The sequence below is a fragment of the Teleopsis dalmanni genome, chromosome X, assembly GCF_002237135.1.
Source record: "Teleopsis dalmanni isolate 2A chromosome X, ASM223713v2, whole genome shotgun sequence".
Classification (NCBI taxonomy): Eukaryota; Metazoa; Arthropoda; class Insecta; order Diptera; family Diopsidae; genus Teleopsis; species Teleopsis dalmanni.
This window is the reverse complement of record NC_051848.1, coordinates 52,262,494-52,406,672: the sequence shown is the minus strand read 5'-3', so window position 1 is coordinate 52,406,672 and position 144,179 is coordinate 52,262,494. Positions and strand designations below refer to the sequence as shown.

The following is a 144,179-nucleotide window of genomic DNA, read 5'->3' as shown; positions in this document are numbered from 1 at the left end:
AGCTTTTAATCTGTTCTGGTGATAGAATTTCCATATGATGTATTATATATATTATAATTTATATAGTTCATATTTATTTGTATAGTTCCATAATTTGGCAATATTTGAGGGTCTCTGATTATTTTTCTAATATTGAAGTTTAGTTTGTTTTAATGCAAAACTATGTGTTCCAATTTTCCCTCTACTCTACCAGTCTGTACCTTAATTTTAATTATATTAAAGTTGTGTAAATTGCAACATTACCAAAAAACAATTTGTTTTTAAACGTATGTATGTATTTTTTTCCTCTTAACTGGTACATATCTCTTCTGGAAATGTGTTGAAAGTTTTATTGCCAGGAGTAAGAGTGCTGCCAACTGCAGACGAAACCGCAAAGTAAAGCACAATTCTACGTCAACAAATGTAGACAATTCTTTTGCGGCGTCAAGTTTTTCACTAAAAAAAAACAACATTTCTTGCACAGTTTACCGCAGATATATATCATGTAAATGCATTTATATTTAATTACACAAATGTATATAGGTACATTATATAAATATGTACTATATATGCATCGTTTGTTTATACATAAATTTGCACATTTCTCTATATATATGTACTATAGAATAGACAAACTGACATGAAATAAATAAAGGCAATATTAAGGTAAAGGTGTATATATATTAAAATTTTTACCATTCTTCAAACCATTCTTCTGATCATTTTCCAACTTCTTTAAAATTGCCGCAGAACTGCTCCACTAATGCGAAAAGAAGATAGTTGACGAAAAGAAGACAAATGGCACTAGAACTGAAGAGTACGGCAGGTGCGAAAGGATATTTCATCTAAGCGATTTCAATGTGAATTTCACTTTGAACGTTTTGCTGTACGAGACTGTTCATTGTCGTTTAAGAATCAAACTTCTTATGCTATGCTTTCTGGCTAATTCCGGTTGGCTTTCCATCAATGCATGATTTAAATTAATCATTTATTGGCGAAAGTGTTGTATATTTATGATTTTGTCGGATTTGAATAGTTGTGGACCCAACAGATGCAAGGTATGATCTTCGTACTGAAGCGATTCATCAAGAACACTGATTCCGGTTGAATGATCAGCTTCTACAGGTAAAAGACACGATTTTATTTGTTTCAGGCTTTCAAAATAAATGCACTTTTTGACACCTGTCACAATTCGATACAAAAATAATTATCTTTAGTAGCGTTGAAGGAGCATTTCAAGTGACTTTGCGATTTTTCATTAGAGGTTTAATCGAGTCGTACTGGACCCATTTATTTAGTTTATAAATCCTCCCCATTGCTCGGTAAATGTGTGATGATTGTTTTTGATAATTAACACATTTAATGCATTTGCCAATTGAGTTTAATTTGGATCATCATCCAATAATTCCAGCAATTGCACTTTGGTTTACCAAAGCGCTAATTGTTTTTCGCATAAAAATCACCATTTTTAAATTGTCGAAACCATGTCTCAGATGATATTATCGATGAAGCGTGTTCACCATATGTTTCTACCAGCAACGAACGATGACTGAACTGAACTTGTGTGTGCTTGTAATCTAATGTCAAACAAATAAAATGTCGTATGTTTCAAATTTAAACACTACGTTCTTTTTACTGGTACCATATCTTGGTTAAACCGGAAGAAATTCATGTATCATCCTGTAGCTGGAATAGTCAAATAATTTAAAAGATTGTTTGCGGATTTTAATCTTGTTAACTACCAAAATGTTAAGGAAATAAGGAAATAAGCCAACTACCACTACGAGACACTGTACAGGACTTTATATTTTTTTAGAAGTTAGCATTGATAAAACTTTGGGACATTGAATTCTCTTTGTTAAGATAGTTTAGAATTACTGACCTCAAATCTACATCCCATTCTTCTTCTTGACATCCAGCAATAGCGAATTAAAATTTAAAAATTGAGGTTTTACGGAGTTAATACAAAATTGTTATTTCAATATAATATATAATAATTCTTATTGAAATGTAAATAACAATTCTTATAAATAAATATTTTTCCAACCCAATTATAAATAATAAAAAATTTAATATATATGGCAAATAATATTTTCATGATATATAAATTCATTTATTATATCGAAATCGAGGTAAAGTTACTCGAATTTAAATAAATAAAAAAGAAATAATTACTAATTGAAAAAAAAATATTAAATTAAATAAATTACACCCTAAAAAATTACTCAAAATAATATACTTATAAATAAAGTTCTTGAATATTTAGCTAAAAAAATTAATGCAAATCCTCCTCTTCTATATTCCACATTAAATCCAGATACTAATTCCGATTCTCCTTCTGCAAAATCAAATGGAGTACGATTAGTATCGGCTAAACAAATTCTAAATCAAATAAAACCTATAGGAAACAAAAAAACAAAAAATCAAATATAATATTGAAATTTTATAAAATCAATTATATTATATACTTTAATTAAAAAAATAAAAGATAACAAAATTAAAGCTAATCTCACTTCATAAGAAATAGTTTAAACAACAGCCCCTAAACCCCCTAATAAAGAATACTTTGAATTACTTGATCATCCTGGAATTATTACAGTATAGATTCCTATTCTTGTAATTCTTAGAAAAAATAAAAAACTTAAATTAAATCTATAAAGTCTTTCTAATATAGATACACATATTCACACTAACAAAGATAAAAATAATGAAAAAATAGGATATTAAAAATAAGAAATATAATTTGATATTAATGGATAAGTTTGTTCCTTAGTAAATAATTTAATTGCATCACTAACAGGTTGAACTACTCCAATAAATTCAACTTTATTTGAACCCTTACGAATCAGAATATACCCTAAAACTTTACGTTCTAACAAAGTTAAAAAAACTACACCCACTAAAACACAAATAATTTATAATAAACTTCTTAACAAGGATATAATAAATTCATTTAAAAACAAGTACTATTTATAATTTTTAAATTATATAAATAAATTCTAAATTTATTGCACTAATCTGCCTAAATAGTAATTAAATTAATCCATAAAATAATTTTTTAAAAATAAATATTAATTCCTTTCCTACTAAAATATTTTATTTAATCAAAGATAGAAACCAACCTGGCTTACACCGGTTTGAACTCAGATCATGTAAGAATAATAAGTCGAACAGACTTTATATTTAAACTTATACATTTAATTATGAATCTTAATCCAACATCGAGGTCGCAAACTTTCTTTATCGTTAAGAGCACTCCAAAAAAATTACTCTATTATTCCTAAAGTAACTTAATTTTTTAATCACTATTAATGAATCACTTAATCATAAATAAATGATAAAAATTATTAAAAATTGATTAAATTTTAAACTTTAAATAAAAAAAAATTTAAATAAAATACAAAAAGAGATGTTTTTGTTAAATAGACGAATATAAATTTTGCCGAATTCTTTATTTAAACTTTTCAAATTTTATTGTTTAAACACATTAATATACTGATTTTATCATTATTGTTTAATAAATTAAATTAAAATAAAAGTTTTAATAAATAATAAAAATATAATAAATATTTAATATTAAAAAATAAATTACAACAAATTTTTTAATTATTGCTAATTCTAAGCATATAAGTAATTTAAATATATAAAACTTATAACAATTTAATTTATAGCTTATCCCATAAAATATTAAACTAATTATCTATTTAAATTTATATAAATAAATTAAATAATAATTAATTCCAAATTAAATTTATTTCTTAAAAAAATAGATACCAAATAAAATGAAAAATATTTCATTTCAAAAAATTTATAAAAAATAATATTATTACATTAATTTTTATAAATTTTTAACTCTTTATAAATCGAAAAAAATATTTAAATGAATATTATTTATTTAATAAAACTTGATACACCAGATACAATAATTAAAATTTTCTTTTAATAAAAAATTTTTCAATATATTTCAATTTACAATATTTTACAATATTAATTCACTATAATTAAAAATATTTTTTCAATAAACTCTAATAAACTAAAAATTATAAATTTATAATAATTTTTAATATTTAATTTTTAAAAATAAAATAATTAATAAATAAATTTTTAATCAATTTGTGATAATTTGCACAAAAATCTTTTCAATGCAAATGAAACACTTTACTAATTATTATAAGCTTTAAATTGTCATTTTAGATATACTTTCCAGTACATTTACTATGTTACGACTTATCTTATTTTAAAATAAGAGCGACGGGCGATACGTACATATTTTAGAGCTAAAATCAATTTATTTATCTTTATAAATTTACTTCCAAATCCACTTTCAATTAATGTAACTACTATTAATGTAACTCTACTTAAATATAAGCTACACCTTGATCTGAAATAAAATTATTCATAAATTCAAAAAAATTATTATTCTTTTAAAATATTCTGTTAACGACGGTGTATAAACTGATTACAAATTTAAGTAAGTTCCAACGTGGATTATCAATCATAGGACGAGTTCCTCTGAATAGATTAAAATACCGCCAAATTTTTTAAGTTTCAAGAATATAACTATTACTACCTTAAAAACTAAATTCAACATTTTTAATAATAGGGCATCTACATTAAAAATTTTTAGCTTCAATAAAGTTTAAATAAATTTTTAATTAACTTATAAATTCACCTAATAAATTAATTTTAAATTAAACATAAATAATTTAACTAATTTTAAACTAAGACATTTATATTATTTGTTTAACCGCAACTACAGGCACAAATTTTGTTAATATTATAATTATAACTAATTCTTAATTTCTTAAATTATTAATATCAATTACTGCGATTAAATATATTAAATAAATTTTTTGAATTAATAAAAAATCACACAAAAACTTACTTTTAAAATTAATTTTAAACAATCTTATAAGCTAAAATAAAACTTTATAATAATTTACAAAAATTTTATATATATATATTATTGATTTATTAATTAATTTATATAAAATAATAAAATTTAATATAAATATATAAATTAAATAATTTATTTTTAATCCATAAAATTTATTTTTTCTTCCTACATTTTTAATTTAATTTTTTTATTAATAAATACATTTTTATTTAATTATTTTTTTTTTAATTTTAATAACTATACAAGGTTTTTTCTTTTTGAAAAGTATAAAATTTTTAAATTATATTAAATTTAAATTTAAAAAATTCTAATATTTATATTGATAATAAATAAATTTATTTTTAAATAAAAATTTAATTTTTTATTAATAAATGCATTTCTATTTAATTATATTTCTTTAATTTCAATAACTATACTAGGTTAGATCAATAATTAATTAGATCAATAATTAATTGATTTCAAAAATTTTAAAATTAAGAAATCGGTTAGGATTTATAAATTTTATCAATTATATCTTATCTAATATTCCATTCAAAAATATTGCCAAATATATAAATATTTTATTAATTAGTATTTATATATCAAACAATTATTATATTAAACATATTTAATTAAATAATTTATATACAAATTCCACCCTTATATAAAGGTATATAAATAGAATATTTTAATATTATGGAATATTAAATATTTTAAATTATAAAATTTATAATAATATATAAATACTCTATTTATATAAATATAATGATTTAATATATAATTATATATATAGAAAAAATTTATTATCTATAATTAATTTTGTAAAATATAAATATATTTTAAAAATTTAATATTTTTTTTAATAATAATTTTTATTAATTAAAAAAAATATTTTTTATTGAAACAATATAAAATTTTTAAGCTATATTTAATTTACATTTTAAAAATTATTATACCTTTTTTAATAACAAATAAATTTATTCTTAAATAATTTTTTTTTAACAAAATAAATTTAATTTTCTAATAAATTTTAACACTATATTTCATTTTCATTTAAAAATAATATTATTTTTAATAAACTTATCATAAATACAAAATTAAACCTTTTAAATATATTAAAAATCTAATTATATTGTTAAAAAATAAAACAATAATATGTATATACTATATATATATTACCATATTTAAAAAAATTTTTTATAAAATGCACAATTTTCTTAAATTATATAAACTCATTGCAAAAATTTAAATGTTTTTCTCAAATGAATTGCCTGATTAAAGGATTACTTTGATAGAGTAAATCAGGTGGTTTACCATTTTCATTAATTTAATTATATTTAATAGAATTAAACTTTACCTAAAAGAATTAAGAATTTTTTGTGCTTCTTACTCAAAAATTTATTTCAAACAAAATAAATAAAAAATAAGCTAATTAAACTAATGGGTTCATACCCCATTTATAAAGGTTCTTATCCTTTTCTTTTTAATTTTTATAAATTCATCTAAAATTTTATTTTTTTTTATTATAATTTTAGGAACAATAATTACTATGTCTTCAAATTTATGATTAATAACATGATTAGGATTAGAAATTAATTTAATAGCATTTATTCCTTTAATTAATAATAAAAATAATTTATTATCATCTGAAACTTCTTTAAAATATTTTTAATTCAAGCATTTAGATCAATCGTTCTATTATTTTCATATATTTTAATGCTTAAAAATAATATTATTAATGAATCTTTAAAAAAAAATTATTTAATAATTCTTTCTTCTTTATTAACAAAAATAGGAGACGCCCCTTTACATTGTTGATATCCTAGAGTATCAGAAGGATTATCATGAATAAATTAATTTCACATAATTTTTTTTTAATTACAATTATTTTTTTAATTTTTTTTGTTTAATATTCTAACTTATGAATATGAAGAGTAACTTCAATTATTTTTAATATTATTTTATTAATAGGTGTATATCATGAACTAAGTCAAGGAATACTAAATTGATCTAATTAAATTAAAAATAATAAATTAATTCAGGATTGTAGTTAAACTTAACATTTGATTTGCAATTAAAAAATATTACTTATGTAGTCTATCTTAATAAAAAACATAAAGTGATAAATCACATTTAGTTTATATTTAATTGAAACCAAAATAAAGGTTTATTACTGTTAATAATAAAATTAAATAAAATTCCAAATTAAGAAATATGATGAACAAAAAAAGCTGCTAACTTTATATTTTAATGATTAAACTCCATTTATATTTCTATATAATATTTATTAGTTTAATAAAAACATTACATTTTCATTGTAAAAATAAATATGCTTTATAAAGATAAATTTGTCTCTCTTACAACAAATAATAATAAAAAATAATAATACAAAAAAAAAACATATTAACATTATAATTAATCTATTATTTTGTGAAATTTTATTAAATTTTGAATAATTTAATGAATTTTTATATAAACAAAATCCACCAAAAAATTCAGATCAACCTTGATCAAATCTTTTCAAACATTTTTTATCTAAAAATAAAAAATTATAAATTATAAACTATAAATTATAAACTATTATATAAACTATAAATCCCCCTAAAATACATACAATTAATGTTAATATTTTTAATAAAAAGGTAAACAAATTATTGAAGGAGTACCAAATAGTAATCAATTTAAAAATCCTCCTTCAACAATTCTTATAAATAATAATCCAAGTATTCCTTTTAATATAATTCAACTGTTATCTCTTAACAAATTTAAACTAAAAAAATTAAAATTACCAATTCATGAATAATAAATTAAACGAATTGAATATCTAGCTATTAACTCTGTAGATAAGAAAAAAAGAAAAAAATAATTAAATTAATATAATTTAAAGATTAAAATCAAGCTAAAAAAGGTGTACCACATAAAGCTAAATTTGCAACATTAAAACATTTATATGTAAAAGGTATATAACTTCTTAAACCTGAATGATCGCTCCGGCATATATATCTAATAACGCTTTAAATAAAGCATGAGTTAGCAAATGAAGAAAAGCTAATTAATAAAATCCTATCGATAAAATTCTTATTGTTAATCGTAATTGATTTAATATTGATAATGCAATAACTTTTTTTAAATCAAATTCAAAATTAGCCCCTAAGCCAGATATAAATATTGTTAATACTAAAATTAATAATAAACAATGGCCTAAAATTGTATCACCAATTAATAAATTAAATGGAATTAATAAATAAACTTCAGCTGTTACAAAAGTAGATGAGGGAACTGAAGCTGAAACAGGGGTAGGAGCTGCTATTGCTGCAGGTAATTTCCATGTTGTCTATAAGAATATAAATATAAAGTATATGCAGCTCTAAAAAAAGACAAAAAAGATAAACTAATTAGTAAATATCAATTTACAATTCTATTTATTAAAAAATTTCCCCTAATAAATTTAATGTAGGAGAAGCAACTATATTTCCAGACCACAATAAAAATCATCATAAAGTTAAAGATGGTATAAAATTTAATAACCCTTAATTACTAATAATTTCCGTTTACCTAATCGTTCATATCTAATATTAGCAAAACAAAATACACCCGAAGAATATGAACCATAACCAATTATTAATCTATACCCCCATAAATTCCTCAATTACTCAAATTTATAATCCCAACTAAAACAATTGCTATATAAGCAACAGAAGAATAAGCTATTAACGATTTTAAATCAACTTGTCGTAAACAATTCAATCTAACCAAAATTCCTCCAATTAATGATATACTAATAAAAAAATTATTAAATTTTAAACAAATAAATGAAATAAAAGAAAATACTCGTAAAAGATCATATCCTCCTAATTTTAATATAATTCCATCTAAAATTAATGAACCAGAAATTGGAGCTTCAACATGACCCTTAGGTAATCATAAATGAACTAAAAATATAGGTGTTTTTACCAAAAAAGCTAAAATTATAGAAAAATATAATAATTCATTATTAAATATATAATTACTTAAAAAGTAAAAATTTAAATTTCCTAATTTTTCATACAAATAAAAAATTCCTAATAATATAGGTAAAGATACAAACAAAGTGTAAAATAATAAATAAATTCCAGCTTGTAAAGGCTCAGATCCCATCCCCATCCATTAATAATAAAGTTGGAATTAAACTGCTTTCTAAAAATAAATAAAAAACAAAAATATTTATACTAGAAAAAGTCAAAATTAAAAATATTAACATAAAAATAACATTAATTATAAATAAATTATTATAATTTTTAAATTATATTAAATTATATTATTTTTTTTCTTTTGCTATTAATATTAATACACAAATTCAAAATCTTAATAAAATAATCCATAAGAAATTAAATTACAACCTAAAAAATAAGAAATGCTTATAAAATAATTACTATAAATATTAAATAAAATTAATAAAAATCTAATTTAAAATAATATATTCTGAACCATCCAAAATATATTATTAAAAAAACAAATAGGAATTAAAAATTGAACAAAAAAAATAAATTTTAACAATATAAAAATCTAAATGATCGAAAATAATCATTTCCATGGGTTCGAATTATAGAAACCAAAATAGAAATATCTAAAGCCCCTTCACAAACTCTAAATGTTAAGTATATATATTTATATAAGATAATTTCTATAGCTATATAAAAAAAATAAATTATTAAAACACTAAATTCTTAACTTAATAATATAGATAATAAATATTTTCGATTTATTAATTGTTTTATTTTTAGTAATAGTAACTGCGCTCATAGCATATGTATTATCATGAGGACAAATATCTTCTTGAGGTGTTACAGTAATTACTACTCTTCAATCTGCTATTCCTTACTTAGGTATTGATTTAGTTTAATGGATATGAGGAAGATTCGCCGTTGATAATGCCACATTAACTCGAAGGTAAAAACCTTTCATTTCATTTTACCTTTTATTGTTTTAGCAATAACAATAATTCATCTTCTTTATCCTTCATCTTTATCAAACAGGATCAAATAATCCAATAGGATTATATTTAAATATTGATAAAATTCCATTTCATCCTTACTTCACTTTTAAAGATATTACTGGGTTTATTGTTTTAATTGTATGTCTTATTTTATTAACTTTAATAAATCCTAACCTATTAGGAGACCCAGATAATTTTATTCCAGCTAACCCTTTAGTAACTCCCATTCATATTCAACCAGAATGATATTTTTTATTTGCTTATTCAATTTTACGTTCAATTCCTAACAAATTAGGAGGAGTAATTGTTTTAGTTTTATCTATTGCTATTTTAATGATTATACCCTTCTATAAGTAAATTTCATGGATTACAATTTTACCCAATTAATCAAATTTTATTTTGAATTATACTATCCACTGTTATTTTATTAACTTGAATTGGAGCTCGACCAGTTGAAGATCCTTATGTTATAATTGGACAAATTTTAACAATTATTTATTTTTTATACTTCTTAATTATCCCTTTAATTAATAAATCATGAGCTAATTTATTACATTAAAATTTAAGTTAATGAGCTTGAAATAAGCATATATTTTGAAAAGATAAGATGGAATTAAAATTTTAATAATAATAATTCATATTCATAATTACTCATAATTATTATTCATAATTAATATTTCAAATCTGCATTGAATTTGCATACAAATAAATTCTGCACCTTCTTCAGTACAAAATTTACTGAAAACATGAAATTCGTATCTTTTTAAATATAATTTTTATATCAACTTTAACTGAGTTGTCAGAAACTCTGTTATCTAGGAAAGACGTATAAACCTATATTTATAGTTAATGTCAAACTTTCAAATCTACAATAATTGCTTCTTTTCAGATAATCTAATAAAAGCTTTTTCCATTTCTCTCAACATATAATAACACTTAATAAGCTTAAAATAATTAGCATATCCAAAAATAAACATCGTTTCATTATTATATTTATATTAAAATTATTTCAATTTTACATTAGTCACAAACCGTGTCATTATACAGAAAAATGCAAAACATATAGATATAGGGAAGAACTAAAGTGCTATATTAAAGCACTATGCGTAATCACAACTTGCTGTACCCGTAGTCTAATCGCATGAAAGTATGTGGTTTTCCACTTTATTATTATTATTATTATTATAAAAGTTATCTTCAGACGAACTAACAAATAACTTATAAATCATGAAATATGATTAAATAGTAAACTTTCAAACATTTCAAGAAACCTTAGAAAATACTCTCGCAGGAGAAAATAGATGTAGGTATGATATTAAAATTTTTTGTTTAGTTGCTGAAAGTCCGATATCTGTTTAAACATCTGGATAACATTTATGTATACTATGTCGACCGATATGTGTGTGATTTTGAGATTTTGAGATTTTAAGCTGAAATCTTTATCAGGACTAAATTATTGCATATATATCCAAATCATGAAACTATTTATTTATTATGCAACTTTTTAGCAACATTGCACTAGCTAGGATTTAATAGAAATAAATCAGCTTACATTTATACGAGTTCATTATAATTATAAAAGGTACTCATATTTTTAAATAAATAAATATACTATTTATACATAAAGTTAAACAAATATTTACTATTGATAACAGACACGGTTATGTCAGACAATGGTGTGTCTCTTTCTCGATTTAAGTTCCCATTCGTATTTTCTTAGAGACATCTTGTTCTCTTCTATAAATTGATAAGAATCCTTTGGTCGGAAAATACGTAATAACTCAAAAACGTTCATTTAACTTTCCTTACTCCAATACTAATTTTTAGACTATAAGACATCTTTTATATCAATATAGGTATTAGAATAAGACTCTATAGAGATATTTAAATGTTTGAACTAAAAGCTTTTTTTGTTAACTTTTATTAGAATCTTAAATCTCGATGAATATTGAAAATAAGATCTCTGTTTTGAGAATCAGTCACCATATTGACTGTATTTTTTTGAAAGATACTCTATGTTCATTAGAAGAGTTAACAAAATAATTAGAAACAATTACGCTATAAAAAAAATTAAAAATAAATTATAATAAATATAATTATAAAACTTATGTTAAAGATTTCACACAACGTATTAAATTCCATCATTTGAATTTCAAAGTATTATGAAAGAAATATTTTTTCATTTAACAATTCATTCTATTTATTTATTGTTGTGTACCAAATAATTACAAATCATTTATTTTAAAATTAATCAAATTTAAAATAATTATGAAATTTATGTTTCTCATCGGCCACTTTCAATAAGTTTTTGATTGGCCTGAAGTGATTAATTGTGCTGTCGAAAAACGATAAAACAATAAAATCTGTGTTCATAAGAAATACTGAAAATTTAAAATTAGTGAGTTTTCCATCAACGGAAATTTGCATTAATTTGTCATCAATGTTTTTTTATTACAAATCCACTGCCATACTAATTCCTTGTCCATGGATCGCCCTAGTAGTATGAAAAATGATTTGTTTCTATTTTCAAATATTATTGCTCTTTATTATTGCAGATTTCCAATCTCCTTCTCAGAGTGTCACAGTTTTTCATTCCATACGAATATATTTATATATATAACATAATGTAATGTATAAATTTTTTTACGACCTGTTATTGGATTTAAGGGCTTGCACCAATTTGCCAGCATAATTAATGAGAAAACTTTTTAACCTTTCGCACGAATTCTTGTTAACAATTTTTTCAGTTGCTAGAAAATTCGGACGGAGGATACTTAAATAACCCAGCGAACATATTAAATCACTGCCGAACACAAAGTACAAGTACTTGGGTACTATTAGTCTTTTAAAGCGGAGCACTCCAACCAACAGATATTTTGCACTTTAATCACTTCAATTCTCATTTTACTTTACAAATATGCGTCACAACGTCTTAGATAATTTTGGTGATGGATTTCTTCCTGGTTAAAAACTAAACTGCAGTTGAAAACTACACTAGATATCGAGATATCGTGTGTAGTTCTTGTTAGTGTAATCTATATAAAATGTCAAGTAACCTATTAGCAACCTCGACTATGTGCTATTTAATTTATATGTTTGGATTATATTTATAAAGTAACATGGTTGTTAGATTTCATGCCTTGCACAATATTTCTGTTCTGAAGTATTGATCTACATACTATATATTCCATGAAATATTTTCGATATACAAAATTTCTGACAATTTTTGGAATGTTCATCTTGCAATGGTAACCATTTCCTTGTTAAAAGCTTCACTTTTACAAAATTTTGAAGTATAAAGGCCCAATTTGATCAAGGTTTTTAATAGTCTTGAATGATTGTCTGAGTGCCAACACTTCAATTCTCTAAATACTGGTTTGTCAAAATAGAACTTTTTCACTTTTTGTTTACTGTATATTTTTGAAATATACTAAAAATTAATCATTTATCAATCTTTATAACTCCAATTTTGTAGTTCTGGCCATTAAGTATATTATTTTCTCTAACAAAAGTGATCATTTTTTCAACTATATAAGATAATATTCTTTCCGATACGTGAGATATATATTGCGTCTCGTTTTCAATAACCGTACTTCCTTCATTTATTTGGTAAGAATCAAACATCGTGTTGGTTTGGAATTGAATGAATATAATTTTAAAAGTGCTGTAATGCAGCTCTTTGAAGCAATATTAAAACAACTTTATTGCGTTTTAATAGTTCGTAAACTATATAAGCATATAGGTGTTATATATAATCTGTACTTATTTTTTAATATAAATTTTTCGTTTAAAGAGGGCATGGAATACAAGTGATTTTAATACCCTGTCTGGATATTCTTTTATTATGATATACTTGTTTGCTGATTTACTTTTCTGAGAAGTAAATCGATAATTTTAAATTAAATCTTATCTAATAATAGGTTAAAAAATTTTAATAATTTTTAATGTATAAGACAAACTATCATGCTAGACAGCTATCAAAGCAATGCAGCATTCCTTCGATTTGAAAGCAAAATACATTATATATACATAATACTTCTATAAACCTCCGTATTTGTATTAAAGCCACGTTACACAGCAGTCACATGTTGAATGGTCATGACAATTCTACGATCTTTTTGGTCACAACCAAAAGGCATGTTATATAGAGAGTTATTTCACAATTATCATTTTCCTAACTTTACTTCTATTTTAGTTTGTTTTTCTATTTTTTACTCATAAATCTTAATTTGCAAAAATTTTGACTTTACTACTGAGCAACCATGTCTTGACCAACGTAACGAGACTCCGATAGCCTCGTCACCATGACCAAACTTAAATCGAAATTTCATCTTTCTTTCATTTTCATTTTTTTTATTTACATTATAAATAAGAACAAGTTCTTCTCAATTTTTTCTAAATTCATACTGATGATTACTAATCAATCTCGTTTTAGAGCAGTCTTTTAAGATTGGTAATAAACTTATCGGACAATGTAATTCAACTTTCTCCAGAACATTGAATTTTTTATATTGGTGATTATTGATATTTTTCACATTTTCCGTGAAGTTTATATGTGAACTAGAAGCCAGAATGATGTTTATCAAGTAGGTTAGTACCCATATTACACCACACACACTTAATATCTCTTACAGAAAGAGTGTACGGTGCTTATTTATAATCCATTTTGTATTCACAGAACGATTGCAATCAAAAATTTTGAGTGAACATGAGAGAAAAGAGGGGCAACTAAGGCAATTTGTACGATTAGACGAGAACTTCTACAATAATTTTGGCATAATTCAAGTGACTATTAAAACGTCAGAGTCCCTTACACGGTCTTTTTGTTAGAGGATTCTCAGAGAGTTTAAAAGCAACAAATACATATATAACTGGAAAACTGGAGAAGGTTGAGAAATTATTTAATGTTTTACTCTCTTATGAAATTCTTATTAAATAACAAAATAAATAATTAACTGTCTTTGCTGTGATCATAAAAGATCATAAAAGATCATGAATTGATAATTGTTCTATTAATATTGATGATCTATTGACAAAATTTAGAATTTTAAGAAAGAAAATCGTAGTTTGACTCTTAGAGAGTTGGATTAATTCATTTATAATATAATGACTGATATTTTGACCATAAAAAGCATCATACGTCATTGATATGGAATATGTTTAATTCTAATACATCTATAAAGAGCATCGATATCATGTTACTGAAGACATGATTTCTTCTACTGAAGAAAAACACATGATCAGCTTCTACAGATCTCATGCCCATGAAACATTTTCCATCTACCCATGAAACATAGGTTAATGCTCATTGAAAATAAAAATTAAAGTCAATCTGGTAATTTTTTTATGTTGTCCGAGCTGTGTTGCATTTCACATTCCTTCCGGCGTAACATAACAAACGATAAAACGATAAATAAGAAATATTGCTTTTATTTTGTGATGCTATGGCTATCTATCGTGATTTTCTATTACGATAATGCCACATCTCACAAACTCATCGCTGTACAATAATATACGTCCAAAACCTTAATTACATTCATTGAATTTTCGACTACAGTTCTCACATGAAATTGAGATATTTAGGATCGATTATTGCCATAAAGAAAATTTGTTGAAGAGTTGACGGATTTTTCTTAATTAACCTACAATAAATATAAAAAAGATTAGTTCAAATGGTGACATAGCTATATCACCTAGAGCAACAAAACAAATTTTCTAATATATTTTTTATGTTTTCTTTAACAATTTCGGATAGTTTATTCACAGAATATGGATGGGCCACTCTTTAGCTTATATGATTATAAGACTTTAATGAATGAGTCCTATAAAAATCTTTGTATATGAAATTGATGGAGATATGAAACATGTTGATCCAGTGCAGATATTTTCTGGATTTTAAGTATCTTAAAGTTACCATTAAGGGCTAGCTTAACTCATGATTTAGAGTATGTTTAAGCTGATACTACCAATTTCCAAGTACACATTTGGAACCGAAATACAGGGCAGTAGGTCAAAATATTCACTGAAAATAATGTTGTGTCAGTACAATATGATGCATTTCCAAGTACACATTTGGAACCGAAATACGGGGCAGTAGGTCAAAATATTCACTGAAAATAATGTTGTGTCAGTACAATATGATGCATTTCCAAGTACACATTTGGAACCGAAAATACGGGGCAGTAGGTCAAAACATTCACTGAAAATAATGTTGTGCCAGTACAATATGCTGCATCCAATCCAAAGAGCATATTTGCTTTCACATCATATGAGCATCGATTTTTCTAGAGATCAAATAGTTTTGAATAACTGCCAACTCCATATGGGTCATCAATTGTTGCAATAAAAAAAATATAAATAAAAATAAAAAACTTGCTTTTGATATTATATTCTTTATAAAACTGATATAACACGTAAGCTCTTCATCTTATGAGACTGAAATTAAACAATACAAACATTTATCTTATGGAGGAGTGAACCACTCTGAATGGCTACAAATTAAATATTCAGCATTCATGCACTCGGAGAAATATGCTCTAACCCCATACAATTCAAATTATCCTGATCAATTTTGTTAGAAAATTTTAACCCATATGGTGATGAAGAACCGACATGATGCGCACAGTAAGATTATTTTGATTTGAGATTTAGTTCAAATCTAGATAATCCTTTTAATGACAAAAAAAAAACATTATTGTTAAAAACGTATAAGTAAAGTAACCATCCATATGTTCAAATATTATGAGAGTTGATGAAACTTACATGTCTAAGAGAAATGTAATAGAAAAAGTTGAAAACTACTTCAAGCCTTGGTTATGTTATATATGAACTCTGATATTAGGATGGAACGAAAATCATTCTAAAAAACTTGCATAAGATCACCTTAATCAATATAACTATTAATATAAATAAATGTTTAATTCCTCGAGAGTCATGGAGAGAGACATGCACCAAATTGATACTACCAATTTTAAACACTTTTTCATCATAGGAAGGTGATTGCTAATCTGACTGTCCCAATGACCATTTGATGAAGTCGTAAGACAATATGTTTTTCACTAATAACTTTGAGTAAATAGTTTCTTATTCTTACATTAAACAGAGCGAACTGAGAAAATAGTGAAACCAAGGAATCCGACTTTTGCTTAAATATTGTAACTCATTCGCAGTGGTGTCTCGAAGAGGGCAGAATATAGCTTTCAGAAGATTATTGTTAGAAACTGGAAAATGCTAATTACAATTGACAATTTCTAGGAGAAGGAAATGCTAAGAAACTGAAATAAAATTAAAATGACTGAAAATTGAAAAATACATGTGTATTTCTAAAAACGTAATTGGAAATATGAAATTTTTGGAATTATTAATTAGTTCCATTAGTACCAGCTCTATGAATACGACAAATTAGATATTAGCAAATTAGGAATATTTTAAAACCTTAGTATTGTATAGTGCAGATAGTCTCTACGACGAATAGTCACCAGTTTTACGCTCTTTCTGATCACAACCACCAAGACATGTTATGCAGAGAGTCAAGACCCCTTTGTCAATTTCGTTATGTTTCTACCATTTTCATACTTTTTTGTAGGTTAGATTACCACTTAGTTGAAATGTGCAATGCCACTATTTAATCTAAGGTGATTTAAATTACAAGTCACATGAAAATTGAATCTGCATCTTAAATTCTCAGTAACGAGTATTTTAGGGTTACTTACCAATCAGTGGGCATGGTAAAAGTACAAGAGAATTTATATATCTAACAATAAAAGTGATTATGAATTTGAAGAAATAAGATATATTGTATTACTCTAGATAATGATTTTGTATTTACTTATTATTGCAATTATTAGTTAAACTTCATCACGTAAAAATTCGGTTTTATTTAATAAATTCGAAAACAAAAATGTTGTTTTCAATTTGTTTCAATTTAATTTGCTTATTAGTTATTAATATAATATTTTAATTATTAACTTCAATAAATGTTGTTCTATTAATCAGAAAATAAAGTGGGGAATCACATTGAAAAACAAATTTCGAAAAAGACAAAATACTAATCGCTAAGCTTAGAAAGTAAAAGTTTCAACACCTAACCTTTTCTCGGCTTAAGTTATTAAATGACTCAAGTTTAGTTAAAGTCTAAATATACCTTTAATTGAAGTACTTTTTTGAAACGAATTATTGTTTAATCGTTTTATTTGTGCGTCTGGGAATTATTATAGTAAGCGAGTCATACTTCGTTGATTTGATAAAATGATAGACGTATTGGGCCATGTAAAGAATAATGCTTGGAAGATTTCAGATTTAATAAACATCTCAATGAATAATTTTATTATGCTATATACACATACCTTGTGAACTTATTCGTTCATTTTCACATACCTTGTGAAAATACCATACCTTGTGAACAGTTCTAAAGTTCAATAGGCTTGCTGTGCCAATTATTATGATTGCTTTTTTTTTCTTTTTATTTTTGTACATTGGTTTGTTTATTTAATCTTTCTAAATAGAAAATGACAACAATTTTGCAAATCTTAGAAAACTAACATATATACTATTGAGCTAGGGTATTCATATTTATCAATGATTTTCTTTTAACGTGATTTAGTGCAGTTGCAGAAGATACGTGTCGAACATGAGGACTTGGATGTGATTTAAGTCTCTCTTGGAATTTCGGTGTATATTGCTAAATAACTTCTTCAACAATTGATATATAATAATAAATTTAGAATTTATTTTAGGTCTGTGTGTGCGTGTTTGTTTTTTACATACCACCGGGTGCACGTAGCTTGTCGGAGAAATTTATTTTGTGTTCTCTGGATTTTTTCTATATTTGTGTTACATGTTAAACACCACCATAGCTGTAATATTGATTTGCAAATTAAATATTTTTTGTCGAAACTGAGTTTAGAGTTGCGATTTAGAAGCCAGTACAATTCCTTATATTTAAGATTTAATTGGTATCTTTTGGCTTCAATATGACTTGTCCACGTGAGCCTTCTATCTAGATAAATTCCCAGATATTTCACAGAATGTGATCAAGCTATATCCACATTATTAATTTTAATTTCAGGTCATGTTTCTCTAATTAGAATAAAAGTTACTTGAACGCATTTAGTTTCATTCACCTTGATTCTCACCTCGATTCAGTCACGGTCGGTACTAATTATAACAGTGTAGCAGTGTTGTCAGCAAACTGATTGGGTATTATGGAATGTCAGCTGTATAGATTAAGAAGCGGCCCAAGGACATTACCCTGAGGAACTCTAGAGTTTAAATCGTACTCTTGACTGTATAAACTTTATATTCTAATTTTTCGAATAGAAGTCCTCTTGTATTTAATATATTTGCGCTGTCAACTTTATAACCACCCCATACTTGTTTATCTACTTTTAATTATTTCACTAAAGCATCGCTTATATATTCAACGGGGATATATACAAGATTGACTTCTTAACTTAAGTTCAAATTTTTACAAAATCATTGGAATTTCAGTCGTACGTACACTGAGTGACGCTGCTCTGACAGTTCGACAGGCCGACATTCAGTTGTACTGTCTTTGACACATAAGATCAACAATACACGCTTTCGTGCAGACATGTACACAATATTCAAATAAAAAAAATCAAAACAAAAAACTAAAAACAAAAACAACCAACAAAAAAAAGAGAACGAAATCTTTGTGACTGCGGCCTACTGTGGAGAGTCTAAAGACGGTAACACATCCATAATTTTCGATTGGTATCAAATAAACATTTTTAAATTGATTAAAATACGATAAATCATAATCGTCGCCAGTCGTTGCTGATGTTGGTGTTGTTGCTGTTGTTGTTATTGCTGTTGTTATTGTTTTCATGTTCATATTTTCCCTGTTTTTGCTGTGTTTCTTACTTTTTCCTTTTGACCGTTTATTTGTGTCTTATTGCTGCATCTCGTGCTGATCGTATGTACGATTTGTGCATTTTGGTGTCGGCGTTGTTGGTGTTGAATATACAAATATGTGTCGTATTTACTTGAAATTGTTGTTGTGGTTTTTGTTGTTGTGGTTTTTGTTAATGTTTTTGTTGATGTTGATGTTGACTTTGTAGCGTTTGAGGGAGGGAGTACACATTCATTTCTCTCCGCTTCTCTTACACATTTACACATTTCCTTGATATGAAATTTATGAGCAGTCAACATAATAAAGTGCTAACGGAACGAGTTATTAAGGTAAGTGAGCACCATAACTTAGTCGTTATGCAGCAGGGAACTGAAGGCTCATGCGTATATATTTAATGCGTTGAGGCTTACACTAAAGACTTGTCGCTTATAATTTGTATTTATTAAACTTTTACAAATTTATACGATTTTATGAGAGTTCAACGTTTACGAGTTCGTGTTGATATATTGATAATTGGGCACATTAAGGTTATTTAAAATCTGTTAAATTTATTGGAAAATATGGCATTACTTGGGTTAACATTTAAAAAAGATTCTAATAATGCTGGTAGCGAAAAAGTTTTAAATATAAAATATTTAATAATAACAATGTGCATTAACATGTGAGTTCTATATTTATTGAAATATAGCTTCAAAAAAAAATAAATAAATTAGAGCACGTTAGACCAGTTAAGTCAAAAATCATGCAACAAATAATGTCTCTACAAAAAGAATAGTATTGAAATTTAACAATTAAAAATAAAAAAATATAATTAAATAATTCAATTGAGCTGGTTTATGATTTCGTTCTAATATAAACGCAGCAAATGAATTTGTAAATAATAAAACTATCACAGCCAATTAACAAAAACTTCAGAAAAATGAGCGAACATAAAAAGTCAAGTACGGTTTTGCTTCAGTTGGTTAAGGAGCGTTGACTTTGAGCTTCAAATTTGGCAGGGCATGAGTTCGATTCCTGATAATTGCAGTTTTAAAAAATTATTTGCGAATAATTAAATATAAGAATTATTACCAAGACCACTGATGATGGGTATACTGGCAATACTCAAAACAGCCAAAAATTCAATTAATTAAAATAATATAAAAATGAAGAATTTTTGTTGTTATAGTTTACTACTGTTTGAAAAACCTCTTTGTTAGTTAGTAAATAAATTTTGAATTTATTTTTCGACTTCTTTTTTTTTAATAATGAATTTTATATATTTTTTAACTGGCTATAGGTCACTTTTTGTTAAAATTAAAAATCAACGTTTGTTTAGGCCGTGTACGAGTTCGAGTAAAGTAAATTGGTTTTTTCGAGCAGTAGTGAACTACAACAACAAAAATTTAATTTTTTATATTATTTTAATTAATTAAATTTTTGGCTGACCATACAGCTGTTTCAAGTATTGCCAAATACCCATCATCAGTGGTCTTGGAAATAATTCTTGTATTTAATTATTCGTAAACACCATAATTAATTTTTTTTTTTGAGACTTTTTTTGAGTTTTTAAATTTATTTATTAAATATCTTATAAAATTTTCACCATAGTAACACCTATAGAAATTATTAAATTTTTATTTAATTTACCCTACTCGAAACTCTGGTAAATACCAACGTTCGTTGCAATACCGACATAATTTATTATTTCCCTCAATTTACCATCAATTTATTCGAACTCGCACACGGTCTTAATAATCATTTTATAAAATTTTAATATAATATAAGTAATATTATATATGTATATATATATGTATGTGTAAATATGTACACATATTTAGGTATTTATACGCCATTATTATTTTTTTTTTTTGCAAAAGCCACAATTACAAAAACAAAGAAAATAAAAAAAAGTCTAACAAATCATATGCAAATAGAAATACTGTAACGACAAAAACAACAACAGCAACAACAACAACAGTGCAACAACAATCACATTTACAAAAACAAAAACAAAAGCAATAACGATAACGATAACAATTTGTTGTTGTATGTTTGCTTAAAGATAATGGCACGATATCTTAACAGAAATTTGTTAATATGTTCATGGGCTCCAGTTTGAGTTAACCGACCACACGTACGTCTCCCATACAGCACAGCAGGACACCCCGTGTATGTTAGTTCACTCGTTCGCGTTGGCTTGTTCGTCGCTTGTATGTTCGTACATTGGTTCATTCCTTTTGGACAATCAATAAATTTTAACACGTGATCAAGGCAATAAACGACAAAAACTAACAACAAAAACAATAACAACAACAACAACAACAACGACAATAACAACACTAACGAAAGAGCGAAAAGCGGCTAAGAGAAACTTTATTAAATTAATAAACAAGATATATTTTAATAGATAAATGAAAGTGGATGTGAAAAATTTTATTAGCTTTTTTGGTTTCTTATTATAATTATTTTTGTTTTTTTTTTTGTTTTTTCTATTTTTATTTTGCTTTAACTTATTTATGCGTTTTTTTTTTTGTATTTTCTTGATGGTTATTATGTCCAATATTATTTAAGTTAAATATTGTCCACAAATCTGAATAATTTTTTAAATGTTTGTACTCAATTAGCTTTAGAATATTACAGGCTTAGGCGATTGAAGTGTTACCTATTCAAGCGACCATATCTTTTTTGTGTGAAATTATTTTTTATTGATTTAAGAATCCATTCACTCTAGCTCGGCCACCTTTTGCCTTCACCTCGTTATGGCCTTCAAACGGTTAAAAAATGAATTGCATACTTCACGAATGTGATCACCCCGTATTTTGGCGCATTACTGAACACTAGTTTTCTTCCGCTCATCCATACTGACATATTTTTTAATCCTTATCTTGCTCCCAAAAATTGTTTCGGTCCAGTTGAAATAGTTATATGCATCTGGGTTTGCATCTGGCGAATTCGAAAGCCATGCGTCCATTGTGTGGACAAAATGAAGTACCGAACATGATTTGCTTAACCATTCTAGGTATTCACAAGCTTTATGCGAGCGAGACCAGTACCGAGTCTTGTTGGAACGTTAATGGTCTACGTTTGAAATGTTTCCGTACCCACGGCTCTAAAGCAATTTCCAAAACTTTTTCATTTTCCCGATAATAAGTTGCATTAACTTTGACACTAGGCATTTTAAAAACGATTGGAGAGCGTCTTTCGGTGGTATGATTGGAGACCTGCCCATACCATTACTTGAGATGGAAAAGGAAAATTACTTCGGATTGCCATTCGTAGTCTCAAATGGTAGTGAACGGCCGTGCATTCAGTTAAGTAAACCCGATAATTTTGAGAGTTTATTAACTGCTCAATGGGGAAATTTTTCTCATCAGAGAACACATTGTTTGAAAATTCAATACGTTTGTTAAAGCGTAACAATTGCTTTGCTCTTTCAAGTCTAACTTTTAGTTGCATTGGTGTAAGATCTTATGCCTTTTGAAACTTATAAGACTTTACATTCAGCTCATTTTGGAATATGCGTTGAATGCTTTCCTTAGATATATTCAGTTCTTTAGCTATTTGATTAACACTAATACGTAGATTTCGTTCAAGTCGAGCTTTAACTTGCCGAAGCATTTCAAGTGATGTTGCTATTTTTGTTTGTCCATTACCATAGCATATGGCAACGCTGCCTGAGCTATTATAATGATTTATGGTACAATACACAAACATTTTATTGACTTTGAGCTCACAAACAATAGCTTGTGATTATGATTTTCCAGCCAAATCAAACGCAATCACACTTTTACGTTCAAATTCCATTTTGAAAAACGTTTGTTCTTAGTCGTAAATGGTTATGGTATCGTGTCAACAATGTAAACAGATGTAATTCCTTTACGAATTTCACATAGTTGGCAATATCAGTTTGACAGACATAACTATGTGTAGTTGATAAACTTTCAATGGCCTAACCCTGTAGATTACTGAAATATCTTCCATGCTGAAGCTAAAGCCATCCACAAAGTAGACAAGAGGATAAGATGTAATATGACATCGCTTAGCTGTGTCCAAATTTTCACAAGTTGCTTAGATGCCATGAAATCACAGACGAAAGTAAAGAGTAGGACATAAAAAGTATTATTATGCCCCTCATCTCTTAATGATATAACCGAACAATGTTAATTATAATTGGGTTCTGGAAATTACAATGCCGCAGAGCTGGGTAAGCATACAGAGATATATCTGTGTACCTCTTTAAGTATCATAACGAAAACAAAATAATCGCAAATGCAGAAAATGACTTTAAAAAAAATCTGCTATATACCAAGACAATTCTAATAGATAAAATGACTTCATACGCTAACGCCTATCAAATGAATGGGTTGCATATATACTCAAATGTGAACGCAAAATTTTGTTTTGAAGAAAACACAGTGAATTTTAGAAGATTCATTTGCATTTCTAACAGCTATTATTTTACTCTTACTAATCAAAAACCCTAAAACAAGACAGAACTGTTAACCTAGTAACTATATATAAAAAATATGCTTTATCATAATAGCTAATTTGGTATAATATTGTGATAAAATGGAAATAAGAAATAGCTAAACTAAATAACAAAGATTCAGTGCAAATTCCACCATCATCACAGTTAAAGAATTAGTTTACTATTCTTTGTGGGTCAATGCTTAGATCCACCCAGGTTCCAAGGTGCTTAAGTTTCCCCACCTTGAACCTGGTTGACTTCAATATAAGTCACATCTATCTCTAATTTTTTCTTACTTCTAAACAATTCTCTCCCCCTGCATCTAACCACATTCTAACCCATGTATTCGTCCCTGTATACCGTTTGAAGTTATCTGTTTAATAGATCTAGCTTTAACAACAACAACTGTCTGAAAATAGCTTTAGAAATTTTAGACAACACATTTTTTTGTGGACGAATCTGGTGGAGACCGCTAGAAGTCTTCGAATATTAATGTCAATGTCCGAAATTGTTAAAAATAAAATATTGATCAAAACAATGATTGCTGATGAACTGAGCTCAAATGTCTCAACTATATCACGAATATTATGCACTTTTTTTGTAAGCACAAAGAAATCAATGTTATGGGTGCCCCGATTTTTAACTGAAGTTCAAAAAGAGACCAATGTTTGGTTTAATATTTTCTTCAAAAGTTTTAGTGTCTTCAATATAAATTGTAATACGTGAAGAGGTTTGGCTTTACAAACAGTTTAAATGGTTGGTAAACTTCTTAGTATGACTTCGATATTCACAATTTATCCAATTATTTTTAAATCGTGAATGTCTTTGAGTATCTAAGCTTTCAATTAAGTGGGATTTTTTTTTATAATACTAAAGACCGTGGGTCCAATTAATAGGAGTTGGATGCTTTATTTGGCTAGACAGGTAGTCGTTTGATAGCCATCGCATCTTTGAGTTTGAGAATTCCTCATTATTATTATGTAGTATTCCTGATTGTATATTTAACGAGTGTAAGACGAGTAATACCATTTGGCTGACTGATATTATATTGGTAATACAATTAACATTGACGTATACAAGATTCGATGGTAAATAATTCAGCTTAAAATGAAGTTGGAGATTTACTCATTTACTTAGAAGGAAGTTCCTAGCCTGACCTTAATGACTTGCTAACTCTCCTTTCTTCGGTTTAGCTTCTATGAATGGGGTTGCTGATGATGACGCACTGTTATAGTTGGTCAGTATAAAAACTCTTATTCATTTATAGAATGTACTGTTAGTTCTGACTCTGGGTTATCTAGAAAGATGTTCAATTGCATTTAAAATTTACAAACTTATGTTTTCGTCTGAGTATTACTTGCTTTTTAGGCTAGATTTTTGTCGACTTTTAAAGATGTTTTTAAAGTTTCCAATATGGCGAAACATAACAAATTACCAACAGTTTATAAAATTTCTGGATTTAGTAAAATGAGTTCGAAAAAACACATCATTATTTTGAATTAAAACATTTTTAAAATAAATATAAGTGTTAACAATGTTGTTATTTTATTGCTGTTAATTGCTTGTATTAAAGTAAAACACGATTCCAGATGAAAATGTTTATGAAGGTATATTATAAATTAAAATAATTTTTTTTTTATCTCAGAAAAGAATAGCTAGAGGGAAGAAGAGAAATTTCGAACAGCTGAGAGAATGGAGTGGAAATCGTAGAATAGAAATCTGAAAGTGAACTTAGCGCGGTAGTTCACTATCGTACGCTCAGAATATGAATAGTTGAATACTCTTTATTCATACCACATTCAAGGTATAGGTAAGTATAGAATATACGAGGAATAAAGACATATTAAGAACAAAACATGTCTGTGTATTAGAAACTAGAAAATATGATAACAAAATAACACCTGCAATACTCGTACTTACTCACTGAGTTGGTTATTAAAGACGTGAGTCGTCCTTAGCCGCGTCGTGTAGTCTCCGCCAGTCAGCCTGATCCGTGACTTGCTGTCTCTAGTTGGTAGTTTCTAGCGCCCTAGTAAGTTGAATGTACTTAAACAAGTGATCTTTTAATAAAAAACACTGGCAATTAAACTCGGAGCAATCATATTAACTGCACATTTTTATGATATTACTAAAGAATCTGGGGCTTATGATGGGTGTTCATTTACGGTAGGCTGAATATACTTAAACAAGTAATCCTGTAATAAGAAATATTGGCAATTAAACTCGAATTAAGGGTGCAATCATCTTAACTGCACCTTTTACTGGTATTGCTAAAGAATCTGGGGTTTATGAGGGGGGTGCAATTATGGTAAGCTGAATGTACTTGCTGTCTGCTTATTGAAGTAGTTCGTTTTCATATTTATCAATGTTAGATTGCTTTTAACCAGATTATAAACAAATCAAATAATCAATAGTGATGTTTCGACATGAGACACATATGTTTTTGCCATTTTGATTAGTTTGAAAAAAAATGTGATGATGATATATCATATTAAACAGAAATGCAGTGTTACGTATAAAACAGCTGCTGATAACAGATTTGTACATATGTATTGCAAGAAGAGACATATGGTTTTCTTCAAATATTCACAATTTACTGCTTTAAGTAGTGAAGCAATTAAAATAGTTTTATGGGAGCGCTGCACTTTCTTATCGGGAAAATGTTAATTTGATATTGTTTTAACTAATATTTAATTGAAGTATCTGTATCTTTTTTTTTTGATAGGTGTTATAATAGAAAAACTTAATAAATACTTATTCTTTTTATATTAATTTCAAAAAGTAATATCCATACATAATTATCAAAAAATAAATATAATTTCAATTTAATTTAAACTGATGAATTTATTTAATTGTTTAATATAATGCCATGATCGCATCGAATTAAAACTTAATAAATTACATATATATGGATCTTATAATAGCCCGTAATATGTAGGGAAGATGGTCTAATTATTTCCAACTAATTTATTATAAAAATTCAACCAATAAAAATTAAGTAAGGATCAATTATGTGGAAAAGTACGCAATCTATTGGAATGACGCACTGATCATTAATGCTCCTCCTACAAATAGATTATTGATTTGCGATTGGTCATCGATCAATACATCTACAAGATATCGTTTATTGTGTGGGTGAAAAGATTGAGCGAACAAAAACAAAATACGCATGAAAATTGCTCATTACAAAAACAAACACTGAACGAGAAAGGAGAATAAAAAGAAACCTGCTACATATGACACTACACACGAAGTGTTAACATTTTATTTGAAATTGTTGCAACGCCGAATGTTTGCACAGTGGAGCAAAATATGATTTTTTATATATGATTTCATTATATAAAATCCTTTTTAGGCCGTGTGCGAGTTCGAGTAAATTAATGGTAAATTCAGGGAAATAATAATTTAAGTCGGTATGGCAGCGAATGTTGGTATTTACCAGAATGTCGAGTACAGTAAATTAAATAAAAATTAGGTAAATTATGTGTTACCATTGTGAAAATTTCATAAGATGTTTAATAAATAAATAATTAAATTTGCAAACTTTTAACTAAAAATAATAAAAAAAGTGCAATAAATAAATAAATATTTACATAAGTGTACATAAGTACATAAGTACAGTGCAAAAAATCTCTAGGAAATTTCAATTTACTTTATCTCAATTTACTCGAACTCGCACACGGTCCTAATCGCACAATTTTTAATTACTAAATATAAAATAATATTAATAACACTTACAAATTAGTAATACATACATGTATTAAAAAAAAAACACAACGAATCTTATTTTTTTAAATAATGTATCTACTTTTTCTTGTCAGAAATATTTTTATACAAGCATTCTAAACTATCTCTAGTACTTTAGAACCAAGCACCTCTGATTTGTATCTAATAGTTTAATCTACCTCTCGCATTTAGATTGGAAAGAAAATAAAATCAAAAATATAGTATTAAAAATTATTCTTCTTCTACAGTCTAGTGTGAACCTTTGCCTCGTTTTTAGAAGGTTACATAGCGAGTGTTTTTTTTCGATGCGAGGCTGCTGACCTTGCGAACAACCCTCAAACCTGGAGAACCAGATCCCCTGCAAATCTTGGAATAAAATTGGTGTTTGATAGCTAGAGAGTTTCGTCTCTGCTAGATGTTTTCAAGTTATACCGTTTGTGTTCGGTCACTAGAGCCACGTATATTAGAACAAGATGCACCACGTGTAGGTGAGGTTGGCTGTTGAGAAGGCTAGGCTGTGTATTCGCTTCACTCCTATTTTGTGGCATTCACTTCTGCCCTTTACATTCCAGTATTAAAAATTAGTATTATAAAATAAAGAGTAGAATTTGTTTCAATATTTAATATTCCGAAAAATTTATTTGTAAACAGAATATCGGTTCTTATAGATTTCTTGTAAATTGCTGCGAAAACAATATATATTTATTACTTTTCGGTACAATATGTTAGGAGCTGCACACTGTAAATGGGCTTTTAATATATGGTATACAAAATTCTTATACTATATTATGTACTATGTACTAACTAACTGAAGTGATATTTATTTAATTTAAGAATTAAAATCTAAGGATATCTCAAGTAATCAGTTATTAATAAAGTAAACGTATACTTTATTTATTAATATTTAATTATTTATTATATATTACAAATATTAAAAAATATATTTATGGTATAATGCAGATTACTTAACTGTTTTTTTTAACACTAGGGAATAGAGAAGTCCTATAAAGCTATTGTCGTCGATATCATTAGTTGGTTTGTCGCTGACGTTGTCAAGTTTATTAATAGCCTTGATGTGAACATCAACAACTTTAGATTTTTCTTGATTTAGTAATGTGTTACCCTGTAGTGTTCTTTCTATTGTTCATATCAATCCACTATGTTTTTTAACAGCTACTTAAAAATATTTCCTACAAGTGGGTAAAATATTCGCCTCACCTATACATAGATATTTGCTAGCCTTAAAAATATTAGTTAGTGTTAGCAATTTGGTACCAGGTTATGTCGAGTTGTAATGTTTTATTTTAAAAGTTGAATGACATGCATTTAATGTGAGATTGAAATATTTTTTTTAAAATACTTCTAAAATAATAATGTTCAGAAAATTTTTGTTCCTAACTAAATTTTGTTTCTCCTCATTAGAGTAATTCATAAAAAAAGTTTTGCCAAAATGTAATGTTTGTATAAATTTGTCCCGTTTTTCAAAGAAGTGGTCTATGTGTTTTATTCTGTCTTAACAAATTTGTTATTAACCTTTTAGAGACTAATCTAGTTACTGATAATATTATTATTTTAATATTAATATTAATTAATTAATTATGAAGTATATAGGTATTTTCTAACAGAATTATAAAAATTTTAAATTATTCTAAAAATGTTCGATTGGTCAATAAAATTTGATTGATTTAGAATAAATTTAGATTAAATCCAGATGCAGAATGAACCAATCGAATAAGTCATGTCATTAGAAACTTTGGTTCAATATATGGTCTTTATGTTAATACTCAGTGGTAATATAATTTAAAAACCTCTAATGTTTTTATATGTTAATCAAAAATTATTATTATTAAAATTTTTGATGTGAAGTCCTATTGTGTCAATTTCACTATTGATTACACACAGCCCTTAAAAGCTTGGTAAAAAAAGTTCAGAACTAAATCTAAGAAAGCGCTCTTTATCTGTTCTGGTGACAAAAATTCCAAATGAAATAAGTTACTTCTGTGAGTTTGTAAAGCTGAACAGTCTCAAAGAATATATATAGTTGTTTCCTCATCTTCGAGACATAATCTGCATTCAGTATTAGCAGATAATCGTAAGGTGATATTTCAGACCATAATGTCCCGTAATGAAACTTGATATCAATTTGAAATTACCTTTTGAGAATTTAAGTATGTTTTTATAGGAGTTCGATGTAGGAGTGGCAGCTATAGTTGGATGATATACAAATTGATTACAGTTTTTTGCAAGAATATTGTAACTTCTGCATTTTCAAGTCCTTGAAGAAAATTAAATTTTAAATATGAAACTTCTCTAAATCATTCAATTAATCAACTTTTATAGTTATTTTGGTCGGTTGTTTTACTCGCTTACAGCTAAGAAATTATATAAATATATATAATTGGTCTGTTATTTCTGTGAGTGAATTATTATAAAAAAATTTTTTTGTTTTAAACTTTGTTTTACATTTCAATTACGAAATATTATTATTTGTTTTTTTTAGACATAAATTTAACGCTATCTCTTGTATATAGTCTGCTCTACCCTTACGAAAACGTCTCCTATTTATACAATTTGTTTGCTTTGAACAGATAATTTCAACTCTTAAATAATTCGTTATATCTAAATATCATAGCTTTGTTTGAATGTTTGTTTTCACATAAAATTATTTCAAAATCGATTTTGCGCACAAATTTCATAGTTTCGTACCACTGTTCATATCTGTTCAACGGTACGTAGAGATTTTTCGATATCATTGAATCGGCTTAAGCAACATATCGATCGTTCGATCTGTGTGCGTTCAGTTTTGTGTGGGATGTCTTAATGGTTGGGAATGATTTTCAGTTCTTCAGTGATTTCAATGAAAAGAACATCGTAACGTGTTAGAACGTAAATTGAGCAGTGCGTCGGTGAAAACAAATGTGCCTTCAGATGCTTTTCGATATCCTTTACGAATTACTTGTTCAATATACCCGCAGACGGGTACGCATAAATAAAGAGTTCAATAATGTCCAAGTGTTTTGAGATACAATTATAAAAGATTCAAAAAAAAAATAAATAATTTTGTTGAAAAAAAAAAAAATAAATTGCATGAAAATGGGAATTTTAGCCAAACTTAAAGCGCCGATTGCAACAAATAAATACAATATGGAGGAATTGGCTAAGAGTATATCTATGCAAAATTCCGAAGAGAATTCAAGTAAAAGTGAAACGTTCACAACAAATACAAGTAATGATCAGGGTGTTGATATTGAAAAAAATTCGAATAAAAATGTGCAAGAAACCGTTAATGATAATGAGCCCATGGAGCAATCGGAGAAGTCTCAACAAAGTGTAATAGAAAGTAATCATAAATCAGTGGTTTCGAGTAGTGAAACAAAAGTTGCTTTAAGTTTTAGTGTTGATCGTTTACTAAATAATGATAAAGTATTAGATAAAGATAAAATTAAGAAAGAAAAAGAAAGTGATGAGTGCTGTGATAATAGCGATCAATTTACTTGTTGTGCAAATCCCAATTGTCTATTGAATAGTCGCAACGCAATACGCTTCCCATCAAAACAATTTGAGCTATCACCTCCACGGCTGCGTATTAGCGAAAACCTATTGCAAAATGATAAACAGCAAGAGGAACAGCAACCGGAAGAACAAAAGGAACCGGAAGAAGAACAGCAACCACAGGATGAACAACGTCAGCAACAATTGCTCCAACAACATTACCAACAGACCGCAAGTCAACATTTTATACAACAAATACGTGAACAGCAGAGTCAGAAGTGCCAACAATTGATTGCACAATTGAAATCATTCAACTCTCCTCTGGCGGATATAGATTTAGGCAAGGTGTTTCAGAACTCCTTGCTTCCGTCGACTTTCATGGATTTTCATCAAATTGTACGTCCAACACCAATACACGCTATGGGTAGAGGCTGTGATGTTGGTAAAGTACTAAATACATTTATATATAATCCATAAATGCAAGAGTGTACTAAATCAAAATTTTAAAAAGTTTTAGGAATATTCATTTAAATTTACCTCACTGGGATAATCTATATCTCAATAGTGATAAATGTGAACTTTTAAAAGTTAAAATTATATTAGCAAAAATAATGACAGTATAAGTTTCATTTGCAAAGATTTATTTGACAATAGTGAAATCTCTGTTTTGGTTATATAGTTAATACAAAAATAAGTATTAAAAATGTTTTAATAATTTTATTTACATTTTTAAAAAATACATACTCCTTGTATAAGCTCATTACATTCTACACGTTCTACACCATTATACAGGAGAACCTTATTTTCCAATAGGTTAGAACGTGTGTACCTTACCTAGTAATTTTAATAGCGCATGTTTGAAAATTGTATATTGGAGTTCTGTTCTCTGAATCAATGACAAATGAAGAGGTGGAATATAATTTTTCTCAATCAATAATCGAGCCATTTATTCCGATAGTATAAGTACAGCTATTAACTTGTTTTATTTAAAGCATGGAATAAACAAAATGCTATTAGGTCAAGATTTGACATGAAGTTCATAATAAATAATATTTTGAATTATAATTATGCATGTACTAAAATTTCATATTGAAGGTCCGTTTTTTAAGTAACTAAAAAATGGAGGAAGCATATTATTTTAAAAAAATTATCGATTATATAAATATCGAAATTTAATGTATATATCGAAATTATTATTATTCTATTTTCGAGTCACGAACTAGCTTAAGATATTTATTTCGATATTGAAGCAACATGTTTATATGTTTTAAAATATAGAATATATCATGATTCAAAGATTTCACGGGAGTTGCAGATTTTTTCATAAATATTATCATGTCTCCTAAAATAAGACCGATTTTCAGTGATATATTATCACTATATATATTATGATATATATATATATATATATATATATATATATAATATATCATCAATATATTATACATTTTTTTCTAAGAATCAATAACACTGAGGGGTACTAAATTCTTTTTGTTTTTTGATTTCTTAACGGTTTGAGGTTAATTCGAGACTATGGCACCCAGCTTTCTTCTAGATAATTCGATTTTTGACAAAAAAAAATCAAAGTTTCAAAATACTACTGAAAAGTTGTCTGTTTTTGGAGATTTTTTGTCTTTGGACTTAAATATCGGTTTTATTTTAAACACTGGTTTTCACCTACCCTATAGAAAAAAACCGTTTTTAACAAATATTTTAGAAATGTCTTTTAAGAGTGAACAAAAGGACTTTTATTATAAATGTTCAAAGGAATAATGTTTAACTATTTATTCAAATAAATTTTACTGAAGATACGAAATTCGTGTCTACTTATTAACGCTTAAAAACTGCAATATTCGGACTTTAATCCATTTTTTACAAAGATCAAGCTGTCTAGAAAGTAAATGGGTTGTGGATTTAATCCGAGCAGTCTCAAACTAACCTAGAACTGTTAAAAGTCAAAAAAGAAAAACTGTTTTTCACCTCTATATTTTTTTCTTATATATTGCATCTGGCAATATATATTTACAGTTCTTCAAGCCCTTCTAAAAATATAATATTATTATTTATACCTTGAAGCCTTCAATCCTTCAGTCATGTAAAGCAAAAAAAAAACGAAGTCCTTGTCACATCTCAGTTGTATTTAAAGAAGTAATGCTTGAAACATCCATATACACTCAACGATTTGAGTTATTGATAGTTAATCCTTCTATATTTTGTGTTAAAAAATATAACTATCCGAAAGCCTTTTGCTTAACTATTGACTTATTGTTAGCACTCAGTTCTTATATTCTGTTAATCTGTTATCCAGAGAGCAGCTATACGTTTGTTGGAACTAGGATATCAGTAAATGCTTTACATGAATTAAAAAATATGGCATCGAACGACACTATGTGAAATGCTAATGGTATATCTTATAGTACTTAATTAATGAACTGTTATTATTATCTCCAGTTATATCAGTTTTTCAGTTGCCCAGATTGGTGCTGCTTACAAAATAACTTAGTTCTTGTGGGACTTTGCGATCAAATATAATTATATTATGAATATTTAATTAGATTTCACTTACTATAATTAGATGACCCTTGAATGTATATTAAAACATCATTTTAGTGACTTCCACTACTGTAATGTCGTTCTCAAATTTGACTATTCTTAAATTTTCAGAAAGGTCAATATTGTGTACATTACCATACTTTGCATTGTGTTATCGTATCAATATCTGAGGAATGTCTCTTATCACTTTGTTGTGATGGAACTTAATTTTTATAAACATATTTTCGAGGTTTGATTTATTTTCGAAAAAATTTATGCATTGTTCTGTACAACTCCTCTGACTCAGAGTGCTTATATTATATTTGCCCCGCGGGTCAAAATTAATGAATTCTTAATGTCTAGTTTTAGGATCTATTTTCTTTGATCTGTTTTCTCATCAGGCTTTCTTTGTTACTTCTTGGCCAATGGTGATCACTTTTTCTAAAGCACGATACAGTGCAATATTTCATATGTTAATTTTTTTTATATTCTGTTCTTATAATTTATTCTTTGCACGAGTCCATTTTTTTCGAGCGTAAGATCTATTATAAACAGAGTTCTTCCAGTTTCGAATGTCGTATTTTTGTTTGCATGAATCTATTTTTTGCAAATATAAGATTTATTATTAACAGGGCTCCCTTCCCTGTTTTAAACGTAGTATTTTTTTCAAGTAATTACTGTATCTATTTAGTGACCGATCGATGTTATAAGACATAGTACCCTTGTTAGAACTGAGTTCGTAACACAAGAGATATTGTATATAATTCTTTCTGAATCATCCTGACAAACTAAAGTATTATTTCTACAACTTCTGCTATATTATCAAGTAATTAACTATCATTAACTATTCGTTCAGTTTATTCATTAAATATTAGTGCACCTCATAGTAACATTGTTTAGCGAAACTTCCCATCAAACTCAATAATTGAAACTATATAATACATTCATTTTTATTATCAATTACTTGAACTAATAAAGTCTAAAAATATTTTCATTATTGCAGTTTTAATTATCTGTGAGATACTTATACGTAAATAAAGTTTACAATAAAAATCCAATAAAGTGGATAATGTGAATATAACACTTCAACAAAACTGTAATAATATTTTTATTAGATATGCAATATTCAATTTTACTTTACTCGACATCGTAAAAAACTGAGACGATAAAGTTTCCATCCCAACAACGAATATTAAATAAAACTAAATAAATATTTATTTTAAAAGTCATAAAGGTCTGTTATTACTTTGTTATATAACATATATACTATATATATATGTATCAGGTGCTAATGTCGTCTTCAAGTAGAAACGAAAACCAATAATCGTAAACAATATGAAAATTTTATAGAACAAAATTAAAAAATATTTTAAAATAAATACCGTTTAGTTAAAGTTTAATCTATAATGAATTCATAATTATATTTCCATTTCAGCTAATCTTTTATGACTCTTCAGAACTCTTTAATAATATTACTTAATTTAAAGTTTTTTTATTACACAATTCTGTTATCTATTCAAGTCTATCCAGAAATTCATAAACATGAAGACATTTGTGTGTGACCCCATTCTTTTGATCTAAAGACTTTTAAAAATAAATTCGTCTCCTTAGTATAACAAACATTACACATTCATTCAATAACTACTAAATTTTAGATTTTATACTTCACTTTATAAAGTAAATAAAAAGTATATTTATTTCAGTTACTATACTCAGAGAAAAAACGATCGAAAAGGTCACTTCAATCCTCAAACCAATTTTCTGAAGAATCTTTAATGGATTCGTTTGTTTTATTTAATCCGAATAAAATTCGAATAATTCGAATATTTTCGAATAATAACGAATATTGAGTTATAAAAAATTTTCGTTATTAGATAACATCAAACCTCTTCCATTTATTGTAAAATTTACATATTGTCTGAAGATTTCAAGAAGGTCAGTGACTTTAATGCGGTTGTATCAGATAAGTTGTTGAAGATAGTTCCGCACTATGAAAATCTTCCACCAAAAACGAAAGCATCGTAAATGGTATTTGATGATCAGCAAATAAAAATCGACAGTAAGCATTTCGCTTGACAATATTTGGAACGTACTACTTTGAGAGACGTAATAAAATATGGATATACTAATGGCGTTTTCGATGGGTGAATCGGGGGTTATTACTTTAATTGAGATGGTCTTTTAATGCACTTTTAGTGCAGTTTTTTTTCGATTGGTAACACTGTGGCTAAATGCATAACACACGAGAATGTATAGAACTGTGATAAATGTATAGAACTGTTGTAAGCAATTTATGTTTTATTATAAAACAGATGTATTGTGTTGAATTTAATTTAACAAATGGATATTAGTAATCTAGTATTCATTAGAAAACTTTTTTTATTTGAATTAAAACAGTTGAATATCGATCTGGAATACATTGCCATAGGTGTAGCTCACCAAAACTAATATTCTATTCGGAATGATTTATATTATCTTTAGAGTGCCCCCATTATTTATATTATATATTTGAATCCAGAAAAACCGTTAAGTTTTTTTTTCTGTATTAATTGAATTAAAAAAATTGATTAGAACTAAAACTGAAAGATGTATCACGTTTCTTTACTTTTACAATAATAAAAAAAAACATTTAAATCAGCAAAGTAAAATACTTAAATTGATTCACCACAAATATTTATCAGATTTAGTATTTTTTATATGAAATTTGTGTTCACACTTGTTTATAATTAAGATAATATATATGTTTTCACAAATGCAGTGAATTACAGACACATCTTTCAATTATCTTGTTTATTGGTTTTAATATCTAGTTTAAAATATTTTCAACGGAAATATCACATTTCATATTATTGAAGTGAACACTAATAATGAAACTTAGATCCAAACCATAATTACTCATGAATAGCTTCTTATCATGAGCAGTAATAAAGGTTTATTAAATCGATTAATTTATAGTCAGTGAAACCTACTACATCTAGATTGATCTAGATGTAGTAGTCCACAATATGTTGACGAAACCCACTAAATAAAATGCACAGCATTTTTATTTCATTAAATTTACTGTGTGAATTCAAAATCAAACTGTACATATTATCTATAGTGGAGGTTCATTTTTGGAAGACGTCTTGGAGTACTGTAGCGATGCGAGTAGGCTAAGTGTTTAATACTTTTCTACTAATTTATGAAGTTTTTCTGTAAGTACGCTGATCATTAGTTTAGCCATACATTTCTTTAAGAGATATTTGCTGGGATCCCCTGTCTGGCCGTTTTAACGTATACAAAAAACAACATTTGTTTTAAAGCCTTCATCAATTATTCCCGAGTTTTAGAACGCGTTAAAAATTCTACCTACCTTAACTGAGTAGATATCTATACCATTTCCAGAATTCAATGTCGTCAAGGAGCTTTGTTCTTTTCAATATAAAGCAAATCTGTATTTTACTTCCCACAACGATATTCCCAAGCATAAATCTTCGTGCCTTTTTTGATTAAAACTAAGAATTTGAAGGTCTTTTTTATCACTGGTAGACTAAGAAGGGCTTAGAAACGCATTTTGAAATTAGTTGCCGTTCTATTTGATTATTTTTCTTTAAGTTCATATTTACTGGGGCTAGTAGTTGCCCCATTCGGATAACATAACATCAGAAGCGTAGAACTAAAATTCGAACTAAAAGCTGACGCATGTTACTTTCTAAACTTTATATTAAGTTAGACTCTTCTATTGACTCAATAATGAGTTATATATATAAGAGATTATGTCTTCCGAATATATTAACACAAATACAAGTAATTACAGCTCTGATGATAAATATCGTTTTAGGTAATTAGAACTTAAGTAATGTTATGTTGCCGTACACTACTAAAAGTACTTGTATATATTATTCTTCACTGCATAGGTCGGAAAAAGAAAAGGATTTATACCAACCTCAGTAGCATCCACAGTTCCAAAAAGTTAGATCAATTAAATTTTTACAATAATTAAATGAAGCACTAGTTCTAATGCGTTATCTCGAGTTGTAACAAACTTATTACCCAAGCAGAATCATGACGACCGGACGTTCAAAGTGTACATTTAAATACGAAGAAAAACCTCAGTGATAGTAACAAAAACTGAACTGATTAAAATATCGTAACAAGAAATCTTAATCGAACTATGATAGAGCCATAAAGAATTCCATTTTATGGAGTACGAGTATCAAACCTTTCCAAACGACTCAACAACTTGCAAAAATTGCAGAATATAGTTTACATAAATCGATTCATTTAATATATTTATATTAAATGAATATATTAATATTAATATTAATAGATTATATTAATATATTTGTCGTAATAATAGTTTTTTATATATGTAACTGATACTTTATTTTCCATTATTCTTTTATACCACAGCTGTATAAACCGAATAAGTCAATTCATGTATTAATTATTATTAAATAACAATTATATCTAAACAACAATTTAAGATAATATATGTTTGAAATATAATATTCACTAAATTAATGTTATGAATAAGCACTTTATTGTACATAACAGCACTAATTTCTTGATATGTAGTACGGTGCAAATGATACTGCAAGTTTTTAAGTCCATTGAGTGTCAATAGTGTTAGTGTCTCAATGCTGCAAATCAAATATATATTTGCAGTTGCAAGTTGTATTTCTAATTTCGGTACCCTTTGATGATTATCGATATTTTAATTCTTCTTTTTCGTCAAATATAATTTTCGACTCTATACACTTTAAAGTCACAAAGTACTTTTCAAATTACAGACTCAGCGCTGAGCACCTTTAAAAAAAAAATTATAGCAGTTTTTTACTTCTCACTAATCACCTCTTCAAGACACAAGCCATCTCTGTTTTTGTACATACCATACTTTGATTGTGCCTAACAGTAATATATAATTAATATCTAAGTATATACCATATACATATGCTTTGTCATTAAACGAGTGCCTGTTTTTATATAGGATTCAACTTCTCAATGAAGTGCTAGTATTTATATGGCAGGGCATATATATCACTTGATTCTGATCAGTTATCAAATTACTTACTTGCTTTAATCTTGGCTGAATAATATTCAAAACTTAAAAAATTAAAACATTTCACCAAGGCTTTATGCTCTTAGAAGATTAAAATGTATTGAAAATGCAGATTTTGACTAGTTTTTTGTTATATGTAATGTAAAAATACTATGGAAGATAATTAATTATGATTAAAAAAATTATTTATTAAAAAAAATATTTAACATTATATTTAAATTGCTTTTACATGATTGTAACATTTACTAATTATTGATTTATTATAATTATTCAATATACATTATAGTGGACTGATGTTACTTACTGTTCTTGGATCTTTATAGAGTATCGATTTGAAAAATTTTATTTATTTATTGTTATCTCACATGATTTTGAATAGTTATTTGATATACTTAGTGAACATTTTTTTTTTTTTTTTAAACTTCATTTTATTAAATACAATCTATTCTATTCATGAATAATAAGTACTACTTATGGCAAAAATATATGATTGGCATGTACGGGACTACCCAGTGGTAATCTGTGGTAAACTTAGTGAACATGTACTAAAAATGATGAGGGAGTATACATTTACTTACTTTCTTGGGAGCTTTAAAGATTATCGCTATGAAATTTTTGTTATAAAAATTGTTTCACGTGTAAGTCATCCCTGTTTCCTAGCTCAATGGAGAGTTGGCAAAATGAAGATGATACTAAAACCAAGAAAACTAGTTAAAAACATTGAATCTTATCAACCAGTAAGTCTCCTTTCCATTCTCTCAAAAGTGTTTGAGATAATATTCTTAAAAAATATTATGCCGAAATTTGAGTCGAAACGAATAATTCCGAATCGCTAGTTTGGATTCAAAAGAAACATTTAATTATTAAGCAAATTCATAGAATTGTTGAAAAAACACAAACCACTTTCGAGCGAATAGAATACTACACGTCAGCGTTTTGGACATATCTCAAGCATTTGATCGTGTATGGGGCACCAAGGACTTCGGTTCAAATCTGAAAAGCTTGTGCAACTAAACTATTATACTATTATACGTATCTATTGAAAAGACTATTTTTTGTCAATAACGAGAATGAAACGTCTTTTTTATATGATATTAAAGCTGGAGTACCACAAGGTAGTGTACTCGGTCCAATCCTGTATCTGCTTTTCACATACGACTTACGGAAGACGACAGAAATTCTAATTGGTTCATATGCAGATAACACAGTTATCCTGACAAGTGCAAGTGATCTCTCTATACCATCTTTTAAACTAGAAGCTTGGTCTTGATGATATTTCAAAATAGTTGAAGCATTGATATATGAACGCAAATGAAAAAAAATCTACTCATATCACATTCACAATGACAAAAGATATCTGTCATCAAATTATACTTAATAATATAATAATTTTGGAATCAAACAGCGCAAAATATTTGGGCCTGCATTTGGATAAATGTTTGATATGGAAAACACATATTTTTATATAGAACAAAAGAAAATATCTTGAAATTCAATACCAAAAATAAATAAATAAAAAAGGGATACTGAATAAAAAATCTTCAGTATCCCTAAAAAATAAACTAACTTTTTATAAAAGTGTGCTAAAACCAATATGGACCTGTGGTATGCAACTGTGGGGAACAGCCTGAAGAACGAAATTCTTCAAAGATTTCAGTCTAAAACTCTAAGAGAAATGGTAAACTCTTCTTGATATGTAACTAAAATCCAAATCCAAAACAAATTATATATATATATATATAAGCCATACTCCACAGGTACTAAACAACTTGGAACCATTTTCATTGGAAAGAAGTTCCTTTCCAATAAATGGCATGTTATTATCATAAAGCCGTATTCCATCAGGAACATAGACTATAGACATACAGAGAATTGTCAGGTATTTCTGTTTAATGCTAAATATAATTTGAGCATTCAATTGCAGTAGGTGATTGACCTAAAGTAGCCTAGGTTGGTGACAGGGCTGCTGTGTTTAGCATTGAGATTGAAATTTATGAGTCGCGAACCTGTTCAGTTGTTTTAACCATTTCAAATTAAAGCAAGGTGATAAAAACGGTTATTCCGCCGTATACTCGGACGCCAGAGCCTCGTCTGTAAAAATAGGGGGCACAACGAGAAATTGAGGTTGACATTTGAGCCGAAGAAGCTTTGTATTTCGCTGATTCTACCCCTTACCCTCCAATTAAATGAAATACGTTCATATTATTTTCACTTTAGTAGAATTTACTTCTTAGTATAATCTTAATTAACTTAATTTATTTTAATTTTAATTTACTTAAGCACATCTCGATACTTGCTTAATCAGTTACTGAATATGTACATTATTTATGTAAGTTGTAAGAGTTTTCACTTTATCAGTCAAATTCTTTATGTAGTCCAAAGGATGCCATAGTCAAATTTATTCTAAATAATACAAATGTTCATGAGCATCAAATAAAAATAAATAAGAGGAAGCAAATCGCATTTAAGTGTCGCAAGATTGTTTATTTACAGATCTCCGAGTGTGTTTGCCTACGTGTGTTTCTTATTCCAATAAACTGAGCCAAGTTGTGTGATATCTTCTAATCGTACTCACCCAAGACTTGCTACATCTCGTATCCGATTCAGAGGTTTTCATATAAATAATAATAATAAAGAACAAAAAAAAAAAAGAGCCAAACAGCACGAAAAGTTGAAATATCGAAAAAACTATCTTTTATGTTTTTAATTATTTTTCCGTTCGATTATTTAAATTTTGAAAAATTTCATATAAACAAATCTGTGGCAAATGGGCAAAGAGCAAATATGACGTAGCCCAGTGCGGCATTTGGTGTATCCAGTGCAGTAGTCACAATTGTAAATTCAGCGATTCAGCAATTCGAGCGGAAGGCAATATGAAACGATCATGCTTCCATAATATTTTCTTCATAATTGTACCCGTATATAATCTATTTGGTTTTATTTTTATTATATTTGGGAAAAGTAATTGTTTTCGTCAAAAACATTTGCCAACTGTTGACGCCGGCACACAATATGGATCCAGGTTAACCAATAATTCGGATTCGGTTGTGTGTTTGCATTAATAATTTTTATTTGTTTAAATTATGATGATTTTTCCAAATTCCCAGTAGAGCAGAAAGATGAAAGCGCTACGAAAATATTAGTTGTGTTCTCCTTGCTTGTCTCTGCTACTGTTACCCATTGAGGAAGTGAAGCATCTTAGCGGTTCGTTTGATTTGCTTCACTCGTCCAATCAACCAATAAAATGAAACATAGTATCTAATGATCAAAGCGTGTTCATTAATTGACACTGACATTTTGCAAATTGTTTCCAACAAATTTTTAATTTATATTGTAATTCGCTTATGCTAACCTGGTAACGGAATTTAATAGTACGAGTAATTTACATTTAATATATTAACAATTCTTAAAGTTTATTTTATGAATATATCTTATAAATAACAAATATATATAAATGTATCTCAATATACCAGTAACAGATTATCAAACAAATATAGTTGACTTTATAGTAATCTACCCGTTAAAGAGGGTTCCTGAGATTCCAGAATAGTATTTAATGTTATATATATATCTAATTATTTTCACATATATTTATTATATCTTCTCTTATAATGAAACTAAAAATAAGTTTTAAAATCTTCACACTAATTACATAAATATTATAATTTTTTTTTAATTATACATTATATAATATAAGGTAAAATAAGTAGACCTTATATCACGGACCTCACTAAAAACAATGGCTTAAATTTCTTTGGACTGAATGTTCGGTGGTTTGTTAAGAAAACAATTGAATTTTATCGGAGAATGAGGTTTTTACTTGTGCATATTGAATTTTAATTAATGGCTGGGCTGTCACTACTTTTTAGACGAGAAGTAGTAGATAGAAATACGAGATTCCTAGCTAAGGAGTTAACATATTCTGTTAGCCTTTTATGGTATTTATTTTTTATATTGTGTCAGTGGAATTTTTTATTCCTAATATACCATAGGGCACCAGTGATTTTTCTTAGTATTGTTGACTGAGCTTTTTGGATAAATTCAACACTTCAAGAACTAGCATTACCAAATAGCTGGATACCATAACTCCTGTAAGCACAGGAACCATCATTTATTAATGAGTTCAGATCTGTGATTTATATAATTAAATGCTACAAATTTATCTGTAATCTGTTAGTAGTGTCCAAAGTGCATTAATTCGTTTAAACGATATAAGGTTTTAATAAATAAATAAAACTGCTTAAAAGAAAGGAGTACTTTAGATGATTTCGATAGAAAATTCAATCATGAGGTTCACGAAAAAATCATGTATCTAATTATGTGGCCTTTCTAATGGTTAATCTGGCATAGTTTGAATATCCTTATACACAGTATTGAGTCATTAATACAAATATTTAATAATATTAATTAAAAATATTTAATAATAATAGGTAATGCTTAAATTTGTTTAATTTAATATATTCTTTTAGAATGTCGTATATTCAGGTTAGTACGATTTTAACTAGGATAATTTATTAGTACCATGACGTCTGTTTAACTCTATAAAGTAAGACATATGATCGACTTCAAATAAAAATATAATTAAAGTCTGCCCTGCTTTGTTTATAGATAAGATTCAACCTTTTGATCGAGTAGGACAAAAGGAACTTTTATTAAGGAAAAGCAAAATGTTGATATTTGTAAACTATTCAAGGTAATTCGAGTATACAAAGAAGAATATAAAGTTATTAATACTATTAGAGCTGGAGTGCTGTAGAGAACTGTCAGTTAATCTTTGCAAACTATCCAAAGAAATACATAAAGACGAATATTTGATTATCTACATTTGAAGAGCTGGATTTCTACAGAGAAGTGTCTTTGGACCAATCATCTATAGTAATGGCACCGGTAATGGTAATTACAGATGAAATGCAAACAGCATAATAGCAGTGGTTGGACCTCAAATTGGGCTCTTAAACACAATCAATTCAAATTTAATTATGCTTTATACCGACAACTAGCCAAAGGAGAGTTTGAGTAGCCAAAGCGCTCTTTAAACTGATCCATGAGCTATATGCAATGTCATTTTAAAATTGATAATATATAGTTATTATCAAGCAATCCTTTATCTTTTTGGCTCATCTTCCAATTGCAACTACTAGCTTTAATTGATTATCTTATAGCAATGAAAACTCTAAAATGAAATATAACTTACCATGATAGCTTCAGTATGATTGCTTTAATTTTATTTTTTTGATTCAATGGGAAATTATAATTAAAAAAATTTTAAAAATTTTGTGATATTTAATTTGTAAATCTGCTTCGAAGGTAATATCTGGGTATGAACCTGCCTATGTATTAGTCATATCTAATTTTGTAATTAACTGAATATTTTTCATTCTTTTATTCCTGAAAATCTATAAACATCAGAAAGACTTGCAGAATGATTATTTACTGGCTTGAACCAATTAAATAATAGTTCAGAAAATTTCATTAATATAACAGTTGAACCAGGGAATAGGCTAACGTTAATATCTTAAATTGACCAATTGATTTGCTCCAATTATTATAAATATGTTTCATTTCTCATAAATTCTTATTATATTATAAAATGTATTTAAAAAGTTTGTCATTTAAGAAGGTTTAAAAGAAGTTCAAGTAGTTATCCACCCAAAATAGAAAGGAACGTTTTCAATTTTTTTGTTTTTTAGGTTTTGGAACCTACAGAACAAATTTATTACAAATTCCAAAAAATATTTATGGTTCCACTTATATGACGAGAGTCTCCGAAACAAATCTATAATTTTTGTAAGAAAATATAGTAATTGATGACCAGATCTGATGAATAAAGGGCATGCTCACTTATTGTAAAAAGCAATTTCAAAAGTGTGTATCAGTACACAGTCTTGATAAAAACCATTTCTAAGGGTAGTCAAGCAGCAACACATACCTACCAATTGAAAAACAATAACCCAACTTGTAAGCTAACTCTCTTAGTGGTATTTTTTTGTTTCAAAATATAATAACTTTTGATAGAAAGCTACTCAATAAACGCACTATATCTATCTCAGATTGTCTCTTACTTAAACAAACCAAATACCATTAAAGAGATTTCCATAAAAAATAGTCTCACTTCCCTGGGAGCATTGAATTCAAACATGACAGTAATACGTACTGTGAAAACAATATATAAATTTTACAATAAATGGAAGAGATTTGATGGAGTCTAACAACGAAAATTATTTAAAACTCAATATTCGTTATTATTCGAAAATATTCGAATTATTCGAATTTTATTCGGATTAAATAAAACAAATGAATCTATTAAAGATTCTTCAGAAAATTGGTTTGAGGATTGAAGTGACCTTTTCGATCGTTTTTTCTCTGAGTATAGTATCTGAAATAAATATACTTTTTATTTACTTTATAAAGTAAAGTATAAAATCTAAAATTTAGTAGTTATTGAATGAATGTGTAATGTTTGTATACTAAGGGGACGAATTTATTTTTAAAAGTCTTTAGACCAAAAGAATGGGGTCACATACAAATGTCTTCATGATTATGAATTTCTGGATAGACTCGAATAGATAACAGAATTGTGTAATAAAAAAACTTTAAATTAAGTAATATTATTAAAGAGTTCTGAAGAGTCATAAAAGATCAGCTGAAATTGAAATATAATTATGAATACATTATAGATTAAACTTTAACTAAACGGTATTTATTTTAAAATATTTTTTAATTTTGTTCTATAAAATTTTCACATTGTTTACGATTATTGGTTTTCGTTTCTACTTGAAGACGACGTTAGCACCTGATACATATATATATAGTATATATGTTATATAACAAAGTAATAACAGACCTTTATGACTTTTAAAATAAATGTTTATTTAGTTTTATTTAATATTCGTCGTTGGGATGGAAACTTTATCGTCTCAGTTTTTTACGATGTCGAGTAAAGTAAAATTGAATATTGCATATCTAATAAAAATATTATTACAGTTTTGATGAAGTGTTATATTTATATTGTCCACTTTATTAGATTTTTAATTGTTAACTTTATATTCATATAGATAATTAAAAGTACAATAATTGAAATATTTTTAAACTTTATTAGCTGAGTTATTGGTAATAAAAAATATATATTATATTTGATTTTCAATTATTGAGTTTGATGGGAAGTTTTCCTAAACAAAGTTACTATGACGCGAACTAATATGAAATTAATGGCTTGAACGAATGAATAATAGTTAGTTACTTGATTATATAGTAGAAATAATTGAAATAATTCTTCAATTTGCTAGGATAACAGTTCCAAACAACGATTATTATTCAAATTAAGAATGTTTGAAATCTATTATTTTTACTGGGTAATATGTAGTTCAAGTATAGTTATAACAGTATAAGATTTGTATTAAAGGAACTTTATTTCGTATTTTATTAACTTAGTTTCAAGAGGATTACTGTATCACTGTAATTTTTTTGACAACTGCTATTTATGTAGAAGTCTCTACCACTATTATATACTACCACAATTTATCAATATAGCCTCTTGTATCATTCCCACTTATCTGCTTTTCTCTCTTCAGCATGAAGTATGAAACTATGCATATTATATTTTAGTGTTAGTTAATAAAATTTAAAATGTCTTTCAATTAACTTAGTTTAGTTCGGTATTAGTTTTGAATTTTCTAGAATTGTAGGCTTATTTCCGTGTTTTCACAGATCTTAATTTTAATTCATATTTCCTAAGTGTATCAAGTGCCGCATATGAAAATATCTAGAAATATATAATTACACGACTACTTATATCTCTACTAGTCATTACTATTTCTTCAAACTGGTTTTTGTAATTCTTATACCTACCTATATGTTTTACTCCATTAAACAAATGGCTTGTCTCTGTTCGAACAGTCTTACTTCAAGTCGATTGTGGTCAACACTGCTGTTGATTTGATTAGACAGCACCTACTACTCTTCTAGATGGTAACTGCTATAATTGCAAGATATAGATCACCTAGATATCATACTCGTGAGATGATCTTACGTTACGGTATACGTCATAGTTTTAGAGAAATGTCTTTACGGGAAGCATCCCACAGTGTGATCAAAATTCTGTATTTCCTGAACCAGTAGAGAGATATTAAAATGAAATTTTCCTTAAATATAGTTTTTGATATGACCTATCTTTTGAATCTAATTTGTGCTCAATCAGCTTACCGGAACCTCTCCAAATTTGAGCCCAAACAAAGTCCATTTTTTCATTTTTTTGGTTATCTCAAAAATTATTACAACTACTACCCGACCGGCAATATGAGCAAAGCGTTTAGTATTGTGTGTATACCAACAAGTGATAAATGTACAAAATATGCTATAAGGCAGAACGAGCTTGGTTCCATGCTGTTCTATAGTCCAGTGCCTTGTTAGAACAGATATTAAGTTAGAAACTTCCGTATTGTTTATGTGTAGTGCCTGACCTGGTTGCTGAGAAAGTATGATTCAACTGTCTATTTGTCTCTCACTAAAAATAGTCATAAATCAACTTTCGGTTGTGGCTAGTAGAAGCAGGGATTGAAACAAGAGTTTCCATAAAAAAGGTGATGAAAAGATGAGAGCTAACTTATTTGCCTGTTCATTCCCTGTTATATTGGAATGCTTGGAAATTCAAGTTCGAATAAAATTAGATCTGCCATTTAGTACGTCAATACAGCGTTTACAGTCTGGCACTTTAATACGTTGTTTAGTTCTGAATTAATTCGTTGGAACAAAGGTTTTTTTTCCAAATCCTAGTAATGATTATATATGCTTCGCAGACAAACTATTTCACAGAAGTTGAACTATTTAGTTGAATCATGAATTCAGTTTTATGTAGTTTAGCACTGAACATTGAAGATAAAAATTCAATACTTTCGATTATTATTATAATTATGCGAAGATAGAATATTGCAACCAACGACCATAGTAGTATTTTTTATATGTTCCAGAGTTTTAAGTTATAGTCGTATCAAATATATTTATCGAGAAGTGTAGTTTATTTGATCATAAAGTGTTCTTAAATACATTTGAATATGTTATTAAATAGGTTGTCTATAAAATTATATGGAGTGAACTGTACTACAAGATGATTGCTTTAACTGAAAATCACTGGTATATGAAATTAAAAAAAATTTTTTTTGTATATAAAATTATAATACTTTTTAAAAACAACGAAAATGATTGATATAAAAAAAAAGTTCATAGGGGTACATATATTTCTTTCCCCTTGAAACAGATCTTATACTTTGCACTTCACTCCTAGAGATATTTCGAAAGCGTAATATAGCGCCCATAAAAATCCAATAAAAATATAAAAGAACTGATTTTTATTGCAAAACATCTGTAGAATGGAGTTATAAAACTTAGTCATCTAACTTTCCAATTAAGAGCTTGTTTTCATTATGAGTTCTGATTATTGTAGTTTTACTGACATTTTTTGTGAGTTATATTTAATCCAGACTTTTTAATAAAAATCGAGTAACCATTTGGAAATGAATCATTTAAAATGAAATACACATTATATATTTTCTGAATTTTTTTTTATGTAATACCAAGAAAATGAATTGCACAGCAGTTTTAAAAGCAGTCTTCGACTAGTCCATCTAGTCGAGATTGGGAATTAATAGTTTTAATAGTTGTAATTTTGAAAACAAAGTGTGTAAGTACTTTTACTAGAAAAGTATATATTGTTTCAAATAATATTAATATTTTTTATTATTATTATTATTTATTGTTTTATATTTGCTACAATAATTCTTTAATTTTTTTCGTAATTATATATATGCACATCCGTGTTCCAAAAAGAAAGTGAAACAATTTATAAAAGGTGATATAGCGGATTATTTTTAATAGATTTCCATAAGGTGAGATATTAATAAGTGCAGCAAAATTGTCGAGTACTTAAATGACTCAAACAAGGATTATTATGAGATGAAGAGAAGTGATAAAAACGTTGTTCAACATCTATCGCCGATGCGAGAGTGTCACTCACTGTTCCATAGTGTAGTATTCCATACTATATCGTATCGATTTGCAAATGTGATTTATATATTACGAAGAATGCCTGTTATTATGAAGGCGTTCGATATACAAGTGTGTCTCCACAAAATATAATCGAAAATCTTTTCAAAGTCGATAAAATTTAATTTCTTTGTACAATTCGGATTAAATGTTATACATCAGCTTATTGAGCCTTAATACTAGTTGACTTGGACCGTTTCTGTACAAAATTATCATAAATGCTGAATTTTATCGTGTGCACATTAATCGTTTAGTCAAGACGTACTATCTACCTGAAAATTACTGTACAATCCTGTACAATCTGAAAACATGAACAAGTATATTAACGAATTACAATCATGTATTTCAGTTCTGTGTCTCAAGAATACGCCGATAGTACTGAGCAGTTTTCGGATATAGTACTTCAAACACTCTTGATTTGTTATAAGCATTCACATCTTACTTAATAACCACTACAAACTTACGTAGATATTTGCTGTCATCTCTTATCGATAAGGTCCAATAGGTCTGAGTGTGGGTTGCAATAAGAAAGTTCAACGTTACTTAAATTAAGTTTTAAATGGTAAATTCAAAATATGGTTTAAATTTAAATCATAAACCTTTTGTAATCAATTTGAGATTATCTTTAGATATCTAAATTAGTGAATGAAATATTGAGTTCACTGTATAATTAGTCATGCATTGTAGATATGACATACTGTTATTTCTGCTTAATTTCGATAGTAGAATTGCAGGCAAAGGTCTATATTTGCTACCTTCAAGTACAGAATAGTTTTATTATAGCATTACACACTCTTGTTACATTCTCTAAATTTAGCTTGCCCTAAAAAATAAATAATCTTTACTGTTTTAATTTTTTAAATGCTAATATTTAGATTGAATTTGATCTTACCAAGTCCATCTGCAATCGAGACATAAACCCAGTTCTAAACCCATTGGAACCCAGATGTATTCCACTGTGATCGAATGGAAAATTCGATCTCACATTCTACTTACATTTATTATGTGTGTAGATGTTGTGTAAATTTCAATGTTCCATTTTTTTTAGCCAGTTAATAATATTAGATATCACATTCTTGATTTGAACAAAAGAATTCATTTTCCATCATAATATACCAGTTTTATTTGCATTTAAGTAAGACAGTCTCAAATGCTGAAAAACGATTATGAAATATGTATATAACTCGTCCTGAGATACTTTTCTGTTGTACACAAGCATTTATTGTGAAAATGTTGAGACGTTTTTATTATTTAACTTTACAGAAAATCTTTCCTTTCTAAAAAGGAAGATGAAATAGATATCAGTTTAAAAAATTTTTATTTTGTAAGGATGCCTCTAGTTCCATTCTTGGTGAAGCGGTTCAATAATACTGTACAACCTTTTGTTGTCTTTCTCCTTTACTGAATCTTTCATTAAGATTATACAATTTTTTTGATATTTTCATTGCGTCCTATGATCAGTTCGAAGTCTGAACAAATGTTCAGATATGATTTTTCGAGTTATATATATTGGTAGTGGTATATTTTTTTCAAAATAAAATTCTTGGGAATACTGCCATCGTCTCATGACACGCTTGTAAAGTTGATACTTATCCAGATCCAAACATCTTAACAATTGCAGAAGATATTAGAAGATAAGCGAAAGCTCTTTTTGTGCTTGTAAATGAAGAAGTTAGTAGGCTTCTCAATACCATAGGTCAGCTCCGACAACTGCATCTTAAATAAACGACAATGCTACATGTTCAAATTGTCATTTAATTGAAAGAGCGGATATTAGGTATCTCACTATTAAAAAATTTTGGAGGCAGCAATGACAAGTTTTTAATTACTTCTCTTCTAGCTAATTATAATGTTACATTTGTTTAAATACTTAAATATATTTAAATTGTCTTGATATTGCCCAATAGCCGGTACTGGTTCTATTGTACCAAATTCACTTTTAATTACACAAAACTCTTTAAAGCTTTGTGAACAAAGTACAGAACTAAATCTGGAGAAGAGTTCTTAATCTGTTTTGGTGATAGAAATTTCATATGAAATGAGCTGTTAAAGTTGAATAGTCATAAAGAATATATATAGTTGTTTCTTCATCTCCGGGGCATAATCTGCATTTTTGGCTTACAGAGTTGGTTATACTAAAATCTTATTAAGCCTTCAATTAGGGAAAAAATATTTTACTTTCCGAAGAAACTAAAATATGAAAATTAGTTTGAGAATATGGTTTTATTGTAAATATTATATTTTTAACAATTATACAATAGATTATCTTATGTTTGTTGTTAGTAAATAAAAGTCAACTTATAATTTGTTGGAACCCATAGTGTTTTGTTTACTACTTAATTCGAATCCAAATTATTCTGAGAAGTTCAAATATTAATAGATAGAATTATTTTATTCTATTTATTAGAAAGTCAATATGTATATATCATAAAACTGAAAAATCTCAGATACTGGACATGTAAAGTATGAACAAAAAAACCAATATTCATTTACATAATATATATAATATATATCCATATAGCAAAAAGCATACAATTTATACTTTATAAACGTATAAACAAAAATGCTTAATAAACTTGAGTCTATAATATACAATATATGCGTGTACAATATACAATATAATAAAACAATAAAAATATTATATCTGGAAATAAATGCTCGATTGCATTAAGAATTCTACACTGCATGGCGCAGGAATTTAAATTTAAATATTTTCGATTGAGTCTGTTATTTTAATGTAATATATACACGAATAATTTTTGTGGATTCGCTATTGGCATTAAACATGCCAGATCATTTCTACCTTTCCTTCCTTAATGAGCCTCATTAAACAATGATTTCCCGCTTATGTGCGAGTATACCTAAATACAATAGAACAGAATATCATCTCTTGCCACTTTATTTCATTCACTTAAGCATCCCACCAAGCAGGCCACAATCCAAACACTCATCCACCCACTGATTCAGTGCTCTCACCAGCTCATATAGATTCACAGATTCACAAATTCGACTGCGCCGCGCGATCTATAAGAAAATCTGTTTTTTATTGTGGATAATTCTTCCAAATATAATTCCAATATCGAAGTAACAAAAAAAAAACACCAAAAAAAAAAAAACAAATAAGGCAAAAAATCCTTATTGAAATGTAAACATAAATATTTATTTAAAATTTTTCGATAAATTTTTCAACATTAATGGAGATTACCGTACAAAAAGAGAATATCTGAGGCAACAATAATACATGTTGATAGGTGAAAATGAGTCAATACACAGTGAGCCTCGCACACCAAAATTCAGTTTATAATGAAAATATTCAACGAATTTTTAATTGGTGTTTTTAATTATTTATTATTAATTGCATTAGTTATTTTAAAAATAATTCATAATATATTCCCAGCTGGAGAAATATATGAGCTATACATAATTTATTTTACTTTTAATTTGATTTCGCAGCTATATAGCGAATTCATATATATAAAGATTATAGATAATCAACGTTTGAAACTTATTATGTAGAGTAAAGAATAATTAAGTTTCTTCGAATGAATAGATTCACTTAATATCATCCATTCTATTCTAATGTTTTGCTAATTTTCACATAAGAAACGCGGTAGTACATAAAAACAGTGGTGTTATTAAACGTCGGGAATCACTGATGGTCTCCAACTGTAGGAGCCATCAGTCAACCAACATACTTATTAGGTAGAGTCAAGACTGATTAAATTTCTTCGAATGAATTGAGACTCCTTAATATCTTCCATTCTATTCTAATATTCTGCTTACTTTCACATAAAACACGGTAATACTTAAAAACAGTGGTGTTATTAAACGTCGGAAATCACTGATGGTCTCCAACTGTAGGAGCCATCATACTTATTATTAATCAACATACTTATTAAGTAGAGTGAAGGCTGATTAAATTTCTTCGAATGAATAGAGACTCCTTAATATCTTCCATTCTACTCTAATATTCTGCTTACTTTCACATAAAACACGGTTATACTTATACTTATACTTAACTATCATATCGACCATCGTATTATATTTACTTAATCTTTACTTAATCCTTTCCTCTAATATTATATAAAAATATATGGTTATTTATAGAATTATTTATCTGAACTTACTTAATTCTTACTTAATCGTTTCCTTTAATATTATATGAATGTATATGATTGTAGAATTATTATTTATCTGGACGTACATATGGAAATCTTAATACAATATTATAGAGAAAGGACTGAATAATTTACCAAAATATTAAATTTGTTTTCGTATTTAGTATTACAAAAAATGACATAATCCCAATTTTCTGAGTAGACCCAATGAAAAACCATTTGAAGTAAAGATTACTACTTTGAAGTACTTTTGCCACTACTTTATATGTCAATATTTTCATACTTAGTAAAGTAAATATCACTACTTTGAATAAATTTTTCCACTATATATGTCAATATAGATGAGTTATTAAAATATTCGACTTTAAAATTGAAAATTGTTGGCTCGTCTATTTCTTGTTACTGGTCACCTGTCCTATTAGGTTTTCATTTCAGAATGAGTGTTCAACCCCTTTATACTCTCTTATTGAAGTGATTATCTGAATTTATCGTAGCAAAAATTTTGGCAGTTTTTATAACTCGTTAAGTGAGTATTTATAATAGCGAAGAGCTTAAGCTCTATCTATTTCTAATATAATTTGTAATGCTATTTACTCTATTTCTATTCAATTTATGCCAATTTGTAATTGATGAAAAAGTGACGCATTCTAAAACTTAATGATTTCATAGGTTTATGAATTAGATTAATATTGACTTATGATTAACCATACATATATTATTAGATTTTGCTTTTAACGATTGTTTTATATTCGCAAATCAGTTTTATGAATTTTGATAACACCAGTTAAAACTGTTGTGATTTCCTGATCAGATAGACAATGTTCTTAAAATCAATTGTAAAAAAATTTTTTTATCATTATTAGGAAACACCCTTATTTCCGCCCTCTGAATAACATTATAAGCTTTGCCAAAGGTTCTAAGTGGTTCTAACCCTTACGTTTTTAATTATATAACACAATGATAACACAATGGGGCTGAAGGCCTAAGTAGATCCTTAGGGATCCCCGGTATAACCTAACCTATTTCGATGCTATCTCGATCAACCAAAAGGCTTCCATCAACATACTAAATGCATTTTTAAGCAATGAATATAAAAGACTTTTCGTCAATTCCTATTTTAAGGATTTTAGTATTGAAAAATTGTATTATATTACATTTTTTCTTAATATCGTTTTTTATATATTTTACAGTATATAAAACTTTTTCGTTGAAATTAAAACTAAACGTTTGTTTAATATTTTTTAATATATACTATATTTTGACTCTCTTTGAGAGTCATCATCAGGATCATTAAAGTTTATTCATATTATTATTTGAAAAGGAAGTAGTGCACTGCGAACTAAAAGATCGATTGTGCCCCTTAGTCGGATTAGAGTGTTTCTCTTAGTCCGATTTCTTTAATGAAAGATAGTGTAGAGCCTATCTTTTCCAGTCTTGGTGTTTCTTCCGCTTGTGCATCAGTGCCAGGCAATCCCCAAGCACATGGTATGCAGTTTCTCTCTCTTCTCTATAGTTGTTGCAGTCTGAATTGGATTGAAATCCTAACTTCGTTAGGTGATTATTCAATTCATAGTGACTGGTCAATAATTCCATGATGATTCTTATGTTATTTTTTGATTGTTCCACACAATCTTGGAAGAATTTTAGATTGTGAAGGCTAGTCTTGGTAGCCTTCCCTAATAGAGTTCTCTTTCTCTTTTTTCAGCGCCGTTCATAAGAATGGATATAGGTCCTTTGCCAACACCACAGAATGGTTCTGGTCTATCGTTATTGAAGTTACGTATCTTCTTACAAGTTTATCTACCATTTCATTGCCTTGGATACCAATCAACAAAATTAATTGTTACAATTTTTATCAAAAAATCAAAAAACTAATAATTGATGATATTGTAAAATTTTTTGTTATTTTTGTGGATCCTGATCCTGATGATGACTTTCAAGGAGAGTCGAAATACACAATATATGAAAAAATATTAAACAAATGTTTAATTTTAATTTTAACAGAAAGAAAATTTTTATTACGATAAATCGAAATAATTTTTTTTATTTGAAAATTTTTGTCTTTGGTTTAAAAGGAGGGTCTTCGACCCTCGTACCCAACATTTTTTCTTAACTAATTTTAAATGAAGAACACAAATTTATTCTAAATATATAAAAGAATTTGCAATTTCCTAAAAGCAAGTGATTATTGCTTAATTTATTTTAAATTAATTGAATTAATTTTAACCTTCAGAGAGAAATTCTCCTAGGGGAGTGTGGATACTTTTGGGTAGATTTTGACTGCAATCCAAACAACTCATTTCACGCTTCGAACACATTCGCGGGCAGGAGCTGCAACAATGCCAGCAAATACAATAACAAATTTCATAACATTTACTATGCCTTGGATTTTGTCGTTGTTTTCTTTACAATTGTACTCACTGTTGTTGTGGCTGTTGTTCTTACAGCAATGCGTTTATAGACTTCATATGAAATTAAAACAAGAATAAAAACAAAACGAACACATCAGAAACAAATGCTTTGATGAGCGAATGCAGGCAAGACAGCGGCAGGCGCATTTGGTTTCTGTTATCTGCCAGCAGTTCGTGTTTTAATGAGTTACACAGATTTTTTCTCACATCAAGATAATTCACCTCTGTTATAAACAATTGCTAACAGTAGCAGTAGCAGTAGCAGTAGTAGAAGCAGAAGCAGTAGCAACAACAATTGAAACATCATTTACAGCAACCGCAGCCGCAAACAACAACAGCATTAACAGCAACAACACTTACCGCATTACAGCTTCACTACACAATTTAATTACCAAATATAAATTCTTTTGTAAACAACACAATGACACATTTTGTTAGGTGAAGTGTAAGGAGTAAAGTGGAAAGAAAATGCATAAAGGCATTTCTGTTAAAACGCTAAATGTATTAAGACGAATTTGTTGTTGTTTTACCAGCAGTGCGACTACATAAATACTGTTTATGTTAAAGCAATTGTTGTTGTTGTTTTTTTTAATTTTTTTTTGTTATTACCAACCATAATAGTTTTATTTTTTAATTTAATTTCCTTTTTGTATTTTGCATAGTTCACTTCCTATTCCTGTTAACACTTTCAAGTGATTTTGTTCTTATTTTAGAAGTGCGCTTGTTGTTGTTGCTATTGTTGTTATTGTCTTACTTGTTGTCTCCCAAAAGTAGCTATGTTTATTGCCTATTGTGTGTTGAATTTGTTTAGTAAAGCAACAGTTTATGTAGCGTCTATTGTGGTGAGTACATATATATTCCAGTATCTGCTTTAATTTGTTTTTATTAGCTTGCAATAAAAATAAAAATTTAATTAGTTTTTGTTACTTAAATCTTCTTTGCGTGAGTCTCGTTCGATCTTCATCTACAAATCGGTAGACTAATAAAACTCATAAAATAATACTTAATGTATAATATTGATTATAAAGTACATTGAGATATAAAAATGATTAAATACGTGTACATATCTCACATATGGTATGAAAATTGTATATCAAATTTATGAAGATATTCTTACGCAGAAGAGGAGACATTGAACAAACTATAAAGTATTGATTTTCTTGATCACATCGATCTAACCTTGTCTTCCACCAATATTATTTTGAAAAAGATATGGAAACATCTGAACACATACTAACTGAAAGCCCTAAACTGTATAGCACCAGACTTATCCTTCATGGGGACACACTTGCTGCGCACTTGAGTTACAACATATAGAAACATATAAATCGTCTGAGTTGTTAACGTTCGTAAAATGGTTGCTTAAAATAGTTAGGTTTAAAAGAATAGATCAGCTGAGCCACGTTGTATTATATTCCTCGCTTAACAACAATAATAATTTGTCGCTCTAACTATTCTCAATTAAAGAGTCTCTCAAAGATTAAGAACCCATTCCGTCTATAATACGGTAGATCAGTTACGTGCTATAAAAAAACAAAAATGCTCATACAACATGTTATACGGAGTCATCGACGACATTAGGTATTTGCAAACGATTTATTGCGAAATCATTTTGAACACAACTTTATTTCCAGAGGTGGTCGTGTTAACTGGACCCCACGTTTGTGTGATTTACCGTTTTTCGATTACTTTTTATCGGGCTATGTTAAGTGTGACAAATTGGTTTATGCAGACAAATCGGCAACTCTTGAAGCATTGGAATCCAATGTTCATTCCACCATTAATCGCAAAAAATAGTCAAAAATTAGACTGAACGAATGGACTATGTAACTCATAGCAGCGGCAGTCATATGCCAGAAAACACATTCAAAAAATAAATGTAATGAAATTGTCTACCAGATTATAATAAAACAATTTCAATCCAATAATATTTTGTCTTGTATTATCATTTTAAGTTATCATGCAGCTAAAAAAACGCTCTACATATAGGACGGCAAGTGCCAGTTATTAAACCCTGTCATGTATGAAAGGTAGACTGAATTGATGGAATAAAAAAGGTTTTTCAAAAAACATTACCATAAGATAAGCACTTATTCCAAATAAAAATATTAAATTGAAATAAACGTATCTGGTCTTCTCCCTGATATTCACTTATCAGATATTGGCGTTCCACTTGCAACAGCTAAACTGGCAAATAAACAAAAGTTGTCAAATTTCTAGGTCGATCTGATCTAATTTGGAGAAAAAACGTGCGAGTCAGCTACTCCAACTAAAACGGTATCTGTTCAGCACTACAGTATCGGTGCTGACGGGTCACTGCTTAATAGGGAGGCATGCTATGAGACTACGTATTCCTTATAATGAACTTTGTCGCAGTTGTGGCTCTGAAGATGAAGAGGAAGCTGTTTTCCATCTCATGTGTCAGTGCCCATCTTTTGCTAGGAAAATATTAAAAATTTTGATCGATCTGGGTATCTAGTATTATTTTATTTAATTGATTTTTTTTTTGATTTTGAAATATCGGAATTCTTTTCCTTTTTACAGTACATAATAGAACAATTAAAAATCCACGAAAACCCTTCATTCATAGTGGGAGTTTGTGATACATTTTATTGTAATATTGTGAAAAAATCTATGAAAGAAATGATCCATTTATGATATCCATATTTTAATATTAACATTAATCAATAAAAAAGTTTTAATTTTGAAAAGTTACGACTTAAAACTAATTAAATACTTTTCTATTATTGAAAATTGAAAGCGGGATGAAAAATAAGAAAAAAAATAAAACAAAAATTTAATGTGTTTTGTTTAAAAATCATCTTATAAAAGAGCTTTGGTTAAAGGAATGTAATAATAAAACTATAAATTTACTAACTGTACTATAATCAATAATATTAAACCATAATATTGAAACAACCCTATTTTTTTTAAACAAAAAGCACTTTAGTTTCTTTCGCCGTGCCACCGTCATATACCATGTTCAAACATAATCTGTAACCATCCTCTGTTATAATAGTTCATAAAAAATAAACTAATGCAATTAATGGATAGTTTCCTTAGACTACAAAAGATTTTAAGTGCAACTCATAGAAAAACCAACCGTGTTCAAAAAAACATCAAAAGATATATCGAAGTGATCTTTGTTATCGAAAGTTGAAGACAAAAAAAATTATATTGAAAGCTGAACTTATGATGAACAAATTTTAGACAAAATCAGTCTGTAAACAGAAATGAACTAACTGACCAGCCAAACCGAACAATCGATTAAATGGTTACCCTTGATACCAGCGCAGATTGCTTTGTCGGGTGAGCTTAAAATCGATAAGTATCATCAGAAAACATTCTTTCATAAAGCTATATAGTAAATGTAGCTTAAAGTGATTCAACAAATATGAATAAAACTTTGAAAGAAAGTCATCTTTTAATCCGAACAATGAGATAAGTACTATATAAAAAAGTTTGTACAATATAGTGATGGAAAGGTCAGAGTTTGCATATGCACGCCCTGAAAAAGTGACACAGAATTACAATTAGATTAACATTACAAATTAACGCCCATAATTATGTCTTATACCTAAAAATTTCTTTGATTCTGTTGGTTAAGGAAAAAATACCACCAATTTTTCAGCAAATCGATTAACAGTGGTAAAATATTGATATCTTATCATGAAGTCCCGAGCTTTTGAACTCACCACCACTGAGGATATTTAAAAATATCTGATATAAAAATATTAAATTCTTTAAAAAATATTTGAATTGAGCCTATTTGGAATTTTTAATAAACGGAAAATGATTTCTATAACACATTTAAAATATATTAAATCAAAATAAATAAAATTGAGAGTAATATCTCATGACATTTAAAAGTCCTTTAAATTATTTTCTAATTAAATTAATTTGTTATATTAAAGTTGGTTCAATAATTATCTGTATTCTTAGTTCATATATATATGATATGTTTTCTTTTAATGCTATTGTGAAGCACTCAAATAAATTAATTCAACCCGAAAACAATGTACGTACTCCAACCACTAATAGTGAATGAGCAAGTGGCACTTACGATTATATTCGGAGTTTCAAGTTTCACAAGGAAACTCCACTAGATTCCTGATGAAAGTATTCGGGATATGAGCCAAGAAAAACTTTGTGAGAGTAAGTCGTTTCTTATTTTTAGCTGTGAATATGTATACCGTGCCTTTCACGAAATATATATATGATTAGAAATTTCATATAATATGTTATGCAAATAAAGTATAACACTCGATGACTATTGCAATCGAACGTTTTGTGACGTTAGTGTTCATCAAATGCAGAAAAAAGTAATAATGGAATCAAATCCTTTTATAAAGGCATAACCAATTCACCTAAGATTGACATATCAACCTAAAGTTAACATATTTTAAAGTAAAGATAATGTCATTGTGTCAGAGAAATCTAATAATATGAATATTTGGAAATATTACTTAGAGAATCTCTTCTAAACTGCACATTACATGAGAAGTATGTAGATAACAATGAAGTGTATTTGGGGTAAATTTTAGTTATGAAAAATCGGTCATTATCGTCAATTAGTGATACGCGGTCAATGCCACTTAAAACTTAGAAAAAAAAATAAAGAGCTGGGTGTTAACGACGTGAATAAAAAACTATTCAAATATATAATAATAGTTAATAGTTAATATATAATATAATATGCAAATTGAGTATTGAAACATAAATGCCAATTTAATAAAGGAAGATGGAGATATTTTCCCCAGTAAACAAGAGAGGAAATAAAATGAACTGTGAAAAGTACAAAAAAAAAAAATACACTTTTTCCCAATACATATAAGGTGTTTATATTAATTATTAACAATTGAATAAAACACACAGTGTAAAAAGTATTAACAGAATAATAAAGTAGATTTCAAAAAGGATAAAATACGATCGACCAGATATTCATGCAATCACAGGTGGCGAAAATATATATCGAACATATTGTTCCTTTATCGATTTTAGACAAAGATTCGAAAATTTATATTGAATATGAAAAAGAACTTATGATTGGTGTATGAATAGATTCTACAAGATATAACCAGGTTTATCTTGATCAATACGTAAAGCGGGCGTAAATATAAATTGTAACAAAATAGAATATATTATCATATCGTCAAATAAAATATCAATTGAAATAATATAAAATGGAAAAAGAAATGAAAAATACAAAGGTTTCAATAACTACCCATAGTTAGTAGTAGTTTTCAAGGAGAACAACACAACGGTGGTGAATATTCAAGACAGAATACGTGGTGAAAATAAGACCGGCTACAGCCAGAAAAAGCTTGTGTCATCTAAAATATATTAAGATGAATTAAGATAATGCATAAAACAATAATACGGATAATAGTAACTTATGAGATTGAAGTCTGAAGATTATTAAAAACAGAAGTGAACCTGTTAACAGTATTTGAAAGAAAGATAACAGGAAAAATGGAGTATAACCACTTAGTATTATCAACTAAGTAAATGTGAAACAATTATATGGCATATAAAAAGGTAACGCTTGAAATGGACAGAAAACGTTATACATATGCCTAAATAAATGGCACGAATATTGGAAGGCGTGTTTAGAACTTCCAATGGGAAAGACCAACAAAAATGTGGAGTGACAGTGTGCGGCAAGATCCAAGAGAGCTAAATATTAACTACTCTAAACCAAATGCAACAAAATATTCTATTCTAACAGAATAGAATGGAGAGATGTTGTAAAACAATTTTTGGTTCTAATAGAACTGACTGTCTATGATGATCATGTAATGCAGAAGTTTTTAGTAGAATTTGATTTTAATGAATTATTAGGGTTGAGTACTGCTAACATTAAAGTCGGGTTATTATGAATAACACTCTGTTAGACTAGTTCCGCGGAAGATGAATTAGAGTCAGTGGCGTTATAACAACACTTTGTTTACTTTTCATATATTCTAATGAATAATATTTAAGTTATCATTTTAATTTTTTGGTATATATTTTGTTCAAACGTGAACTATGAGCTTAATATTCTGTATCAGTAGTCAGTAGCAAAATGTTATTTATATAAATCTTTACTTTGCTGCAAAAAATATCGACTCGCTGATATATAAATCAATTCTCAAGTTGAAATTATATAAAGGTTTGCACCTGTCCATGTACCTCAATTAGAGATTTTTCGCCGTTTTGCTGCCACATTTCTCACAAGAACGCCTAGTATAGAAGAGTAACGACTAAGTTTATTCCGTCAAATTCAGATAATTTTATAGGTCTCTCGTCTTCACCGACTAACACCCTGATAGACTGTCAAAGAAGAATCTTCCTTAAAACTTATTGCTTCTGGACGCCAGGACCGGGCATTCGCAGAAAAAAATGTATTATGGTTTCTTTTTCCTGCGGGTTTCCACAACTTTTACAGTGAGGATTATCTATCACTAGTACTTATATTACTTGTGCGAAAAATCAACAATTCACATATATAATCTCAAGAAGAAATTGATTTGATTAGTAGATAACATTTTTATTTCGGTTTTCTTATGTTTTGTTTTTAATTAGTATACCTGACGTTTAGCTATATTTTGACAATATACACTTGTAGATGTCTAAACAATAACCAGTTAACTTCGTTGATTATGAAATAATTTCTTCCTTTTTAAAATTCTTGGTACTTTTCGCCACAGTTTATGGGCCTTCAAATTGTAATGCAATACAATTTGGTAATTATAAATAATTGTGGCAGCCGAGTATGCAACATGATTTGGTGTGGCGCTGATGGAATGGAGCATTCACATTTGCCGGTCAAGTCAAACCAAATACACTTCTCAGCTGTGCATATAAGGCGCCTCATCTATCAACGCTACAATTCTTCTCTTCTTTCCATTTATTATTTTTGTTTTCTTATTTTGTTAATTTACTATGCGTATTATGTTTTATTTCTTAATTTTCTTTATTTATTTTTTTTCCTAGGTCTTCCTTCAAAGTTACCTTGCACACTCGGTGGTATTTTTTGCTGTTGTTATTATTTGTTATTCTTTCAATCGGAACAATTAATTACTCAACTTGATCCATTTGTATGTTAAGGTATTTCACTCAATATGATCGTGCCACACACATGAGCACTCCACATAACCAAGTGAACAAATTTAAACGGCCGTGCAACGTACATTCGCACAACGCCACATTCATCGATCGCATCATCTATTCATCCGTCTATCGATCTATCTACTGATCTATCGATCGTACTCCAATTCAACAAACAATTTAAATAACTGATCGCTTTAGCCAAAAATAAACATCATTTTCGATTTGGTAATTGATTTCGGACTATGTAAGCTTTCCTAACTAAATTGCTGCTCTTTAGTGGTAATAATTTTTGTTAATTGATATTGAAACGATTAAAAATAGTTTTAAAAAATCCTAAAGAAATTATTTTATTATTTGTTATTTTAATTGTTGTTACGCCTTTCATGTTCACTACATTTTATTATAATTATTTTCTCTATTCGTTATTTATTATCACATATAAATTATTTGGTAAATTATTGAAATTTATCTAATATATTAGGGCGATTAAACTAAATTATTATATAAAAACAAAATAATAATTAAAATGCCGAGCACATCATTAAATGTTAAATGATTAGAGATAATTATCGAAAATATATTCAAAAATAGATTCCAGGATTAGACACATTATACCAGTTTACCCATTTCATAATTCCAAAGTAACTTCACTCTAGTAGTTGAAATTTTGATCAAATGTTTATTTAAATTAATTGCTGAAATCTTGACATTAGATGTGAAATACAACATTATTAAATTATCTTCTACGGCACATCGTACAGTATTGGATCAATTTAATGTAATACTCAATAATTTGTCGGTGCATACCTGTCAAAAGCCTCGCCATAACCTCACATTTGCTTACCCAGCTGTGTGAGAGCAACAGGATTTCAAGGATTGTCCGCATAAAAAAGAACTCACAAAAAAAGTGCCATCCGCGATTAATCGCATAATTTTTGCAAATCTAAACCCAGTACAAATCATAATATGATGTTAGTTGAGCCCAAACACTGTGGTCACCATGTTATCGATAAATTTGGATTTTCTTTCTTACTCTTACTAACAGTCGTAATATTTTCAACCAAGTGTTCTGTACGATTTTATATGTTACAATTCTTTAAATTTCTTAAGTTTTATGCACAAAATTTATAGACGATCTCCTAACATGTAAGAAATGTCATCATTACAGAATCATTATTTTTGTATTAACTTTTCGTAATTTTAACAGGTTCAGCGGTTGTTAAATGATGCATATTTAAAAATGGCAAATCTTGAACTAAACACATATATGATGTGTTGAATGTCATCTCTGTTCCGCATGTCACTGAAACATTGCTAGCAAGACAAGATATTAAAATGGATAACCGTACATTATAAACTAAAACGTTTAATCAGGCAACATTATAATCTGAAATTTTGTGATCAAAATCTAAAAAGGAGGAAGTAATTATTGTGACTTGTAGTAACAGTCAGCGTAACTATAAATTGTTTGCACATGGTATCAGTAATACTTCGAAGTGTATTCAGTTAGTTATAAAGTCGTTTTAAATACATATTTCTGGCACAATTGTGGAGATGGATACGACAGGGTAAAAATTGCAAACTAGCTGACTTCGAAACCAAACTCATTTTTATAATCTAACGTTAAGTTATTACTATCATACAGTTAACCATTTAAGTCTGTCGCCCAACTGTATTTACCATATATAACTCTGAAATTATTTAAAAACGTTTTTCGAAAAGTAGTGAACAACAACAACAAAAATTCTTTTATATTATTTTAATAAATTGAATTTTTAGCTGACGATACAACTGTTTCGAGTATTGCCAAATATCTATCATCTTGGAAATAATTCTTATATGTAATTCTTCGTAATTAATCCCTGCAAATACCAGGGATTGAACTCGTGCCCTGGCAAATTTGTAGGTCAAAGTCAACCTTCATTAACCAACTGATCCAAATAATGTTGTGTGTGTAGCACTTTCTTCGTCTTTCTCATAGTTTTGGCTAAAATTATTGATAGACTTAATTATTCTCCTAGCATAATTTTTAGAACTATTGCAAACCCATCACACAATCCCAATCTATATGACGTCACAATTTCCTATTCCAGGAGAGATAAAATTTTCAGGAGTGATAAAATTGTATTCAATTGTTCAAGAAACATTCCAAAAACGATATGTTAATGCTTATAATCACTTTCTTTAATTTCTTTACGAAAACATAACCTATACTCTTCTTCATTCCTACACAGTAGGATTCAGGTACACTACGATGCATAAAGCGCATATTACACATGAGATTTTTTTGTTAAACTTTTTTGCAAAATGCAAAATTCATGCCAAATTTGATGTGAAGTGTTGACAAAAAAGTTTGATGAAAATCGTATATACAATTGGATTTTTGTCGACTTACCTACAAAATTTCATTCATTTAAAGGAATGGCAGAGAAAACGTTTAAATGCATGCATGATTTTTTTTGTAGCACATTTGTTGGTTTTTTTATTGGGGCATGAAAATAATGATGACTGATTTGTTTTGATGTATAATTGCCAGCGACGACAAAAAAGTTTGACAAACAAATCTCATGTGTAATACGCGCTCAAAACATTTGAACTTCTTACCCACAAAAAAAAAAAGTATGTATATAACCCACACAACTAACTAATATTATTTGTATGATTTTCAGATAGTTTAACGTTTCCAAGATTTTTGTAGATTTATAGTCTTTAAGCGGAATTGGCTTTTCCTTCAAATTGAACTTTTTGACATATTCACTTTTATAACTAAGCACTCCATATTATATGCACCTACATATTATATACATTCAATACATTACATACAGTGATAGTTTTGTTAAACGGACGCTACCATAAACGGACATCTCTTTTAAACATAAAATATTTTGTAGTAGATTTTATTTTTTAAAGAATTTTAGCTTTTATTTCGATCGTTATTTTTTGTATACATGTATAAGTATTTCGGCAAATTCGCTTTTGCCTCCATCAGGAGAATTCCTAATATTATTATTATTGTTATTATTATTATTAAAGCCTTACCGATGTCAAACAGTTGATTTCGAATTGCCTCTTGAATTGGGCACAGGCTATCTAAAAGTAGTTTCCATTGCCTTCTTTACAAAGCGAAGTCCCTGATCGCGCTGATATTGCTGTAGTTTTTGCTTTGTGTGTTTGCATTGATTACACTTAAAGTTGAGCAACATTGCTCTCTGAGCCTATTGTCTTAGGGACTATATTGTAGGGCCATAATTGCGATATCGTCTAGAAGTTTGCACAGTGTAGGGGCAATCCATCGAAATTTTCTTTTCCGAATATCAATATTTATATATATCATATTTGTTCTGAATCACAGTTACTCGTTGGTGATAGTAGTTGGCCAGAAGCTTCGGAGAGTTCTGCGAAGATAGCAATTAAGAAAGCTACGTAGTTTGTGTTGCACTCTTTCTGTTACAAACCACGTTTCGCAGCCATAGAAAAGAACTGACAGAACGCAATAGTTAAATATGGTGACTTTCGTCTTTGTGCTGTGAAAGTTAGATCAGGGCTGTTCAAAGCAGTTGCGATCGCGGTACAATACCAATTACTGTACAGTTTGATATATATTTACATATATACATATGGGTCAGTTGGTTAAGGTGCACTGACTCTGAGCTTCAATTTGGCACGAATTCGATCCCTGGTACTTGCAGTCTCAAAAAGTTATTTACGAAAATTAAATTTAATAATCTTTAAATCACAACAACAAGAATTATTTCCAAGACCAATGATGATAGGTATTTGGTAATATTCGAAACAGCTGTATGGTTAGCCAAAAATTCAATTAATTAAAATAATATAAAATAGAATATTTGGTTGTTGTAGTTCATTACTTTTCGAAAAATCTCTTTATTCACATAATCTCAATAACATAATACATAATAATGTCAAATTTTAATTTTCTTAACGATCCTTCAAAATCATCATATGAAACTTCATACATTGTACATTGTAAGTTCATACCAGAGAGCAGCGCTGCATTTACTGCTGGGTGCATACCCACACTTTTTATCTAAATATTTTATTGCTTTGCTCTTTTGGACTTTTTTTTTATGTTTTTATTTAAATTTTGTTTTCGTTGATTTTGTTTTTGTTATTTTGGTTTAATGGCGATGGACGTTTGGTAGGAATTGATTGATTACATTGAATCGCACATCATAAAACCAATAATGCGAAGCATCCTGGCGAAAAATATTTATGAACAAATTGCAGCCACTTTGGTAGGTAATATTTGGGCCTAAATAGTTTTTATTATTATTGTTGTCGTTATCTTGTTTTTGTTTTTTTTCTTTTGTTGTTGTTGTTGTTGTTGTTAATTTATTAATTCTCCTCTTGCATTGTATGTATTTGTTTTGCTCATTTACGTGTATTTTAAATTGATTAAGATGAATGTGCGGGCAATTATGCTCGCGCGTGGATTGCTGGCACCTGCGGTTTAATTCATTTCAATTTACATATTTTTGAAATGTGTGTGTGTGTGTGTTTGTATATATGTATGCAGTTAAATGTGTGCACATTTATAACCGCAGATTTTTCAGTGCTTAATTTATTTTTATGCAGTTAAAAGTTAAAGGCGCAACAGGGTAGCTTACAATGATTGTCTGAAATCATTCCTAATGAATAAAATGACCACTCATTTAATTTTTTTATATGCAGAAGGTTTTTTTTTAGGTTAAAGGGCTTCGAGAATTCTGAATTACATCCAACAGCACATCAACTTTAGCATAGATTTTATTATACATTTATTATTTTATTAATAATAAAATTTCGAAAATTATTTGCATATTTATTTTATTAAAAGATAGCATCACATTATTTAATTGCCTTTACTAAATGTGGGCAATTCTTTCTCAAACAGAACGCCCTCGTCACCTTCGATTTTGCTAAAATATTTCTTTCATAAAATGCTATTAATTACTTAGTTGACCATTACAGACGTGAGTTGTCCTTGGCCGCATCCAGTAACTTTCGCCAAACAATTCGATCAGTGGCTTGTTTTCGCCAATTGGTTTTACCTAGCGCCAACAAATCCATGGTCCCCTGGTCCTTCCACCGAAGATGTAAATGTCCTATACCGCCTTTAATACCAGCGGGTACCGAAATAAACACCTTTCTTGTAGGTGCGCTTTCATCCATTCGCACAATATGACCAAGCGCTTAACTATGTCGGTTAATACAGCTCATCGTTCCATCTAATTCAAAAGTCGTTGCTAGAGAAACATTTATCTCAAACGCTACTAATGCCTTCTCATCACTATAGGTAATTGTCTAAGCTTTTGTAACATACAAGGTAGAATACTCGGTTAACATAATAAAAACGCTTTTTTTTTTGGAAAATTTAATTTTATACTTTAATATACTCCCCTTTTAGCTTAGCACATAGAGTTCAACGATCTTTCAAAATTTAAATACCTTTCAAATAATACGATTTGTCAAGTTCTTCAAAATATACCTCAATTTCCCATTCCACTTCATCATTTCATGCAAATCCCTTTTAAGTTTGAGAACAGATAATAGTCACTGGGAGCCTAATCTTGAAACTACGGTAGGTGAGAAAGCAATTCCTACCATAATTCATTTAATTATTTTAATTGACGTGTGAACGGTTGCGTTATTCTGCAAAAGCAAAAGTTTTTTCTTGAACAAATGTGGTCGTTTCTTTTTGATTTCCTCATTCAATTGATCAAATAATATGCAATAGTAGTCTGATGTTATTGTTTTTCCTTTTCTCTTCTACCAAATAGTCTATAAAAATTATTCCAGTTAAGTTCCAAAATACGGAAGTCAAATCTTTTCCAGTCGATTGTTGAGTTCGTAGTCGTTTGCCAGCACTACACCCGAGCTCTACTCATTCTCTGGCTCTACTCATCTATATTTCATCAATTGTCATTACTCGACTCTACTCGCTCACAGTTAGCTAGATAGTGCATAAACATTTTCAAACAATGTTTTGTATGACGAAGTTGTTGTCGTTTTTGGTCTTTGTGATCTCTTTTGGACGATCCGAACGCTCTTTATCAAAAACACTCATACGTTCATGTTTAAAATCAACTTTCCAAAATTTTATTGTTGTTAACGATGGTGCAAGGTTGCCCTAAACAGAATCTATTTCCAATTTGATTGCATCATTGTTCAATCCTTTTAAATAGAGAAATTTTATTACTGAACGATATTCAATTTTTCCATTTTAAAAAAACTTACCAGTGAAATAAATACACTATCTCAATTATTTGCAAAAACCTAACCAATTATTTTTACATTATCATTTTCTAATGGAGATAACACGAAGTACAGAAATGTTTTGACTAAGTAAATAATAAACTTATATTAAGATGTTGTCATAAATTAAAATAATATAACTTAAATCTTTGTTGTACATAAATTATTTCTTATTTCGAAATCCATATCAAACAGGAATTAACTACGCATATACTTCAAATTCAATTCATTACAAATTAATTGCTTAAAATATGATAATATTATCTACCTTCAATTCACTTTTGAATACATTGTAGAATTTATACAAAATAACTATCGACTATTTACTACCTTTTAGAAGTATTTTTTCACAACCCGCCAAACCAAGTATTTTTAAATATTCTTATACTGTCACTGCATGCTTTCATTGTTCTTTCCCATTTTCCCATTGGAAGTTCTAAACACGCCTTCCAATATTCGTGTCATTTATTTAGGCATATGTGTAACGTTTCCTGTCCGCTCTAAATGTTGATTTTTTATATATCATATAATTGTTTCACATTTACTTAGTTGATAATACTAAGTGGTTATACTCCATTTTTCCTGTTATCTTTCTTTCAAATACTGTTAACAGGTTCACTTCTGTTTTTAATAATCTTCAGACTTTACTCTCATAAGTTACTATTATCCGTATTATTGTTTTATGTGCATTATCTTAATTCATCTTAATATATTTTAGATGACACAAGCTTTTTCTCGCTGTAGTCGGTCTTATTTCCACCACGTATTCTGTCTTGAATATTCACCACCGTTGCGTTGTTCTCCTTGAAAACTACTACTAACTATGGGTAGTTATTGAAACCTTTGTACTTTTCAGTTTTTTTCCATTTTTTATTATTTCAATTGATATTTTATTTGACGATATGACGATACGCCCGCTTTACGTATTCATCAAGATAAACCTGGTTATATCTTGTAAAATCTATTCATACACCAATCATAAGCTCTTTTTCATATTCAATATAAACTTTCGAATATTTGTCTAAAATCAATGAAGGAACAATATGTTCGATATATATTTTCGCCACCTGTGATTGCATGAATATCTGGTCGTATTTTATCTTTTTTGAAATCTACTTTATTATTCTGTTAATACTTTTTACACTGTGTTTCATTTAATTGTTAATAATTAATGTTAACATCTTATATATATTGAGAAAAAGTGTAATTGTTTTTTATAGTTTTCACAGTTCATTTTATTTCCTCTCTTGTATACTGGGGAAAATATCTCCATCTTCCTTTATTAAATTGGCATTTATGTTTCAATACTCAATTTGCATATTATATTATATATTAATTATTAACTATTATTATATATTTGAATAGTTTTTTATTCATGTCGTTAACATGAATATTTATTTTTTTTTTTATTTTTTTAATTTAAGTTTTAAGTGGCATTGACCGCGTATCACTAATTGACGATAATGACCGATTTTTCATAACTAGAATTTCCCCCAAATACACTTCATCATTATCTACATACTTCTTATTTAATGTGCAGTTTAGAAGAGATTCTCTAAGTAATATTTCCAAATATTCATATTATTAGATTTCTCTGACACAATGACATTATCTTTAGGTGAATTGGTTATGCTTTTATAAAAGGATTTGATTCCATTATTACTTTCTTCTGCCTTTGATGAACACTAACGTCACAAAACGTTCGATTGCAATAGTCATCGAGTGTTATACTTTATTTGCATATTATATGAAATTCTAATCAAGACCCATAGTACTTCAATAAAAAATGTTGGATCGCGAATGGCACGGTATACATATTTACAACAAAAAATACGAAACGACTTACTTTCACAAAGTTTTTCTCGTCTCATATCCCGAAGAGTTTCACCAGGAATCTAGTGGAGTTTGCTTGTGAAACTTGAAACTCCGAATATAATCGTAAGTGCCACTTGCTCATTCACTATTAGTGGTTGCAGTACGTACATTGTTTTCGGTGCTGAATTAATTTATTGGAATGCTTTACAATAGCATTAAAAGAAAACATATCATATATATATGAACTAAGAATGCAAATAATTATTGAACCAACTTTAATATAACAAATTAATTAAACTAGAATATAATTTAAGGGATTTTTAAATGTCATGGGATATTACTCTCAATTTTATTTATTTTGATTTAATATATTTTAAATGTAATATAGAAATTATTTTAAGTTTATTAAAAACTCCAAACATGGACAGTTCAAATATTTGTTAAAGAATTTAATTTTTTTACGCTAAATTTTTTTAAACATTCTGAATGTATAAGTCAATATAATTTTTACGTCTCCAACTTTAGATAACGATATGGACTCTATATCGACATATCTTTTGATGTTTCTCTGAACACATGTCTGAACTGTCACGTATTGATTTGCAATATCACATTGAGTTTTTCGCTTTAAAATTAAGCGATTTTTCATTGCAACTGAAAACAACCAATCTTTCTCATAATTTGAGATACAACGATGGTTTCCATTTAATTTATATTGAACTTCTCTCATCAGGTGAAAATTTTTGGTAGATTGGAGGAATTTTCTAGTTTTCCTGTTTACTCTATCTGTAATTCGAAGTTTCTCTTAGAATAATACTGACACCAGAATTAAATTATAATCAAAAAGATAAAATTCAATCATTTTGCATTAGTAAAAATTTGCGCTAAACGAATAACACAGATGAAAATGTTTACCAAACATTCTATGTGTAATAAAATCTTTATATCTGAGTTTTTTCTGGGAATTAAACTAAATTATTACTAGTCAAGATTAAAAGTTATGTAGTTTTTTAATTCAATGAAGTATATTCTATATGTTTGTAACAGTAACTTATTGATTTATATATGGTATTGTACTAAACCACATTAAAATGGGGTATATATAATATTGTACTACTAGATGAAAAATTAAAATGAGAACTTTTAAGAAACCGCTCAGACCCTGAAAGTGTTCGGCCCACTTTCGACGCCTAAAGCTTTTAACTTAAGTTAGTCTTATTTGGGGCCGAGAACCTACTTAATATAAATATATTATGTAATATAAATATAAAGTATATTAATTAAGTTAACAAAACTGAAATAAATAAAACAAACATGTGCTTGATTTTTGCAGTATCACATTGTCCACCATTTCCGCCACAATACGCTCCGCCATCTTTAATAAGATTTCCTACACCACATGTGACTCAAACACAATCTAAGCCACCTCCTCTCAATTATTCTCCAATTTCATCAATGATTCCACCACTTTGTGGACTGAAATCGTTACAAATGAATCAGTATTCAACATCGCACTTTCGACAAACATCACCACATCGTTATAGTATAGCGAAGTCAAGTAATTCCTTAGACATTCCTACGGCCACTGCTTTAAATTTAGCTAGCCATCATCATCAACATTTACAACAACAACAGCAACATCAAAATTCGCAACTCCCACAACAAATCCATTTAACAAGTACAGCCAGTGGTACTGGCGCTGGATCGACTGGAAATTCTTCCATGCCCTGTAATCCCAACAGCAACAATAATTTGGATAACGCAAATAATGGAAAACGTAAGCGATCGTGGTCTCGAGCTGTATTCAGTAATTTGCAGCGCAAAGGCTTAGAAATACAGTTTCAACAGCAGAAATATATTACCAAACCAGATCGTCGTAAATTAGCAGCACGTCTAAACCTCACAGATGCGCAGGTTAAATAGTTAAAAGTATTTCATTCTTTATACTAACATTTTCCTTTTTTAGGTAAAAGTTTGGTTTCAAAATCGTCGTATGAAGTGGCGTCATACTCGCGAAAACCTTAAAAGCGGACAGGAGAAACAAATTCCAACAGAGTCCGCTCAGGCTACGTGCAGTAAATCTGCTAAAGGAACAAATGACACAGTTAAGCACAGCCAAGAAGAGATGGACTATCTGACAGATGCTTCATCTAGCATGGATGTGAGTGAACCTGAACAAGAAGATGATATTGAAATTGATGTTGTGGAGTAAGAGGAGTCTGGTAAAACAGTTCCTATTCTACAAGGATTCTGAAAGAATTGCGGATTTCAAACAGAGTATAGGTTAATTTGAATGGTAGTTAAATTAGTTATTTTTCAAAACTCAAAGTATTGATAGATGAAACATAAAACATATTGTGAGTTCTATTCTATAAAGAAAGTCTAACTGTTATTAATAGATTTCGATCCTAAACCAAAAATTGTTTATCAAAATACATGTGTTAATATATGGTATACCATATGTACATATACAATTATATATTTATAAAAAATACTTGATTATACATAAAAAAATTACATTCATAAAATTTCTGAAAATTTTTAATTTTCAGCTGACGATTGAAATGGAGGCCTATTTATTTTATTAAAATAATTCAGTTAATAATATTGTTTTTATGGATCAATAGTTAAATAAATTAAATAGATTAATCAAATAAACATGTGATTTTTGTGTTTGATATAAGTTTATGTAAGCTTTTATTAGAAGTAATGGAACATTTCCTTGTTAGGTTCCACTAGAACTATTCTCGGTATAAAAAATTTATCAAATAAAATGACAAAAAATAAAGTTTTTTAAAACATATTTCTTTACATCTATTCTAACACCTTACAGAACATTGATCTCTCAAGTTCAACTTTCTAATCGCCCAAAAAATCTAATCTAATAAGTATCTTCAAAATTAAAATATTTTCTAGAAAAAGTCTAAGGTAGGTTATGTTTAATAATGTCAAACTTTCGTTTATAGAAACGTCAGATGACACCTGACAACAATCAGTGTCGCCAAGACTCAAATCGTAAATAGTGACTTCCGTATGAAGAACTTATCTAACTTTTAATTTCCAGTTAACGGGTTAGATAGTCGGCATACCTTTATCAAGGTACACCTACCTTATACCTCTATGATTAGAAATGATCGCTGTTACACTTTTTTGAACGCAAGGTCATTCAGGACTATATTGTTAATAATCGCAAGGTTAAATTACAAACACATCTCCAATTTCTTCGTTTAAGTTATTTCCATTGATGAGTATCTTTTGTGACTTGCCCGGCGATACCGGCTATACAGCCCCATCTCGACTTTCATCACTCTGACAACATTTATCCTGATTTGATTTTAGCTAAGGAATCTTTCTCAAAACCCTATTATACCTTTACGAAATGTTATCGACTCCTTATGTCATCTTATAGAGGTTAGTTACTCTTAGTGGCGTCGGAGCCTCTTCTTCTATTCACAAAACAATTCATGGGCATTGTTTTGTTACTAGAATTCCTTTGGCCAATGCGCTGTAATGCAATATTAGTCTCTTCGGCAAAAATAGAGTATTAAACAAATACACTCAATGATGGAGTGGTAAATACATCGAAACGTTGGGTACAATGTTTTTTTTTAATTATAAAACTTTTAAATAAAAAATAAAAACAAACATCTAGTTACCTTTTTTTTATTTTTAATATATATTTTCTATTTCTTACAAATCACACAAATATACATTTTAAATTTTTCTCTATATTTGTTCGAATAATTAAGTTATAACTTGATTTAAAATAGATTTTTAGCATCGAATTGTTGGCCTCGAATGACCAATTTGACATTACATTATAAGTAATATCCGAGAGTCAATGGTAGTTCGTGTTGTAGTTATCTCTGATTCGAGGTAAGGTTATAAGGACCACTATTTATTTGATAAACGTTGACAACCCAAGTATTGTTAGGTACTGATATTCCCTTCGGATGTTGACGTCATTAATCACTGTCTTATTAAATTGGTTTTATCATTTGAGCCCGATTTATATTGCTTACAATAACTTGGATGTTATATACTCGTTTTAGCAAAAAAATACAAACTTGTATGACTAGGTTGTTTCCTACAATTAATTATAGATTTCAAGAATGATTAACCAGACATAAATGCATCCATAAACTTATTTACTCTTTTAGAAAATGAAACCCCGTCTTTTCTAAGTGTGAAATGCTGTTATAGCAGGATCGATTGCTGACGTAAATCGATGAAGGACAAATTACGTCAAAGCTACACAATATCAGTTATACTAGAAAACATAAATGCTGTAGAAATTATAATGCTGATATAACCATATAAGATTGAGTCAATCTTAGACATTAGCTGCACCATCGTACATCAAAACATATATATGTGATAATTAATTGGACTCGTTAAAGCTCATAAAATTTAAGAGTAAAAGCTCAGTACGGTGCTAATGTTGAGAAAGAAATGTTCAGAAAAGACAATTGCCATGGTTTTAAAGCGTGCATCCAAGAGTGCGATACTTGTGGCATCTAAGGTTGGGCCATATCTTATAATGGGTTTTGCTTTGTAACCACGTAAGATAACTTTATACTTTTTATAGGTGTTTCAAAATGAATACGAGCTTGTTTTTGGTCACGTCGGTCACAAAAAGAAGTAAATAATTTCTTCTTTTCTAGAAAAAAGTTGTTATACACCAAGAACATTATTAAAGCAACACAATGATAATGCGGTCAATGCTTAGTAGTACATTATACCATATCGTGTCTAATATGTAACTTTTTGAGCATCGAAAACATCGATTTAATGGATGATCCGCCATTTATAGTTTGATTTTACTGGTAATGACTTCGTCTTGCTCCAACATGTCGGCGGAATAAAATTTTTGATGACTACAATAAATATGTTTTTGTTTTGAAGGCATCTTGAACGGAATGGAAAAAAGCTATGATGAGTGATTCGAATGTATGCAAAAGAAAAAAGATCGCAAAGAAGAATATTTTTCTGAAATAAAATTAAATTAGTGACAAATTACTGTTTTTTAATGATTAGACTCACGAAATTAATAGTGGCAGTAGTACATATGGTTTCTACACGCGACATCAGAAATAAATATTCAATTTATAATTTATTAATTGGAACCACCACTTGAGTCATATTTTTAAGTTGTAGTTAGCTCACGTAAAGTCACGAACAATTGGTTCTACTTCCTCAACATACATATTGAATTTGCATTTGCTTTGTGGAAGAACCACCGGAGACCCAATAAAGTCTGTTTTTCCAATCAGTTCAGGAAAGTAAATTGAATCAGATCTGCTTCTTTGTGTGTGCGACAATGGCAATCTATTTGTTTAAATATTTAAATATATGAGATATAGAAATAAAAACTTTTAAATAAAAACTTGTAAAACAAAATAAAAAAAATTTTAAACTAGCGAAATTGGTCGACTTTGTCCTTTAGCTACTACAGCATTCGAAAAATAGATATAAGTTTTCTCTATTGCTAGAATTGAATATAAAACTTAATTTCGCAATAATCTTGATACTTCGGACATATAATCGAGAGAATTGCATTAGTCCCTATAGAAAATAACGAATATTGCTATGCTGAAAAATTGCTATGTTGGTGTTTTATTCTTGTTTATTTAAAATAGGTCTTTCCGAGTTAATACAGTGCTAGATATAAAAAAGATTTTGTTCAAATTGGGGGAAACTCCGCTTATCATATCAGTTATATATATAAATCACACGTATTCAAATTAATTAAATACGCTGAATAATCAATAAAAATGATGTCTTTTTTTATTTAAATCTTTAAATGATTAAATTAAATGATTCATGTGTCATAATAGCTTTATGAGAAGATGCATTATCTTCCAACAAAAACGAACTACTTGACTCCAGGTAGTCTATCCAGATCAATCTTTCATCTGATGGGATGACTTTATTATGTGTAATTATCTTTAACTCAAAGAAAACGTTCAACATTATATTTATTTTACTCCTTTGAAATTTTAATTTTCTCTTGTATCACTAATGACTCTTCGGCTGGTATTGAAAATACTAAGTTTTATCAATAGTTGAAATAGCTGATACTCTTGAAGAATTTCTCCAATCTTTTTGATCATCTGTCCGTGTATGTGACACAAAACGTAGGCAAATTTTTTGTTTGTCCAAATCTTAGCTCTGCATTTGACAAACTCTACTTTATGATGTCTCAGTATTTTCTTCGACTAGATACACAGCGGTTCTGTAAAAGAATTTGTTTGACATTGTCGATATTTTGGTCATTAATAGGGTATTACACATGATTCCTGGCGCGATGTCTTGCAGCGACATCGCTTGCTATTACATTTCTTCAGTTTCGTACATCAAATCGGGTTAGTGTTCCCTCAACTTGATCACTCTACCGGACACAAGGTCTATCTCTACACCTTCTTTCTCCAACAAACTACTTAAAACACTCTTTTTACTGGAGTATCTTCATGCATTCTCACGAAATGAATAGAACCCGCTGGATATTAATTCGTTGAATTATATCAATGTCGCGATTAAGGTCGTACGATAGTCGTTGCCAACTCATAGAGGACCAAAGATCTTCATCAATCATCAAACAATATTTCTCCAGAATGTTCACGATATTTGCAAATAAGAACTACTTTGTTTATCTAGCCAAACTACTTTTTCTCTGCTTTCCAAGTTGTGCTAATAAATCGTGCCAATTTGATATATTTCAGATAGGTTTTTGAAGACTTTACGTAGATGTATATATGTTATATTACATTTATACACATAGGATAAGTTTTTTAAGACATTATATATTACATTTATACACATATATTACATTTGTACACATATATGTATGTGTTCATTATATCAGGTCTGTTCTTCTTTTGATTATTAACCCATATTCGCCTAACGTTCGATTAATCGAACAGCAAATTTTATAACTTTTCTTGGATTTTTTGTTTATATTAGAAAAACTTTAGAGTTTATATTTATTTATATATTATATCATTTCTTTAAATGTATGAAGCTTTAGCTTTACAAAAACATTTGTGACTTCACTTCACACCCCCCACTTCCTTACTAATTAAAACATTTTGATCAAGAATTCCAAAAAAAAATCCTTGGGCGGATATGGATATATAAGATCCATTAGTATATCCATTGTAGAATTTTAAGTTTTCACTTTTAGATATGTGGAATATAGATGAACTGTTTAATTTACTAAAGATGGTCTCTTTGCAAGTTGACAAATTATTTATTTTTAGTAGGTATGTCAACTGTTATTATTTCATTTCTGGACAGATCATGTCTATATGTTTGCCATTGGGCATGGAACCTATTTCCGCTAAGTTAATGACCAGCTCACTCTGAAGATTCACCTGATACTCTCGTCTCAAAATGATTATGTGTGAAAAGCAATTAAAAAAGTATTACAAAAAAAAAAAGAAGAAAAACAAAATTAATTTAATGAAAATAAATAAATAAATGAATAAATAAAAATAATTATAGTTACAGTGAGTGCCACTGTTTGTGATATCGGAATTCAACATTGTACTCAGTGTGGCTTAATTAAGGAAATTCCGCTGCGATCAGCGAAATACGATATATGACTGGACAGAAGCGTAGAAAACGAAAAACCTTCTAATCTGTGATAAAAAACAATAACAAAATATGAAAACAAATTCAACTGACAACATAAAAAACCGACAAAAATATAATAAAGAATAAAAATCACACATAAAACACAGTAGAGTCGAATGTTGACACGACAGAGGACGGACGACAGACGACAGACAACAGACAATAGAGTAGGAAAATCACAAAAACTTACGCGGCTGCGGTAAGTTGTGCGGGCTGATCTACGGCAGTGACATTCAGTCAATGCCGAGTTTGTGCAGCGTGAAGTGCTCAATTTATGTATAAATAATTATTAAATTTTATTTAAAAAAATTCGCTTAAAATTGTTAAAATAGTTTAAAGAAATTAATTCTTTTTAAAAATTGACTGGAATTCTAAGAAGCTCAAAAATGGGCAACGTACAGACCAGGCAATTCGATGCCAGAGGCATGGCACATCGCCGAGGCAGTGAGTTGACACAATCCAAAAAAAAAATTTAATCTTTTATTCATTTCATATTTTAAAATAAATAATTTTAATAAATATTTAAAAAAAAAAAAAAAAAATTAAATAATTAATATGGCCTATGTTAAAAGGTATATCATGGAATTTTCGTTATCCAACCTCGAGACGCAAAGATCATCCCACTATGATGGTTTACAATTCGAAGCTAAGCATTGCCAATTGGTTGGATCTCTTGGACTTGCAACAATACGAAAGTATTAAAATTACTCAGTGCATAATTAAATTAATATTAAATTTTTAATATATTTCAATGACATATAGCAAATTTACAAATGTATAATCGAGTGGAAGATATATCAGAATTGAACGATAATGATCTCAAAAGATTAGGCATTCGTAGTGCTTCACATCGAAATAAGATGCTATCAAGTTTAGTTGGAGTTTTACAAGCTAAACGGAGACAATCGATGAACATTGAAGGTAAGTTAAGGAAATAATAATTTATTAATTTGTAATTTATTATTTATTAAATATAAATAACTAATTATTCTTAAATTAACTACAAACCTAATATGTTTATTAATAATTAAATATTTGATAGATATAGTCAAGCAATGAATTATATATATTGAACTGGCATATATTTAACTGGTCTTATTAACTCATAACTCAAAGTTGAACTAAAATAACACACTCATTTATATGAAGTTGAACTGTATATAATTTTTTCAGTCACGTGCATGATCAGTTTACCGATCAAAAAGTCTTCCCATATATCTTAGTTTTACAAATCTTAATTACTGACTTACCTGGTCTAACTAACTCACGCAAGGTTGGTTTAACTTAACACACTTATTAAGGTGACGTTGAACTGCATACGATTTTTTCAGTCATGCGCGTGATTAGTTCACCGGCCACAGAGTCTTCACATATATCTTAGTCTTCTTACTGCTACTTTAAATATCTTTTTCATTAGAGCACTTTCAATTACTTAACTGAATGACAGAAAAATTTACAAACCAATTCATACAAAAGCTTAAATTTTTTGAGATCAGTTATAGATCTGATCGATCCTAGCAATACTGGATATAAGTCCCTCAATGCTATTAGTTTTTAATCCACAGACTCAGAATAAATTGGTTTTTATTTAATTTTAAAAAAATTTGTGCTCAACATCAGCGACAGAGTCCTACCCATCTCAACCAGCAGCTTCTAAATACTATACACTCTTTAAATACTATACTAATCAGATCTTATTGAGGTTATAGTGATATTTTTATTTATACGTTGACTGATATCACTTCTCCAAATCTTCATTTGAATTTTTCAAATATCTATTTTTTAAAATATACATCTTATAAAACCTACTATCCATAATTAGTCAGGAATAAACTAGGGTTAAAATATTGATCCGTACCGTAGGTTAGGTTAGGTTAGGTTACTGGGGCCGTCCGAAGACTCACTTAGACCATGAGGTCCATTGTGATACCCTAAGAATTTGACACCTGTCCCTATAACCACTTGGTATTGGCTACAAAGCCATTGACACGAGCTATGGAAATAGAATCTAGCTCTCTTAATGAATAGAAAAAGTGCGACCCTAAGTAGGATAGTCTATGTCTTGCGAAGGCAGGACACTGTAGCAGAAGGTGTGTTGGTGATTCCTCTTCATCATCCTCCATGCAATGTCTACAATGTAAGGAGGTCCTGATGTTGAGCCTCACGGCATGTCCTCCCAACGGGCAGTGTCCCGTAATAATTCCCACTATCCTGGATAAATTTGCTCGGGATAGATTGATTAATTCCCCCGATCTTTTCTTACTTATTTTTGGCCAAAATTCCTTGGTTTTTATGCAGTTGGTTACTGTTGACCATCTTCTTTCAAACATTTGGTATGTCCATAATTTTATTCGGTGCCGACAAGAAGCAACTGGTATACCCACACTTCTTTTTCCAGAAGAATTTGTGCTGTCGTACCATGTCTTGCTAATTCATCTGCTATACAGTTACCTTGGATGTTCCTATGTCCAGGGACCCAAATAATTCGTATCCGAAAATATTCAGCCATCACCATAAGTGATGTAAGACAATTCAGTACTAACCTCGAGTTGAAGGTCGACGAGTTTAAGGATTTTATAGCTGCCTGGCTGTCAGTAAATATGTTTATAAATTTAACGGAGGAGACATTGTGTTTCAGCCAATCCGTACCGTAATTAATTAGCGATATTTTGTTCTATAAGTCACTATAAATATACTTAATATGATGTCCCTAGATAATAAGTATAAGGACTCAGAAGCCTTTGAATAGTTTTCTACTCGTAATCCAATATTCACAGAAGATTTAATTACTACCTTTTTTTTCATTTTCCTCTTGAATTTATCTATTCGAAATTTGTCTCTTTGCTGACAATTAAATAATTTAGAGAGTCAATTTCTTTGTAATTGTTGAAAAATGGGTAAAATATTATTATTGCATTTTTAATAATGAAGCCTATTGATTATTGTTGTGAACATTACTAATGTCACAGTTTTGATAATATAATCAGACACATATGTTATTTAAGGCATTTAATAACCAACATGTGTTTTTTATAAACATCTATTTTATAAGTCCGTATTACGAATAAATTCTTATTAAATTTGATTAGTAAGAATTACTAGTGGGTAAGTTTTAGTGGCGACTGAGCTTTCTCTTCTGTCCGGTGTTTTGTTAAGACAACTGAATATAAAATTCGAAGTATTAAAGCCAAACTACAAACTTAATAAATAAGATTATTTTTGAGAGTGTTATATTTGGGACATTCACCAAAATGATTATATCATAGGCTTCCACAGTCGAATATCTTAATATTACCAGGATTATGCATATACATAGAAAATGCTTAGCGGTTTATTGATTACTTTCCTTCTAACTAGCTTTTACGTTTCTACATTTAAAGGTTAGGTTAGGTTAGGTTATTAGAGCCGTCCAAAGAGGTACTTAGACCATTAGGTTTATTATGGTACCCTTAAGAATTTGACACCTGTCACTATAACCATTCAATACTGACCACAAGGCCATTGACACGAGCTAAGGAAATAGAATTAAGCTCTCTTACTGAATATTAAAAAAACGACCCTAAGTACGAGAGTCCATATCTTGTGAAAACAGGATACTGTAACAGAAGGTGTATAGGTGATTCTTTTTCGTTATTCTCTATGCAATATCTAAAGTGCAAGGAGGTCCTGATATTGAGCCTCACAGCACGTCCTCCCAACGGGCAGTGTCCTCTAATAAATCCCACTATCTTAGATAAATTTGCTCAGAATAGATTGATTAATTAATATCCCCTTAATTAATTAAGGGGATATTTAATTTTTATAAGAATAAGTCCCTACTATTCAATGTGTTATCAATATCTCACGTCCAGGAGTTTTCGTACCTTTGATTCTACCTCCACTTTATAGCATTTTCGTTGTCTATAAGTTGTAACTTGTCAATGTTAGTTTAACATGTATCTGTTATTATTAGAAAACAGTTTTTATCACGTTTTTAACTACATTTTAATGAAATTAGTGTTTATTTCTAAGCGGAGAATAGCTCTACAGTGCGCTAGCCAAATCATTTATTTTGCTGAGACTTCAGACTTTTTAATATTGTTACAGTCAGTGTTTTTTTTAAATATACTTTTGTTTTTTTAATTTTTAAAAGTTACTTAATTTAATTTAAAAGAAACTACTAACTCTTTATATTGCTCTTTTTTATTAGTATCAACTTTACCACGTACAACAACGAAGCGAAAAAATTCATGCCCACCAATGTATCTTTCTGACGTCGATAATTTTAAAGAGACAGGATATTCTCAAGGAAGTTGTGCAAGTTCCCGAAGTTCTCTAAAATCTGTGAAAAGTGGAGCAGAACTAAAACGCATAACTTGGAATGATAACAACGAAATGTAAGTGCATTGTATAAAAACCAAATAACGAAATTATGAAATGAAAAACCATCCCAACCCAACCTATCTATTAGTGTCGCTGACCTGTACGTTTTGATCAAATGTATTCATTAACACATATTCTCGAAGGTAAGGTTCCTTTAACAACAATTCCTTTCAAAGTAATCTCTAATATTATATTATATCTAATATTATATTTTTTTCTAAAAGAGCCGTTTATCCTGAGCTTTAAATCAGGCACTTTTTATGATATCTTTTCATTGCGCAAATAAACTTTCCTTTCCAGAGGTATGGATCTACAAGCATGTCCTAATCAAAGAATACGGAATAAGTTCTAAATATAGTTTAAGCAATTTGAAAAGTATTACCGACCACAAGATGCGCTTCTCAAAATATAAATTTCTAAACATTTCTAGCCAATTTTTTTGTATTCGGCTGTTTTGATAAACTTCTCCTGGTTTCTATTGTCTCTATTGTATCGTGCTAAAGCTTTGTTTCATTAATGACTACATATTGCGTAGAAACTTTTATTTAAGTTCTATTAAATATTTCTTTATATCAAAAGAACGAAAATAAATAAATTAAAGATCAAAAAAGATTTAAAACTTTAAATTCAAATCATTAAAATTTTTTACTTTCCCGACATTCTTATCCACCTTCAATATCTCTTGATAGATCATAAATAGTTATTTATGTATATGTCAGTTTCGAAAAACTTCTCTCCCATGATGGAACAGATTCACAATTCATGAGCACGAATTAAACGTCTTGCGAGAGTGTTCAAAGATAGCTTAGGAAGATCTATTTAGCTAAGCAGTTCAATATAGTTAAATAGAGGTTTTTAGACTAAATACCAATATCCAGTACACGGTTTTGTGGAGACAAATAAGAGTTACATTTATTTGCCTTCTAAACTTTGTTATTTGTTTAAAAATTTCTTTTACCAGATTAATCACAGTTCATTATAGAAGAGAATTATATCAATAGCTTTTAATCTCTTCGCGATAACAGGCTCTTGGGTTGATCAGCACCAAATATGTTATTACTTTTTTAATCACTTTTTTATTATGATTTTTATTAATATAAAATTAGAGTTTTGGTATGAAAATAGTAAATATACTCTAACATCTCTTTACTGTTTCTGTTTTGAAGACTTATTCTTACATCTTTAAATTATTCCGTATTATTCTTCCTCTAAATTTTATTCTTCTGTTTACTGAAATTTTATATTAAACTGATTTTAAAAGTACCTGTTTATTTGCAAGGTCCAATAAGTATCAAGCCTTTTTGTGCAGAAATAATCATAAGGAATTAGACTTATAAAGAAAGTCACCGCGTTCTTAATAATTAACCCTTTAGTTTACAAATACTGCTATGCTAGAATAACATCTTAAAAAGCATAAGAATCTTTTTTCCATTACTCTAGTGTTCAAAGAGTCGACGAATCATTGATTGAACAGGAGAGAGAGTATGTTAAAAAATGTGAATCTACAAAAATAGATGCATTGAAGATATTTTAAATGAATTATTTTAATCTATGACCTACTGTGAGAGAGTGTTCAATCGTACTCTACACTGAAAGTATATAATCTTCTTTTTCTTAATTCCTTTATCTTCTTGTGGAGCATAGGACGTCAGTTATATATTTCCATCTCGTCCGATTGCTTGCGATAGATTTTATTACATTTCACGATTTCCCCGTTGCTAAAATCGATTCACTTGCGAGCCATGTTTCGCAACCGAGCACTGGAGCACTGGAATAATCTTCGTTTTTAAAATTCTGAGTTTTGGTGTATATTGTTAATATCGTTGAGCATCAAACTTTTCTTAATTGAGTGTATGTGCTTTTTGCTTTATTTACAAAATATGGTTTATATTATTTATTTAAATATTTCATGAAATTTAAATTGAACTAAAATGTATCTTTTACGTATAGGAGACCACTATCTTAGATGCTTTGTAAACTTCTATGAACTATGGTTCCCTGTCCTTGTTATTCATGAATTCTTTTTAACTATGCTGAGTATTTTGATTACGAGATCTGATTTGAATGAACAGTATCTACTATGGACTATGGCACTCTGTCCTGTTATTTCTGAATTATTCTTAATCATGCTAAGTATTTTGATTATGAGATCTGATTTGAATGAACAGTACCTACAGAAGGCTGTCATTTTGACTCATACCCATAGAGCTGTAACACTGATTTGACCCTAAGACGATTTTATTATGAACTCAAGTTAAAGTTGCATATTTCATTTATGTCACTCAGTTGATATGATATATCCTGTCTATAGATTTCTTGAGAATTCTGTACCAAGTTTTTTTAGTTAATCTTGAAGGTGGACCAAAATTAAAAGGAATAAGTGCGTTCACATCAAGTAGTCTGAGGAGTATGTTTAAAAACTTTAATCAAAAGAAAATTGTTCGTAGTGAACATACCTTAAATGTGTGGAATTATAAATCCAACAAAACAAAAATAGAGAAATTGCGCATGACTGGAAAAATTTCCCCCATTCAAACAGGATAATACAGGGCCAAAATATATTCTTTATAATAAATATATATGTATACATATATATGTATATATAAGAATGTAGTCGTATATTAAGAAAAACAATGAAGGAAATAAATGAAAAGAAAAAATAGAATCCAATAAAGAAAACACAAAAGAGTAACTGATATCGTGGATAGAGGGTTGAATATGCAGCAGTGCATGCGGTAAATGACAGCAGGATTCCATTCCGCTCATAAGGACGGACCGTGAAATGCGCTCACCAATATTAGGGGAGTGTGTCGCGCTAAAAATTTCAGCAACTGCAGACGGAAAATGCATGCTGCCGTGAGCATTTCATGTTAGGCGCGTTATTATAGACGTTAACGTTACGTTTTGAAACCGTACGAACTGTTCACGTTGACAAGAGAGAGCGGAGTGACAGGCAAAATTTTGTTTTTCACTTTCTTTTGGGCTGGGCAGGACTGGGCTAGTCCGTGCGTTTATCAAGCAGCAAATAATTATTTTGATATATTTTGATATAAAAGTCAAATTGCATTAAAATCAAGTTAAAATGTGTTCTTAATAAAAAACAAATAAAATAAAATAAATTGAGAATTCAATGTTATAAAATTAATACCTAAGGTGTGTACTTTAACATAAGTTTGCAAAATATAAGAGACAAAATCGTTTTTGATTTTTTATTGTATCTTCAAAATTGTTGAGTTAACAATTGAAATAAAAAATTATTAATAAAAGAAACAAAAAGTTATATTTAAAAACGCATTAATTTATTTAAAACAAAACAGTTATTGACACCACAACGTGAGACAAGGGGTTGAATCCTAAGTAAATGAGATTAAAGTGATACCCAAGTGATATTTGATTGTTGTTTATATATATAAAATTTAATAGAAGTTATTTAATTCTAAAGTAATAATAATATAATAATTCTAAAATAAAATAATTAATTTCATCGTTTAACCTGTATTTCTATTAGATATGAAATATTAAGACCAGCCTCAAGTATTTCAAGAAGAACATCAACTGCCAGTAGTGCTGCCAATCTAAACAAAATCAACGAAAACCTCAATTTAAATAGTTGTAACATCAATTGCAATATGGATAGTAATACTGGATCTACTACGGAACCAACAAGCCTTACCACCACTAACGAACAGCAAGAAGCTATAGCACTTAAGAAAGCCTTAGAGTGGGAACTCAGTTTAGATTCAAGAGACTTAAAATCGCATGCCTGGTATCATGGACCGTTACCACGACAGCGTGCCGAAGAGATAGTACAATCTGAAGGAGATTTTCTTATAAGAGATTGTGCGTCTCAACCTGATAATTATGTGTTAACATGCCGCACAAAAACTTCCGTACTACATTTTGTTATAAATAAGGTAAGCACAATTGATTATATCTATTAATTAAATATATGTATTATGTATTAATTAAATTTTAATTAACAAGAAAATTTCATTAGGAAAAGTGTGCTTTCAGTATTATTAATATCGTATATTCTCTTAGGTATTTCAGAATATCATCTTGAGATTTGCAAAGTGCTAAAATATTAATTTTCAAATATAAATTAACAAACCTTACACAATTTTATTTATTGTTTTTGAAACATTAATTTTTAAACCTAACTCCATAATTTTTCTAGATCTTTGTAATTCAGAGAACAACGCGTTGAGAAAAATAATTAATAATTATATATTTTATTAATTTTATTTTTTTCCCGCATCACAAAAATCACACAAAAGGTTAAAGTTAAGTGAACATTAGTCATCCTAATAAGTACAAAACTTGTGAATTATTCACTTAATTATACCCAGATTTTTTAATTTTTAACACCCTACGAACATAGACCATACAGGCGATAAACATATTGTAGTATATTGTTATGATGTTTGAAATGGAACGAAGGAAACTTTAAACACAACAGTATTTTCACGAATTTTTGACTATTATCTGCAGTTCAGTCTTTCGAAATGCATTTGGGTTATAGTGCACAGCTGCAATAGCCTGCTTTTTTTTTACCAGGTGCTATAGTGTTACCTGTCATAAGTCGCTCTAGATTATGATTGTAGTATCTGTGATTAATATATTCCTTTTTCCAACATATGACTTAATTCCCTTTCATCAGTGGCAATAGCTAGCAGTATATTATATATATTGATATTCAGATATTCAGATGTCTGAGTTGGTGAATCAGCACCTTTACTCTATTTTATCTGTGGACAGTTTTAAGTCACACTAAATACGGGGCTTTACGGGGCTTTATAATATGATGGACCTGATGTCTTTGTATCTGCCTGTGTTTATCAAATTTCGCTGTATTTTTAGGATACTGAGAGTTGGATTATTGTGACTGTCAATTGTATTGAATAGTTTCAGAGCACGATCTTTAATGTATTTTTCAACTGAATCCACTCTCAGATCTCTGTGGATATCAGCTCCTCTTACATACCATGGGGCGTTGACCAGTTTTCTTAAGGCAATATTTTGCCCTCTTTGAAGAATTTTTAAAGTTGAGCTTGGCGCTTGGCATTTTGTTAATTCTAGTTAGGAGTTTCTAACATAGCAATCTTAAACTCTATATTCTATGAGTATTGAAACCAACTTTACAACATCATCATATAAAATTAATCCATTAAAACATGTAATTGTATCCAACTTCAAGTTTATATCATAGGCATCATAGGCATAGGTAATGCAACCTAATAAGATCTTATGTTGAAAGTAAGCCCCTATGCTTTGTTCATTAAGCCTAATAGTTTTCCCACGACTAGACAGTAAAAACGACATTCTATCATTACAGAGAATGAATTATCTTTTATAACTTACTGATGACACAGATATCCTGTGTGCCGTCATTAATTGCATTTAAGGACACTCGTATGGTATCACTAGGCTAAAAAATAGCGCAGATACCAAGAAAATGCGTTGAAAAGGTGGAGGTCTGGACACAGATCGAAAATCACAAAAATATGGCTTTAAATGCCAACATAAAAGAAACATATTCGTAGTAATGCGAAATTGGTTCCCTTTGGGGAATAAGTCTTGCTGAAGAGAGGGTGTTATACTCCGTTTACTACATATTAATGTTATGGAGTCGGGCACACCATTCCGATGACGGTCGGTTTGATGGTGCATAAAACATTCCACGTCCTCAACACAAAAAGAAAAAAAAATATCGTATCAGTGCTGTGTATGAGTGGTATCGGTCATTTCTATGTAACCCATTTTGTTTTAAAATTTGGATTATGATTAATTTTTTTTTATTGTTCAAAAAATATATAATTTTTAATAGAAGAAGTGTATTTCTATATTGATTATAATGTCCCAATCTTTATATGGATTAAAATATTGTTATTTTAAAAGACACCAAAATTGAACAGTAGACATTTGTATTCGAGAACAAAAGTTGAAATATATTTCGTTTAGATATTTTTTATTTCATATAGAATCACCTCGACATCCAATTCAAGGGTCAGAGTAAGATTGACAATCCAAATAAATGTAACTCTCAGTTGATAGTAGCAAGCAAATAGAATAGATAATTTGTAGAAAACTATCAAAACGAGGACACTTTGGATATTTCATATATAACATCATTATATAGTTTGAAGAGTCGTCTTCTAAAATTGTTTTGAATATATTTTTCTCCTGACTTAAAGACGTTGGGTTTATGTGAAACTTGCTTCACAGCCCCGCCACCTTCTTTCTTTTAACTATGAAAGTGGAGACTGAACAATCTTGGGGTTGTTATATAGCATTCAATTAACTCTTTTGTCAATTCTAATTTTTATGTAGTCAAGACAGAATATATATATATTCACTTAAAATACAAATTTTTTTTTGTGACTTTAAATAGAGCATAATATTCTAATTCTGCATACTAAATTTCAGATCCTTTTGCAACCAGAAACAGTTTATGAACGTGTACAATTTCAATTTGAGGAAGATGCATTCGATGCTGTTCCTGACCTCATCACGTTTTATGTTGGTTCTGGTAGGTAGAGTTAAATTTCATTTTTATATCTATATGGTATTTCTTATAAATATAGTGTTTTCATTATAAATTTTTAGGTAAGCCCATTTCGGCAGCATCAGGTGCACGTATACAATTTCCATGTAATCGTACATATCCGCTCTCATTTTATGGCCACAAAATAGTTGGAAACCAATTGCACACACAAATGTTAGCAGGCATTCGGGGGACAAGTCCACTAAACTCACCACTTAGCAATAACAGTAGCTTCCGGTTTGGTACAACAGCCGTACAACAAATGCAACAACAGCAGGGACAACAGCACCAACAAACTAATAGTCCAATGTCTTCGCCTCCACGCGTTAAACGTGATATACCACCGCGCTTACCCTCGAAGAAGCAACGTTCACAAAGTCTCACACCGGCTCAAGCCATGGTTGTGTCGAATATGAAGCATTGTGATAGTGGTGATGAGAGCAATAATGGTGATGCCATAATAAATGGTAATAGTGTTAGCTTTAAAGGCGTACGCCGTTTTAGTAACTTCGAGAAGTGTAACAGTCTTGGTGGGTCACCAAGTGAACAACAATTGCAAACCGCACATTTAGAACATATAATGTCACACAATAAAATTCACAGTAATGGCTTCCAAACTATAGCACGTTGTTCGGCAAGTGAGATAGTGGACCATGTTAAGTTCACCACTCATTCACTGCCACGACCTGCGACAAACTCTTTTCGTACGAATACGACACGCATATCTGGTTTAGCACGTGACTTTAGCACTGAGTCTAGTTCCAGTTTAAACACCAGCTTAGACGGTAAACAAATTCCAGAGTTACCAGAAAAAGCACCAAGTCCGCCTCCAAAACCAAATCGTGTACCGCCGACTTTGCCACGCAAAGAAAAAGATATAATAACACTGGAACAACAACAAAATTCTTTGCATCGAGCAGCTGCAGCAGCAGCTGCCGCTGCTGTTTACCAGGCAAGCGGTTCAGATTCAGGCAACGGCTCAGGGGATTCAGTACAAAGTTCGATACCGGGTGATATGAGCGAATTTACGTTACACCGTGGAGTTATTATTAAAAATCCACGCTTTATGAGTAACTCTGCGTCTTCTGCAACACTAAAAAGTCTAACCGAATTCGACGCTGCTGCGGCGGAAGATCAATTATTTACTTTGGAAATACCCAAATTTAAGCCTGTAAGTTATATATGCGATTTAGGTCAATTAATATAAAATATGTAAAAAGATATCGTAAACAAAGTAATGAAATGTAATTGATGTCGAAAATTATTTTTACAGGTTTCGAAATTTGATATTGAAAATTTCAGCACATTGCTGCTACCATCTGTGGACAATAAGCCATTAGATGGAGATGCGTTAAGCACATTCAAAATGATGCTATTAGAGACTGGCCCCAAAATGATAGCAGAACACATAACACGCATTGACATAAGTTTGCTACTCGAAGAGCTGCCTGAAGAGGATGAGAATTACGAGCATAATGTATTAGATTGCTGTGGTCTAGAAATGCTAACTCTACCACAGGGTAAGGTCTTCCGACACGACCTCATTGAGCGTACACAATGTATTAAGCTAATGGTAGCTGTAACAATACTTACATGTCAAACTGATTTGGATCGTGCTGAAATATTAAGTAAGTGGATACAAATTGCTGTTGAAACAAAAACAGCCCTAGGTAACCTATTCGGATTTTGTGCCATAATGTTAGGATTGTGCATGCAACAGGTAAGTTGTTTTCCTTCAAGCTATTAGTGGTCTTTAATGTTTATGATAAATATTAAAAATTTATGAAGATACAAAAACTGGATCAAGCATGGCATATTTTACGTCAAAAGTACACAGATAGTGCATTTACATTCGAGGCGAAACTGCGACCAACTTTAATAAGCATGAATGAATGTTCTAACCCACAAGCACCAAATACCACCGTTCCACACGTACTTCTCTATGCTTTACTCAAAGATCGGCAAGTAATCGATATACTAAATATTAATAGCACGATTGAGAGGTCGTCTTTGTACATGACCTGCATTACATCTTGGGAGAATAAAGCTGATGATTTTGGCATGTCTATTAATTTTCTTCATTTGGATTCAGCTCGAAATTTTTTAGCGAACCTGACACTCTTTCGAAAAAATGCTAAAATTGTACTAGAGGAATCCAATTCACGTTTGGATGAACTACTTAGTGATGCGTTTAGGTAAGTATTGATGACGAATAGTGTAAATATATATTGAATATTTCTTAATAATTGCCGTACGTTGACTAAATTAAGACTATAACAATTAGTGCTAGTACCCATTATTATTATTAAAACTTTTGTCGTAAAGTTTCCCTACAATCGGTACTACGGCCAGAAGAGTTCTATTGTACCAAATTCACATTTAATTGTACAAAATCCTTTTAAACTTTGTGAACAAAGTCCAGAACTAAATTTGGAGAAGAGCTCTTAATCTGTTCTGGTGACAGAATTTCCATATGAAATAAGTTTCTTCTGTGCGTTGTCAAAGCTTGACAATTACGAAGAATGTATATTCTTCGTATACATTCCTCATCTACGAGCCATTCTACATTCCGAATTAGCAGATAATCGAAGTGCAAACTCTTTTAAGTGATGACTCATCGATAGCCAGTTTTTGTATTTTATAGAAGAAAGTTCGACTAAAAGTGGTATTTTGTAAAAATCAGTCATCTTAAAGAAATACCCATTCAAGAGATGTATAGGTTGAGAGAATATTCATCACATATATACGACTTTAATTTTGAATACTTTTTGTTTACAGATATTACATTGCTTTTTTTATAGAAAACATGCTCCTATATTCCAAACTCAATAGGCATATTTGTCTTATTTATCATATAAATCTCACCCACATATGTATATGTTTTTGATATTTCTCATGTTTACTATAGCCACCTGTAAAATTACAAAAGCTCATTAATATGATCAATTTTGAAATAAGCAAATATATAAATATGCAGAATAATGAAGCAGGATAATTTTCCAAAGTTTAATAGGTGTAAAACGAAGCATTACATTAAAAATTACAGGACACTACCAAACAATATAACTACACTGCATATTCGTCTTAATACTTAGACAGAATGGAATCGACATGAATGAAACATGTGAAAAGGGTGCGGTAAATTTACTCATATGATCCAAATCATTCAGTAGACAAATTACTTGTGAGACTATATCCGTACTTAAAAATATTTAATATAAATTCTTTGATAAGGCATAAGTGAGAATTTCAAATACCTGAAGTAATTCAAGAACCCAATTACCGACAATATCAAAATAATGTAAATGTTTCTCAATATAAAGAGATCAAGTTTCTTAAACGGAAATTTTCTTGTTGACTATAGTCTTTCGAGAATGGGGCTAATGGACATCAACACCTATAGAATATATGAAAGAAATAGGTCCAGAATCTTCCTTTTGTCTGAGATTTTAAAGCAAGAAATATTATTAGCTTTGTCAAACAACTTAAATTGTGTAACCCTTTTTAGGTCTATATAGATTTTTTAAACCACAAAAACCTATTTTCTCTACTAATAATAATATATTACTGTTTAAAATTAGTGCACACTTTGTTCCTTATGTATACATACATACCATACCTAGTTAAAGTTCCAGACTTGTAATAAATCATTGCAATGGTTTATACACTCTTTGACATGTGATTAATAAAAATAAAAAAAATACAATATATATGCACTGATATTGCCTTTTAAATAATATTGTTTCAATTGTTTTTTTTTTAGAACCGAGTTCCACGTCAAATTCCTTTGGGGTAGCAAAGGGGCTTTAGCGGCGTCAGAAGACCGTCACTCCAAACTAGAAAAGGTGCTATCATTAATGGCTGATAAGTTCTGTAACGTCGATGGTAATACAGCAGCAGCATAAACATCCTTCAGTTATGTAAATAGAAAAAATTAATTCCATTTTTATATATGCAAAAAAGAAACCAAATCCATTAGTAATATTACGCATTAAGAAAGATCTACAATATAAATAACTACAATAAATCAAGTATAAATTTATACATGATATGAATTTATATATATAGTATATACATATACAGCAAAAATCAAAAGATCTATTAAGGACCCAGTATGATTTTGTAAACTATTTTTATTTAATTTTTAATTTGAAGATATTTTGTTATACACATATAAATATATATTGTACTTATATAAAAACTATTCAACCAAAAAAATACATAGGATCTTAAGTTTGTTCGCTAGTTTATCAAACACACCTATTTATAAATAATTAATGAGTTATTTAATATATTAAAGTAAATACATATGATATACATATATATTTATATTACATACATTACGATTATATTATATCTACAACTGTATACGATGCAGTAAATAAGTTAGCATTATTTTAGTTTTATTATTCTGTCTCCAGAGCAGAACGTGATTGAAATTATACGTATAAACTAATATGTAGTCTCTTCAGTTCGATTAAAACTATTTTATTTATATCTTATTTATTAAGTATAATTTATTTTGTCTTCAATTTTGTTTAAGTTTATAAATATGACATTGTCTAAATGTATATTGTCTATATATTATTAAATTATCCATTGCTTTACAGGACACCAAAGAAAATTTTATAATATTATCTAATGTTCTTGCAAAGCTATTCTATCTGTCAAATAAATAATTACCACTGTAAATGTAGTTTCAGTTTAGTTTATTTTAATCTGATATGGTTGTTTAAAGCCCAACCATTAAAAATCAAATATATCCAGAGGTTACTTGGTGACTGCTTAATGACTTTTTGTTCCTTTTAAAGTACAAAAATGTTAGCTTTATGAAGAGGCAGGTAATTTGGTAATTATTAATAATTAATAAATATCGCTAAATAATAATTTTGTTTGAAAATCGGAGAGTGAAAAGAGAGAGATTAAGAAACAATAATAGAAAAAGAGATAATGTGTTAACAAAAGTGCGACGTAAAAGTACCCCATGACTTCGCTCTTCTTTTGTATATATTATATTTCTCTATCTTTTTATAATTATTTTGCGTTGAAAAATTGCATATAAAAACCAACTTTTTATCTTTCTTTGTCAGCTTGCAATTTACCGATCAAGTTAAGATTGGACACCATTAAACTAATCTCTACGAAAGCCGATGTTCTAAGATCTCTGAGTAACTTATAACAAAATCATACGTGATACTTCTTTCCTTATTTTTATTATAGGGAATTATAAAACGTCTATTTTTACCAGCATTGCAATTACTTAAGCATAGAGATTTTGTGCAAAAGCTGATATACTATGGTTACTATTAGGCAGAAATCGACTAAACTCAATGTTATCAGATCACTGTGTACCCTGTTGTAATGTATTTCTCTCCTTTTCATTATATTCTTTTCACAAAAAAGTATGAAAGGAATATTAAATATATATATATATATATATATATATATATTAAATACATTATATATATTTTTAATGTTTAACAAAACATAGTAGACCTCATATAGTACATATATTCTTGATCAAGTTTACAAACTGAGTTTATTTAGCCCTGTCCGTCTTTCTCTTTCACCATAAAGTACACTATTAGCTTTTGAGTTATTCGTATAAAACTTAACAAATATAGTTTTTGTGAGTAATTGTTTGTAGGGTTAACTCAAATAAAACCACTATATTCTATAGCTGCAATATAAACTGAGTAATTGGATATGAATTTTCTCAATTTTAAATACAGGTAATTGTTGGATTTGAGAAAATCAGGCTACTATATTTTCTAGATATGCATAAATACTTATATATGTTAATATTTATATATGTATATTTGTTATCATATATATATGTATATATATTATATAATACTTAACTACTTACTGCTGTCCTTCTCTTCTAATGGAGCATAGGGTCTCAAATACTCTATATAGTATATGTATATATATTATAATATAAATGACACCTCAATGTACATATAAATTTTTGTGTAAAGTATATCTCTGCACCTATAAAGCCAAAGTTAACATACTCAGTTGTTCTTAATTTTAATTCATAAACCACATAATTTTCTTGAGATATTGCCTAAACTTGACCATTGAGGTTTTGTTAAGCCATATTTCAATTTCTATATCTTGACAGTTGAGTTTGATAAAGCACTGATAAAGCCATCAGACAGAATAACAATCTTTTCAGTCTTAACCTGTAAATTAGCCCTGATGGCATTTTTATTTAGACTATCTACGTTATGCTGTAGATTGCTACTGCTGTGCCTCAATAAATATTTATCATATGCGTAATGCAGGTTCTTCAAATAAAATGATAGGTAATAATATTAACATATCGTTGAGCTATGTCATATTATGGTATTAATATATACGAGGGTCTGATAGTTCTCAAATTTTTCTATATATAAATTTTGTTATTAATCAACATCATTATCAGTAAATCTGATAATTTTTGGTCTATGCTTTTTTCTGAATTATTTTTTTTCATCTTCTAGTCTTTTCCTCTTGGCAAAATGTACTATTCCTTTAACTTAAATTAATTAAATTCAAGTAATTACTGTGATATCATAAAACACTTTTTACTCATTGCTGTTAATTTAACTCAAAATTTCTCTTCTTTAAAAATTTATTAATAAATTAAAATTTTATTTATTAATATTATTATTAATATATTATTATTTAATCAATTTATATCTATTTGCTAATAATAATATTTTAATTATTAATTAATAATGATTATTTAATTAATAATATTAATTATTTAATTATAATTTTTTAATATTTATTAGAAAATAATTTAATTCAAATTTCTGATTCGAAACTCTGGTTATTATTTTTTCAAGATAAAGGTTATTAAGACTACCATATTTTTAATTTAGATGTGTCATACTAACAATTTTTCCTCTCAAGTTCTTTTATTATCTCAAGTTCTTCGGAATTGTATCTGACTTAACTACTGATACCTAGATAATAAGAACAAAAATATGTATTTTGTGCTAAATTAATAATATACGCATTTTATTGTATGAGAAGTATATATATATATTAAAATATAAATATATAAATATATATATATATATATAAATAAACAATTACGTATTCAGACAATATTTTAATCAAATCAGATAAAATTAATTTTTACACATTTTTAAATAAAATTCAAAAACATTTCTATAATATAAACAAAATATATATTATATATAGGTTACAATTAAAACATAATAATTTATATGAAAAATTAAGTTTATATAAAAATAAAAAATATTTAACAAACATAATAAACGTTTTTTATTATACAATAATTTTTATTAGTCAATGTTATTTAAAGAGCATAACAAAGTTATTTAAAGAGCATATATGTTCTATTACATCCAGGTAAAAATCAATCATAGAGCCAATACATCAAATTCGTACGCAAATTCGCATATATCTATTATACACTATTATCTAGAGCAGTTTTTTTTTAAATTATGTTCTGTGAAGTTTTTTACATTTTTTAGACCCGGAAAAATATATGATTATAATTTATTATAATATATATAATTATTTATTAATCATAATTAGATAATATAGGTAAAGGACTATTCTACAGCAAAAAATGAGTAATACCTGGAGTTTTAAAAGGGTCATCCATATGAACTGATCACACAGTTGAGTTATATTTTTGCAACAAAAAAAAAACATCATAATGCCCATATATACTAAAAGACACTAAAGGGTTAATACTCAAAACAATGAACGATTATATTTAATTTGCAAAATGATATAAGAGCAATTGGAAAATTTTTTACTGGATTTAAAATGTTGTATTTTGTATTTGCTTTTTAATTGCTTTCTTACTAACATATGTATTGAAAAATTAGTGCTGCTATGTACAATTAAATGCTTGTTCATTTTACTAATTTAGTAAATAATGTGGTTAAAACTTATAAAAGCTTAAATGTTTATTTAGATATTGTTGAAGATTACTTAATAATGTTTAATATATAAAATATTTCATTCTGTTCCTACAGTTGTGATATATACAAACATTGGATCAGGAAGTTTTATAAACTTATGCGTAAAATCATTATTACCACAAATTTATTAATTGAATGTAAATCAAATATAGCTCAAGTAGTTTGTGGGAGTAACGTTATGCGAGCTTTCAACTTGCAGAAAATGAAACTCTTTTTATATTCATTATAATTAAAGTTTGATCGGTTGTGGCTGCTACTGAGTCAGCTTAAATTGATTGTAGATTTTTACATGCAAACTTCTCAAGTCCTCTGTACGTGGTCTTTATTTTACGCAGTTCATAAATTTAATACGGATTGAGAAAACGCTTGAAGGCTGGTCATGCCGATGCTATATATGTTTACCATAACTCCAGATAAAATAAATGTAATTGGCTTTGTTATAGCTTCGCGTGTTTTTCTAAAACGCGTTAGGATATTGGAAACTTTATCGATAACTTCGATAGTTTTTAAGAATCCATCTTTTTCAACTATGACGGCGTTGTGTTTATTGGTTCCATGCGTACCATCTTTAGTTTTTTATGTACCTAATTTTTAATCTATCACCAACGATATTTTTTCTAAGAAATTAAAGCTGTAGTTTTTTTTGTTGAATATCTGTCAGATAGCATAAGTTACTAGTGTAACCTAAATCATGTTGTTTTAATGAGGTAATCAGTAAAAGCCCAAAATAAAATCGTTTGATGTCACCCATTTACTTAATTTATTATTTTTTTGTAATAATCACTACAGATTCCGTTTGCATACATCTCCTGACGGAGCTCCGTTTTTGTAATACTTCTCCTTTTATCTAATATAAGCTAAGTGTTCTTTTTCATTGATCCTATGGAATATTAAAATATAATTTTTTGCTTAATAGTTTAGCTCAAACCTTTTCACTCATATTAATCTTTCTCCCTAATTATCATTACATTCAGGCTAAGATAAATTTAGTTTCTAAATTCAATTTTTCTTTGTTTCACTGTCATACGTTTGTTTACTACCCACCTCCAAGTGGCTGTGCCATGAGATCTCTTCCGAATAATAACCTTTATGTATTTCAATTCTTCAAAATACATCTCTCCTTATCTAATGGAAAATGTGTCTGCTACTCCACTGATCGTAGAGTAAATCAAATATTTTTCTTATGAGCTTAACTCAACCCTTTTTACTTATTTTAATCTCCTTCACTTAATAAAAGAAGCATTCTGGTTTAGACAAATATAATTTTCAAATAACAAATCTCTTTATTTTCCTTTCATACCTTCGGTTTCTAGAATGGGATTCATTATTAAGTCTTGTATGATCAGGTCAAATGGTCCTGTTTGTTTTTATCTCTTTTAAGATAACTTTAATAGATTTATGTCCCGGTGGGTTTTTACCTACAGGAAAAATAAGTCACGTATTATTAACATATTATTTGATAATAATGTTGTGTAAATCGAAGATGTCGGGGAGGTTGGCATTAATGGATAACTTTGAATAAAACAAATTAGTTGTTGGTAATTATTACAACTCGCAGGGCTTTTATTTACATTGTATGAAGTCCTTTGTGAGCTGTGAAAACACATTCAATATATATTATATATTTATTTATATATATTTAAATTGTTTATATATTATATATTATGTAATATATGCCATATATTATATATTATACATTATATATTTTTATTATGTGTTATATATTGTATTTATTTATATATATTTTAACAAATTCAAATTTTTTTTACAAAAAGTTTCTTACTGCATTTTATGTTCAATTATTAGTCGTATATTTGGTTACTGAACGTAGGGTATATGCAATGCTTAAATACACATTATGTCGATAAAATTCAGCTCAATTATTTATAGACTCAGTCACTCATAAAAGTTGTCTGAAGAGTTGTCGCTGGCACTCAATGTGAGTATATCTATTTATTAGTCTTTCATAACTGATAAAGAGCCACTTAAGACTGTTGTGGAAAATTGTAAAGAGCTCCAGATTGTTCAAAATACCGCATACGCGGTCATAACAATAGCAAACGACAGTGAAGTAGCTTCGTAATCGGTTTAGACTCTTCGACAATTTAAGTAATATTAGAAAACTATTTTGATTTTGGCTTGCGATATTTATTGTTATTGTTTAGATCTGAGAGTGAGCTTCACTCTAATAACTTTGTTTACTTTCAACAACAGCACAACAACAAGTCTCAATTGAGCCTCTCTCAAAATGTCGTCTCACGGACAAGTTTGGACTACTGCCATACGCGGGCTTGTATTATTTTTAGTACTTGGTTTGACGTTTGGCGTAGCCATGGAAGGCAGCAACTCAACTAAAGTAAGTTTAATATAGTAGGGCTTTTAGTGAATAACAATACAATTTTGGCTTCAACCCAAAGTGAAACAAATATGGGTGAAGGTGATTTGTGAATTTCATATATAATTTTTTTAATTTACTTTGACTTAATGTCTGACACAAAAAAACCAAGATAAGTAAATTCAAGCACGCAAGTGAACTAAGTTATTACCTTATGCATATTTAAAAATAATACATACAAATATTTTTTATATCTCTTACCATACTATTGTGAATGAAGTATCCACTAAGTCTGATATAGTGTTTTTAATGCATTGAAAAAAATGTCGGTGAACATATAAAACATATATTATGTACCAAAAATATATTACAATTTTCTATATATTTAAACATATAATATATTTTTGATAGACAAATCTGGAAAAATTAAAGTTCATCTAACTGTGTAACTGTATGTCCATTTACTCTTTCGCTGTCTGTATTTTGTCTATTTATCTATCTTCCAGACCAATGGGCGCACAGACATATGAACAAATAATCTGTATGAGTGTATGTCTGCTTGCCTATTCATCATTCTGGCTATTTGACTTTGTGTCTATTGATCTGTTTAGTTGTCTGCTTATTTTTTTTCGAGTCACCATCTGTTTCTCTAACTCTTTGAGTAAATGCCTGTCTAATTGTCGATCAAGCTATCTGTCTGTCTTCTTGATCCAGTGTTTATTTTAGGTGTATTCTTTTATATCTATTTATCTGTCTGTTTTTCTGTCTTTCTGGAGATCTGAATATCTGTTTATTAGTCTCGATGTTTGTGTGTCTATCTGTTCATTTATCTGTTTGTTTTGTCTGTCTATTTGTCTGCTTGTACATCTATTTTTCTATTTACCAAATTATCTGTCTATTTGGCTATTTCTTTTTGTCTGTTTCTCTATATTGCTGCAAATCTGAGTTTGTGTTTATGGGTCCTTCTTTTTGTCTATCTGTCTATTTATCTGTTTGTTGTTATCACTTCTTGTCTATCTGTCTACTTACCAATATATCTATTTCATTGTCTCTTTCTATTCTGTTTCTGTCTATTATTTTTCTGTTTTGTCAATCTGTTTATCTGTCTATATATTTTTCTGTCAGTTTGACTGCCTCTTGCTCTTTGACTATCTTTTTCTGTCTTTTTTTGTATCTTTATGTAAATTTGATTACCTGTTTATTGGTCTCTCTGTTCATTGGTCTCAATATTTATTAGTCTCTCTGTTTATTGGTTTCTCTGTTTGTCTATTTGCTTATCTGTTCGTTTTATTTATCTTTTTGTCTGTTTGTTCATCTATATCTTTATCAGTCTGCTCATCTTCTATCTATCTATCAGTCTTTTTGTTCGTCTCCATGTTGGTCCGGCTTTTGCTCGTCTGGTCATTTTATATGTCAGTCTGTCTGTTTGTTTGTCTGCTTGCCTGTCCTTTTCTCAGTTTAAAAGGTAAACTTTCTGTATATTTGTTTATTTGTTTGTCTGTCTTTATTCATCTGCCTACTTGTCTCTCTGTTTGACTGTTTCTACCTATCTGCTTGTCCAGCTTTCTGTATGTCTACCTGTTTATAATTTGTTTGTCTACGTGTTTATGAATCTAATTCTCTTTTTTCCTCTCACTCTCTCTCTCTCTCTCTCATTCTCTCTCTCTCTCTCATTCTCTCTCTCTCTCATTCTCTCTCTCTCATTTTTTCTCTCTCTCTCATTCTCTCTCTCTCTAATTCTCTCTCATTCTCTCTCTCTCTCTCTTTCTTCCTATCAATCCCACTATCCGTCTGTTTAATGTCTCTCGATCGATTTTCTTGTTAAAATTCGACCAACAGTAAACCTTTATTAAAAGTATCATGTATAGTTTTTTATATTCAGAGATACATCTATCTATAAATGTTTGTATTTAAAATTTGTAAAGCACACCTCCATGTAATACTATTTTTTTTCCAAAAAAAATTATTTGTTAATTTTATCACGTCTGTATGAAATGCCTGTCGTTTGTTATAGCAATTCTATATTTTTCTTCTTATATTTAGAATTATTGACAATTTTAGAGAAGAACAAGTAATAATAGATTAGTATTTTGTGAATAAATAAAAAACATTATGATAAAGATTCAATCTACACCTTTGTTGCAACAGGAGCAAATTTTATAAATAAAGTTTAGGCTCATCGACCAAACTTCTTAGTTTAAACATTATCTGTATTACTCATAGATATATAATTAATAATTTAGTTTATAGAAAAAAAATCTTTAAAAGTAATTAAGTCACACATTAAAATTTTTGTACTATACAATTTAGTTGACAGTCATACTAAACTCCCTTACTTCACTCACGCAAGCAGTTAGTGCTTAATTTAAATTAAATTGAAATTTAATTAAATAAAAGTCATAAGTATCATAAACATCAATCAAAAAAAAATTCTAAAAAAAATAAAAATGAAAAAAAAATGAAATAAAAAAGTGTGAGCTAACAGCATCAAAAACACGAAATAAAAATAAATAAAATTCTATAGAAAGCCTTATGTAAATAATTTCAATGGTAAAACTTGGTATTGTGAACAAGTAATATGTCATCAACTACTGGAACAATATGTGATATATATTATGGAGATTATAATATATTCTGTTTTTTTGAATGGTTTCAGTCCAAAATCGAAAATTGCTAAAAAACTTTATTTTAATGTAGTACTGTTTCTTATAACATCCCCTGTAAAATATAATGTTTAAATATATTGCTTAAAGTTACCATCATAATAACTGCAACTAAGAAAGTAAATTTAGATACGTCCCCATACACTTATTGTGAGTGTCCTACAGTATCAATATAAAATTTCTACAATCTTGAATGTTCGATTGAGATACTTTAGTTATGTACATTAATAGGTATTTGTTTCATTTAGGTACTTAAATATTTGTAAGTAAACATTTAGAAAAATTTAATAATGGTGACATAATAAATAAATGTTTTAAAGTATATTGTAAATATGCATTTATATGAATCAACAATATTTTCTTTAGAATATCTGTCTTACAGAAAGTGTTAAATAAGTGCAATTGATTAAAAAAGATTGCACTTAACAGATATGCCAAATGGCATATTGTATGTAAAACCTACATACAAATAAGCCACAAATTTGCACCAACAACGATGATGGCTTACGTACTATAGAAGTTTGTGTGTGCATACAAGATTCGTTGATTATTGATACTTTAATGAAATGTGTTATATTATGAACTAAATATTGTTTGAATAAAATGTCGATTTGATTTTGTATATGAATAAGAAATCTACATTTTCCTTTTGGATTAATATATCTTTAAATATTCTAAACATTTTCAATAACTAATTTAATCACTTTAGTACAGTAAAGATAAATACAGATTTTTGATTGTTATTCCTTGGGTAACAAAAAAATAGATATTTTCTAATAGATATTTTAAGAAATATTTCATATTGAGCTATTTTAAATCTTTTAAATAAGTTACTTAAAAAAGATAAACCACATGTTTATAAAAATCGTCACATTTATTAATAATTTTTAGGTACATACGCAATATTTTGAGGTTTAGTTTTAGAAGAGGTTTTTAATGCAATTATTATTGACTTACACAACATCCCACGTATATAGCAAATATATTTTACCAATAGTACTCGTATGCTTTTATCTCAGATAATCTACAAAATTATTTTGTTACACATTTTTGAGTAGATAATCTCTCTGGTTGTAATAATTTCGACGATTATATTGCTTATTAGAACACGGTTGACATTATTATGAGAGAATGATTATTTCTCAAAATACAATTCAATCGATTAAAATTTGAAAAGAATTACATGATAGTAACTTAAACATTTTTAATTGAGAATTTACAGGTATTTGTACTCTTAAATATTATTGTAAAACTAATTTAGATAATATAGAATCCAATACTTAATCTGGACCTCAGTTGTTTTAAACTAAGCAGTATTTAGCCAAAGATGATTTGAACAAAAATAAAATATTTCAGTTATGAAGAAAATTAAGTAAACTTTTGCGGTATCTTTATTTATAAGCATGTCTTATATTAGATTTATCGGTATATATAGTAGCTGTAGTAGTCTTAATATTTATTAAATTTTTGAAATTGATTACTATAGCAAGTGAACTTATTTAGTAGATCTGTTTCATATAAAAAGTATTTTCAATAATAAAGTCCAGGTTTGTATTTATATAGACCATATAGTCGTTATAACGCATTGGTCTCGAGAAGCAAGTTATAAAAAAGGAGGGTTTCAAAAGGAGGTATCAATCAAGATTCAGTCATATGTTGTGCTAAAAAAAATATATCGGTAGTAATCTAAAAAATCTAAGATTTATAGTTGTTCAAGTTCAAAATTATATGAGTTAACAACCCTACTTAGACTTAGATTTCGTTCTACAGATTTGTTCTTGGACACTAAAAAATAATTGCATTATGCAATTTATTATATATATATATATAAATATAACAAAAGTACAATAATATATATATATAAACAATCCGTTTTTAGATGTGAGAAAATCAATATGTTTCTTGGTACTTCTAAAAACACATCTACTAATTCTCAATACAATTTATATAATAGTAGACTTATTCAAATCTGTTCCTCTAATAACATTTAAAATTTATATGTATATATGGAATTACTTAACTATTTACATTAATTTTTTATTAATTTATGAAGAAATAAATTTATATATAGAGTGGTTTCGAAAAGTAGTGAACTTAATTTAAAACCTCTTTAATATATACCATAGTCTCTATGAAAGTGAAAATAGTCACTACTGTCATATTGACATTACAATCAAATTTAATATATACCTAAATTTAATTATTAAATAATGAACTTCTTAATTATAATTACTTGTAATCGCCCATAAAGAATGTAAGAGTTGATAATAATTTTAAGTTCTACTAATAATGAAATTAAGGTAATATTAATCAAGATGTTAAAATATTTTTAGTAAAATATTTCGATTAGAAACTAAATAAGATAGTAAAAATATATATACAGGTTTGAGATAAAACCAAAACTGAAGTTGATAAGTAATTTTGAATTATTAATCATAAACAATGCCCTATTTGTTACTTTTAATCATAAATTTAATATTAATTATACACACATTTATAAAAATAAAATTTAAAAAACAATTTACTAACAGGTGGACTGTAAAGTTATTAGTGTGACATAAAAAGACATTACTTTGATAAGATTCAGTTTTATTCATTAAAACATTTTCAACTCCGATTGTTATTATAATATTATTTGTACACCTGTCTTTTATTATATATAATTATTTTTTGAGACTTTCAAAACAATCCTCTGTTTTGGCAACGTCTTCTTTATTTAAATTTAAACTCTTCCTTCAGATCATCCCTTTAAAATTTGCGGAAGGATCTCATTGACTTGAGATCAGCTGCATTTTATTAAAAAAGCTCTTCCTCTTTTAACTACAGTTTATATATAATAGGTATAGGTATAATAGGTATAATATAATTTTTCGCTCTTCAATGTTATTGCTGAATATCATAATGCAGGCAGCCCCAAAATATAGATACCATAAACCAAGACCAATTTTTAAGATCTTAGTTGACTATCGCAGATTACTCTCCATATTAGGTCTTCAAGGTATAATAGAAGAGCCATTTTCTGCCTATATTCACCTATCGTATAAAGAAATGATTTTTACTACGCTTAAATTGGAACAAGAAACATTCAAAGGTACATACGGCAAGCATTTTATTAATAACTTCCTCAAGGCAAAATGTTCTATAATTGTTTTCTGTAATTTCAATTTACGAACATTTAGAGCACTTAAAATAATTGTTTAATCCTTTACTCAGTAGTATTATCATTTCAACGATCAAAGTATTTAACACTTTTGGTATTTATAGGATCGCTTTTCACTTCAGCATATCAATAAATGATATCTAATTTTACTAGGATTAATACTTAACTTATTTCTTCTCAATTTAGGATTTACATTCATTTATTATGACAATGGCAGTACAATTAAATTAACACAAACATTACATAAAAATATTAATTCTATATTAACATTTCTGATCTATTTTATTTCCAGTTTTTTTTTACTATATCTGTCTACAGATCATCTTAGTGGTCTTGCACCTAATAATATTTATCACGTAATCGATGGTCTTTCATTCTTCATATTTTAAAAAATTCGATTTTCACTAAAAGATATTTGTGTTTTTTAACCTGTTCTATACTCTTTTCGTACATTTGCACCATAGATTATTTGAGTAGAAATTGGAGCAGTCAATCATATTTAGTCCCCTAAACTTTTAGTTTCTTTCTAGTAACTGCGCTGAGGACACCTTTTAGCTTTGCAACGAGTATGGTCAACTATATTTCCTGTACTGCACTTATGCCCAAATCGATATCTGTGCTTTGCTTTCCACCTTGTTTTAAGTATGATCACTTATATCTTCAGTGTTATAATTGTATTATTTTGATACCTTAATAATAGTGACATAATAAATAATACCAGCTTATACCAAGCATAGCATGGTCAACTGTCTCTTTTTACACCTTATGCCAAGTACGGTCAGCAACATCTTCTAGGTAGCACCAAATACAGTCAGCTGTCGCAGATCTTTGAAAATAAAAATACAGATCATTATACATATATATATGTTTAAAAAATAATGTGTCTTATATCTAACGTTTGGACTTTAACTCAGAGCACAATACAAATTTGCTAGAACCTAAAATCGATTGAACAGTTTTCAAGGAAATATAGTCTCTTTCACAACCCTGATTCATTAAATTTTTGATAAGTTTGAAACAGAATAAATTTAACATTAATTGTTGATATATTTTGACTAAAATCTGATCGTTAGATCCTCCGCTTGATTATTTTGAAATACTTTTTAGTTACTACGATGGTCTTGACTAATACTTACAAAAGTGATTTCTTTATTATTGTCAGATATTGTTTTGAATATTTTTTAAATATATAAGCCATTTTACTATTAGTAGTTTTTGGTTGTCTAATAGTTTATTGAACATTTAGTCGGTTATATATATAGTTTACCACATCCGTATTTTAACATCTTCGTATTGTAGATATTGAATTTCTACTCCTAATCTTTATACTGGATAACTATTACCTGATCCATTAAACAGTGAATACGTATTAATTTATTAGTTTCGGAATATATTTATGTTAATATGTGTTCCTTAATAATATAACTTTGCATATTGCATATATCTTAGGGTCCATGATGATTTTTTAATACTTTCTTATAGAGTCACAATGATCGATCGGTTTGTTGCAACCAACATTTTACGAAGTAACTTTTATATTAATTAATTCCAAATTATGACAGCTCTAAACATAAAAATTTATTATCAATGTTTCTATTCATATATGTAGGTACATATATGTAGACAATATTACTTTTTCTTAAACATGATTTCTTTATCTGTCTGTCCATCCAGTTGGTTGGTGTTACGATAAATTCCTTATTTCTAAATTCTAATTAGAATTAATGCTAATTCTGCTTAATGTTAATGTTAATACTTCATTTAAGCATTTAAAAATGATTTTGATTGATCAACACGAGTGAACTGCGGACGAAGATTGACCCGTATTGAAACCATTCATCTCATCTCACTGGAATAAAACAGTTAAAATCAACAAAATGTTATACACATATAAGATAATTTGATATATGCAATATATAATACTTATTTGGCCATTACAGACGTGGGTCGTCGTTGACCGCGTCGAGTAACCTCCGCCAGTCAGCCCGATTAGCTGCTTTTTGACGCCAGTTGGTAGTACCGAGCGCCCCCAAATCGTTGATCACCTGGTCCTTCCACCGAAGATGCGGACTTTCTATACCGCGTTTTCCACCTGCGGGTACCGAATCAAATACCTTTCTAGCCGAAGCACTTTCTTCCATTCGCACAACGTGACCAAGCCAGCGTAGCCGCTGAATTTTTATGCGCTTTACTATGTCAATGTCGCGGTATAGCTCATACAGCTCATCGTTGCATTTAATTCGACACTCGTCGCCAACGCGTAAGGGACCACAAATCTTCCAAAGAATATTTTTTTTTGTTGAATGCTCCTAACACCTTCTCATCACTGTTGGTAATTGTCCAAGCTTCTGCACCATACAGCAGGACAGGTATGATAAGAGATTTGTAGAGCGTGATTTTTGTTTGTCGAGAAAGGGCTTTATTTCTCAATTGCTTACTTAGCCCGAAGTAACATTTGTTGGCAAAAGTGATTTTTCGTTGGATCTCTAGGCTGATGTCATTTATATATATATATATTAATTATATATATTATATTTATATTATATTTATATATTTATATAAGTTAATGTATTCTGATAATATATTACGATTATATATTATGTACTATCTTTAAGCGTTCCTTTGATGTCGACCATGATAATGACACATTTGTACTTGATGGAAAACCTTTTCGATACGTAGCAGGATCATTTCATTATTTTCGCGCACTTCCAAAATCATGGCAAAATCGCTTGAGAACTATGAGAGCTGCAGGACTTAATGTGGTAGACACGTAAGTAGTAAATAAATATTTAAATTAGTAAAATGTCTTTAGAATATAATTCTTTAATTTAGAAATTTAAAGTTCACCGCATTTCCTTTGCATTTTCTTGCCGAAATTATATACCACTACCTACATTTTTTCTTATAGGTTTAACAAATATTTTCTGTACATATTACACTAGTTTTTCAATACAAATGATCAGTTGAGATAAAAAATTTAAATTATAAAACAAAAATAATGTGAGTATAAAAATTAAACAATAATGCAATATAGATCACGAAAAAGTGACAACCAAGCACGAGGCATTCAGTCGTCCATATGAATAATGTCACCGGTGAGGTGTTTCTGATTTCCTACGACGTAGGGGCTCCCTTCTTAGAACAATAATGCTATATAGAATCTTGATTATAAAGTCTATCATTATCATCTCATAATTTTTTTATAAAAAAAAACATCATCTTGTATTATATGAAATGAATACAATTGCTACTATTCTTACTACTACTACCATTATTACTACTAATTATTGTAAACTAATGATCATATACTGCTTGTAGCTATGTAGAATGGTCTCTACACAATCCACACGATGGTATTTATGATTGGAAAGGCATAGCTGACTTGGAGGATTTTATTAAATTAGCACAACAAGAAGATCTTTATGTTATACTACGTCCAGGTCCGTATATCTGTGCTGAACGTGACAATGTATGTAAACATTTTCATTTTTGTTTTTATAAATTAAGTGAATTTATTTTTTTTTTATTCTAAATTTATATAGGGTGGTCTTCCACATTGGTTATTTACAAAGTATAGCAATATGCAACCACGCACAAGCGATCCAAATTACTTGAAGGAAGTGGAGATATGGTATAAGCAATTAATGCCGCGTATGCAGCGCTTTTTATATGGTAACGGTGGGCCCATAATAATGGTTCAGGTGGAGAATGAATATGGGGTCTTTCATGCATGCGATCGTGATTATTTGAATTGGTTGCGTGATGAAACCCAGAAATATGTAGAAGACAATGCATTACTTTTTACGACTGATATTCCTAACGAACGTATTGCTTGCGGTAAAATTGAAGGTGTTTTTGCTACCACAGATTTTGGCATTGACAGAAGTGAGTAACCGGTATAAGGAACATTTATCTAAAATAAATCTAAAATAAAATTTTTGTTAATTTTACAACAGTTCATGAAATTGATGATATATGGAAAATGTTGCGTGCCATACAACCTACTGGACCGCTTGTCAATTCTGAATTTTATCCTGGTTGGTTGACACATTGGCAAGAGGAAAATCAAAGACGTGATGGTAAATTAGTTGCAGAGGCATTAGAGTAAGTTGAAATATACAAATAATTCATGCTAAATTTGGTTTTATTAAAGTGAGCTAAACTCCTCAAGTCCTTAGCCATTTCAATAAGCAACGTGGTTGTAGTCTATAGTTGTAGTCTATAATGCATATAGAACTTTATTTCGGTTGGCTTATAATTTACTACGTTTCTGGCAGAGGTGGTGTGAATCATTATTACGCCTTATAATTGCCTGACTATGAATATATAGATTTATTTTCAAGTTGGTCCGCATATTGTGTGAAACTTTACTACTGAGAAGGAAATTCAAAATATGTTTACCTCATAACCAATAAGTAGCTTGTCATGATAGATGATCCTCATTTGCTTTCACTTTTTTTATATATATAACAAATTTGAATATATTATTATTAATATTAGACTGTGAACACTCATTTGTATAAATATTTAAAACCAATTTTTTATTTGTTTTTAGCAAAATTCTTTCGTACAATGCAAGTGTCAATTTCTATATGTTCTTTGGTGGTACAAATTTTGGTTTTACAGCTGGTGCAAATGATTGGGGCTATGGAAAGTATACACCTGACATAACTTCATATGATTATGATGCCGTTATGGATGAAGCTGGTGGTATCACAGAGAAATATGAATTAGTACGTAATGTCATAAAAGAATATATGGAAGTACCTGATATTAATGTAACAATGGCTTCACGCATTGCTTATGGCTCTGTTATATTGAAGCCGATAGCAACAGTGCTATCTGGCATGGGACGTTCAACTCTAACTAGAGGTAAAGCAATAACTGCTGAAAAACCTCAAACATTTGAGGAACTTGATCTGTATTCAGGTCTTGTTCTATATGAAACTGAACTACCAAGGTTGGAAATTGATCCCACTTTACTGACGGTTAATGATTTACGTGATCGAGCATTCGTTTATGTCGACGAACAATTTGTAGGCACTTTATCTAGAGAAAATCAAATATTTTCATTACCATTGAGCAAAGGTTGGGGTAATAAATTACAGCTCTTAGTGGAAAATCAAGGTCGCATTAATTTTAATGTTGCCAACGATACTAAAGGCATAATGGGTGATATAACCGTACAACGTTTAAGTGGCGAGAAACAAAAACTTGTTAATTGGGTCTCAACAGCAATGCCTTTAGATGGTGATCAAATTCTTGATATAATAAATAAGCACAAGAGCATAGACATGACTGATGATGTTTTAAATATCAAATCCCATGTGATGTCAAATGGACCTGTTGTTTATTATGGAGAATTCTTGGTGGGTAAACTAGGTGATACGTATCTAAATACAACAGGTTGGGGTAAAGGCGTTCTTTATGTTAATGGATTTAATTTGGGACGCTACTGGCCGCAAGCTGGTCCACAAATCACTATGTACGTGCCAAAGGAGCTTTTAACCTTAGGTCTTAATAGTGTAGTTATGTTAGAATACCAACTCGCAAATCAAAAAATACCCAATATTGCATCAGTGGAGTTAATGAGTAAAGCACAATTGGACGGTTAAATACAAACGCATAATTTACTATGAAAATGGAATAAATAATAAAATTTTCATATATTTAATGAAACGAGACTAATTCGGGCACAAAGTAAATGTACTTTTATATGTATCTGGCAAATAAAATTAATTATAACTGTATAAAGTTTTCCCTAATTGGAGTTCCTTACTATAAAAATACCAATAGCAGTCTTAATAGTAGAACAGCCAGTTCAAAATATATAGTGTATATAGTTTTTGAAAATGGTCAAAAAGTTAAATATCTGGAAGTAGTTCTAGTTTTAAAAGATGTAATTATAAAAATGCTGAGCACGGCAGTACTAAAAGTATGTATAGAAATTAAATCAATAAAATTAATAGCGAGTTTAAGCTGGATGTCCTAGGACTGTTAAAGTGATGGTAGGTATACAAAATCGAAAAACAACCTTTCAACATTTAATGAAGAGTAAGTGAAATTTATAAAATCTGTTAGAAAAACTGTGTGGTCTGTACATACATAAAGCAATATAAAATATGCAAGAGAAGAAAAAAAATGTCTTCTTGTGTTTTTCTTTGATTTTAAAATAGCTATCATTGTGCGTTATCTCCAGATCCAACAGTCCTACAATATGCTTCTTAAAATTAAACAAAAATATAAAAAAAATTTAAATAAAATGATAGGATATAAATTAAAAATTGTTACAAAATATATTTGAAATGATCAATAATCTCATAATAAATTTTTATAATTATTTGTATATCATTTATAATAAGATTTTTAATTTTCACCGGGCTTAGATTTTATTTAACACATAAAAATTTTAAAAAATATCGCATTTAATAATTTGTATTAAAATTTTTTAATATATTTTTAAATAATATTTGTAAGAGTGAGTTTGTGTTATAATCATAATTATATCTAAGCGAACGAAGGTCTTCCTGGGTTCCTGATAGGATTATATGTCCTATATAATCAGTACTTGATCGTCTGTACAGATCGGCTCCAGAATGTAGACTTGATCAGTCCTGTAATTTGTATTAAAATTTTTTAATATATTTTTAATAAATATTTGTAAGAGAGTTTGTATTATAATCATAATTATATTCAAGGGAACGAAGGTCTTTCTGGGTTCCTGATAGGATTATATGTCCTATATAATAAGTACTTGATCGTCTGTACAGATCAGCTCCAGAATATAGACTTGATCAGTCCTGTACAGCCAGTTTTTGTACAGCCACACAGATTAGTGATTTTGTAAGGGCAGTGCTTCATTGGTATTAATTATTTAATCATCTATGTATTAATAATTGTATTAATAATTGTATTAATTATAATTAATTGTATTAATAGTAATTATTATTATAATTTAAAATTTGACGTTCATAAAAAAAAATAATTGTTAACAACTACCATTTACCATTACCATCAGATTATCGCATCCAGTTCAGTTATTCCTTTTTTGATTTATTTGTAAATTGTTATCCCATAGTAAATCGCTTTATTGCTTATTTGTCCTTTTATTCTTAATAATTAATTAATAAGTAAACATTACTATTCGCTTTTTTATATATAAAAGATTGAAAAGTTGAAATAAGCAGATAATTTTGTATAATTCATATAATCTGTAGTGTACTCTATTAGTTATATTTTTTACTACTACAGAACTTCTTTCTCAAGTAGTGCTTGCTTAATATTTTTTGGTAGTTTAGTATTGAAAAATATTTTTTTTTAAAAATCTGAAGCTCTATAACAGGATCAATAATTCTATTTGGTTTGAAAAGCATATACATTTTACAAAAAGTGATAACTGTAGACTAAAATCAATACATGCTTAAGAGAGATCTCTGTTTATAGGAGCTTCCTTTTAAGATAGCTGAAGAATATCATTTGTTAGAGTGTTTCTTCAGCAGAACTGTCTCTGTTAACTATTAAATATAAAGATGATGAACATCACTTCTTTAGTTTTAAAGAGATAAGCGTCACCTTTGAATTGAAAAAAAAAATCTGAAATAAAAGAACCAAATAAGTTAAGATATGACAAATTTTAAAATATTATTATTACTAAACATTTACAGAATGTTTGTATTAGTGTCGATCTCAATGTTTATGTTACGTTAAAACATTTGCATTTTTCAACATCTTTCTATTCAAAGTATCTTCACGTTCACACTTTTGTTGTATACATTCAACTTCTGTCAATCACTTACTCTTCAAGGCACATGATTGAATCCACACTCTTCAATCCCCATATACCTACCCACTGACTTGTTAAATACTTTCTTTGCTTACATTATATTTCATTGCCCCTTTTTGCATTGTTATGGGGTACAGTGAAAGATCCGTTAAATGATCAATCTCTCTTAACTATTGTCGGTTCCCGTTTTACAGTTTTTATACAATGTATGTCTTTTCATTTAAAATGTTAGTTCATTGCATCAGACAGACTTACTGATCCCACAGGTGTCCGCTTAAAAAAGCTTTCCGTGTGTTACTTATAAGTTGGGTTACCAAAGGCACTTATATGGTTACCGGCATATTAAATCCCTTTAAAACCACAATCCTTATAATAATTATATAAATATTATTATTAATAAAAAAATCTTTATAATGTATTTTAATAATAATTGCATATTTATTAAATTTTATTCATTTGTTCTTTATTGAATGCATTTTTTTAATATTCAAGCAGTTTTTATTAAATTGTTAATTAAATTAAATTGTTAATTTTTTTTTTCTTACTTAATAAATATTTCATATATTTACTAAAATAATATATTTATATAATTGGTGTTTAGGAAATTATTCATTAATTTTATATTTTTCAATTATTTCTAATACAAATTCCAAATTATATTTTATTTTATTATACATTGTTGTATGCTCTAAGTTATTATATTTTTATATTGTTACTAATTATTTTTATATATCTTTTTATTAAAATATATTATTTATATTGGCTAACCTAAGGCATTATTTTTTTGAATAGTGCCAATTGTACGAATTGACTGATATTAACTTTCGATTTAATTAATAATTACTTATGTAGTGAAATATATTAATATTTTGTTCATTTGCTGTTAGTGATTTTTTAAATCATAAATTTTTATAATTGCTCTCAATATATATAATAATTCAGCAATGTTTAAGATAATAATTCAAAGCTCCTTTTATATTCAGAAAAGGTGAAGCCGTAAAAAACATGAACTCAAATTTGTCCGTTAATTATTTTTTAATTTAATATTTGTAAATAAATAAATATATCAAATATTAGGGAATTCAATTTTATATAAACTGATATTATTTTCTTTTTTTTACCTTTAAATATATTAGACACTTTTATTGTTTTGTTGAAGTTGCTTGTCTAATGTTTATGTTATTTTCAAATTTAGTTGGCAAAGGAGAAATTATATTAATATATTACTTAATATATATATACGTATATATATAAATATATATATACAATACATTAATCTGTACATAACTTAGTGGAAGTACACAATTTTTATTTTAATATTATTTTAAATGTAAAATTTATTTAAATTTAATAATTAACATTTCATTGTTTTCATCGTTTGTTTTTTAATTTATTGACACTAGATTGAAATTTGAGATTAAAATAATTTAAAACCAAACATATACATATAATCATATAATATTTAGTAAGGTATTGCCCTAATAACATTTATCACACCTTTAAAATAATATAGAATGATTAAAAAAAATAAATTATTAGATCTATAAAAGTAGAACACTGTTTAAAAAAACCATTAATAAATAATGGTTTATCGTATAGATAAATTCATTTGAATAATTAAATCAACTCCAAAAAAATTTAGTTAAAAAATATGTGGAATAAAATTAAAAATATATAATAAATAATTAAAGTAAATATATAAACACAAAATATTTATAAAATAAATATGTTTCCCTATTTTTGGAAAGAGTAGTATAATATAAATTTATAAAAATGCAATAATATTTATTAGATTGCAATTGGTATACTAATAAAATATATATGAATTTAAATAAAGTAGAAATGTTACAAATTGTTAAATAAAAAATTTTTAGTAATTAATAAAATGTAATTGCAGTCAAGGCGCTCTTAAACGGACACTGCCCGTTAAAACTATGAAATTACATTATACGATTAAAAAATATATATTTATAAAAGCGTATATTTTACAAAGCAGTCATAAGTCACTGTGAACACATATATAATAAAAAATTCTAGTAAAAAATAAATAAATAAAATTCTAGTAATTAAATTATTAAAAAATAAATAAAATAAAATAAAATATTAAATATTTAATCAAAATATTTAATTTAGACAATAATTAATATATTAAATAAAAATATATATTAAATAATACCAGCATATAAGAAATTAGTGCGCTGATGAAATTCATATATAAAATATATATAAAAATATATGAAATTAATGCAGACAAGATATAGAAATTAACAGAAATGTTGAATAAAAATTTTATGTTATAAACAAATAGAATCAGAATATAAATAATTAACAAATAAAATAAATAAATAACACATAAAATAAATAATTAAGCAGTATCAGTTAATATTAAAAAAATTTTTAATAATATAAATTTATTTGATTTTCACCATTTTTAATGTTAGATTTGTATTGATCTAATAATTTATTTTTTATGCAAGTTGAAATGTTGACTAGAGTCGTAGTAAGCCTTATCCCAGTTGCTATATTAATATTTGTATAGAATAAAAGGTGTGATAAATTAATTATTTTATAATAGGCTTAAATGCTGTTAACTTGTATTTTCAACCATTTTTAAATACATATTTTCATATTAAAAATTGACTTAATTATTGCATATGATAACTAAAAGAATTAAGAGATAAAAATTTGTGACTTAGAATTTTTTAAATTCGTGAAGTTTATATATTAAGAATCCCTTGGAACATGATGAGACGTGCTCCTAAAATTGTGAAACTTGTCTTCATATGAGAGGGAATATCATTGAAATTTATTAGTACTTCAACGTGGTCTAGCATTATAAGGTCCACGAACAGTTTTAGTTCTCTCGAAATCGAACATTTTGAAAATGCTGATGACACTCGAATAGCAACCTGCTATTCATTTTTATTTCTGTTGATTTTTTATTAATATCCTCTGCTCGAACACAATACACAGCTAGAATACACTGTCGAGCCAAATAATCTGACATAAGCGTATTCGAACATTAGGTTAAGTAAGGTTATACCGGCGATCACTAGTGGATCCACTTAAGCCTATTGGCCCATTATGTTACTGTATATATAGAAAAAACTCAGGGTTTAAAACCACCTAGAACCTGTGGTGAACATTAAAATGCTAAAATAATTCGAGCAATTTGATTAATATTGAAGCACTAGGATTTAACATCTTTCATATACGACATTATTATAAAATACAAGTTAACAAATTAAAGCAATTAGTTTATATAAACAGAATTAGTTATTATGACTTTACATTTTACAAATTATTTTTTCTTATATTAAAATACATACGATTAAACATAATCAATTAAAAGTTTAAACAAAATATTTAACTAGTTAAAAAATAGATATAAAATTACATATTAAGTATCACTTAATGTACATTTTAAAAGTTAAGTAACATTATTAGTTGTTGCATTTGTCTTTTAGTTTGTTAATTGAGTATTCAAAATAGTTATCTTAAGTTAATTAAGTTGATTAATAGGTTATTTGTGTATTATTTGAGCCTTGAGGCTCCTCAAAAAATTGCAATCATATTTTAGTCTCTTCAATGAAATTTGTTGCCCCCGCAAAAATATTTTCTTATTAGTTTTTAATTGTTGCGCTAACTTTTATTTTAAAACAAAGTATATATGTATTTATTAATATTGTAAAAATATTTTTGCTTTAATAGATTCTGCTTAAATGCAAAATAGTTTTTAATTGTAATATTATTATATGTATATTAAGTACTTTAGGAATATATAATCAGTTATATATGTGTTCTTAATTTTGTTGTTGTTATTTTTTAAACATTTTAATATTAAATATAATGGAAAGTATAAGAGATATCACAGCTGCATTTCGAGATTAATTTTTTTTGAAATTAAAAATATTAGTAGGAAACATACAGCGAATAAATTAAATAATTTATTTATAATTATAAAAATATTTTTTTTTAATTCAATTTTATGGCTGGCAGTGTTAATTAATTTTTTTTAGCAATTTGGAATGTATATAAATTTGATTTTACTTTAATTTAAATCATTTTATATAGATTTTAGTCACTTTTTTTTTTTAATTTAAAGCCATAAAATTTTTACACAAAAAATTTCACTTGTATGCATAAAAATTAAAATATAAAATATAAAAAACGACAAAGTTTTTGAACAGACCACGTTTGTTAATTTTAAAAATAATCTAAATATAATGAGAATATAGTGCATTTTAATAGCATTGAATAGCTTAATAATTTATAAGAAATTAGTGACACAATTTAATATTAGTTTGTATATTATTGTTGTTTTTTTCGTGTTATTTGTTGGCAACTCTAAATGGCAGTGGGGGCGGACGTAGGTATATGTCAGTGCCATTTTGACTTTTGAGCGTAGATATCAGCACGCAGATTTTGAGCGAAGCATATTCCGAGTATCTAATAATTATAAAAAAGTATGTAATAATAGCCACGTGAATATAAATAAAGGTAAAAAAATCAAATATTAAAAAAAATACATAAAAAAAATAATAATAATAAAATAATTAAAAAAATAATAATAATAAAATAATTAAAAAAAAAAAAATTAAAAAAAAATAATTAAAAATAAAAATATATTTATAGAAAGAGGGGTAAAGAGCAATAATATATATGTATAAAAATATGGATAGCACAAAAATTACAATAAGTATCCATACATACATTATATATACATTATTATATATTATTTACTTAAAGCTATGACCCAATGTCGTTAGCTTAATCTAGTGATTGTCTACTGTTTTTAACCCTCTAATCTTGTAGAAAGTTTAAAAATGTATCAAGTATGGATAATTATTGTATGTTTTTAAATTATTAATAAAGAATACTACTCTACTACTACTATATACACAAAATTATAATATATGAATTTTAAAAAATGTTAGGTTCAGTTAATCTAATTAACATATAAGTCATATATTATCGTTAACATATAACGATAATTAACATATCGTTAGAGTTATGACTCTCTAACGATATCAAATGGAGTAAAAATTCTATTTCGTCTGCAAAGACCTATTCATGTCGTTGCTATACCAGATAGTTAACTAACAAAACACTTCTTAGGGCAGAACACAAAATTATTAAAGATTATTAATATGTATTTCAAGAAAGCAAGTCAGCATTTTGTCAGTGGTTTGTGCTTAGTCAATACTTAAAAAAGCTAAGAACTGAACCACATAGTTTTTTCTGGATCTTTTGTTTAAATCTTGTTGTTTGCAAAGACAATGGAATAGTACGGATTAAAACAACAACAAAAGTAAGATAGTAAATCATTACATCATTACATATACAGCGGTATTATACCTTTAATAGGATTTAAAGATCAATTCCAAATATGCGTTCTATTTAATAATACTTATTTCTTATATCTTTACTGTCAAGAAATACAGTATATATTAATCAATAAATATGTATCAATCTTTCGACAGATGCAACATAGTTTTTGTTATTACTATCATATCATTCTATCATATACATTTATAAATTAAATAAAATAATAATTTATTAATGAAATCAATAAAATTAAAAAAATAATAAACCAAACCTGCATAAAAACTGAAATAATAGCACTTGTCGATATCAATATTAAATTATGCTCCATCCATTCTTCACCTGCCGTAACACAACCTTTTTCGTATATAATTTTTGATACATCAGCGCTCTAAAACAAAAAAAAAATTTTAAATAAAAATAAATTAACAAAAAGTAATATAACGAAAATAAAAAAAAAAAACCAAAATGCTCACAATAAGAACTTAATAGTTTATTATACAATTTCCTATTAAATAATTAATATATTTTTCACACTGCTTATTACAGCGGTATCTATGTCTCTGATTTCATGTTACCTCGAAACAAAGACTAATAAAGAAATAATTATAATATACCATGGAGCTGTTTTTGATTAGAGTCTATATTTAATTAAAACGGTTCAGAAAATTATTCAGCGATTAAAAAAATATTAGTGCCTGATTTGAGGTTTGACTCCTCATATCATGGGGTTAGTACCAAGCTAAAATGAATTTCTATTTCAGGATATTGGAAGCTATATTGTAAGCACCAAGCGCGGATTGCAAAATCTGAAAAAAATCTTTAAGGAAAATAATTTTTGTAAATACAGAAAAATATATATTTTACGTCACAGTTTTAAATATATTAGCGTTAATTAATTTTTTCTTATTCTTCATAGTGTTGATTTATTTTAATTAAATAAATTTGTTACCAACCTAAGCTATACCTAGATTATAACTTCACTTATAAAATTATTTTTATATAATAAAAGACAAAAGTGTAGAGGAGTTATGGTTAACAGAGAAATATGAATTACCAGAGATTTATAGAGATTTTGTAATATATTATAAAACAAATAATGAATCAATAAACCAAAAGTATTTACTCCTTTTTATTAAAATAAAATTTACTCAACCGAGATTGCTAAGAATCATCTTGGTGAGTGGCTAGGTTTCATTATCTTGAATCTAGTTGACTTTTAAATACCACCCATCACCAATCTATTCTAAACAATCTTATCGTCTCTCACACTACTATCACTTATGCACATCTTATACGTCTTTATAATTTTCCTTTCATGTTAACAACAACAAGAAGCCACAATTGATTTAAATGATATAAATACTGAAATGGATATTATATAAAAGATACAACTAAATTATGCTAATTATATTTACTTTACAGGAATTAAAATAAAAACAATTCGTTTTTCAAACTTAAGTACATAAAACAACACATTAAACAATATACAAAAAGTAATATTAACACAAATTCGACAGAAGACAATGTACATAATTATTTTCAAACCTGCATCAGTAAAACAAATATACAAGTTAGAGCCACACTAATTAAATGAGTTTCTAACCAATCCTCGCCAGCACGTAAACAGCCGCGTTCATATATATGCCGTTCCACGGGCTAAGCATTGTGTTATAAAAAGGTTATTGATAATTAGTAAAACATTAATATTACATAAAAGTTGAATATTAAAACCAACTTATTTTAACTTATTATAAAAAAAACTTACATAGCCTTTCTTGCGTACATCATAGCCACATTGTTTATTTTTAATAAATTCCTGCGCGCGCCGACGACAACATGAAAACGGCACACCACAAGCCTCGCGACTACCAACAGCGCCCGACGAACAATTAAAATAATTATTGCTTTCCCAGTCTGTTGGACCCTCAATGCCACAGCATTGTAACCAATCTTCTTGTATCCAATCGATCAAGTTTTGCTGATCTGGATCTTCACGATAATGAATTATGAATGCACGCAGTCCTTCAGTAGCCTGATCTTTAATCTGCACGTATAGCAAATAAATATTATTTAATGTTATAAATATTAACAAACTAACTTACCCAACCCTTATCTTTCAAAATAAATGCTAAAACACCAAAACTGATTTCTAACAACAGTAATATAGAGAGAAGGATGGCATACTGTGAATAAAATATCGAACATATAATATAATACAATTTTTAATCAATGCTTAACTAAACGCACTCACCGCTGCTAAGAGACAAGTATTTTCACGTAACGCACCTACGCTTCCAGTAAAGCCAATAATAAATGTAATTGTGCCAATGCAAATTAGCACGAACGCTGGATCCAAGGCAATGAAAGTTAATTTAGCTAAATTACTAAACATGTCCTTTTCGTTCCACGCCCAGATGCCTATAGCCAGTACACACAAGCCTATCATCTACAAGAGTCGTTATTCAAGGTTTGTAAATTCTTTGTTGTCATTTTGGCATTGAATTCTAATACTCACCCAAATCGCAACATTGCTGGTAAATAGCATATATTTTAGGCAACAACTTATTTCACTAGTCTCACGTCTGTATTTACGCAGTACAGGCATTTTGTTTACATTTAAATCTTACTTATTTTAATTTAATAATAAATTTTGATGTAGTTACTTTACTTCGTCGGAATTTGCTAATAAACTCTGCTTATGCAGCTAACTGCACATACATACACCCATAAACACAAATTTTGTTCCTACTGCAAATATTTGTGATGTAAAAACCATGTGTAAATTTTTGAAAACTTTACTTTATATATTTAAAAAATTTATATCAAATAAATTTAAGTAAATTTCTAATTCTATAGAATTTGTAAAAATGAAATGTTAAAAACAATTTTTATGTATGTACGTCAAGTGACAGTTGACAGCTCCTACAGACTTAAGAATCGAAAGTAAACATAACACAACAGATACCGAGTACTTAAATTGCAAAGTAACCGAATTGCTCGATAAAATAATTTATTCTAATACAATTTTAATTTAAAAAAATATATGTAAATTGTACGTATAATTTTATGTTATTATGTATAAATAAATTTAATAAATTATTATTGTTTATGTTACTTATATTATTATAAAATGTTAATGCTTTGTTATATCGTAATAAAGTCGCGAGGCTTTATTCTTTTTAGTGATGACTTTACATAGTCAGCAGCGATAAATTATTTAAATTGTTTATTGAAAAGGTTGCAACATGTAGACACATATTTCGATTGATTAATTAATAGAAAACCGAAATAGATACGTATACATAGATACAATAATACAAAACCATATAAAATCAGATCAAAAGCATATTCACACAGCATAAGTAATATTAATTTTGATGCAAATTTTGCTGATTCCGCTTGATCGATCTAAAGCGTCATGTTGTATTACCTTTTTTCGTTATATATAAGCTGTCATTACCACCGGTTATTGTAGGGAGAAGTAATTATATGTAAATTTAGTAATGACCATTTCATTGCATTTCAAACACTACATTTACGCGAGTCTTAGAATCATTTTTAAAACTGATTTTAAAATTAGTTTTTAGAGCGTTCAAGCATAAAAATTATAAACACTTTTAAGGTAGCTGTCAATCAGTCAGCTGTTAAGCGGTAAGCAAAAATACCGATTTTAAACATTTTAAAAATGTATAGAGTAAAACTAAAGATTGTTTTACTTTTATAGGAAAATAAAGATATTGTAACTGAAACAGTAGAATAAAATAATAAAACAATGAAGATTTTAGGAATATCCCGTATAAGATTTACAAAATTACGAGAAATGTGATTTGAGTGGGTTTAAGCAAAAATACATGTATGTTATGTAGTAAGTCTTAATTAAGTTATTGTATAAACTTTTTTTCCTATGTTAAGAATTGAAAAATTAAAAATAATAAGCAATTTTGTTTGTAATACTTTTATGAACTTTGAACTGAATTTTACTTTTAGAAACCAATAAAATCATTCCAATGCTAGTTTTTGAAGTTTTTTCTAATGTTTCGGGCACGTCGTCTGTAACAAATGGTTTATACTAGTTATCATAACATAAGTAAAATATAGCACATTTACGTTTAATATTAGTGGCAATATTATGATTAAGTTGAAATTACAATAAATAATAATTAATATTTAGGAGATGGGGTTATATAATGATATATAAATATTTTACATTCTATGAAATAGTCCTTAAACATTAAAAATGAATCAACTAGAACAACGCCATTACACATTAATAATGAATATATATGAATATATATGAATATATATGAATATATATATGTATAGAAATTTCAAATAAATTGATCCGATACGACTTAATAACTTTATGCAAATGTAACATATTTACGGATCAAACAAGAGGAACGTAATATGATACGTATAAAAATGAAGTAATAAGTTGTTTTTATTTTAATATAATAGAATTGAGTACTTGATTGAACTCCCCATAGTACCTTATCTATTCACCATAGTCACCATCTTTTTTAACGATTTCGGGTTTTTTGCCATAACGATTTCAGGAGTCCTAGCTGTCGGTACATTTTATAGTGATTTGTGAAAACTATATATACTTAATAGTGTTTTTAATATTTCAAAAAAGTGTTCACGTCGTCGATATATATTAGATATCGTGTTAATAAACTTTGTGAAATAGTGTTAGAATCAGGTAAGTAAATAAAACTGTAAATTAATATGTGAAATATCACTTTTTTTTATGGTTTTGTTCATTAATAGTCATGAAACACATCAACACAAATATTGTTAGCATAAATGTATAAAAATATTCATACGTTAGATATATTAATGGAAGCATAGGGCGCAAACAAAATATTTATCTAAGACCTGTAGATATTTGTTTAGGCACTCTAGATCATGACTTGTTGGAGTAAGATTATTGTTGTAGATTGGTTTTTGAAAATGTTTTTCTTTTTTGGCAAATATTATTTGTGACCCAGAACCATAAATATAGAATACGCCTGGCTTGACATTATTGTGGGACATGCAAAAACTGGTGCGCATCGATATGTAACGGGATTTCTATACCGCGCCCCAAAAAGCATTTTGCGCATATAAATGAACGCCAATGCCAATGGCAAATATTTCTAGTAGGATAACGGCATCTATCGAACATACCGTTAAGAATTTATATATATATATATATATATAGATATATATATATATATACATATAAACAAAGTAGCAAAACACGCTTTGTGTTCTTACAATATATTACATACATACATACGAACGAACGAAAAGCTTCGAATAACGGCAAACAACGAAGCAAGAAATTTCGCAAATTTGCCTTTAAAAAAGAGAAAATGAATAAAAAGAAAAAAGTGCGCATCTATTTGTGTACTTCTGGAATACACCGCGACAAATAAATTAACATTAAAATAACTGATTTCATTTCAGCAAATTTTTATATGTAAAAACAATTAGTTTTTTAATATAAATTTTACTATATACTTAAGTACTTGGTAAAGCACATAAATATTTCACATACATATATCCATATATATAAATTAGTTTCCTTTATATGTATGTATTTTACATAATAATATATATATGTATGTGTGTATACACATGTATGTTTATTGCTTGTGCGTATGCGAGTACAAAACAAATCCAACGAAAATAACGGAAAAATTGATTTGCCGATCTATGGCGTATAAGCAGTATTTCAATATAATACCATTGAAGAAGAGACCTTGAAAGTGGGTACACTTCGTATTGATATTTGTTGTGGTTCACAGAAATTCGAAGAAAACTACTTTACCCATTTTTTTATTTAAGCTGTTGTTATACCTTACGCAAAAAGTACTTAGTTTTTTTTATTCTACGGTGTACTTAGTAAATAACAATTAAATGTGTTTCTTAAGCAGTAGCAAAAGAGACGAAACGAAAATAGGAACCAATACGTACGATCGGTAAACGTGACTTAAACCAAATATAAACAAACAATAGGTCAACTTATACATAATATATTAATCCAAAGTTTGGATATTAAAGGAAATGAAATAAAGTGTGTGAAAAAGAGGGAGGCCATCATATTTGCCAGTTAAAGCCAGTAAGTTATAAAAAAGACGTCTCAGCCACTAGTTGTAGTAAGTAGATGGATAGTGACCAGGTTACTTGTTTTATAAAAAAAAGCTGTATGTTAATTGGCATATGCGATGTATATACCTAAAGAGAAAAACGAGACTTGTAAGTCATGCAGTAGACATTCGGTATAATAAAACATACCTTTACTTACTATAAGGTCTATCGTTATTTTGAAAATTGTTTTTTGTTTAGATTTACCATTGTAAAACATAGTTTATTTCTGAAAATATAATTCTTTTGTAATTGTGTAAAATATCTAGGAGGATCTAAATCTGTTTATTTTTTTGAGCTATTGGTCTACTTGCGATATTTTCAGTGTAGTAATTTTAAGTTGAAACACAGTCAAACTTCCATAACTCGAAGTACCACTTTGCACAGAAAAGGTTCGACTTATGGAGACTTCGAGTTAGAGAATTTTTTTTTTATTTTTGAAAGAAACTAAAATCACATTTTGAGTTATTTAATTATTCGGAATCAAATACAGCACAGAAGTATATTTCTCATTTTAAATAATAAATCCAACAAGTACATTATATTTCGTTCTTCAGAAGATTTGTTATGTCAAAATATAGTTCCTTCAAAAGTCTACTGTGTACAATGAAGATTAGAATCAATAGCATAAGTGGGATTTTCGAAATGATGACGTTTAACAGTATAAAGAAATAGTTTAACAGTATGTATAAAGAAATAGTGATAATTGGAGGTTGTTGTAATTAGCCAACGGAAATAATTGGTAATAAACATAGACCGAAAGCCCACATTCTCGGAAGTGAACATTAAACTGCAAGATATAGCGAATGTGTCATAACAATAAGCATTTTTTTCACGTACGCACAGAGTTAGTTACTTTTAATGGGTGGTTAATGGGTTACTTGTATCGGACTAATTTGCACAATCCGCACCTAAAAGTGTATTTCCAAGAATATTTTTTTTTGCTAATTTGTAAGGGCCAACAAAATGGCCCGTTAATATCGCTGTTAAGAGAAGAGAACTTCAGAATTTAAGCTTAAAGAAGATTAGCTCTTAAAGAAGTCAGTGCTATTTAAAAGTTTGAAGTTCTTTTCTGATTCTATACTAAGTAAACTACTATATATATAAAATATATTATTTTTTTTTTATTTAACACAGTTTATACGGAATATAAATTAATAATGGATAACCAGAATTTGTTGTTTGTGGAATATGACTTAAGTGTTAATGTTGTTGCTGTTGCTAATGCTGATGCCAGGGGCGATGGTGGTGATACCGATGCCAATTATGATGTCGCTGCGAATAGTGATCGTGATTCTGATGTCACTGGTGATGGCGACGTCGATGCCAATTTTGACGCTGTTGGTGTTGTCAATGGTGATGATATTGGTGTAGTCAATGGTGATGCCAATGGTGATGATCATGTCAATGGTGATGATCATGTCAATGGTGATGCTAATGTCAGTGGTGATGTGATTACCAGTGGCGATGTTATTGCTATTGGTTATGGTTATGCTAACGGTAATAGTGACGGCGTTGTCAACGTTAATGCTGCTGATGCTGATGCAAAGCGTAGAGGTGGTGACATCTGTCCAGTCTGCTTAAATGCAATTGATATATACTGCGTAGGGGCATGTAATCATCCACTTTGTTTGGATTGTTGGGCTCGATTGATAATAATTCATGAAGACGAATTATGTCCACTTTGCCGTAGACTTATACGTAATCCATTAATTACAGAGGTCAAAGCTACGTATAAAATTCCACTTAAACAACATGAAAAAATTACATCCGATTATAATCAAATTATTAATTCTTCAAGTGCAAAGATAATAAATGCATTCAATAATCTTGTGCAACATCAATGTCCAAAGTGTCCTTCGCGTGTATTTAAAATGTTGGAAAGATTACAGCAACATATGGCCACCAAGCACAAATTATATTATTGTGATGTGTGTATAAGCAAATTAGATATGTTCACGCGTGACCGCATTTATTACACCTCAAATCAATTAAAATATCATGTTGAAAAAGGTGATCGAGGAGGTCTAACACGAAATTATCATCCACTTTGTGACTTTTGCCATATAAGGTTGTTTAACCTTAAAGAATATGTTGATCATTTTATTTTAAAACATTATTATTGTCCTTTGTGCCGTGCTCAGCAAGCTCTTTTTCTATTTGGAAGCTATCATAAATTACTTAAACATCTCGACGAATATCACTTTCCGTGTTTGGTTAAAAAATGCAATAAATTATTTGATGACTCCATTGAATTTTTAACTCATTTGGAAAAAGAACATTTAATTGACCCACATTATATATATCCAAAAATTAATCGTACAGCTGTTATAGATATAGAAATTAAGCCAATTAGTAAACAGCAGGGGGTAGAGGTATTTCTATCGGAAAATATAATTCTGCAATACTGGGCAAAACCATTAATTGGATATGATATAAGTTATGATTACTCGTCTCCACCACCAAAACCACGTGTAATATTTGATTTTCATAATAAACTGCAATTCCCTCCACTTGGATGTAAACCACGTAATATCAAAAAATTATATAAACAATTGTTGGTACCAGCTCCTTCCACATCCTCAATTCTGACAACTAATGCTGGAGGTGTAAATACTTCAATACTTTCTAAACCAACCTATGCAGAGGTTGCTGCCTCTTTCGGCTCTAAGTTTTAGAGTAGCTGACAGATTTCAATATTTTACCATTAACCCAATGTAAGTAATCAAAGTCGATATAGTTAAACTTTGTCATTCTATATAAATATTTAAATCATTACATAAACTAATTTATGTCTTTATTTAGAGTAACAAACAAATTCATACATCATAGCAGTTCCAGTTCCTGTATAAAATATAAACAGCAAATGTCAAACCAAGGATATCATAAACTATGCTTTTACGATCTGATTTTCTTTCTTAATTTTAGCAGTGATTTCAAACCATTGCGATAAATAATTAATTAATCTAATGCTTAATAATTTATATCTTATAATTATTTAGTATTTATAGTTATTAATTAAGTTTAATGAGTACCTTTTTTATAATACATACATATATATGTATAGTTCTTTACACATGATATTGGTGGTCTGTCATATGAAAGAGTTTTTATTACAAATAATAATTATAAGTATAGTTAAAAAATAGATGGATAATTTGAAAGTTTTATTAAAATTATGAAGAGAGTGTCATAGTTTAAATAAAATTATACTAAATCCATTCCAAACTGTTGGAATTAAAATATTATAATTAGATAACTATAGAGTTTTGTTTTTTTCGAGAGCTATTGCTTAGTAACTGAACTAGCTCTTTTAAATTAAACGTTTTTTCCTAACTATGTTAGTGACATCCCTGACATCATCACTCATTTTACTTGCATTTTTACTGAGTGGTTACACTAAGTGATTATATGTTATTATTGGAAAGTCATTCCAGCTCAAATTGCTGAGATCACAGAAAATACTCATAGCAATAGAAATAATTGAATTTCATTTCATTTTCAATATATTTGAAATAAAATTGTTTCAATATTATTTAATTTTAATTTATTTAATAATATACGTATTAATAAATCATTCGCAGTTTGATTGGTTTGTATAAGCACTGGATATTAAAGTCCACCGATTTTTTTTTAACTTGTTGCCATTATCTGATAGTTGGTAGAATTAATATAATTTTTAATGACAATAAGCGAAATATTATAATATTATTTTTTTGAATCCTAAACAATTTCAGTAGTACTCAGAAGAAATAAGCTATTTATTAAATTGCTCTATGCAATATATTTTAAAAAGATAATTGCATAATTACAGTTTCAAGAACCTCTGGAAATGACTAAAAAAATATTTTAATTCAATTCATATTTTGTTACAGTAAATAAACTATAATAAAAGTTAATTTGATTGGAAATGAAAACATATTTTTAAAATATATTTATCAAAATATAATATATTATTATATATAAATATATTATCAAAAAATATTTTTATTAAAAAGTTTAATATTATTAAATATTAAGTACGAAAAATATTAATAAATAAAATATTTATAATAAATATTTAATAGAAGTTGTATTAATATTAATTTTAAATAATTAAAAATAAAATTTTAAATTTAGTAACTAAAATAAAATAATATTAGACTTAAAAGTAAAACATTTCTCACTAATGTTACTTATATATATATATATATATATATATATATATATATTATATGCAAATACTTATAATTTATATTTTATATGTTATGATAATGATATATTATTAATAATAATTAATTTTATATGAATAACTAAAAACATCAGTAATAATAAAAAATATTATTAAAAGTTTAAAATATAATAAATAATATAAAATATTATTAATAAATTGTTATAACAAAAAATTTTCAATAAGTTTTGGTGATTATTACTGGGCTTAGGTCGTTTATAAAACACATAAAATTATAAAAGTGATTTTTTTTTACGAAAGTTAATTTATAATTAAATATTTAACATAAATTAAAAAGTTTAATTTTTTAATTAAAAACAAAAATTAATAATTTTATGCGTTAAATAAATGACCTAAGCTTAGTAATAATCTAAAACTTATAAAATATTATTAATATTGATTAATAAAATTATTACAAAAAACAAATTAAAACAGTTAAATAAAAATAATTAACAGAAATTAAATAAATGTTAATTTTTAACTTACATATGTCATTATATATTAATACTTTTAGTTTGTTAAAAAAAATTATTTGTAACTTATAAAATATTTTAAATGAGTTATATTTCTAATTTTGACTATATATTTAAGTTTTATATAAAATCTATTAACATTATAATTTTTATATTTTCATTCATACGTTTTAAAAGATTGGACAAAAAAATACTACATTTTTTTTCATAATTATCTAAGAATTTAATTTTTGATACAGAGTATTTTATTCTTCTTAATTTAGCAATTTTACGACCGTTGTTCTTCATATGGAATTTTGCCTATAGAGAAACTATAACCTTACGGTCAAGAGAATTAAATACTAGATACTCGAAAGAAACTATATAATACTAGATAGTTCTAGAAATTATAGAACATATATTACTTTGATTATTATATCATATTATACTTTTGATTAAATTGAACATATTGTGAATTAATATAATATTTATATATATTAAATATTTATTTAATTTATTATTTATTATATATATTTAGTATTTATTATTATAAAATATTTATTTATATATAAAATATTTATTTATATATAAATATTTATAATATATAATATATTTGTTAAATAAATACCTGCAAATTAAATTAAAATGTAAGAAAAGCAAAATATTTTTTAAAAAGATTAATATTTAAATTTCAACAATATTCTTTTATTAATTTATACTATAAGACTATACGTATAATACGTATAATATATAATAAATACTACCACAACAAATATTTGTAACAATATTATTTATAGGGTATTGTGTCACGTAGTTCCTTTATAATAATCGGAAGATAAAGAATTTGTTTATTATTATTTTTCGTTTGTTCCTAATTTTTTAAATTTAAATAAAATAAAAAAAAGTGTATGTATAAAAATTGTATTTATTTTTTTATTTAAATGCAAACAGATACACATATCATTAGGTATTAAAAGTTAAAACAGATTTGTTCGTTTTGCGATATATAAAAATACGTAATTTGTATAAACCAAATAGCAATAAACAAAAGACGCAAACCAATAATATACAACCGAAGACGGTAGCCAACGCCCAACCCGGTTGTGACCAGTCCAAAATCTCGTATATGTATTGATTACCACCACTATAATACATTATGGAATATAGAAAATTATTTGGTTATAATAATTAAATATTTCAAGAAGTAACTTACGGATCAAGACCACCTGCAAAATAGTAAATAACGGAAAAGAGTCCATACAAAACTCCAGCGATGAATGGGTATATAAAATGTAATATTCTAGTTGGAAATGCTACCAACATATGATCCATAAGCATTAAAACTGAATTAAAGGCATGCGCCCATAAATTGTAGAGAGCAGTGGGACTGGCATTATCATCTAAAAGAAAAATAATTATTATTTTCTTTTTATATATAATGCTATAATATTAGAGAAGACAGAAGTTATTTTATTATAAACCTAAATTAAAATTTAAGACGATATTTGATTGAGAATGTAATTTTTTTAAGAATATTTATTTGAAGAAAGAGAAAGATGAATATATAATAGTTTAATTGTTTTTTGGGGTTTATAGTCTGTTCAAAATTTAATATTAAATATAGAAGAATTAGAATATTTGAACGAATATAGAGTTCGCAAAGTTCGCATAGTTGTGTTATATATATAGTTATATACAGAATATTATCATAAGAAAAATGCATGGTAAGGGGGAACGATATATATAACATATATGTGTCGAATAAACAAAATATTGGAAGTGTTCAGTTGTCTTTAAATATGAATGTTTGATAAAATTATGTTGACCAATATATGGCAATGGTGCTATTAAGTATACAGATAGTGGTGCTGTTGCATGGATAGATGATATGATTTAGATGAAATGAAGAAATGTATGGTAACACTGGTATAATGAAGGCACTATTATAAAAGAACGTGTAAAAATAAGATCACATCAGAGTATTTATAAATTATGATAATACTCTGACATAAACCACATAGTTGAGGAAGACTTAAGGAGCTGAATGAGCCGTTGCGACTGAATTGAAAATCTATAAATATATAGTATAGTCGATTCACCATTTAAATGTTTAAATGAATTTAAATGTTTACAAAAGTACACTTCTTACATATATGAATCGTATGTGTGCATAGGTAGAGAAGCCTTATGTGTCCTAGGAGTTTATTTGCAACCGAACCCCAATTTCTTAGTTTTCTGGGTAAGTGCTGTTTATAGATAGTATACAATTGCTTCGTTAAGTGTAGAGTATATACAATATATAAAATGTAATAATATTGAATGTATTGTGAATGTTTAAAACAATATTTAAAGGAAATGAAGTATATAGAAAAAAAAAACTATGTTACAAGGCTTTATAAGGTGGTTAGAATAAAATCTTAAACAATAAGGAAGCATCTGGAGAGTATAATAAGATTTTATAGTTTATTGGTTATATCAAGAATATATATATAAAATTATTATATTATATTATATAATATTATAAATTACAGTCAAACTTCCATAACTCGAAGTAGCATTTTGCAAAGAAAAGGTTCGACTTATGGATACTTCGAGTTAGAGAATTTTTTTTTTATTTTAATTTTGAAAGAAACTTAAATCACATTTTGAGTTATTTATTTATTTGGAATCAAATACAGCACAGAAGTTATAGTCAAGTAAAATATTCAGAAATTGGGGTTTGAGATTTTAATTTTTTTTTTATTTTCAGTAAAAAAGAAATTCCAATTAATTTATAGTGATCATCAGTTATTGTATTTTTCGTTTGTAAATAAAAACTCAGAATGAGAATTTTGAATGAGTTTTCTACTTCATTTTTGGAAGGTTGATGAACAATTTTATTTATCAAACCCTCATCAGCACTTTTCGTAGCGCTTAGAATCAGATCCACTAATTCAGAGCTATATGTAAAGCTCAATAATATCGTCATCTGTAGGAAAGCTTGATAGGCAAATTTCATTATTAAGCTAAATATATTCTTTAAGAGTAGCATTGGAAGTTATTTTATTTACTTTATTTTTACATCAAATCACGGTCTTCATCAATGTTATTGAAGAAAATTAAAGGAATCCTGTTCGAGTCCTGTTTGTCCCAAGTAGAAAATCCAGCTTTTTAAGCAACCTATAAGTGTAATATTTTACTTTTTGTTTGGTTCCAAATGCTTTAGCGCTTCCTTTGTGATTCTGTTGAGATATACCATATATATGTAATATATGTATTCGAGTTATAGAGAAATTCAAGTTATAGAAGTTGGAGTTATGGAAGCAGAATTGTATATAATTTGCTCTCTAAAACTCTGTTGTATTCTTTTTAGTTCGAGTTATGGAGGTTCGAGTTATGGATGCTTGACTATATTATATACAATTGTTTTATGAAGTTTGTAATATATAGTTTTAAGAAAAAAAAGTGTTATTATTGGGTGGTGTGGATTATATAGGGCATACGACTCTAAATATAAAAAAGTAAGTTACGTTAGTACAATAATGTTTTGGCGATAATGATTTTTATTCTGTATATATTTCTATATAAAGATATGAGAGAAGATATGATATTATTACGCCCTATAAAGTATAGTCTATTATTTATTCACTATAAAATGTATACATTATAAAATGTAATTAGATAAGTGTGTATAAAAAATCGAACCCTAAAAAAAGACGAAGTTATATAAGTACAATTTTTTATTTGCATTAAAGTTTTTATAAAACATAGTTCTGATTAAATAAGTGAAAGTAATAGTACAATAATATTTTATAAATTATAGTATAAATCAAATTCTATTGAAAGTTGTAGTTGTACTAAGAAAACAATGTTCTTTTACTATCAGAAGTGTTTAAAATTTGTTTGTGTATTTATTTTTTTTCTATTATATTGATTATTATATACTATATAATTATTAATTATATAATATTATTAATTATATATACAATTGAATATTTATAAGAAAATATAATAGCAAAAAGTGAAATTAAAAAAAATTCTAAATTTAAAAAAGCTTGTGAATTTAATTTTTTGTGAATTTAATTTTTTAACTTTTTCCATTTTATTAATGCAAAATATTATTTTAAATAAGCTTTACTATAGAAACTTTTTGAAAATAATAGGAGTTATCTATAGAATATTGTTGAAGATCATCTATACTGTTCTTGCACTTGTACTTTGCACACCTATTCTCTTCAATATATATTATATTTTTCCTTGATGTGTTATCAAAATTTCGTAAAAGAACAAGACGTCAAGAAAATTAAGAATACTACTATATCGTGAAGTAGAAGGTGTAGAAGGGGGCTGAGTATTTGAAATATTTTGAATGTCATTATTTGTTTTTTTTATGAATCGCTAAATTTTTGAAATTTTTATGAAATATTCTAATCAAGGTAACACGTTTCGAATCTATAAAACATATTCGCACAGTTGCTTATCTTTCACAAAAAAAAGTGAATTAATAAAATCCACTTAATTTTTTAATTTTTTTTTTATAATTTCACCTTTAGTGATATATATAGAAACATTACTGCCATTAAAATTATTTTAGACTTTAAAACAAGATTAAAATCATTATCTGTTCGATAGAACAGAACACAAATGATTAAATTATAAGTTTAATGCTTTTTTTTCATATTCTTTTAATTAATATTAAATCAGTCTGACCTATATTAAACTAATTTGCTATTTTAAAACCATTTGTTCTAATAGATTTTTTATACTTTTTGATTAATTTATTTAGAATTCCCACCGTATAATTAAGATTTAAAATTAATATTAAAATTATTCTGATTCAATATTAAACTGTTGCAAATTTTATAACATATATATATTTATATATTTTATATCTATTTCATATCATATATCAAAGTAACACAAACTAGAGACATTGAAGATTACATGGTTCCAAAACACAAATCTAATATGAAATACGTTACGATTAAATCAGACAGAATGGGGTAAGAAGAGAACACAATCAATATCACCTTAGGGTTCAGGTTTGGGAAACAAAAATGCAGACAACCGAATCTAGTATAGGAATCTAGTATATATATAGGAGCAATGGCTTCCAAGTATTCCAAACGTAAACCTATACTTTTAATCTGCGGTTAACATCTACTATAGGTAAAGTTAAGATACGAAAGCATAACCTTTATGTCAGATAGTCAGACAGCTATTGAAACTTAAGACTCCACCTTAATAATTTCTTTAATAATTTGAGAGTTTGGCAATGTTTTAATAAATCTTGTTACTAGAAATCAAGTAATTTTATATTGAATATTTACACACAATGCTTTTAGTGATAGTTAAGTAACAGACGAATTCAGTAACGATGCTGCCTCATGCAACCACTTGGTACGAAGCTCATTCTGGGTGTCAGCAAAGATCTTTTCAAAAGCCTAGCTGAATTGAATTGGACATAGCAGTAAAGCCAATCCCTTTTTACCGATATAGACTGAAAAGAAAGTAGAATAGAAGATATTTCTAAATCAGAATATATCGGATTTCGACATAATAATTGAAGTTGTAATTACTCACTGCATTCAAAAGAAGAATAATGTGCTATTAAAACTTACGGAAACCAACGAATACATACCTTGTATGGAAGTCACAAAAACATTCCTACATATTTCTGAAGAAGCCCAGCTCTTATACATTGTATCAAAAAATTTATACAAATCGTTTTACAAATCTGAGTGGTCAAAAATCAACATAACATATGTTAAAACTTTTTCTGAAATTAGTTGAAGTAGAGAAAATGCTTCTTTGGCTTTAAAAAGAGTAAAACATAACAGTCCAGCAATTACAACATAATACTACAAATACGATATTATAATATATAAAATGGTTTTTTCTGAATCACATATAATTTCTATTGAATCACATATATATATATATCTATTTACAATTGTAATTTTAAAAGTGTTAAAATAAAGCGAATTTGTGCTAGTTTATAGCAATTAAAATATTGTAGGAAAATAAACCATCATTATATTTCAGTTGTGTCGAGGTAGTAGGAACTTGGAGGTTAAGTTTCTAATACTGGAGGTCACTATTAACGAAATAATTGGAAGTTATGTAGTAAATGTTATATCATAGACAAAATTGACCATAAATGATGAGGTTTTTAAATGAACATTTATTGCTATAGAATGTTTATGGTACAATTACTGAACATTTATGAAAAAAAGAGACAAAAATCAGTCTACTGATTATTTTATTATTTATTTATTTATTTATAAGCAAATAGCTAAAAATAATATTTATGAAAGGACTGCTCAAAAACAAATAGCAGACTTAAGGAGGAACTTTATTATTCCGACTTTTATATTCTATATACTATATGAAGACGGTTATATTTTTCAATGGGTTAATTTACTATTTAGAATTGACTAATACATTTTATTTTTTTTTTATTACTTACTTGGATATATGAAAAGCCAGTAAACAAAAGTAATCATTGTAGCGAGTACTAAAGTTGACCAATGTGATGCCCAATAAAACTTTAATATAAAGCTACCGGTCTCTACAAAATAAATATAGTTGTTAATTAAATAATATCTTATATGTCAAAAAAATTATGTTATATACCAAACTTTTGGGGATTGCAGTGATAGACTGAAACCAGTATAGCGCCAAAAAGACTTGTGTACATACATAAAAAGAAACCCCAATCGGTGAGATATATAAACCATTTGCCCTCATTGAAGTGTTGCACTAAACTGCCAAGAACACCTAAAAAGAAGCATATAGCCAACAGCCAACGATATATGAGCCACCACCAACATCGCGTGCCCTTTTGCCACTGTCGAATATTGAAACCAAAATGGTAGTAAAGAAGTGGAAGTTAGTGGGCTCCTCCACTGAACAGGTACAAATAATGCTCAAACTTACTTGTGACTTAAAGAAATCATCTACGGGTGCATGTTCCAAACTGAATTTATCTAACTGAAATTCTTTAGTGATCGGATGCCAAAATGTGTAGCAGCAACCTCTCTCTACGACCATCTACACAACATGTTTCAGCCAATTTACAACGGAAATAAAATTTTTGTTTTAAATTTTAAAATTAAATAAATTTATTAATTTATTGAAGCAACCTTTTAGCTACAACCAGACCCGCTGTCAGCCAAATTAGTAGTGCGTGTAAGTGCAAAAATGTGTTTTGAGTGCTCTTATCAATGATTTTATTACAGCAAATTTTAGCATTAATCCTCAGTATCTAAAATTTGTCGGCATTTTAAATTATTGGCATGGTTTGGGTCTCCAATTGCCGAATATATACCATATGACAACATATGACAAATTAATCCATTTCATTTTCGATTAATTTACTTGATTTACACTATATGGAACAAATATGGTAACTGCAAAACTCGTATTTGCAAACTTCTTCATAAAATTTATTTTTGACTGGTAATTTCATAAAAATAATATTATCCGAAATTACTAAACGATACTTTCCAATACTGAACAACAAGTTACAGAGTTACAGAGTCTGGATAGCTCTATTACTATCTTTCTCTATATATTAGATCTTCATATTTTCCGCATGTTGGATTATATTTTTCTCTTTATTGTGTTATAACCCAAATATAATCCAACCAATCACATTTTAGCATATAGAAACTTATAAAGACGTTCTTTTTTATATTATTTTAATTAATTGAATTTTTGGCTGACCATACAGCTGTTTCGAGTGGTCTTGGAAATAATTCTTCTATTTAATTATTCGTAAATAATTTTTTGAGACTGCAAATTACCAGGAATCGAATTCGTGCTCTGCCAAATATGAAGCTCAGAGTCAGCGCTCCTTAACCAACTGATCTGTTCCAAAAGAAATAATTATTCATTTATATAAATATTATTTGATAAAAATTAATAATATAATTATGAAGTTAACTTAAACATTTACTTGAAGTATGAAAAATTAAGCAATATTATAGCTTAAACCCATTAGTGTTTATTTGTTTAATTGATGGAATAATACATGGTGTCCAAAGTTTTGTAAGGGGATATTATTTTGGATCTAAATTTAAAATAATTTTCGACGGTTAAAACTTTCTGCTTACCTTCTGATCAAAAGAGAATGAGAGGCCTATTTTTCAATTATCGCGCTTATCCAATCGGTAAATTTTTTTATTTTCGGACTGGCAACACTATTATACACATTCTGTCAAAGTTAAACGCATATCGTACGATTAGTTTTTGTTTGGCCTCTATATAAAAAGTCGAAAAATTTTCGTGTGGCGATTAAGGGCATCCACTAGAAATTTTATATAAACAGTTAAGATTTATCTTTTTAGACATGCAAATCTATTAAACTGATTACTGATACCCGATAAAGTTCATTTCAAATATTTTCCAACAATTTAGTCTAATACCTATTTAGTCTAGAAATGTTTTATAGAAAAACTTAAATATTTGATTTTATTTCCTTACAGTATCTGCCTTTATCCTGATCTAACAACAAGGAAAACTTTTTTCAATTTGTCTAAATAAAATACAATAATTTGTCCAACTCTTTAGACAGTCATCTCTATTGTCGATTAGTTATTCACTGCTGTTAAATTTCTTTCTTCCCAACTCCAAATCTACATTAATTTGATTTAATGACTTTTCAATTCATCCGAATAAAATTATTTTTTTAATCTTTCCAAACAATCATCTTATTTGTCATCTTATTTTATTCGTTCTTTCCAATCACAGAGCTTCATAAATATAATTTATTTATACATTTTTTATATGTAAAATTAAAATAAAGTAAAGTTTAAGACCCATTGATAGATCTGACAGAGCATTGTTTATATTAATTTTTGTTTGACACTTTTAAAGTTATTGATAACAAGATCTCTAAGACTTCTATACACATATTCTAGTTAAAATACATTATTAAAACAATGTATTAGACTCTTAGGATTTCGAAGACGTTCCCGAAGACTTTGTGACTTTCTTTAATACCGATAAATAATTTCTTATAGAAATCTTTCCTAACTAGTAGCATAATACGAACTTTAAAGAATTTCTGAAAAATAATATCCAACATACAATATTCTTTTCTATCTAGCATTATAAGATCAATAAAGATTGTAGCGATCCGAACATATTCAAAACACACTTTCATTATTGTTATTGGTTTGTTTACAGTTGTTCGTCTAATGTACGTTTATTTCCACAGTAATTGTTGTTTTAAAAACCATTTGTTAACGATAGCTTATAATATCTTTATCAGACCTTTATCTACTCTGATATGATACCCGTATGATTAAACGTAATATAGGTGATTAAAATATATTAAATGTAGTGTTTTTGAAGCTCAAAACATCTGATTGCGTGCTTCAGCACCTGCCATTTAGAGGCAATCAAACTGTCAAGATAAATTAGACTTAGTAGACTGTCATATTTAGAAGTACATATCAGATTTATTAATCACTTTAGAGTGGGAGTTTAATATTAATGTGCCTTATCAAATCTTTTAATTAGTCTTGGATTGTGTGCATATAAATATATTTTGGTTTAATATTAAGTCTTCGGATGGGTAAAAATATTTATTGGTACGTGATTTTGCTAAGCGGCAATTGATATTTTAGTTGATAATGTTTACGTATCACAACAATCATTAAGTCTCCGGTCTAACAACACTATAGGACAATACTGTTGGTAGACTCATTAACCATGTGGAGAGTAACATTTTTCAAATGTACAGGTTTTGTAATTAATACTCGTAAAAATAAAGGATAAAAGAATGCTGTGATGTTGATTAAGCTATGTTTTTAGATGGAAAAAAATATTGTTGAACCTAAATAGTGGATTGATAAGTGTTATGGAAACAAGTTTTTTTCATCTAAGTTTGTGTGCTGAATTTAAGCGCAGTCGTATAAATATCAATACAGCTAAAAGGGCTGTTTGCTCAAAGTTGGCAGTTGTTCTGGAGAGAAAAGCCCATAAAGTAGTTTAATCTAGAAGTGAAGTAAAATGTGATAGTTGAAACTTTCGAGATATTGCGTTTATAAGTTATATGAAAATTCGAGCATGGATAAGTTGCTTTCGATGCGGGTTCCATGTTGTAAAATTTACTTTGCTCAAGTTGGCAGTTTTTCTGGAAAGAAAATCCCATAAAGTAGTTTAATCTGGAAGTGAAGTAAAATGTGAAAGCTAAAACTTTCGAGATATTGTGTTAATGAGTTCATATGAAAATTTGAGCATGGATAAGTTGTTTTCGAAGTGGGTGCTATGTTGTGCATCCACGGTTCGTTGTGCTAAGATAAAAATGATTTTTTGCGTCACAATATGACAATGGTGGAATATGGATCTACTACTAAACACCCGACTCAAATAAATTGTCTGTGAAAGTCGTTTTAGATATCAAAATCAATATCATATTGATTAATATCATAAAATGATCAATATTTTAGAAGTCAGTTAGTTGGCAATGTTATGGCATCCGCATTTTGGTACGCGACTGGTGCTTTGTTAATAGACTATTTTTAGAAAGATAAAAGGATTAGTTTTGAATGTGAGTACGATTAATGGATAATGAAAACATGGCTTCAAAAGTAAAATAAAAAAGTGTTGTTTTACTAAGACAAAGTAAGTTGTTGAAAATTATGATTAAGTTGAATAAATTATATTTCAATTTGCTTCTTTCATCCACCATACTTTCAGATCTGACCCTCAGCGATTAATGAATTTTTTACAGATAAATTTAAAAGGTTATTGCTAAAAGTGAGACCTATTGTGAGAGCAAAGATAAATCATTTCAAAAAAATGCAACAAAAGTTTCAAGTATGGTTGGAATCACTTTTGAAGGAAAGCATTATACGTTCTCGAATTAATTCCAAGAATAAAGAAAACTGTTTTTTGTTGTAGAATTTCTGAAAAAATTTGATTTTTCGAACTAGGTTGGAGACATACTAAATCATGTGGTATGTGTTATAAACTTGTAGCCGATTATTTAATTATTTATAGATAAATATATCTGTAAAAGTGGTGAGATGGTATAAAAATTGATGAACAATAAATGAACTAGACATGAGTACTAGAATCAAATTAAGTTTTAATTTGAAAAAAAGTTGTTCAGTTTCATTAAATTATTATATATTCAAATGAAGTTCATTCTCTTCAAACAAAAAACAGTTTTCTTTATTTTTAGAATCAATGTTCTTCTTGTCGATAAAGTCGATATTTATTTAAAATTTTGTTTCAGATTTTAACCCGGCGGTACGCTTCAAAGCTGTCAAAATTTCCCATGGAATATAAATTGTCTTAATAATGGAACGCAGTTTTGTATAATTTTGCAGAAATCACAAATTTTGCATTCTTCTTTGAAACTGCAACAGAGTCACATTTGCATAGATTTGTTGTCATATTTTTGTGAAATCAGACCACCACAATGATCTCTTGATAAATGTACTAAAATGAAAATATGAAGAAAGCAATAGACATTGATGTCGAATGGATATTAAGAAAACGTTCATTTCAAATTGAAGTGAAACTAGAAATTTAGTTAAAAACACAGACTTTTAGAAATTAAGGTTTACCCCGACTTTTGATCATCTATAACACTAACGTATATTAAACATCAAACTCAGGAATCATACCAGCAGTATTAGAACTAAATTGGAAATTTTCTATAAAGACAATAACTTTTATTATTCTTTTTATAAACAATCTACAAATTTTCCTACCAATTGATCTTCTCTAAATGGCTCTCGTGTGACTTCGCTTCCCTCTTCCTTGCAGGTTTTATTCAAAGGCTATGTGCGTATTTCAGTCTACAGACTAGCGAAGAAGAAGATACAACCCGTCATACTTTAGCTTGCTTTTTTAATATCAAACTACAATATTGTTTAATAACCATTGTTAAAAAAGAAAAAAGGTTCTCGACATCCTGTTGCATCAGTCATGAATTAGAAGAAAACTACTGAACTTGCATTGTCAAGAAACGATGATATGATGACGTTGTCTAGACCTATAATAAACCGAGATATAAGTTGATAACAAAAGCTTACTATACTTAACATTTAAAGTCAAAAATAAAACATCTTCAATAAAATTGTATAGGTTTCAAAAAGTGGTTTGGAAAAGTTCTTTCCAAACGGTTTTACTATGTTTGATCAACTCGAGTATAAAGGAAAGCGAATATTTGAATATTATACTTTAACTCCGCTTTGGGTTCTATTTTCTCTTTGTTTTGTTTTAAATAAATACTTATAAGAACAAGTGACGTATCTATAATGGTGTTCTAAAACTTTCGATCCGCTGCCTGCGTTTGAACAAAATGCTGGAACAGAAGGATACTAGAAGATCAAAATGTGCGAAGCGGCGTTCGAATAATATTTCAAACTCTGCATAATTAGGAAATAATTGCGCTGTAAAAGTTAACTATGAGTATTCACACATGTGAGTATTCACAATATTCAAATTTATATTCATAATAAACTGCATAGAATAGGATATTAAAATAGTCCACTGGTTAGCAAGTGATCACGTTTATGTTAACCGTTTAATTACTTAGAAACGAGTTTAAGAATGTCATAGTAGCTTAAGTCGATAAGGTAGATAAGAGCGTGCTTATAATATGAGTAAGATTTGTAAAGCCAGGTTTACACTCTCCAACAAACTTATCCTTAAGTAAATAGGGGATTGTCGTTTTACTACAATTTTAAATTTTTTTTATTATGGTTTTCACTGTAATAAATATTAACAAATTAAGTGAAGCCAGCTCAATTAAAATTTATGATTTTCATGTACTCGTCCGTAAAAAACTATGCAATATATATATATTTACGCATATATTATCTATAAACTTGTATATACATATATTATTACATATAAGCATTATTGGTGTACTGTGTGAGAGCAGATCACTGACAGTAGTCACAATGGAGCCAAATTCAAAATTCTTATCAATCTAATTATGGTTGAAATGATGATGAATGTGTTATATATGCAAATGTCTGCATAACAATTGAGATATCTATTAACGAGCACCTCACACATCAGCATAAATTTCCTTTATCATAAAATTTATTAAATGGTAATCGAATTTCAATTGAATTAGAAACCCAAACTGATGGGCACATTTTGAGAAAAAGTAATTTTAAACAGCTTATTAGGTCTTAGTTTATAAATATTTTAAATATATATAAATGCCGTATATATATTTCTTACAAAGGATCAAAAACCGTCTGTCCGTGTTATAGGCCGGAAGCCAATATTGTCCTGTTGCAGGCTCTATGGAAAGGGAATATTTAAAAAAATTATTCCATAATTGTATCTTTTGTTATGACTTTTCACTTCTAAATATTTATGTTTCTATTATAAAAAAAGTAATATATAGCGTTGTACATTTTTGACGTCATCATACTAGCACAGTGTTTTTTTCTCACTCTCTCTATTGAAAAAAAAGTGGTATGTCCCGTCGTACATTTATGACGTCTTCAAGCTCGCATTGCAGTGAATCGTTATTTTTTTTATTAAAAAAACAAAAAGAAAAAAGAAATAATGGATCTTTTGCATCTCAATTTAATTAAACGTCGTCGTTTATAAATTCAAACGTAAAACATGAAGATTCTCGATATAGGCAGTGCTCCATAAGGAGTAAGAAGAAATATCGGTTCGGTATTTCTCAGTAGACTTCATTCAGATTATTTTGTTAGAAAAAATAATAATTTATTTATTCACCAAAATTTCTCTGCTATAATTTGTAATAATATTTACAATATTTATGTACTTTATTGAGTACGGTATCAAAAGTAGATTTGAATATAAAATATATATTATACTAGTTCCATTTCCGCATGGAGAGTGAAATTTTGACAGGAATGGAGAGCAGCTGCAGCTTTTGGTTACTATCTTGACGAGTAGTTTCAAAACATAAACTCAACTGTTCTTGGAATCTAGATAGAAAGTTTATTAAAGTTTACAGTTTATGCAGATTAAACCAATCCAATTATCCAAAAAAAAAAATTTTTATTTTAATTCTGTCTTCACCAATTTTATTCCAAATTCTATCTTCTAACCTTAATTATAATTAGCACGACAAGGGATTTATTTACTATAGGTTTCTAGAGACAGTAGAAGAAGTTCTTAAAAGACATTGCTTTATGGTATATCTTCTATCCAAGCTTGATAGCAAGTTTACATATAATTTTGTGTATTTATTTATATCATAATTTGATTGATTTACATATCAAAAACTAAAGATCACAAAAGCGGATGGTCATATATCCTCCAAAGTTGTCTTTTCAATACCCTGATTGTAAGGTTTTAGTCAAGTACCTATTGAAGACATGTTGCATTTAAGTGTTTTCTCAAAAGAGATTCACATTATTCTATAGATGGAAAATTAATAATCTATTAACATCTTCACATTTTTTGTTCACAAGAACAAAAATGAAGTCTCCATTTTGTTGCAAATATAAAGGTTTCATTATATGTACATGATTTTGATTCCATCTACCTCTTTCCAATTTTAGTTCATGTAAAGTATATTCGCTCCAGTGGTTGCAAAATTACATCGACTGTTTTAGCGATTTGTCCACCAGAGTGGGCAGTTCACATCGAAATTTTGGGAATGGAATAGAGTAAACCATTAGTTAATGAATCCCATACCATTAGTTTGAGTCTAGATCTTGACACATCACAATTGAATAATTGCAACCTGCATATTAATGACCGGCACAATGGTTTAATATATGTATTATATACAACTCCAACACTCATATCAGTAATGAGTACCTCTCGAATTCATATAATCTGCTGAAAATTGAATCGTACAAACTGTATAAGTAATCCAAGAGAATGCAATTAGTTTATTTGACTATTGATGCCCCGACTCATACACCTTCAGTAGGAGAAGTTCCCATATATTTTTAATAATGTTTAGATTGGGAAAATAAGGAGGTCATTTCAATTCAT

General features: G+C 28.1%; 6 protein-coding genes across 9 annotated transcripts; 4 read left to right on the top strand and 2 right to left on the bottom strand.

Moving 5' to 3' along the window:
* Nucleotides 1–30,707: 30,707 nt before the first annotated feature.
* LOC119662480 (putative uncharacterized protein DDB_G0291608) lies at nt 30,708–73,086 on the top strand. The gene is made up of 3 exons (XM_038072110.1): nt 30,708–31,814; nt 72,008–72,588; nt 72,641–73,086. Exons 1-3 carry the CDS (start codon nt 30,968–30,970, stop codon nt 72,884–72,886), a joined length of 1,674 nt encoding a protein of 557 aa, XP_037928038.1. The 5' UTR covers nt 30,708–30,967; the 3' UTR covers nt 72,887–73,086.
* Nucleotides 73,087–78,664: 5,578 nt separating this feature from the next.
* Nucleotides 78,665–93,318, top strand: LOC119661899 (breast cancer anti-estrogen resistance protein 3 homolog). Of its 2 annotated transcripts, XM_038071408.1 has the most exons (10): nt 78,665–78,753; nt 78,882–79,004; nt 79,072–79,230; nt 82,499–82,685; nt 86,180–86,585; nt 89,098–89,200; nt 89,278–90,386; nt 90,489–90,935; nt 91,004–91,410; nt 92,979–93,318. In XM_038071408.1, exons 1-10 carry the CDS (start codon nt 78,696–78,698, stop codon nt 93,118–93,120), a joined length of 3,141 nt encoding a protein of 1,046 aa, XP_037927336.1. In that variant the 5' UTR covers nt 78,665–78,695; the 3' UTR covers nt 93,121–93,318. The 2 variants fall into 2 exon arrangements, with proteins under 2 accessions (XP_037927336.1, XP_037927337.1); XM_038071409.1 differs by lacking the exons at nt 78,665–78,753; nt 78,882–79,004; nt 79,072–79,230; nt 82,499–82,685 and adding an exon at nt 85,785–85,824.
* A 5,853-nt stretch (nt 93,319–99,171) lies between these two features.
* LOC119689171 (beta-galactosidase) lies at nt 99,172–111,078 on the top strand. Its single transcript, XM_038103936.1, has 7 exons — nt 99,172–99,276; nt 99,333–99,523; nt 107,941–108,098; nt 108,647–108,797; nt 108,871–109,213; nt 109,285–109,432; nt 109,884–111,078. The coding sequence occupies exons 2-7, from the start codon at nt 99,416–99,418 to the stop codon at nt 110,941–110,943; spliced, it is 1,968 nt and encodes a 655-aa protein (XP_037959864.1). The 5' UTR covers nt 99,172–99,276; nt 99,333–99,415; the 3' UTR covers nt 110,944–111,078.
* A 6,178-nt stretch (nt 111,079–117,256) lies between these two features.
* Nucleotides 117,257–121,275, bottom strand: LOC119662325 (tetraspanin-5). Of its 3 annotated transcripts, XM_038071923.1 has the most exons (7): nt 120,955–121,275; nt 120,691–120,885; nt 120,542–120,622; nt 120,205–120,483; nt 119,985–120,095; nt 118,711–118,827; nt 117,257–117,560 (listed from the first exon to the last, which is right to left on the bottom strand). In XM_038071923.1, the coding sequence occupies exons 1-7, from the start codon at nt 121,042–121,044 to the stop codon at nt 117,492–117,494; spliced, it is 942 nt and encodes a 313-aa protein (XP_037927851.1). In that variant the 5' UTR covers nt 121,045–121,275; the 3' UTR covers nt 117,257–117,491. The 3 variants fall into 3 exon arrangements, with proteins under 3 accessions (XP_037927851.1, XP_037927853.1, XP_037927852.1); XM_038071925.1 differs by lacking the exon at nt 118,711–118,827; XM_038071924.1 differs by lacking the exon at nt 119,985–120,095.
* A 4,438-nt stretch (nt 121,276–125,713) lies between these two features.
* Nucleotides 125,714–127,547, top strand: LOC119689744. The gene is made up of 2 exons (XM_038104641.1): nt 125,714–127,288; nt 127,377–127,547. Exon 1 carries the CDS (start codon nt 125,732–125,734, stop codon nt 127,247–127,249), a length of 1,518 nt encoding a protein of 505 aa, XP_037960569.1. The 5' UTR covers nt 125,714–125,731; the 3' UTR covers nt 127,250–127,288; nt 127,377–127,547.
* A 2,649-nt stretch (nt 127,548–130,196) lies between these two features.
* Nucleotides 130,197–136,389, bottom strand: LOC119688413 (protein rolling stone-like). The gene is made up of 6 exons (XM_038103094.1): nt 136,358–136,389; nt 136,152–136,265; nt 135,849–136,062; nt 135,682–135,783; nt 130,447–130,633; nt 130,197–130,377 (listed from the first exon to the last, which is right to left on the bottom strand). Exons 2-6 carry the CDS (start codon nt 136,263–136,265, stop codon nt 130,197–130,199), a joined length of 798 nt encoding a protein of 265 aa, XP_037959022.1. The 5' UTR covers nt 136,358–136,389.
* Between the last annotated feature and the right edge of the window lie 7,790 nt (nt 136,390–144,179).

Coding starts and splice junctions, on each gene's coding strand:
- LOC119662480 (XM_038072110.1), top strand. CDS start 30,968: ATGAAAATGGGAATTTTAGCCAAACTTAAAGCGCCGATTGCAACAAAT. Junction 31,815..72,007: donor GGGTAGAGGCTGTGATGTTG/GTAAAGTACTAA, acceptor TGATTTTTGCAG/TATCACATTGTCCACCATTT. Junction 72,589..72,640: donor TAAACCTCACAGATGCGCAG/GTTAAATAGTTA, acceptor TTCCTTTTTTAG/GTAAAAGTTTGGTTTCAAAA.
- LOC119661899 (XM_038071408.1), top strand. CDS start 78,696: ATGGGCAACGTACAGACCAGGCAATTCGATGCCAGAGGCATGGCACAT. Junction 86,586..89,097: donor TACATTTTGTTATAAATAAG/GTAAGCACAATT, acceptor ACTAAATTTCAG/ATCCTTTTGCAACCAGAAAC. Junction 90,387..90,488: donor AAATACCCAAATTTAAGCCT/GTAAGTTATATA, acceptor TTATTTTTACAG/GTTTCGAAATTTGATATTGA.
- LOC119689171 (XM_038103936.1), top strand. CDS start 99,416: ATGTCGTCTCACGGACAAGTTTGGACTACTGCCATACGCGGGCTTGTA. Junction 99,524..107,940: donor AAGGCAGCAACTCAACTAAA/GTAAGTTTAATA, acceptor ACTATCTTTAAG/CGTTCCTTTGATGTCGACCA. Junction 108,099..108,646: donor GGACTTAATGTGGTAGACAC/GTAAGTAGTAAA, acceptor TACTGCTTGTAG/CTATGTAGAATGGTCTCTAC.
- LOC119662325 (XM_038071923.1), bottom strand. CDS start 121,044: ATGCCTGTACTGCGTAAATACAGACGTGAGACTAGTGAAATAAGTTGT. Junction 120,886..120,954: donor CCAGCAATGTTGCGATTTGG/GTGAGTATTAGA, acceptor CGACTCTTGTAG/ATGATAGGCTTGTGTGTACT. Junction 120,096..120,204: donor ATGTACGCAAGAAAGGCTAT/GTAAGTTTTTTT, acceptor CACAATGCTTAG/CCCGTGGAACGGCATATATA.
- LOC119689744 (XM_038104641.1), top strand. CDS start 125,732: ATGGATAACCAGAATTTGTTGTTTGTGGAATATGACTTAAGTGTTAAT.
- LOC119688413 (XM_038103094.1), bottom strand. CDS start 136,265: ATGGTCGTAGAGAGAGGTTGCTGCTACACATTTTGGCATCCGATCACT. Junction 136,063..136,151: donor ATGATTTCTTTAAGTCACAA/GTAAGTTTGAGC, acceptor AATATTCGACAG/TGGCAAAAGGGCACGCGATG. Junction 130,634..135,681: donor CTGGCTTTTCATATATCCAA/GTAAGTAATAAA, acceptor TTTTTCTTTTAG/ATGATAATGCCAGTCCCACT.